The 121,896-nt window shown below is 39.4% G+C and overlaps 1 protein-coding gene, 1 long non-coding RNA gene and 1 other non-coding gene across 11 annotated transcripts; all 3 read right to left on the minus strand.

Annotated features, from left to right (window-relative positions):
- Window positions 1–13,330: 13,330 nt before the first annotated feature.
- Window positions 13,331–13,402, minus strand: TRNAQ-CUG (transfer RNA glutamine (anticodon CUG)). The gene has a single exon. It is a non-coding gene; the product is annotated as a tRNA-Gln (tRNA).
- A 23,131-nt stretch (window positions 13,403–36,533) lies between these two features.
- On the minus strand, window positions 36,534–96,632 carry PRKAB2 (protein kinase AMP-activated non-catalytic subunit beta 2). 9 transcript variants are annotated; one of them, XR_008380269.1, is made up of 16 exons: window positions 96,477–96,632; window positions 96,089–96,265; window positions 82,788–82,976; window positions 80,676–80,838; window positions 79,206–79,348; window positions 76,081–76,280; window positions 72,591–72,943; window positions 67,996–68,068; window positions 53,221–53,597; window positions 52,794–52,974; window positions 47,795–47,888; window positions 47,455–47,575; window positions 43,796–43,929; window positions 43,077–43,145; window positions 42,202–42,264; window positions 36,534–41,056 (listed from the first exon to the last, which is right to left on the minus strand). XR_008380269.1 is itself a non-coding variant. In XM_053592608.1 (16 exons), the coding sequence occupies exons 2-16, from the start codon at window positions 96,221–96,223 to the stop codon at window positions 41,037–41,039; spliced, it is 2,289 nt and encodes a 762-aa protein (XP_053448583.1). In that variant the 5' UTR covers window positions 96,224–96,265; window positions 96,477–96,632; the 3' UTR covers window positions 36,534–41,036. The 9 variants fall into 9 exon arrangements, 6 of the variants coding, with proteins under 6 accessions (XP_053448583.1, XP_053448582.1, XP_053448587.1 ...); XM_053592608.1 differs by having other exon boundaries at window positions 42,202–42,238; XM_053592607.1 differs by lacking the exon at window positions 42,202–42,264.
- Window positions 96,633–97,639: 1,007 nt separating this feature from the next.
- Window positions 97,640–121,374, minus strand: LOC128586619 (uncharacterized). Its single transcript, XR_008380272.1, has 4 exons — window positions 121,313–121,374; window positions 117,762–117,956; window positions 98,992–99,276; window positions 97,640–98,166 (listed from the first exon to the last, which is right to left on the minus strand). It is a non-coding gene; the product is annotated as an uncharacterized LOC128586619 (long non-coding RNA).
- Window positions 121,375–121,896: the final 522 nt, after the last annotated feature.

Below are 121,896 nucleotides of genomic sequence, written 5' to 3' on the forward strand. Positions count from 1 at the left end.
TAGTTGTTCCTGCACTAACTGCTGAGTGGCTTCTAATTTTTCTTTTGAGAGGGGCCATTGATCAACCCATACAGGCTCGTCACTTTTCCAAGTGATCTTATCTGCATGGCATGCAGGAATGTCAATGGCCCTTAAGATAAATTTCCTAGCCCTTTTTTGTCTGTTTTTCCAGTAATTTGTAAAGGGTTGGGAATGCCTGATTCCTCTTTTCCTAATCCTTTTCCTGGTCAAAAACCTTGGGCAAGCATTTGCGCTATCACTACATCATTAGGGCTACACATTATGAGTCCTATTTGGGACAAGAGATCTCGTCCCCAAAGGTTGACAGGGATGCCAGGTATGACAAAAGGCTGTATGGTTCCCTGATTGCCATCTTTATCTTTCCAAGTAAGTATCTTGGTGCTTTTCTCAGGGTTTTGGCTTTGACCAATTCCCGTTAAATGAGTTAAGGTTGGGGAAAGAGGCCACTGGCTGGGCCATTGTGCTTTGTTAATTATAGTGACGTAAGCTCCAGTGTCCACCAGGCCATGAAATTCCTTGCCATCTAGGCTTAGAGTAAGCATTGGTTTCTGGGGTGAGATAGGCTGAGCCCAGTAAACATCAGAGGAGCCAAAGCCTCCTGCACCTCGGTGCTTTATTTTAATCTTATTATTAGTTGGCAAGAAGGGTAATAGTAACAACTGGGCTATTCTTTGGCCATGTGGTATGGTGGAGATATTTCGGGGGGAAGCAGCCATTAATTTAATTTCCCCTTTATAATCATTGTCAATTACACCTGGGAAAATTTGGAGTCCTTGGACGGCACTACTGCTGCGTCCAATAATTAATACAAAGGTGTTTGGGGGTAGAGGACCAAACACACCTGTGGGTAAAATTTGCACTCCCATTTCAGGGGTTAATACTGTGTGGGAGGTGGAACAGAGGTCCAATACTGCACTTCCTGGGGTGGCTCTGCAGAGGTCTGAAATGGATTGCTGTTGGCTGGAACAAAGCTGACTGCCCCATAAACTTGTTTGGGTTTCGGGGCCTGGGGCTGGCCCCTCTCCCCGTTTCCCTGCTGAGAGGGGAGGGGATTTCCTTGATTGTCTGTTTTAGATCTGCATTCCTTAGCCCAGTGATGGCCCTTGTGGCATTTAGGGCATAAGCCAGGGGGTGGTTTTTTAGGAGTTGAAGATATTTCTTTTTTGCAGTCTTTAGCAAAGTGACCTGATTCTCCACAATTAAAACATCAGCCCTTAGTTTTCTGAGCTAAAAAATCTTTGATAGTATAGCCCTGTAAGGCTGCAGCCATTGCTAGACCTTGCTGATATGCGGTGCCAATGTCAGAGCAAAGGCGAATATATCCAGACAAATCTGTCTTCTTTTTGTATGGTCGAATAGCTGCCTGGCATGCCGTATTGGCATTTTCATAAGCCAATTGTTTAACAAAGTCCATTCCAGCTTCTGCGCTACCAAAAATCCTGCCTGCAGCTGTTAAAAGTCTGTGGACAAACTCTGAAAATGGCTCATCAGGGCCCTGCTTCACTGCAGTGAGGGAGGAGCTAAAATCTCCTTTCACTGGGAATTTTCTCCAAGCCCTGGTTCCCGCGGCTTGGATTTGCGCATACAGACCTGGATCATATTGCATTTGAGCATCTGTACTAGCAAAATGCCCCTCGCCAAGAAGCATATCATAAGTCCAGCCATTTCCTGCCTGAGCATTTCTTTTGGCAGTATCTTTGCAAAATTCAGCATATTCAGATTTCCATAATAAGTAATCTCCTCCGGAAAGGGCAGCCCTGGCTAGGGTATACCAGTCGCCAGGAGCAAGCCATTTCTCTGCTTCAGATTCTAATATAGCTAGTGTATAAGGAGCAGTAGCTCCATATTGGGCCACTGCCGTTTTTAATTCCTTAATCACTTGAAAATCAAATCCACTGTGATGTCTCCATGCCTGACCCTGATTGTCTGTGGTTTCTGTGACTGGAAATGCCTCTGTTCTCTCCTGGTTAACAGAGGGCCTCCTCATAACTATACCTTTAACGGAAGATTGGGATATGGGGCCAGCGGATTCTTGTTCTCGAGGCCTCTGCTCCTTACGGTCCAAATTGCCTGTTTTAAGCCTCTCTAATTCACTGATTAGCTCCTGATGTTCCCTCAAGTTTTATTTGTTCTTGTAAATGTGCAATTTTGTTCTCTAGATCTCTTTTTGGGTCTATAGCAGCCATTGCCACGGACGGCACGGAGGACGCTGCGCTGTAAGGGGGAGGCCGTTTTTCTTTTTTTTTTTTTAATTGTTGGGGATTCATTGAGGGTACAATAAGCCAGTTACACTGATTGCAATTGTTAGGTAAAGTCCCTCTTGCAATCATGTCTTGCCCCCATAAAGTGTGACACACACTAAGGCCCCACCCTCCTCCCTCCATCCCTCTTTCTGCTTCCCCCCCCCATAAACTTAATTGTCATTAATTGTCCTCATATCAAGATTGAGTACATAGGATTCATGCTTCTCCATTTTTGTGATGCTTTACTAAGAATAATGTCTTCCACTTCCATCCAGGTTAATACGAAGGATGTAGTCTCCATTTTTTTTAATAGCTGAATAGTATTCCATGGTATACATATACCACAGCTTGTTAATCCATTCCTGGGTTGGTGGGCATTTAGGCTGTTTCCACATTTTGGCAATGGTAAATTGAGCTGCCATAAACAGTCTAGTACAAGTGTCCTTATGATAAAAGGATTTTTTTCCTTCTGGGTAGATGCCCAGTAATGGGATTGCAGGATCGAATGGGAGGTCTAGGTTGAGTGCTTTGAGGTTTCTCCATACTTCCTTCCAGAAAGGTTGTACTAGTTTGCAATCCCACCAGCAGTGTAAAAGTGTTCCCTTCTCTCCACAGAGGCCGTTTTTCAAGTAGGGGCCCATCTGGATTATGATACTTGGCCGCCTCCTCCTCTAACTCATTCCATTCCTCATCTGAAAGCTTATCATCAGGGTTTATTTTGAAAATTTTCAAGTCTGGGTAGAACCTACCTTTGGCTCTGAGACCTTGACCTTGAGCTGCTTTGCTCTCAGTTTGTTCTCAGGCTGAGCTTTCTGCCGAACAGTAGGGGCCTTTTGTTCCTCCCTGTTGGGTTCCTCATCACTCTCTAGTGAGATAAGATCTTCTTGCTCATTCAGCTGACTGCTAGGAGGAGTGCCTCCAGCAGCCCTAAAATCCTGGGACAGATCTTGGTATTTAATATCCCTTTCTTTGTCATGATGTAACAGTTCTTCTCCCTTTTTTATAACATCCGCAACTGCGGGACAAACACTACGATAACTAATAATATTAATGAGATTCCAGTATGAGAAAGAAGTAACTGGTATCTTTTCAGGTCCAAATATACCTGATAAAAATCATTTAAAGCATCACCTACTCTTTTCTATCTTTTCTCATCTATGGTTCCTTCTTGAGGAAACCAAGGACAGACTTCTTTTAGGAAGTCAAAAAATTGAAATAGCTGTTTCATTTTGACCTTTACTCCTCGCGTCCTGAGTGCATCTCTTAACTGTTTCACAAATAACTCATGCTGACTGAATTCTTGCCCCATGATTGCTACTACTCACCGAGATCCTCGTTCCAGCGCAGCAGGCTACCGCGTGGCCAGGTCCCGATGTTTCTCTGAGCCGGCCGGCTGCCTCCAGTAGCTTCTTCACCGTTTTCCCTCGTATCCAGGTCCCTGTTCGGGCGCCACGTGACCCGGCCCGCGGGTCAGTCGACAAGGATACCTGGAGGAGGGGGTGAGAATGAAAAAGGGGCAAGGGGCACGAAGAATGGAGACAAGACAGGAGTCTGATCAAGTCTCATTTATTGCAAAGTTCTTCCAGGGTATATAAGGGTAGGTGAAGGAGGAGGTTTACGTCACCAGGTATCCAAGCAACCTGGCCTTGGTGGAGATAAGTTCCAACAGCAAGCTTCAAAGTTTCGCTCACGTGATTTATGAGAAGAGGCCTAGCGTTAGCAGGGAAATAGAAACTTAAGTCTGTTAGTACTGGAAATAGCACTTGGCCTACAAAATAGATGCTGTGGTGTCAGCCTTCCACAGAATCTGACAAAGGTTTGATAACTAGAATCTGCAGAGAACTCAAATTAAACAAGAAAAGTGTAAACAGTCCTCTCTATAAATGGGCAAATGATTTGAACAGAAATTTCTCTGAGGATGACAGATGAATGGCAACAAACACATGAAAAAAATGCTCATTGTCTTTAATCATAAAAGAAATGCAAATTGAACCCACTCTAAGATATCACCTAACCCCAGCAAGATTAGCCCACATCACAAAGTCATAAGGCACGCAGCACCAAGGCTCTAGACACCATCAGGAGGACAGAAAGGAAAAATCTCTTGGTGAGTGCCTAGGTCCCTGGGAACCTTTGTCTATGTCTAAAAGGGGCATTCAAGTAGTAGCTTTTCTTTGGACATATCCTAGCCACAAATCCCAGGTATCTCCAGCATCCTACATAATACAAATCCCTGTGCTTGGACCTTGTGGGAGGTTGGCGGGGAACATATGGAGGCACCATGATTCTTCCACTTGGAACTCAAATTGCAAAGTAAAGGGCTCCCACTGGATTCCGTTTCCTTGGACTTTGGCAGTTGGATTTAGCATTTCAGAATTGAAGTGTGCCTATTTGGAGGCACCCCAGGTATGCGGGTCACCTTGGATTTGCCAGTTCTGCCCAGGCCTGATAGAGTGGCTGTTGACATTAAGTAACTCGGTTGGTATCACCTCAGTTGGTCTCCCCAGGCGCCTGTGGCTCAGTGAGCAGGGCGCCGGCCCCATATACCGAGGGTGGCGGGTTCAAACCCAGCCCTCGCCAAACTGCAATAAAAAAATAGCCGGGCATTATGGCAAGTTAAAGCGAAACTCTGTCTCTACCAAAAAAAAAAAAAAAAAAAACCTTTAGTTGGTCTCCCCAGTAGAAAACCCCAAAGTGTCCTGACCACAGAGAAATGTATTCCTCATCCTCACCTCAGACTGCCCTAGCCTTTCCTGTATTGGTCAAACTGCGGGCCCACTGGCCACATGCGGCAGTGTGATTGTATTTGTTCCCGTTTTGTTTTTTTACTTCAAAATAAGATATGTGCAGTGTGCATAGGAATTTGTTCATAGTTTTTTTTTTTTTTTTTTTTTTTTTTTTTGTGTAGAGACAGAGTCTCACTTTATTGCCCTCGGTAGAGTGCCGTGGCGTCACACAGCTCACAGAAACCTCCAACTCCTGGGCCCGCCACAACGCCCGGCTATTTTTTTGTTGCAGTTTGGCCGGGGCTGGGTTTGAACCCGCCACCCTCAGCATATGGGGCCGGCACCCTACTCACTGAGCCACAGGCGCCGCCCTGTTCATAGTTTTGTTTTTTGCTTTTTTTTTTGAAACTATAGTCCGTCCCTCCAACGGTCTGAGGGACAGTGAACTGGCTCTCTGTTTAAAAAGTTTGAGGACGCCTGGACTGTTGTGTGGGTGGTTGAGGTGAGTGTGGTGGGAGAAGGAAGAGGAGTGCTAGCTAGGAGGAATGCAATGGAGGAGGGGGTGGGCTGCAGGAAGTAAGGAGAGTTGAAGGGAGGAGGGGAAATGGGTGAGGAGGAAAACAGCAAGGAAGAGAGGGAGCAGGAGAGAGGGTATCAGGAATAGACTGGGAAGAGAAGAGGAGGAGGAGAGCGCAGTGAAAATCCCTATCTATTCCAAACCCCCGCACTGAAGCTCATCAGTCCCCCTTAGACAAAGGTAAGAAAATAATTGCAAAGAAAAATAAAGGAACACCTTTTGGGAAGGAGGCAGAAATTTTACATCAGTCCAGAACACTCTAGGAACCCAGGCAGGGCAGGTGGATTTGGTGGAGGCTCAAAATGCTCTTTCCTATGTGTAATCAAACAGAGAGAAAGTCAGGACGACTCTTCCCGTTGCAGGTTAATGGTACTTGGACCTTCCGACAAGAAGAGATACTGAAGGAAAATCTCCAGAAAGATGGAGCCTGAGAAAGGACCTGCCCGGCTGCAGTAAACTGACGCGCCCCCCACCTGGTTTTTCGGTGGTGTAAGGTCAGCGCTCTGGCCTGGGAATCCAGAGATCCGAGCCGAGTCTCGGCCGGACCTTGGCGTTTAGAGCGCACATTACTCTGGGGCCAGAAGTGATTGCGAGGGAAATTCGATCCTCAAACACAGAGTAAAGAAAGGGTGAGTGGAACGTGTTTTCCTCTTCCTGGTTCCTCCACGTCCTGGTTCCGGGAGAGGAAGGTTTCGGTTGGGAAGGGAAGCTCCGCAGGGACAGGGCTGCCCGGGGTCCGCGTGTCCCCCAGTGCCTTGCGTCGCGACCCCACACTCTCTTCCGGATTCGGGGTCCCAGACGCCGGGTTCTCGGAGTGATGGGTCTACACAGGAATTGCTGCCCCTTGTAGCCGGGTCAGCGAGCCCGGGACGTCCTGGTCCTCAGGGAGCCGCGTGGCCCTGCGCAATCGGAGGCCCGGGCCTGTCCGCCCAGGGGCACAGCCAACCGGCAGGTTCCCCGAACCCCGGCCTAGTGGGACCCTCGGGCCTCGGAGAGAAGCGTCTGCTCCCCTCGCAGGGGCCGCCCGGAATCCCAGACCCCGAGGTTACTCTCCCTCACGCTGTCGCGCCATCGCCGTGTCTCTGCACAGAAGGTGACCAGTCTGGAACACTGTCCTGCGGAGTCCCTAGTCCCGCCCCTGCTGCGTGTTCTGCCCTAACCGCTAGTCTCCAGGGACCGTGCCAGGACGCCGCTATTGCCCCACATCCTGACTCTGTCAGGGAGATCGCCTGTCAGTCCGCACGCAGCTGGTGTTTGGAATCCGCCGGGACCCGCGCCCTTGGGACCAGGGCCGCGCCTGAGGTCTGAGGGGAGAGGAGTGGAGCGGTCCGCGGGGCTCCCTCTCCTTCCCCGGCTCCTCTTCTCGGCTACCCCCAGCGCCTGAGGTCTGAGGGAGAGGAGGGGAACCGTCCGCGGGGCTCCCTCCCTCTCTTTCCCCCTACCCGACCCAGCTCCCAGGGGAAGACATCTTAGGATGGACCCATGGGGAAGCTTCCTCTTCTTTTTAAGTTGTTTTTCTTATAACCTTTATTTCATTTTTATATATTTATTATTTTTTCCTTTATTAAATCATAACTGTGTACATTGATGCATTTATGGGGTATAATGTACTCATTTGATATACAATGTGGAATGCTTACATAACCAACACCTTGCTTACTTATTTGTTGTGGCGAGACATTTATACGCTATTCTTAATAGTTTTGAAATGTGCCATTACATTCCGCTTCCTCTTCTAATCAACAGGGAAAATTGGTCCAGGGTTCTGAAGGACCTTCACAAAATGGTTGCAGCCAAATCTCTGTTGTTTTGAAACTTTCAACGAAAAAAAGGAATAAAACACTAGTGCGGTTTGAGGGCTGACTCTGGACAATCTGAAAAGAAGGGGCTAAGGGAACCTGGGAGGTAGTAAGGAGGAGGGGGAGGGGAGAGGAGCAAGAAGAAAGAGTGAGGAGGGCCAGGAGCCAGGAGTAACCTGGGCAGCTCAGTTGCTGCTTCCTGGGCCTGGCTGCTCACAGCGGGTGGAGTCCCTTCCTTGTGTCCTGAGGTCCGGGCTTTACTGGACAGCCCCACCAGGGATGAGGAGCCTCTGGTCCTCCAAATTCTCAAGTGTAGCCCCTCAACTGAATCCAAACTTCACAGAACAAATCCCTTCTTGTCTGGCTTCCTTCTTGCAAAGTTGCAAAGATTCTCTCCACAGTTTGGCAAATAGACAAGGAGTAAATAGGTTCATAGCTGACTGGGAGCAAAGTCAGTACCTCACTGACTCTCTGGGGGTTAGTTAACTGGGAAGTAGCCTACTCCCCCATCTCTCCCCTGGCCTGGTGCAAGGCCACGCCACCTCAGGCCACCAACATCCCCAAGACTAGTCCTGCTGGAGATGTCCTGGCTGAGCTAGCTGTGCACTTCCAGGGCAGGGAGTCTGGGGCTCTGGCCAGGAGACTGAGCAAGGGGCCTGTCAGGTTGCCCAGCAGGCTTCTGCACAGCCATACAGACCCTCCTCTTCAACCCTTTCCCAATCAGGTCTTCCACCTCTTCTCCCTTAGGACCCTTTTCTGGAGAACTCTTTCCTGAAACTGCATGCGGATAGCACTGAGTTTTCAGTCCCCTTACCTGGCCAATCATCTTCAGCTGCCAAAGGCCAGGGTAGCCTCCCTCCCTATCAAGACCTGAGCTTAGGACTTCACTCTGCCTCAAGGAGAAAATGACCCCTTCCTTTCTTTTCCTACCACAACTGCCCTAACTCAGGCCCTGGTGACCTAGACACTCCTCTCACCAGTCTTGCCAGGTTGGGAAGGGCAGATTTTCATTAGCCCTCAGCCCCTTTGAGCCCCTAACAGGCGTGTGCAGCCTATACAAGTGTAACCATGGCCCACACCTCTCAAAACTATTTTCCCCTCACCCTAAGTCTGCCCTCTCCTACATATTCCCATCACAGAACTGACAGGTTTTCTTCTTGTCCTTGTTTTGTGTATATTTTGCCCACACTTTGCCACAGCATTTACTTCTTTCTTTCTTGAAACTATCCCTCCCTCTTTGGACAATGTCTTCTTGGTACTTTTCATGAGGATGTCCCACCCTCCTCTGCTCCAGGAGAGGATACCTAACCTCAGCTGGGAAGATTAGTTCTAATACTTTACCTGGAATAGGAAAAGGAAGGGGAGGAGTGACCAAAGATTAAATAAATCTTTGACATTTAACTATTTGAGAAAGAGTCCCTGAAGATACTAGTCTTTTGTTCCTTCTATGTATATCCAATTTGACTGAACTCTGAATAAAATTGACATAGTTATAATAATGAAGTAATTGAACACATTGAGCTACAATGCACATACAGTATATTAGGAGGGCAGGGCAGGGAGTGAGAGGCATGCTTGAATGTGGTGGTGATGACGAACAAGTATTGAAAAGAGAAAATGAGGGCGGCGCCTATGGCTCAGTGAGCAGGGCCCCGGCCCCATATACCGAGTGTGGCTGGTTCATACCCGCCCCGGCCAAACTGCAACAAAAAAAATAACCGGGCGTTGTGGCGGGCGCCTGTGGTCCCAGCTACTCGGGAGGCTGAGGCAGGAGAATCGCCTAAGCCCAGGAGTTGGAGGTTGCTGTGAGCTGTGTGATGCCACAGCACTCTACCGAGGGCAATAAAGTGAAACTCTGTCTCTACAAAAATATATATATATATAAAAAAAAATCTAAAAAAAAAAAGAAAAGAGAAAATGACTTAACTAAAAAATGAAAAAGTGAGAGCTCCAGTCTCACATCGGTTAGTGCATGGTACTGATAAAAAATTAAAAGGTAATAATATTCATTTAGAGATAGGAAGATAAATAAATAATTGATTATGGATGATGAAATTTGTGGGAATACATCAGGGGACTTCTGTTTTTCTAAACAAATATACAAATATATATAACTTTGATAAAATATCCTAAATAATATATGTACATATTTAAAACTCATTACCCATATTTTGAATATAAATTTTATGCAGTCTTATTAATCACTCTTTTCATGTAAAGATTTGAGATGCATAGAACATCTTCCCATTGTAAGATTATAGAAATGTTTGGTGAAAGTAAGTTGAAAGGAAATGATAGGCAAGTACCATTCAGTTTTGGTAAGAAGATGGAGAAAAGCATATTCTCATAAAATGCTAAGAATATTACCTGCTATATCTTCTTTTCAGGGCAATTTAAGCAGAAATTAGTAAAACCAGAAATATGCAAACACTTTGGTATGGCAATTTCATTTCCAGATGTCTACAAAGAAATAGACCATTGATGTATGACAGGTACATGTCTGGTCCTTAGAGTAGTACACATATTTATAATAATACACATTGGAACAATTTCATGACTATCAGAGAAAGTTTGAAAAATGATTCATCAATATCAAGAAGGCTATTTAAAAAAACAAAGCCTGAGGGAAATGCCGGTGGCAAAAGCAGTGATAAGACCTAATGTATATTGAACAATTACTCGATGATAGTCATTGGACTCCATGCTTTACCTACACATCTCACTTAAACATTGGGCAACCTAAGCATTCACATTTATCCTGCTTCCCATGTAGAAATGAAGGCATAGAAAATTAAAAAATTTTTTGACTTCAAATCATGGAAATTAGGTTTCTTACCCAGAAAGAAATATTCTGGGTAAGAATATTTCATCACAGATAATATTCAGGTTCTCTTGTTCTCCATTTTAGGGATTTCTGGTATTTCAAAGATGTAATGCTGAAAAAAACAAAACAAAACAAAACAAAATAAAAATCTCAACCTCAGGACAGCACTATCCCTTATCATTCTTGGTGTTGCTGTCTTCTTTCTTTTTTTCCATAATCAGAGTGGTTAGAGGTTTATAAATTTTATTAACATCAGAGAATAAGTTTTTTAATTTATTACAGGAATTAGAGAAGAGTTGAAAATGGGAAGACTTGCAAGGGAGAGTTGGAAGGTCAGAAGAGTCACCAAGAAGGTAATTATGAAAGCAGACTTGGCCAGTTGCTAAAGTGTGACTACAGAGAAGGAGCTGGTGAACTCATGTAGGAAGCTATTACTTTTGTGGGTCTGAAGCCAAACATCCCACCGTCAGCAGGACTAGCAGTCAGGAGGAAGAGCCAGACACAGAGGGAAGAGGGCAAGGAAAAGCTGAAGCTCAGCAGCACCTCTTCTTGGGTGCATTACCACACCTAACCACAAGAATCCTAACAGAGGAACATATTCCAAAGCTCACACGAATTTCTCTTTGGTCTAATTTCTCTTTGGGCTAACTCTATCTCAGAACGGGTACAGAGAAGGAGGTCTGGGGGACTTAGTTTTAACAAAGACAGCTGCATACAGCACAAAATACACTATCAATAAAATAGATTTCAAGTTAAGAAATATTACCAGAGCTAATGAGGGATATTTCATAATATTAAAGGGTCAATTCTTCAACAAAATACCAAATTTCTAAATGTGTATGCACCTGATACAAAAGCTTCAAAATAAATGAAGAAAAAATGGATAGAAATAAAATCCACAATCATAATCAGAGTTTTAAACATTCATTCTTCTGTAACTGATAACGGGTAGACCCAAAGGGAAAAAAAAATCTGTAAGGCTAAAGAAGACTTGAAACACAGAGAGATTTACAGAACATTATCCCCAACAACTAAAGAATATATATACAGTATATTCTTTTCAAGGTTACGTGGAATATTCACTAAGATAGACTATAAGGTATGTCATAAAATGAGTCTCAAAAATATCTTATGGATTTTAATCAGACTATGTTCTTTGACCACAACAGAATTAAAGGCTGAACAGTGGCTCACATCTGTAAACCTAGTACTTTGGGAGGCCACTTTGGGAAGATCTCTTGAGTCCAGGAGTTAAGGATGCAGTCAGCTACCACAGTGACACTACACTCCAGCCTAGGCTACAGAGTGAAGCCCTGTTTCTAAATTAATTAATTAATTAAATCCAACAATTTCAAAATATGAAAAATATCCGAATATTTTGAAATTAAGCAACGCTTTTTCAAAAGAAAAAACCTAGGAGTTAAAGAAAAAGTTACAAGGAAAACTAAGAACTATTTTCAATTGAGTGCTAATTGATAAGCAACAGCGATCAGATGCAGCTGAAGTCCTTGAAGGAGTGTTTCTGTCTCTACGTTAGGTAAGAATACAGAAATAAAATTCATGTTCTGTCTGAGCTTCTACCTTGAGAAGCTAGGAAAAGAAGAGGGAAGGATAGGAGCTCAAATCAATAAAATTGGAAATGACGAGACAATAAAGAAAAGCAGAAGGCTATTTTTCAAAAAGATTAATAAATTGACAAGAGCGAGCGTGAGCAAAAGACAAAGAGAGCGTGGGGAGAGCACAATTAGCAGTACTAGGAAATACCACCGCAGATCCTAAGGCACTACAGCATCTCTATGTATCTTATTGTTAAGGATATATTATGAAAAACACTTAGGCCAATAAGACTTACAACTTAGCTGAACAATTGTAAAGCAAATTGTCAAAACTGATAAATGAAAAAAACACGGAGCAGGCTTTCTAGGTTGACACCGTTCTTGGGTGGGTCGATGAAGGATTGAGAGCACGTGGGAGAGGCTCGAGAGGGCAGGAAACTCCGTGTGCAAATCCTGAAACGGAAAATAAAAGCTCAGCCTCGTCCCCACCCCCCTGCTTTCCCCTCCCTGCCTCCTTTCTCTCTCTCTCCTCCTTTCCCCCTCAGCTGCCTTCCACAGGCACTCATCCACTTCTCTTCTTAGACTTTCCAAAGTGAGCCCCCCCCCCAAAGCAGTTGTATTTTTCAGTCCTTTATTACTACGGAAAGTTCCAAAATTGAAAAATTAAAGATGCTGTTGAGCATCTGAAGAACATTTTCACTAGGTACGAAGATTCTTCAAAAATCCTCACCTAAATTTTTCTATGAGTAGAAGAGAATAGAAATAAAGTTTTCAAGATCTTTTCCTCCCACTGTGGCTTCTTGGAACAGAGGCCAGGTGGGACCAAGGAGGAGCCGCATGGTGGGGACGTTGCCCCTCAGCGCGGCCCAGCGACCCGAGACCCTGAAAATCCCCTGCCCGGACCTCGCGCTTGGGGGTTAAGAGAGTCCCCCAGGCGGAGGTGCCAGGTTTAGGGCAATCGCAGACCCTGCTGGCCGCTACGGAGACACTAACGCTCAAGATCACCGCAGCTGCAGAAAAGCATCGGATGATAAAATGAGATGCGCCCAGCTTGCTTAAACCCAGGACCCGGAAATTTAGTCTCATCGCCTCATGACTGCGCTAAGAAACGCGATTTCTTATTTAAATTATTTCCTGTCCGTATAGAAATAGGACAGTCGGTCCCGGGGTGAAAGAAGCCTCCGAGTCTAGGATTCAGGGCGGCAGCCCTGCTAGGGAATTGGACGCTTCTCCCCGAGGCCGAGGGGCCCGCTGGACAGCGGGGGGACCTGCGGGTGGTCGGGCCCCTGGGGGGCGAGGCCGGCGCCTCAGATTGCACTGGCCAGGCGGGCTCCGGGAGGACCTGCACTCCCCGGCTCGGCGACCCCGCCTCCAGGTGGCAGCAATTCGCGTGTAGACCTGCCACTATAGGAACCAGGTTTCTAGGATCCTGACTCCCAAGGAGGGGAGGTAAGAGCGCGGGGAGACGTGTCGCGGGGACCTTCCTTCTCGAGACTGAAACCTTCTCCGGGAACCGGCATGTAAGGGGAGGAGGAAGCGGAAATCACCTTCCATTTAAGGAGTAAAAGGATTTTTTTAAAAGCTAGGTTCCACCGAGATTTGAACTCGGATCGCTGGATTCAGAGTGCAGAGTGCTCACCATTACACCATGGAACCGCGGGCAGTACAGCGTTCTGACTCACTGAAAGTGTACAAGTCCTTTCTCGGGCCCCAGCGTTCTGCAGATTTCTTTTCCCAGTCTCTCTTTTTGTGAGATTCGGGGATCCAAGCACCATTAACCTGCCACCGGAGAAGTCGCCCTGGACTCGGATTCTCTCCACCTGTCTCATTAGGCCCGTGTCTCTGAGAATAAGAGTAACTTCCTTTTGGGATTAGGGGACAGGGAAAAGCTTTTGGAGCCTCCACCAAACCCTCCTGCCCTGCCGAGTTGCTAGAGTCTCCTGCCCTGACAATAGAATTCTTCTACCACAACCGGAGTTGAATCTTGCTGGGATTTCCCGTCCTTTCCTCCCACCCCCCTTCTCTGCTCCCCGAATTCCTCATCCTCCTGCTTCTCCCTGCTCCTCGGCCTCTCCGCTGCACGGGCTATCGGAACGCTGGGAAGGCTGCCGTCATCCGGAGAGGCGAGGGGGACTCTTGTTCACCATCGCCAGAAGCACAGCTGCTCCCCTGACAGGGACCCGAGAGGGGTCTTTGCGGGAGGGTGGTGACCCCAGATGAGTGGTGGGGGGCGCCGCAGCCAGTCCTCGAGGCCTGGGCAGCACCGGCCTCGGGCCACAATCCCGGCTGGGGCCACCCCAAAGTGAAGAATCTCGGGTTCGACGGGCTCACTGTCCAGGCAAGTCCGCGGAAATGGAACCATTTGGCAAGGTTCTTCACTGCCCTGACTGAGAAAAGGCTATGGTAGCCCGCTACTTCGGGTACGGACCACGGTGCCTGGGGCTGCAGATGCTGAGGAAAGAAGGGTGAGCGCGACCTTGATATTAAGTCCAACAAACGACCGACTGAGATGGAGCAGAAAGAAAAAAGCATGCTCCTCTCTCCTGGATACAAGTAGGATTGAGAAAGCAACTATCTGGCGTTTTAGGATTCAGAAAGTGGATGTCTCTCAAATACGTGTCTGGGGATCATTCTAAGCAGGTAACAGACTAATGAGTCACAGGACCTCCAGCCCTCGGGGCCTCGGCCCGGGCTCCGCCCCAGCGTTCCCAACCCAGCCTGTGCAAACCCCACTGCAGAGCGTGCACGTGCATAGCTCTCGGGCGGGGGGACGTGGAGTTAAGACTCTGCAGGAGTGGGAGTGGAGGGAAGGTTTCGGCTCTTAGACTGAGTTATATTAGTCAGATTCAGTGGAGAATTACAAATGAGCCACTGCTGTGGTTTATATAAAGCTAACAGGGTTTGCCTCTAGGGAAGTTAATGTGGAGGAGAGGAATGTTTTCCTATGTATTCCTTTATCCTGTGAGTGACTTACAAAGAATGTTACTTGAATTAAAAAAAAAAAGAGGACTAAAATAAGAAAAAAAATGAAAGATGGATCAGATGCCAGTGCGGAAGCAATTGGATCAGGGAAGGAAAAGGAGAACGTCTTTGGGGGGAAAGCGCAGAGGGAGTCAGCGTCTGAGAAGATCCCAGGGAATGCAGCCGGAGCTTCGTTAAGCCACCCGGAGCAGCGCGGTGAGACCGTGTGGCCCCGGGACCCAGGGTTCCCCCTACGGGTGAGTTCTCTAAACGGCTCTCAAAAGTACTTTCCTCTTCCTAAGAATGGTCTGAACTTATGGAATGAGGGATTGATCACATGGGATCATGATTTCATAATAATTGGGGACTATTTCTCACATTTAAGAATGACCAGTTCGTACATACACAAAATGGAGTATTTTGGAGCCACAAATATGAGGAATATCTCCAGGAATGAATATGGAGTTATTTCCAGGATATGTTGTTTGTTTCTTTTTCAGTGTAGGAAAAAAAAAAAAAAAGCAAGGTACAAAGGAGTGAATTAAGAAAAAGAGAAAATGGAAGGCGGAGCAAGATGGCAGCCGAGTAACAGCTTCCTTGCATCTGGGCACCGTGAGTCTGGGGAGATAGGACTCCAGGCGTCTCTGGCTGGTGAGAACTGCCTATCATCACTCCTATGAGGATACAGGGAGTCAGCGAGAGACTTCTGGACCCCAAGAGGAGGACTAAATCCGTGGAAAACCGGCAAGTGGTCGCGTGTGTTCAATCCGTCTAAACCCGCCCACAACTGTAAGTTCAGTAGCAGCGAGACTGCAAACCAGAAAGGCCTTACCTGTGAACTGTTTTGATGTCCTTGGACTTGGCACTGAGTTGAACTGCCTTGGGGAAGGCCTGAGCGGGAGTGCGAGAACTTTGGCCGGTGTCTAGGGCCCCAGTCTGAGCCACTGAGCCAGACGGAGCTAATAGTGTTTGGCGGTGGGTCACACGGATCCATTGCCAGCGATCTGCCCCGGCAAGCTCCGCCCTCAGGGTCGCAGAGCTAGAAACGGGTGGGAGCTGGTAACCCAGCAACCAAGTAGCCTAAGGGTGGGGTCTGAGACGCCTTGCAGCCCTAACCCTCAGGGGCAGAGTGAGACCGGTTTTGGCACACTGAGTAAGTGGATAGCCACTTCAGCAGCAATTCCAGCAAGAAAGCTGGGAAAGCTTCTGCTCAACAAGTTTACAAGTTCGAAGTGCCTTTTAAGTAGGCTGAAGAGAGATTCAGGGTGTCTTCCTGCTAGGGTTTGAGTAATCAGCAGCCTCCGGTCGTATCTGAACTGTGACTAACATCTCATACCCCAGAAGACCACGTGTTGCCCAGACAATATTCAATAACATATACAAACTGCTTTGTTTTTGGTTGTGTATTTTTTTCTTTCTTTTTTTTGCTTGGTTGTTTTTTTTGTTTGTTTATTTTGACGTTGCTGATATTCTTTTGTTTTTTTTAATTTCAATCTTTTCCACACAGATCCCTTTTTCTTTCTCAATTTTCCTAGTTTAATTATAATTTCCCATTGCTGCTTTTTTTAATAACTTCAACTTCATTTTTGCTAGTGTTTCTACCGATATAATTTGGTTTTTCACCCAATTTTATCCCTGTAAAGTTTTCTGTTTGCTTCTTTTGGTTTGATTTATAGCATTTTTGTCTTTCCTCTCTACTTGGTGGAGGTGGGGTACTGTGTCTGATCAGGTTAGCAAAGAGCTGCTGACCTCAAGGGAACCACGCAACTGGGCACCCCCAGAAGGTGGGGGTTTTTTAAGGTTGTGTCAAAGTACCCTACTGTACACCTATATTGCCCTGTCTCCCTCTTTCTGTGCCTCTCTTCTTTTTGTCAATATTCCTTATACCCACCCCCTCTCCTTTCTCTATCTTTCTTTTTTTCTTATCACTCGGTCCTCCTTTCTTTCATCCCCTTTTTTTTTGCTCTTCAACCTTCTCACCCTTCTGGTCCTGTAACCTTTAGTCCACAGGCACAAGAACTTAAAGAGCAAGAGGAAGTGAAAGGAAAATTAGGGCAAGCAAACAGATAAAAGAAATCACTCATGAGGAAGAATCAGCAGAAAACTCCAGGCAACATGAAGAACCAGTCTAGAACAACCCCACCAAGGGACCATGAGGTAGCTACTGCAGATGATTCCACCAGTATAGAAATGTTAGGAATGACAGAAAGGGAATTTAGAATACACATGTTGAAAACAATGAAAGAAATGATGGAAACAATGAAGGAAATTGCTAATAAAGTGGAAAATAACCAAAAGGAAATCCAAAAACAGAATCAAATAAGAGATGAACGATATGAAGAATATAAAAAGGATATAGCAGACCTGAAGGAACTGAAACAGTCAATTAGGGAACTTAAAGATGCAATGGAAAGTATCAGCAACAGGTTAGACCATGCAGAAGAAAGAATTTCAGAGGTAGAAGACAAAGTTCTTGAGATAACTCAGACAGTAAAAGAGGCAGAAAAGAAGAGAGAGAAAGCAGAACGTTCACTGTCAGAATTATGGGACTTTATGAAGCGTTCCAACATTCGAATTATAGGAATTCCAGAAGGGGAAGAAGAATGCCCCAGAGGAATGGAAGCCATACTAGAGAATATTATAAAAGAAAATTTCCCAAATATCACCAAAGATTCTGACACACTGCTTTCAGAGGGATATCGGACCCCGGGTCGCCTCAACTCTAACCGAGCTTCTCCAAGACACATTGTGATGAACCTGTCCAAAGTCAAGACAAAAGAAAAGATTCTGCAAGCTGCCAGGAGTAAGCGCCAGTTGACCTACAGGGGCAAATCCATCAGAGTTACCACAGACTTCTCTAATGAAACTTTCCAAGCAAGAAGACAATGGTCATCTACCTTTAATATACTTAAACAGAACAATTTTCAGCCCAGAATTCTGTACCCTGCTAAGCTAAGCTTCAAAATTGACGGAGAAATCAAATCATTTACGGATATACAAACATTGAGGAAATTCGCCACAACAAGACCAGCTCTACAGGAAATACTTCAACCTGTTCTGCACACTGACCACCACAATGGATCAGCAGCAAAGTAAGAACTCAGAAATCAAAGGACAGAACCTAACCTCCACACTGATGCAAAAGATAAAACTAAGCAATGGACTCTCACCAAATAAGACGAATAGAATACTACCACACTTATCCATTATCTCAATAAATGTTAATGGCTTGAATTCCCCACTGAAGAGACATAGATTGGCTGACTGGATTAAAAAACACAAGCCATCCATTTGCTGTCTGCAAGAAACACACCTGGCTTCAAAAGACAAATTAAAGCTCCGAGTCAAGGGTTGGAAGACAATTTTTCAGGCAAATGGAATTCAGAAGAAAAGAGGAGTTGCAATCTTATTTTCAGATACATGTGGATTTAAAGCAACTAAAGTCAAAAAAGACAAAGACGGTCACTTTATATTGGTCAAGGGAAAACTACAACAAGAAGACATTTCCATTCTAAATATTTATGCACCCAATTTAAATGCTCCCAGATTCTTGAAGCAGACCTTACTCAGTCTGAGCAATATGATATCTGATAATACCATCATAACAGGGGACTTTAACACACCTCTTACAGAGCTGGACAGATCCTCTAAACAGAAATTAAACAAAGATGTAAGAGATTTAAATGAGACCCTAGACCAACTATGCTTGATAGACGTATATAGAACACTCCACCCCAAAGATAAAGAATATACATTCTTCTCATCACCCCATGGAACATTCTCCAAAATTGATCATATCCTGGGACACAAAACAAATATCAACAGAATCAAAAGAATTGAAATTTTACCTTGTATCTTTTCAGACCATAAGGCACTAAAGATGGAACTCAACTCTAACAAAAATGCTCAACCCCACCCAAAGGCATGGAAATTAAACAATCTTCTGTTGAATAACAGATGGGTGCAGGAAGAAATAAAACAGGAAATCATTAACTTCCTTGAGCATAACAACAATGAAGACACAAGCTACCAAAACCTGTGGGATACTGCAAAAGCAGTTTTGAGAGGAAAATTCATCGCTTTAGATGCCTACATTCAAAAAACAGAAAGAGAGCACATCAACAATCTCACAAGAGATCTTATGGAATTGGAAAAAGAAGAACAATCTAAGCCTAAACCCAGTAGAAGAAAAGAAATATCCAAAATCAAATCAGAGATCAATGAAATTGAAAACAAAAGGATCATTCAGAAAATTAATGAAACAAGGAGTTGGTTTTATGAAAAAATAAATAAAATAGATAAACCATTGGCCAGACTAATGAGAAATAGAAAAGTAAAATCTCTAATAACCTCAATCAGAAACGATAAAGGGGAAATAACAACTGATCCCACAGAGATACAAGAGATCATCTCTGAATACTACCAGAAACTCTATGCCCAGAAATTTGACAATGTGAAGGAAATGGATCAATATTTGGAATCACACCCTCTACCTAGACTTAGCCAGGAAGAAATAGACCTCCTGAACAGACCAATTTCAAGCACTGAGATCAAAGAAACAATAAAAAAGCTTCCAACTAAAAAATGCCCTGGTCCAGATGGCTTCACTCCAGAATTCTATCAAACCTTCAAGGAAGAGCTTATTCCTATACTGCAGAAATTACTCCAAAAAATTGAGGAAGAAGGAATCTTCCCCAACACATTCTATGAAGCAAACATCACCCTGATACCAAAACCAGGAAAAGACCCAAGCAAAAAGGAGAATTTCAGACCAATCTCACTCATGAATATAGATGGAAAAATTCTCAACAAAATCCTAGCCAATAGATTACAGCTTATCATCAAAAAAGTCATTCATCATGATCAAGTAGGCTTCATCCCAGGGATGCAAGGCTGGTTTAACATACGCAAGTCCATAAACGTTATCCACCATATTAACAGAGGCAAAAATAAAGATCACATGATCCTCTCAATAGATGCAGAAAAAGCATTTGATAAAATCCAGCATCCTTTTCTAATTAGAACACTGAAGAGTATAGGCATAGGTGGCACATTTCTAAAACTGATTGAAGCTATCTATGACAAACCCACAGCCAATATTTTACTGAATGGAGTAAAACTGAAAGCTTTTCCTCTTAGAACTGGAACCAGACAAGGTTGTCCTCTGTCACCTTTACTATTCAACATAGTGCTGGAAGTTCTAGCCAATACAATTAGGCAAGACAAGGAAATAAAGGGAATCCAAATGGGAGCAGAGGAGGTCAAACTCTCCCTCTTTGCTGACGACATGATCTTATACTTAGAGAACCCCAAAGAGTCAACCACAAGACTCCTAGAAGTCATCAGAAAATACAGTAATGTTTCAGGATATAAAATCAATGTCCACAAGTCAGTAGCCTTTGTATACACCAATAACAGTCAAGATGAGAAGCTAATTAAGGACACAACTCCCTTCACCATAGTTTCAAAGAAAATGAAATACCTAGGAATATACCTAACGAAGGAGGTGAAGGACCTCTATAAAGAAAACTATGAAATCCTCAGAAAGGAAACAGCAGAGGATATTAACAAATGGAAGAACATACCATGCTCATGGATGGGAAGAATCAACATTGTTAAAATGTCTATACTTCCCAAAGCAATCTACCTATTCAATGCCATTCCTATCAAAGTACCTACATCGTACTTTCAAGATTTGGAAAAAATGATTCTGCGTTTTGTATGGAACCGGAAAAAACCCCGTATAGCTAAGGCAGTTCTTAGTAACAAAAATAAAGCTGGGGGCATCAGCATACCAGATTTTAGTCTGTACTACAAAGCCATAGTGCTCAAGACAGCATGGTACTGGCACAAAAACAGAGACATAGACACTTGGAATCGAATTGAACACCAAGAAATGAAACTAACATCTTACAACCACCTAATCTTTGATAAACCAAACAAGAACTTACCTTGGGGGAAAGACTCCCTATTCAATAAATGGTGTTGGGAGAACTGGATGTCTACATGTAAAAGACTGAAACTGGACCCACACCTTTCCCCACTCACAAAAATTGATTCAAGATGGATAAAGGACTTAAATTTAAGGCATGAAACAATAAAAATCCTCAAAGAAAGCATAGGAAAAACACTGGAAGATATTGGCCTGGGGGAAGACTTCATGAAGAAGACTGCCATGGCAATGGCAACAACAACAAAAATTAACAAATGGGACTTCATTAAACTGAAAAGCTTCTGTACAGCTAAGGAGACAATAACCAAAGCAAAGAGACAACCTACACAATGGGAAAGGATATTTGCATATTTTCAATCAGACAAAAGCTTGATAACCAGGATCTATAGAGAACTCAAATTAATCCACATGAAAAAAGCCAACAATCCCTTATATCAATGGGCAAGAGACATGAATAGAACTTTCTCTAAAGACGACAGACGAATGGCTAACAAACACATGAAAAAATGTTCATCATCTCTATATATTAGAGAAATGCAAATCAAAACAACCCTGAGATATCATCTAACCCCAGTGAGAATGGCCCACATCACAAAATCTCAAAACTGCAGATGCTGGCGTGGATGTGGAGAGAAGGGAACACTTTTACACTGCTGGTGGGACTGCAAACTAGTACAACCTTTCTGGAAGGAAGTATGGAGAAACCTCAAAGCACTCAACCTAGACCTCCCATTCGATCCTGCAATCCCATTACTGGGCATCTACCCAGAAGGAAAAAAATCCTTTTATCATAAAGACACTTGTACTAGACTTTTTATGGCAGCTCAATTTACCATTGCCAAAATGTGGAAACAGCCTAAATGCCCACCAACCCAGGAATGGATTAACAAGCTGTGGTATATGTATACCATGGAATACTATTCAGCCATTAAAAAAAATGGAGACTTTACATCCTTCGTATTAACCTGGATGGAAGTGGAAGACATTATTCTTAGTAAAGCATCACAAAAATGGAGAAGCATGAATCCTATGTACTCAATCTTAATATGAGGACAATTAATGACAATTAAGGTTATGGGGGGGAAAGCAGAAAGAGGGATGGAGGGAGGAGGGTGGGGCCTTGGTGTGTGTCACATTTTATGGGGGCAAGACATGATTGCAAGAGGGACTTTACCTAACAATTGCAATCAGTGTAACTGGCTTATTGTACCCTCAATGAATCCCCAACAATAAAAAAAAATAAAAAATAAAAAAAAAAAAAAAAAAAAAAAAAAGAAAAAGAGAAAATAACTATGCTTGTTTTATAGGAAAGATAGGCTAGAAAATGATGAAAATATTTTTCTCTAGGGGTGCATGGGAATGGATTCTAAGATATAGAAATGGAAGAGACTTTTCTAAGTAAATATAAATATATTTTTTGAACCATGTTAATGTTTCATATATTCTAAAAAGGAATGAAAAAGCTAACCTTAAAATGGAAAAAAAGCAGAATGAATGAATTTATATATCAAATAATATTATAACCACACAGCATATAATTAATTCAAGTGAATTCAAGTTTGAAAGCAGTGCTTGTCTGTATACCTGCAGTAGGGTATATCCTGAGGATATCATGAACTTTACCAGTAGTTTTACTGGTAGTAGTGGATTTGGTATGATTATTCTCAAGCTGTTTAGTAGATATTATAAGATGGAACAAAATAGTAATTATATTGGTTTGTTAGGAATCAAGGTTATCAACTTGAGAGAAGACAAAAATATGAAATGGAAAAAGTTGAGGAAGAACCATGTGGGGTTGGACTGGAATTGGAGATATTTGTATTAACTCACAATACTCACTCTTAGACCCTTGAAGCAGTGGTTCAGCAGATGTGCTTGAAGCAGACCAGTTGCAATGAGCATGTCTAGTGCCCACAGCCTGGCTTCTGAATGCCATTTCTCACTAAAAGAAAATAGGATTTCTTCTAAAAATGCCTGACTGAGGAAGTAAAAGATTATCCTGGAACATCTCGTTGTGCCCAAGACTAATAAGAATGTGTCAAAAGGTAACAGAAGCCAACTTGAGGAGGCCCCCCTAGTCAAATAAACCACTGGAGCCTATCTATAGTTGGTTATAGCCTATAAAATAAGAAAAGAATTCATATAATGCATATACACACAGTAGTATGCTCAAAGAAAAGATGAAGAGAGAAAGTTGTGCCTTATAGGAGAATAGCAGCTAGTAAGTGTGGGAGAAAAAACAAGATTATTTCTATTAGAGAATCCAGGATTACAAAAAAATGTTTAGGTTTTCGTTTATTCCAGGGAACTAGAGCCAGAAGGGTGATCCTACTCTTTTTTGTTTGCCTTAGGTTTTAAATGTGTTTATTTTCTTGACTGTCAGGTATGGTTTGCATGCTTATTTATAGTGATGGCAGGGCAAAACGTTAGTTTCATTACCCTAGTTCCTCCCTATAGTCAGATTTCCACTTCATTCACCTAAGTGCTTAGCAATATTCTGATTTAGTATAATTACTTTGAATTTTTTATTTGACAAGTTATATTCATATGGCTGTAAAAAAAATCAATGCATGTAAATATCCTTGTTAATTATTAGTTAACATAATTATATACTAATACCTAAGACTTCTCTTTGGAAGCTTTGATAAGCTTCTAGGGTTGTAATTTACTTCTGGGGGTTCAAGCAGTATTTTGTTCTCTTATCAGCTTTACTGAGATCAAATACTCATACTCATCCATATCACCTCTACCAGGATTTATCTGCTGTATCCAAAACAGTATGGCTTCTCCTTGTCCTAGGTTCTCATAGTCACTAATGTTGCTGACTAATGGGAAGGGACATTTTTTACTACTTGTGAGTCTGGGAGCCCATAAACCAGTGATTTTCAACTGGTATGCCAGGGTACACTGGTGCGCCATGAGAGCTTAGGTATGCCATAAAAATTTTTAAAGATCGTAAATTATTTCAAAAGAAGTTCAAAGTACAGTAAGTATATTCTTTTCTTTTCACTTTCTTTTTGATCAACATTATTTAAGTGTGCTGAGGAAGTTTAACTATAGGTTCAAGTGTGCGGTGAGATAAAAAAGGTTGAAAAACACTGCCGTAAGCCATATACTAGGAAAGTGGCATTTTCCAGAGCAGACTCTGTAAGCTTATTTCTATAGGTGAAATATGACTCTTATTCCTTAACAGTGAGCTTGGTTACCAAATTAAACAAGATTTGTGGCATACTCATAGTTATAATATGATACATGGGTCACTATGAAAGTTTTGAGACAGTCTGTGTTATGGTCTGTTATTTCACTTCCAAGAAACACAGTCAACAGTGTCCTTTCTGATTTACCCTTGCAATTTTCAACTTGCTCAGCCTATCAGTGTTGCTGGGAGGGTGTCATTTTACATCTGTACAGATTTTATGTTTCTTGATTTTTATGTCTCTCAAAATTTTTGTAATGAGCTACATGTATCTTACAGTTCGGGTTTGATATCATTCATGCTAGGTGGGGAATACAAATAAATAGTGTTAAAATGTTCTCTCTCTCCCCCCCCCCCACACAGACATTTGTCTCATTATCAGAGATTTAGTATAAATAGCATTGGACATTTAGTAAGCTATAGGTCAATAAGTAAATATGTGCAGTTAGGACATCTAATGTACAAGAGCTTTTAAAACCGTAGACTGGATAATCCACAATATCTTCAACTGGTTTAAGAGACTATTTTGTTTATTTCAACTTGCAAGCTGCTTTGTTCTGTTTATTTAACTAGCTTCCCAATGAACATATTTCATGTTATTCTTTTTCATTTGTGCTTGTTTTTGGATCTAAAGCAATATGACTTATAGACACTCAAAGTTCTTGTATTTCTGTTAAACTTTTTTAATACCTGCATAAAATACTTTCCTGAAAATTCAAAATTTTTGAGTCTACTTTGGTTATAGTAACTTCATCATCATCCTGCTGACATTATCCCTAGGTCTGACGGTATGTGTTGTGTGAATTAGTTACCACAAGCTCTGATAAACAAAGGTTCCTTTTGTACTGTGTTGATTGATACAAAATTCTGCAAGTTCATACCACACTTCTTACTGCCCAACAGCTTATTCTAAATATTCATAAAAATCATGAAAAGTTTCCACATTTCCCCTGGAGCTTTTTGAATATAAATACTACAGTAGTAATATTCTTGCAGTAGTATCAATGGTATCTTCTTATAAAAATTGTCCATATAGCTCTATAGCATCTTTATATTAACTATTTTCCATATGGATTAGGACAGTGTTTTTCAAGCTTTTTTATGTCACAGCACACTTGAACCTATAGTTAAACTTCCATAGCACACTTAAATTATGTTGATAAAAAAAAAAGAGTCAAAAAAGAGAATATACTTACTGTGTTTTGAACTTCTTTTGAAAATAATTGATGATCTTTAACAATTTTTGCAGCACACCTAAGATCCTTTCACAGCACACTTGTTGAAAATCACTGAATTAAAAATAGCCGGGCATCATGGTGGGTGCCTGTAGTCTCAGCTACTCAAGAGGCTGAGGAAGGAGAATCACCTAAGCCCGGGAGCTTAGGTTGCTGTGAGCTGTGACGCTGCGGCACTCTATCGAGGGTGATAGAGTCTCACTTTGTCTCAAAAAAAAGACTCTGTCTCCAAAAAAAAAAAAAAAATTCAATTAATTCACAAGAAAAAAACCAACAATCCCATATATCAATGGGGAAGAGAGATGAATAGAATCTTCTCCAAAGATGACAGATGAATGGCCAGCAATCATATGAAAATGCTCACTATCCCTAACTATTAGAGAAATGCAGATTAAAACCACCCTGAGATATCACCTAACCCCAGCGAGAATGGCCTGTATCACAAAATCTCAAAACTCAGATGCTGGCGCGATTGTGGAGAGAAAGGAACGCTTTTACACTGCTGGTGGGACTGCAAACTAATACAACCTTTTTGGAAGTATGTATGGTGAAACCTCAAAGAACTCAACCTAGACCTCCCGTTTGATCCTGCAATCCCATTACTGGCATCTATTTTGAAGGAAAAAAATATTTTATTATGAAGATACTTGTACTAGGCTGTTTATCGCAGCCCAATTTACAATCGCCAAAATGTGGAAACAACCTAAATGTCCTTCAACCCAGGAATGGATCGGCAAGCTGTGGTATATGTACACAATGGAATATTATTCAGCCATAAAAAATGGAGATTTTTCAGCATTTGTACTAACCTGAATGGAGGTGGAACACATTATTCTTAGTGAAGCATCACAGGAGTGGAGAAGTATGAATCCTATGTACTCAATTTTGATTTGAAGACAATTATTGACAATTAATGACATGGTGGGGCCTGGGGGAAGTGGAGAGCAGACAGAGAAGGAGGGAAGGGCTGAGGGAGAGGAAAAGAAAAAAAAAAGAACAAGAAAAGAAAAGAAAATAGTGACTAATTTTCACATAAATTGGTTTTAATTTTGACCAAAGTATATTACTTAAACATTAATTCTTAACATGTTAATATGTTGTTTAGGATATTGTATCCTCATTTATAAGTGACATATGTTTGTAATTTCTCCTTTATAATAATATATTTTCTCCAACTTTAATATCAAGTGTACCTATATCAAGTAGAATGATTTTGATGTATTTCTTCTTTTTCTATTGTCTATAAGATTTAGCATGATGTTTTTTGAAGTTATTTTTTACTTTTATTTATAAATATTAGTTGCCTATTTTTTGATACTTAAAAAAAATAAGAAGTTAACTGATGACTCCATACTGAATCTCAGAGTCAAAGCATTCTATAATTGACATACTCTTATTTGACAATATGAACGTTACTTTCTTTGCATTATTATTATTGCTCAATATTTCGATGAAGCAATTGTCTGATTCCTTTTCTTAATTTATGTTCCTTCATTCTTTACAAAGTTTTTGTTTCTAGTCCTTATCTTAAACATTGTTATTGTTATTAAAAAAAAAGAAAAGAAAAAGAAGGTATTGCTGAATCTGAGAAAATATTTCCAGGAAATAATATACTCTGTAATACCTCCTCTTTCTTTCTCCAAGCATATATGTGAAGTTACTTTTTTATATGAAAGCATTCAAATTAAACAAAAACTTTTGTGTTCTCAAGAACAGGATTTTTTCTTACCTAGTGTGACAATCTTAATCTTTTGCTTGAAAAATTTAGTTCGTTGATATTTAATATCATTATAGTTGGGTTTATAGCTACCACTTTATCATTTTCTTCTATATATACTATCTGCTTTATATTCCTTTTATCCTCTCCTTCCTTGCTTTCTTTTGGGTTAGACAAATATAAGTTTTGTCTAACTTAAGTTTTTACATTTTTCTTCTATTAATTTGTTAATATGTACCATTCTTTAAGAGCTTACCTCCTCGTGCATTTTTTGTTTACTATAGTCTTATAAATGATTACTTTCATGATTCTGCTAGAATCTTAGAAAACTACCTTTTTCATTATTGTTAGTGAATGTCTAAGTTCTTTTTACGTTGTAAATTCCCGAAGTCTTTAAAATCTTTTTGCCCACCTACTGATATTTTTCCAGTACTTTTCATTTCTTCCTGTATTAACATATTTTCAATTAGGAGTATTTTTATTCTTTTAGTAAAAATAATAAAGGATATGAAATTATAACTAGATATGAGGAATAAGTTCTAGTGTTGGATGACCGTAGTTAACAATAATAGTGTATAGCTAGAAGGATAGTGCATGTTCCTCACACAAAGAAATGATACATGTTTGAGATGATGGATATTGTAGGGGGCCCTCTGAAGGTTCAATAAAAAATCACTGACAAGATGCAGAATAATTGGAGAAAAGGCATACAAGTAAAGGCATACATGAGAACCTTCAGAATGAAGATGTAAAGATACGGGAGAAATTCTCCATTTTTATGCTTAGGTTTAACAAAGTATGTACAGCTATGCAGAAATATGATTGGACAAAAAGTTATGATTTAATGCTAATAAACAGAGTGGGGGAGCCCCCAAAGGCCTATCTTTTGGACTCCCCCACTCCGGAGTTTCTCTGAGCATGCCTTCCTTCTGAGGCTGGAACAGGGCCCTGTCTGGAATGGGATGTTATGATCTACAGTCAAAGGAGATCGGATAACTTTTTACGTACAGTTTTTACACAGAATATTTTTAGGTTTTATGGCTAACTTTTGAGAGAAGGAGCTATGGCTTCTATGACCTACTGTAGGGAAGAGGAATTTTGGTTTGTATTGCTAACCTCGGGATGGAATGGGACTGAGAGACAAGGAGTACAGGAGAAAGCCGGAGAAAAGACTTCTGCTTCTGAGGACTTCATTCTGAGGAACTGTATTCTGAGCCCCAACATTATACTAATTACCCTTATCTGATCACTATATATTATATATATCAAAACCACGAATATGTACAATTCTTATTTGCCATCAAAAAAATTAAGTTAAAAAATTACTTTTCTTATATTTTACTTTTTCTTATGTTTTGTAATGATCCTTGCTGGTGTTGAATTTTCTCAGGTTTTGTTTCTCTAAAATCATACTTTTTTCACCATTGTATTTTACTTAATTTTCTCTAGCTTTATTGAGGTTTAATTTACACATAACTACATGTATTTCAAGAGCTTATATGTGAGAAGCACTATCATAATCAAAACGATGGACATAACCATCTCTCCCTAGTTTCTTAGAGTGCTCTTGTCTCTCTCTCCTACCCCTTCCATTCACACCACCATTCCTCGGCAAGCACTGACCTGATTTCTGGAATCATACAGATATTCTCTTCTCTAACTGATTTCTGTCAGCATGATGTTTTTGACATTCAACATTATTATGTACATCAGAAATTTCTTGTTATTGCCAAGTAGTATTTTATGGTATGGACGTTCTATGGTTTTTTATGCATTCACCTGTTGAGGGACATTATTTTCTGTTTATAGATATTACCAAAAAGCTGCTATGAACATTCATGTATAAGTTTTTGTGTAACATATGGTTTCATTTATCTTGGGTAAATAGAAGTAGAATAGCTGGTTCATATGGTAGGGGCATGCTGACATTTTTTAAAAATTGCCAAACTTTCCCAAAGTAGCTGTATCTTTTACATTCCCACTGGCAGAGTATAAGAGTTTCAATTGTGGCACATCCTCACAAATGCTTGATGTGGTCAGGTTTTGAGAATTCCAGGGGGCATGTACTGGTATATTATTGTGGTCTTAATTTCTGTTCTCCTAATGACCAATGGTAATTTTTTTTTTTTCGAGACAGAGTCTCACTATGTGGCTCTTTATAAAGTGCGGTGGCATCATAGCTCATGGCAACCTTGCCTCAGCAACCCAAGTAGCTAGGACTACAGGCAACCACCACAATGCCCAACTGTTTTTTAGGTTGGGGTCTGGCTCTTGCTTAGGCTGGTTTCTAACTCGTGAACTCAGGTAATCAGCCCTCCTCAGCCTTCCAGAGTGCTGGGATTACAGGCATGAGTCACTGCGCCAGCTGACCGATAATAATTTAACATCTTTCCAAGTGCTTATTTCCCATTCATGTATTTTCATTGCTTAAGCATTTATTCAAATCTTTTGCTCATTTTGTGTTATATACATTTTTATTGTTTAATTGCAAAGGATCTTTATATATTCTATAAGAACTTTGTCAAATGTATGTTTGGCAAATATTTTCTCTCAGTCTGTGACTTGTCTTTTCATTTTCATTAAGGCAAAAGTTTTTTTTTTTTTTTTTATTGTTGGGGATTCATTGAGGGTACAATAAGCCAGTTACACTGATTGCAATTGTTAGGTAAAGTCCCTCTTGCAATCATGTCTTGCCCCCATAAAGTGTGACACACACTAAGGCCCCACCCTCCTCCCTCCATCCCTCTTTCTGCTCCCCCCCCATAACCTTAATTGTCATTAATTGTCCTCATATCAAGATTGAGTACATAGGATTCAAGGCAAAAGTTTTTAATTTTATAAAAATCCAATTTATTTTTTTCATAGTTTATGCTTTTTATGTCATATTTCTTTTTTAAAAAAGAGAAATCTGGCTTGGCGCCTATAGCTCAAGTAGCCAAAGCGCCAGCCACATACACCAGAGCTGGCAGGTTCAAATCCAGCCTGCCAAACAATGACAACTACAACCAAAAAATAGCCAGGCGTTGTGGTGGGCACCTGTAGTCCCAGCTACTTGAGAGGTTGAGGCAAGAGAATCGCTTAAGCCCAAGAGTTTGAGGTTGCTGTGAGCTGTGATGCCATAGCACTCTACCCAGGGTGACAGCTTGAGGCTCTGTTTTAAAAATAAATACATAAATAAATAAATAAAAATAAAAATGAGAAATCTTCACCAAACCTAAGGTCATTATGTTTCCTTCTAAAAATTTTATAATTTTAGTAAAATTAGGTTTGTGAAAAATTTTGAGTAAATCTTTGCATATGGCATGAGAAAGAATTAGGTTTTGTTTTGGCTGTGCAATTGCTCTAGTACCATCTGTTGAACAGATTATCCTTTTTCATTGAATTATCTTGGAACCTTTGTTAAAAATCAACTGACCACAGGTGTATGGCTCTATTTCTGGACTTTCTATTTTGTTTCATTTATCTATTTGTTTATCTCTAGACCAATACCATATAGTCTTGATCGCTATAGTTTTAAAATCCAGTAGTTCTTTTTCAAAGTTGGTTCACACCTATTTTCAGTGCTTGGGATTTTTTTTTTTAAATAAATTTTAGAGTCAGTTTATAAATTTCTCCAAAAACCTGCAGTGCTTTCTAAAATTTATAATTGCACTAAATCTATAGATACCCACTTCAAATATAAAGACATATAGATTAAAAGTGTAAGAATGGAAAAAGATATATTATGCTAACACTAATCGAAAACAGCTACAGTGGCTGTTTTAATATCTGACAAAGTAAAGACCAAGAGTCATTTCAAACTGATAATGAAGTCAATTTATTAAGAACCTGTAACATTTCAAATGTTTTGACACCTAATAACAAAGCTTCATAGTACACAAAGCAAAACTAATACAACTACAAAAAGATTTAGACAAATCTACAATCATAGAGATTTCAGTCACTCTCTCAATAATGGGTAGAACAAGTAGACACATTATCAGCAGGGAAACAGAAGACTTGAACAAAACTATGCACTAAAATTTCTGATTGACATTTATAGAATATTCTAGGCAGAAGAGCAGAACACAACCTTTTCAAGTGCCCAGGGAACATTTGCCAAGTTCGACTATATTTTGGGCCATAAAACAAGCCTCAATAAATCTAAAAGGATTCAAGTCATACAAAATATGTTTTATGACCACAATGGAATTAAATTGAAAATCTATTATAAAAGATAAATAGAAAATTCTCAAATATTTGGAAACTAAAGTATAGTAAAAACGCTCTAAATAACCCATGGATTAAAGAAGAAATCAGAAGGAAAATCTGAAAATATTTTGAACTAAATGAAACTAAAATGAAAACATACCAAAATTTGTGGAAAGCAGTGATATTTTCTTTCTTTTTTTTTTTTTTTTTGTAGAGACAGAGTCTCACTGTACCGCCCTTGGGTAGAGTGCCGTGGTGTCACACGGCTCACAGCAACCTCTAACTCTTGGGCTTACGCGATTCTCCTGCCTCAGCCTCCCGAGCAGCTGGGACTACAGGCGCCGCCACAACGCCTGGCTATTTTTTGGTTGCAGTTTGGCTGGGGCTGGGTTTGAACCCGCCACTCTCGGCATGGGGCCGGCGCCCTACTCACTGAGCCACAGGCGATTGTTGAGCTTTGTTCTAGGATACAATTAAGTTACTTAGTAACAATTTTGTCCTATGGCTCTGTTTTGTTTTGTTTTTTTTGTAGAGACAGAGTCTCACTTTACTGCCCTCGGTAGAGTGCCGTGGCGTTACACGGCTCACAGCAACCTCCAGCTCTTGGGCTTACGTGACTCTCTTGCCTCAGCCTCCAGAGCAGCTGGGACTACAGGCGCCCGCCACAACGCCCAGCTATTTTGTTGTTGTTGTTGCAGTTTGGCCGGGGCTGGGTTTGAACCCTCCACCCTCCGCATATGGGGCCGGCGCCCTACTCACTGAGCCACAGGCGATCAGATTAGACCAGAGCAATGCTGTATTCATTTCCTATTGCTGCTATGAAAAGTTACAACAGGATTAGTGAGTTAAAATAACACAAATGTATTATATTTCTGTAGTTCACAAGTCCAAAATGGGTCTTACTGAGGTCAAATAAAGCCATCTGTGCTGCTTTTTCGTGACTCCAGGAGAGAATCCATTTCCTTGACTTTTATAGCTCCTAGAAACTTGGTTCACAGTCCTTTTTTCCATCTTCGAAGCCAGCAACAGCAGGCCAAATTCTTCTCATGTTCTATCACTCCAATCTCCCTCTTCTGCTTATGAGATGGACCCAGTGAAGTAACCTAGAATAATCTCTCCATCCCAAAGTTAGCTGAGTAATTCTATTCACAATGTTAGTTTCTCTCTGGCATATAACCTAACGTTATCAAAGATTCTGGGAATAGTACATAAGACATCTTTGGAAGGACATTATTGTGTCCACCACAAGTATTTAGTCTTGTGCTAATTGTCCCCCATTACTGAAGAAAAACCCTCTGAGTTCTCTACTTCATTTTCTCAACTCAGGCAATAGTTCACCTGTTTGGAAACTCAGTTTTCCAGCTATAACCGAGAAACACTCTCAGGGTAATAATCTGGGGCAAATAAAGGGCTCACCTAATGTGTTTTCCATATTTCAGAGATCACTGTCCTTTACTGCTTGATATTTAATGTCTGCTATGGTTTGACCGTATCCCCCAAAAGAACATGTGCAAAGTCTCCAATCCCCAGTGTAACAGAATTAAGAGGTGGGACCTTTAAGAAGAGATTGGGCTATGATGGCTTTGCCCTCATGAATGCTGTAATGCTGGTATTGTGGAAGATTTGCCATCAGTGATAAAGCCAAATATAGGGACCCTCCCAAATAGAACCATCCTGCCCCGGAAAGAACATCTCATCCAGGAAGGAATGAAGGCACCAGTCCCAACCCCTCCAAACTCTTATATTCCTTCCTGCCTTAACTTGTACGCTGACTTCTTTTTCAAACTCAGCTCATTTGCACCAGAGTACGTGAAGGCCACATTGCCCACCCAAAACCTGGACCCTGCTTCCTTTCATTCATGTCTCAGAACAACTTCTCATTTTTGGCCCTTAACCTCTCAATCATGGTAGTGGGTTCCTTATAAAAAGACAAGCTCAGCCCCCATTACCTCCTCCCCCTCTTGCCTTCCTGCCTTTCACCATGGGGTGATGAGGCATGCACACCCTTGCCAGATGCTGGCCCTCTATCTTAGCTTTTTCAGTCTCCAGAACTGAAAGAAATCTATTCTTTACAAATTACCCAGTCTTGGGTCTTCTGTTACATCAGCACAAACAGATAAAGACAATGTCTGAAAACTATTATTTCATATATTTTGTCTGGATTGTTAGTTGTTTTAGGCAGGAGGGTAAATCTAGCCACTGTTCTTCAAGTGTACTGGTAATTTTTGATTGGATGTCAAACACGGTGACTATGTACCTTGTTGAATATTGGATATTTTTCTATTCCTATAGGTTTTTTTTTTTTTGAGACAGAGTCTCACTATGTCACCCTCAGTAGAGTGCTGTAGCATCACAGCTCAGAAAATATTTTGGTGGGTGTCAGGAGACAGTCTGAAAATATATTGAATATTTGGAAACATCTTTGCCAACCTGAAGATGGTGTTTCTTTTTCTTCCCCAATTAGCAAAAAGCTGTGCTCAAACTCTTAGCCTCAAGCGATTCTCTTGCCTCAGCCTCCCGTGTAGCTGGAACTACAGGCGCCCTCCACTACACCTGGCTATTTTTAGAGATGAGGTTTAACTCTGGCTCAAGCTGGTCTCGAATTTATGAGCTTAGGGGATCCACCCACCTCAGCCTCCCAGAGTGCTAGGATTATAGGCCACTGTGCCTGGCCTTCTGTAAGTGTTCTTGAGTTTTGTTACAGTATACAGTTACTTGGAAACCATATGGCACTTTGAGAATTTTTGGTACAGCTCTTTAGTTATACTATCCCACATCATTCCATACTTGCCAAATGTTTTGTGACCATGTCCTTCAGTCAAGTCCCCTTGCTCTAGTCCCCCATTCTTCCAGTAGTCTTTACCACCTCAGTATCACAAATCTTTGGGAAAATAAGTTTTTGTGGTAGCTCTTAAGCTTTTCAGGCAGTCCAGACTTGAGTAAGTATCCTTTGGGGAAGTCTCACTGCACGTACACCTCAAATTTCCAACTCATCCTTCCACCACCACACACCACTGAGAATGTCATTGTTTTCACTTTACCCCATCAGATACTCTGTCTGGGCAAAGGCCAACCCTCAGCCTATGACCAGAATCAACACACAGGCCAAGGGGATAAAATGGCTAGTAACCTCAGTTTTTCTTTGACAATTCTCTTTCCACCTGAACTTTAGTTTATCTAGTCCTGGTCAATGTAACAATTCTCTGATGCATCTAAAAATAAAATGTCTTAGATTCTGAGCTGAGACTGACCCTTGATCTGGTAGATTTCTGGATTGTCAAATTCCTTTACTTCATCCCAAGATATTCTAACCCTAGATCACTCTTCCAGGCAACATGAAGAACACAGCTTTGCTACTTGGGGAAGGAAAAGAAACACATCTTCAGGTTGGCAGAGATGTTTCCAAACATTCAATATATTTTCAGACTGTCTCCTTGACACCCCCCAAAATATTTTCTGAGCACTCCTCTCATTACCCAATCCCTGACCCCCAACTTGTAATTGTAATGCAGAACAACTGTGATCGATAACAAAGATCCCAGGAAACAAGGGGTTAGAGCTCAAGTTCACAGTTCTAAGTATCAGTTGGTCTGGAGTCAGAAGCACACAGGTCTGCTGCAATCTCCATGCCTGTGTCAGGTGAGCAGTATCTTTACCTGATGTTCCCATCATAAGCAGTCACTATCAGGAGAACCTCAGGAGATGGAGTAAAGGGAAATTAGCTCAGGAATAGTTGAGAAGTCTGTGAAAATCTACTTTTAAAATATCATAGAGCATATGCACCTTAAACCTTATAACTTCTGGCAAAGAACTTTGCCCTCCTACCTAGGAAGCCAATGCAAAGGGAATACTCTCAAGACAGGAATCTCCTTCTGGACACTGAGTACCTGAAGAATGCTAACTGGCAGGAGGACACAGAGCCATTCATCCTCAGCCTATGTAAGTGCTGGAGCCAGGGAACAGGTTAGAGAAAGGAAAGTGGTACTCTAGGCCTGCATATGTGATGCTGGATGAACAGTGGCCGCAGAGGAGAGATGGGTAGGGACAGGAAGACACTCATGATGTTCCTGAATCACCCGTGTCATATATAATGGTTGATACAGGCAAGAAGGGAGGGTTAAAAGGGATACAACAAAAGGCCCTCAACCAAGTGGTCAGGTCAGTTAGAAATGCTTTAGAAAGCACATGTCAATGCAAGTTTGGGCCCGGCAGAAATGCTGGTACCATTTTGTTGTTTCAATGACCAGGGCACGTGTTTAGGAGAGACCATTCTTCCACATCCCATCCACCACTGTCTACCTCTAGTCTGCAGGCAGTCTATGGCAATTAAAGTTTGACGTTAATTGTTCTAGTTCTACTACCACACGTCTTCCTCACACATTCTTCTGCCTCACATCTCACCTCCTCACTAACTCCCCTGTTCTTCTCACACTCTGGTCACTTTCACATTGTCATTTTCTTCTCTTAAGAAAGTTCAGCTCATGGCCCGGCACCTGTAGCTCAGTGGCTAGGGTGCCAGCCACATACACTGGTGGAAGTGGCGGGTTCGAATCCAGCCTGGGCCTGCCAAATGACAACTACAACCAAAAAATAGCCAGGCATTGTGGCAGCGCCTGTAGTCCCAGCTACTTAGGAGGCAAGAGAATTGCTTAAGCCCAAGAGTTTGAGGTTGCTGTGAGCTGGGAGGCCCCAGCACTCTATGGCAACACAATGAGACTGTCTCAAAAAAAGAAAAGAAAGTTCAGCTCAGTTGAACCTATAAAGCAGCAAATATAGGAGAGTTTGGTTATTTTAGAAAAGAAAGTCCAGAGGCCAGCTATGTAAGTAAAGGCATGGAAAAAAGCTATATATATATATATATATACACACACATAAATATATGGCTATATAATACATATAAATATAGCTATAAAATAAAGGAAAACAAAAACTATATTACAATTATGGCCTTGAAGGGGGCCATCTGAAGTGAGTGATTTGATGTCAGAATCAAGTATATAATCTGTTTTTACATATAATGAAGCATATAACCTAACAAAGAAAGGGAGGCAGGAAGAGTCCAGGATAGTGGTCCTCAATTCCATGTATATTAGAACCATCTGGACAGCTGAAAAGGTGTAGATGCCTGGACCTCATACCTGAGATTTCCGTTTAACTGGGGTAGAGGTAGATGAGGCATCAGTATGTTTATAGAATCTCCATAGGTGACATGTATGTACAGCCAGGTTGAAAATCATTGGTTTAAGATCTCAGCTAACCCAGCATAGGATGACGGCTAGATGTAGAGCTAACAAAGAAAATGCCGCCAATTAAATCATTGACTGTCTGTATTCCTGTAGTTAATGTTGGTGTAGCCTGAAGCAAAAGAAGAGAAAAAGTAGAGGCTGAAAAGACATGACTTGTGTCCCCACCCCACCACACCTATGACTCTACTCAAATGAGCCTGTGTGGCAATTTATGTTCTTTAGGGCCTGAGACTACCAAGGTAGGTAGATCTTTGTTAATATAAATCTATAATAAGTGAACAACTCAAATATTATTGCTGTGTAATACTTTTATTAAACAGTTTTATGGAAAAACTCACATCATTTCTGTATGTGTTACATCATGTAACTTTTAGGCATGGCAGAGTCCAGTGACAAATTACATTTGGAGAAAAGCTTTAAAATTCATGCTTGGATGCCACTTCTTGTGAAATACTGAAAAACAGCTCTGTACTTTAGCACTGAACATTACAAAAAACACCATTTAAAATAAGAGTCTCACATATTCACTTCCCTTCTAATTAGTCTTATCTACCCTTTCTGACAGATACAGAGCTCCACTCCTTCAAAAAGTTTCATGTTAACACCAACCAACATCTTCCAATTTACCAAAATTCAAGTAAGTTTCACATAAGGGACCCAGTGCAGACTAAACAACAGTGAGCTTTGGTTGTCTTAAAACCACAAGCCGGATAGAGTAAGTGTTCTGTGGAGAGAAACAGAAAAGAACTAAGATAACCAATACCTAACACAGTACTTTCATAGGTATAATTTAACCTGACGCCTACAGAATACAGAGTGTTTAGTATTTCACACGGATCTCACTGCAAAATTACTGGGCTACATACAATTAATTCAAGTTAACACCAATTAATGTTGGAACTAATGAAAAAATTAATTTTTTTCACTTCAGAGCACAATTAGAAAAGCAAATCAAAACAAAGCCCAAATTAGAATCCTAGAGGGATTCCATTGCTTAGAAATGGAGTGTTCAAGTAACAGACTTAAGTTTTTCTATTTTTTCTTCCTTCTAAAGATTTGGTTTTTACTCCAAAAGTTTGGGTTTGTTACAGAAATCACAATTTTCAATTTCCAATTGTGACTGGCACTTGAGGACAGACAAAAGCTTAGATCCACAGAATTTTGACCCCAATTGCTACCCCTCCCAGGTCCTCATTCCATGGGTAACCGGGGCCAACAACCCCTGCTAGAAGACAGTAAGAACGTGGCTTTAAGGATGAATCAGAATAATACAGAAATGAACTGTGTTTCTGCTGTTAGGCTCATGCCCCAAATCACTAGGTCATGAGGATGTAGAAATCTCTGAGAATAGACTGTATTTCAAACACATACAAACATAGACTATTGCATATCATTTTTAGTTGAGGTCAAAAATTTAAAAGCCCTATTTCCCCAGTTAAAAGCAGGGAATTCTATTATTAGGATGTCTCCTTCACTTATATCCCAGATTGATATAAACCTAGTCTGGAGGCATCTCTTCTTTTTAAGCTTAACTTCATGTTAGCAGCATACATGGAGTATTGACACTTTTTAAAGGGTTATCTCAGATCCATTAACTCTACAAAAGACTAGAACTAACTGAAGGAAAATGAGTGGGCTTGGGTTTACAGGATTCTCAGAAACTTCTCCAGGATTCTCTACCATATATAAGTGTATGTTTAAAAATATGCCTAAAATGCCATTGAGGCTATGTATGCCCTTCAGGGGAATTACCCAAGGTGGTTAAATCCCATTCAACTCTAAGCTTAAAGCAAGCTAATCCTCATGGTGTGGAAGTACTCCGCACCAGTAAGCCAACTCACCTGTCTGTGTGTCAGGTACTGTCTGACTTGAGATGCTGGTAAAGTCTACCTGACAAGTGAGTTACAGGAAGATACAGAAGAAAGGGTATAGAATAGAAATAAGAAAAGGCAAAGGGAAGATGGTGAACATATGGCTAAGTTTTGTACAAGGAGATCCAAAACATCACCAGGTTTAGTGTTTTTTAAAAAAGAGGATATTTTCAGTTCTGAGTTGCTTAAGCCTTTACTTTCCTCATAACGCTCCTCAACTCAGTTGTTCTTCTTTCTTTTCCCCACAACCCCCCCAAACATGTTGCAGTTCTTTATGGGTCAGCCCTCCCGAAGAGCTATTTTCTTTTCTTTTTCTTTTTTTTTTTATTGTTTGGGATTCATTGAGGACACAAAGAATTAGGTTATATTGATTGTATTTGTTAGGTAAAGAAGAGCTCTTTTCTTATCCTGCCAACTTTGAGTCTAAAATTCTGATAGGCAAAAAGTAAATAAATAAATAAAATAAATAAAAAGCTAAAAAATGTATCTTTTTACATTTAATCATTTTCAAAATCTGCCAAGCTCTCTTCTGCCTAAAATAAACTAAGTGATATAAAAGGATGTACGAACTATACTTTGGGCCACCTTCTCCTTTCCCCTCCAGAACAGTGTCTTAAGGACAAACCCAGACAGGAACTCTCAGAGCCATCAGGTGTATTAGTAGTACATAAAAGGGACAGCACTGAGTGAGTCGCCACCCTGTTCCTCTTACCCATCCTGTTCATACCAGCTGGTAGGCTCCCACTTCACATCTGGCTGGGAGATTCCCTCAGAACTTGGGAAAATGACACACTCTGCACATTTCCAGATTAGACAGATTTGAAGGTCACTAGCACCAAAACCTATAGGCATTGGAACCAGACCCAATTCACAGAAGCCTCTGACCTGAAGGAAACTGAAGAGATCACTCTTCCTGCCCCACCCTACTTATAGACCTACATGAAGTAATTACCTTTTAATACTGCTGGCCAAAAATACAAGTACAACAAAATTCTCCATGTAACAACCAAGATTTTGGATTCTTTTAAATGGCCACTTATTTTATGGGTACTGGATAAAAACAAATTCTACTACAACCAAAGACTAAATTAATCCCGAGATTTAGTTAAAATAGGATCTGGCCTGGGATCTTTTTTAATGGCACATCATTTAAAAAGTAGTTGGGACCATAAAAAGTTCTCCACAGATACCTTTGCTGCAGAAAGTGGCCTTGTATATCAATTAACCACCCAAGCACTTAGTAATTTGCATTCCAGCAAAACAATGACCCCACACCTTACTGCCTCATAAGTGACATCTAAGAAGTCTACATACCCAAAGACAACTGAGTTGCCAGCTTTGCTTGGGAAAGACTGGAGGTAGCTAAACTGACCTGTAGGTGTCCTTTCCGTGTGGACTGGACTCAGCAGTCAGAGAGTTTCTCAATCATCAACAGTTTGGCCTCTTTCAGTGTTCAATGTTTGACTTGGTATCTATAAAATGGAAGATCCACAGATACTTGGAAAAAAAATGTTTTATCTCTAAACCCCAGAAGTGGATTGAATAGCTACTTTTCAGTCCAAAATTGAAATCAGTGACCCTACTTCATCATCAAATATTTTTTAAAAGTAGAGGCAGGAAAACAAAACTATCTTGCTAACATTTAGGGAAAAGAATGATTATTTTCAGGGTTGGATAAACCAAGAATACTTGCTTGCTTCTTGGCTTAATAAATTTTTAACTTAAGGGAACCCTTTAGGTACATCAAATGAGTCAAACGAGCTTGTACTAGAGCAGTGTGTAGTGTTAACAGCAAGCGTGGTGTTGGCCATGATAATGTAAGGTTGAGGGCTAAACTAGAGAAGACCCATGGAAAGGCATTTTATTTTAATTAAAGAAAAATGCAGGTACATAAAAGTCTTTCACTGATGCAAGACATGAACGTTTTCCCTGGTTCCACTGTTATCTTCAGAGCTGTCATCTCTGAGAGAGAAAAGACGGAAGCAGGGCCAGGCCAAGTAGGAAAGCCTATCAATATAGCCCAAGCCTCGGTACCACACTCAAACAAAAAAGTAGATCTTCAGCATCTGCCTTTTTAATAATGCTGAGACATATTTTTTTTAGCAAAAGTTAAAATGAGCAGTAACAAAGTGGCTTTGGCCTGTGCTGGGCCAAAAAAGAAATCTCCTGGCAGTCCTAGTCTCTTAGGTGGGTCAGGTCCCATGTAACTTTTCAAAGGGGTCACTTACCCAATTAGTTTTATGTTAGAGAAGGGTCAAATATATGATCTGAAGGCGGCTATTCAAGGAAGAATGTGAAATGATAGAAAAAAGCATTCTTGTGGGGCATCTAGTATCATACAAAAAAAAACACAGATTGTGCTATGGAGAAAGACAGAGAACCCATGCAAGAAAAGCCGCCCACATGGTGAGGCAGCTGGAAGTAGGGTAGCAGTCTGACACAAGTCCATCCCTTGACAGCCAAGGGAACAATGATAGAATCTCTGCCCAACAAGGATCCTAAGACTGTGTTGTTCCTTCATTTTAGGAAAAATGCTTCCTGTATATCTATTCCTGCAGCTCCTCCAAACGGGTCTTGGTGAATAGCCACAGGCAGACAGAATATATCTAGCTGGGGCTGGGAAGCTTCCATTTACCTTCCTCTCCTATGTGTATATATATTTTTTTCTTAAAATAAATTCCATGAACTCATAAAGCTCTCATCTGCAATCAAATGCAAAAGCAGAGCTTCCTACTCGGAGGCTCTGAAACACACATTTTAGCCTCAAAGCAAATCAGCCTTCCAGTCTCAAGAAGACTGGTTCAGTCCAGAAAGGCAAGGGAGATGCTTTTCTTCAATCCTTGGAGCTAAGAAGGGATTCCTTCAGATGGGCTTGTACAACAGAGTGGTGACATATTTCTTCTTGTAGCGATGGGTTGCGCTAAGAACCATCACACTGTCCTGCAAAGAAAAGAAACATGCAGCTAATTCATTAGTCCAGCCAACAGGCAGCTCTTCCTAGCCGCCAGTCGTCCATAGCTGCTCACCTTTAACAGACATAGTTTGATATAATAGAAAGAAGTTGATTTTGGAGTCAAATTAGCTTCAGTTCTAATCTTACCATTATTTTACTTGCAGCCTTGGGTAATTGTAATCTAACCTATAATACATCGTTTTTTTTCCTCATCATTATAAAGGATAATAAGGATAATACCCACTTTTAAAGTGATTCTGATAATTACATAAGAATATCTGGCACAGTGTCTGACATAAAAGGTGCTAAAGAAATATTAGTTTCTAACCTCACTCCCTTCCCTACTTAAACTTCTAATATTGGGCTTAAAACTAACAAAGACAAAAAATATCATGGTATCCATTTCTAGAAGAAAGTCTTAAATACAATGAGAAGAAAAAAAATGATCCTTCTGAAAAACCATTTCTAAGTCCTGAAGCAGGTCTAATTTCCATTAAATACTAGAGATAAAATCAAAAAGTCCTCTTTGATCTAGAGAGAACCTAGGAATCCCCCTATATCCTTGAAAAAGATAAACTACAAAATTCTTTTTAGGAAAACACTCAATCTAATGGATCAACTCACAACAGCCTACCCAATCTGAGAGAACCAGGAATAGGTCAAAGCCAAGCTGAGCCACAGTGATTACGGCCTTCACCTGGGTCAGAAGCAGTACGAAGAAAGTAACAGGTGTGATTTCCCAGGCTGTGTTAAAGACCACAGAGGTACCACGGAGATGGCAGACCCGTGAGTACTAAGTGACAGCCAATGAGCAGTTACTGGAGAAAAATACAACCAGATCCCAAAGAACCCATGCAAGTCCCATCCAGGAACCACGCCTCTTCCTGCCTTCCCCTGCACTGCATTACCCACAATGACTGCCAGTCAGGCTGACATTCTGTGACCAGAGTATGCTAGTTAAAAAGTCTAAACATGACAGAAGCAAGGCAGGTAAAAAAATTCATGGAAGGAAGGTTTTATAGAAACGAGGAGCAAGTGAGGGAAAGGCCTACTCGGAAAGACCCGGCACAATGATACACAGGAAAGAACACAGAGTTAGGGCAGGAAGTTCAGTCCTGTCTCTGGTACTTACTGGCAATTTGACCTTCTCTGAGCCTTAGTTTCTTTATCTATAAAACAGGGGTTAAAGATAATACTTCACAAAGTTATTATAAAAAATAAATTCAACAATATATTAAAAAATTTTATGTTATCACATAATTTTTAAAGTCAGGTAAATCAGTGATTTCCCTAATCTAGCTGTACATCCAAGAAAGGCGAGCAGTTCTAGAAACATTCCTGGGGCCCATCCTAGGTGCACATGTTCACAATCTCCAGGGAAAGAGCTTCTGAATCTGATGATGATCAGTTTAAGTGGGATAACCACAGTAATTTTACTCTAATAGCCAAACCACAAAGACACAACAAGGTGGAATAGAATAGACATTTTCAACCCAGAGTCTAAAGAAGCAGAGACACCAATGAGGACTCTGGACTTGAAAGGGACAGGGCTAATCTGTCGCATTCTCCTTTAACTAGCACACAGGAGAGATGCAAGCCCTTGGATATACATGAATAAGGCAACTTTAAAAAATTCTACCTTCAAAAATGTAGACTTAATATCACATTCCAATACTCTTTGAACTAGAAGCTAAACCTGCTATTTCTACAGATAGAATCCTATTGCTATGAACTCATACTTAGGTGATATAAAAGTTCTAGCCACCCAAAATTAAACCAGGAAGCAAAAAAAGTCCATTCAATCACAGGGCAATTCAGCTAGCCAGAACACAGAGACTGAAAAACAAACAACCCAGTGGCTAAAAAAATGGGAGATTCTTCGGTAGTTTGACCATTATTGCCAGCTTCAGTACCAACAAAATAGCAGAGTAAGTAACCAATGGAGAACATGTGTTATCCGCGCCCTCTCTTTGGGGAGTTCTATCAAGAGCCAGGGCCACCACTTACCTTAATGGACAATGCATAGAGATGGTTCAGCATAACGTGGTTGGGCTCGGGGAGTAAGGCTGGGTCACACTAAGAGAGGAAAAATAAAAAAATCACTAAGTGGAATTGATGCACAGACAAACCAAACAGCTTATTCTTTCTCAGAGCTCTTTGGGACTGTTCAGAAACCCTAAACCAGACACATTAATAAGGCACCCATTCCCTTATGTATCAATAATACAATCCCATTACAGAAAAATTTAAAAATTCTCAGTCCACAGCAGAAATCCTAAGCCTTAACAACTATTAATCTTCCTTAATAGAGCTAAAACAAAAATTGTGCCCACAGTACAAGACTTGTGTTAAGAGGCAAAAATAATCTTAGTGGGAATCAGTAGATTTTAGATAGATATAAGTTATATGTAAAAAAACTTATTTAATTCTTTTATACATCCTAAATGACCCATGTAGTGCTCCTGAGGTTGTGCTGGAATTGGTTCTAGCAATCCATAGCTCTGATCTTGGTTTTATTAGGACCAGGAGACAACTGTGAATTTTGATATCAGTTCCTGAAAAAGCCACAATTCAGTACTAGAAAAACTGTGTAATGCTATTGATATGTGTATGATTTATAATCTCAACACACCTTTGTAATAATCTCAACCTCTAGGATTCCTGAATTTTGGCCCAATTTGTCCTTGGAGACCCCCAGATGTCCCAGCAATTCTCAAGATACTCACAGAAATATTAGTGTCCTTGTTAAGAATAACTTGGAGTAGGTGAGGAGGAAGGATTGGTGGGGACTTGAATCTCTCCTCAGATCGAAACACATACATTTCTTGACCATAAGGCCCTGGAGGTGAGCTGGAAAGGTCTGAAAGATATTCACACAAATACAAGGGCAAGTTGGAGAATGAGTAAGAGTGCATGGAAAAAGCTACTAATACATGGCAGCCAGTATTAAATACGGTAAAAGTCAGGAATTATGCGCCAAAGGGAAAGGCCAAGTCATGCTGGCCATAACCACGATGTTCCTCAACACAGCAACATGATTTAAGGGCAGAAGAAGAGATGAAGATTAAAAAATCTAGGCTCAGGGAAGAGCTGCTCCATTTATCAACTGTATGACCCTCAACAAATTCCTTCACTATGGTTAGTTTCCTCATAAAATAAATTATCTTTGCCCTATTTTGCAACATTTTTGAGGAAATGAAATGAGATAATGGATATGAAGATGCTTTGTAAACTTTCAAACAATGTGAGATTACTTCTTTTTTCTAGGCAAGAAAACAGATAACAAGGTTAAACTCTGAGACTAATGACACTACAATGGCTGCAGTAATCCAGCATGCACACAGCAGTCATCAGGGAGACGCAAAACAAACCACAACAGACATCACTTCACGTTCACTAGGATGACTATGATCAAAGACAGACAGTAACAAATGTTGGCAAAGATGTAGACCAATTGGAACCTTCATATTGTTCCCATTGATGGTGAGAATGGAAAATAGCACAGCCAATTTGGAAAAGGAGGTCTTCAAAAAGTAAAATATGAAGCTACCATATGATCCAGTAATTATACTCTGGGTATTTACTAATGAAATAAAATGAAAACGTATATCCACAAAAAACTTAAACACAAATGTTGCTGAGAGCGTTATTTATAATAGCTAGAAACAATCCAAACGTGTATCAACAAAGGGGCTGAAAAACAAAATAGTATGTCTATACAAAGCCATAAAAAGGAACAAAATATTGACACGTTACAACATGGATAAACTCTAAAAATACTATGTTAAGTGAAAGAAACCAGACACATAAGACCACATATTCCATGATTCCGTTTATATGAAATGTCCAGAATGGGCAAAAATAATGACAGAAATTAGATTTGTGGTTGCTGGGGTGGAAGGAATGGAAAGTGACTATTAATGAGTACAGGGCTTCTTTATGGGGTGGTAAAAATGCTCTAGAATTTAGAGGTGATGGTTGCAAAATTCTTTGAATATCTAAAATTATTGAATTGCACAAATGATGTGTGAATTTCTCAAAAGAATGAAAAGGCATGCAGATGAGAATAGAAATAAATGCACAAAAATGCAGATAACTATATTATGATTATGTTTTAATTTTTTAAAAAATTTAATAATGTATTTATAGTCTACAGTGAAAACAATTTTAATAACCAGTTGATTATAAGAGCTAAATTCTGATGTTCTATTGTACAATAGGGTGACCATACAAAACAAAAATACATTGTATATTTCAAAATAGCTAGAAGGGAAGATTTTGAAATGTTCTCATCACAAAGAAACAATAAATGTTTGAGGTGATGGATATACTAATTACCCTGATTTGACTACTACACAATGTATACATGTATTGAAACATTAATCTATATCTCAGCAATATGTACAATTACATGTTGGAAAAAATTTAGCACTAAAAATTAGTGCTACTTGGAAAAAAGTAGCACTAATATTATGATATCTAACAGTTTAGAATTTGAAACTTTTAAAAGTACTTTGTTATTTTGTTACGTGATCTGCAAAATACCCTCTGGAAGTACATAGAGTGGTTTTTGTTTCCTGTTCATCAGGAAAAAAAATGTAAATTTGTTAAGTGATTTGCCTGCAATCACACACATGGCTAGGTGGTAAAAGAATGCAGATTAAAACCCATTATCTGCATTGTTAGGAATCTAATAAAAAATGTATTATAATCCTACCTCAGTGAATCAGGAAATTGGGTAAAAGAGGAATGAGAGAAATGTCAAAAGTATGCTAGTCCTCTCCATATATATAATTATGATTACATGCCTATCATTTATTGGTTGTTTTGCTAGAATCATATAATACAAAAATTTACCCAAGTGGCCTTAAAATTTAATTCAGTATTTTTAACCCCATTTAAAATCACTGCCCCACCAGTCAAGAATAATGTTCAGGTTAATTTTCTGAGCTTAGATAATAAGAATATTTTCAAATTCTTCCTCAACAGATAATTATTAGAAACTGCATAAGCCACCATTCTACACTGAAATTTGAATATGCTCCATTTAGGATGCTGTGCCTCCTCTGTTGAGAATCACCAAGAGTGTAAGCCCCTCATGTTATGGTGAAGAAACTCAGAATCAAAAAGATTGGGAGACTTATCCACAATGGTAAGACTAATTAATTAGTAGCAGAGGCAGGCTCTGAACTCAGAGAGAGAAGTGTGCACAGAGAATACAGTGCAAAGTTCTTTTTTTTTGAGACAAAGTCTCACTTTGTCGCCCTGGGTAGACTGCCACGGCTTCACAGTTCACAGCAACCTTAAACTCTTGTGCTTAAGCAATTCTCTTGCCTGAGCCTCCCAAGTAGCTGGGACTACAGGTGCCTGCCACAACACCTTGCTGTTTTTAGAGATAGATGAGGTCTCCCTCTGGCTCAGGCTGGTCTGGAACCTGTGAGCTCAGACAGTCTACCCACCTCAGCCTCCCAGAGTGCTGGGATTAAGGTGGGAGCCACCGTGCCCAGCCCTAGTGCACAGTTCTTTAGACAGTCACAGCTCTTACTATAAAGTAACAGAATGATAACGATGAATGATGAATGTGCTTTAGTAAATGAGGAGATAAAGGCCCTGTATAAAATAATATAATAAGAAATAAAAGTATACAGGTCTTTTCCCCTACAGGGGAAAAAATCCCCAGGGAATCTTTTTTTTTAACCAAAACCAAAATTTTAATCACATACAAAAGAACTGTGGTGTTTTTTTTTTTTTAAACCCCTTTTTCTTCATACTTATAGGGCCTGGTAAAACTGTAAAACTGCCAACTGAGCTCTCAAACTGTTGAAATTAAGCTAAGGCAGGTTAATAATAGAAACTACACACATCTAGCCTCTGCTGGGTGATACCACCAAAGTCAAAGGAAAAACTGCAATATTATTAGAAATAGCCTTTTGAACTACAGGCTGAAGTCTATTAGTAGGTTATAAAGGATAAAATAGAAAATAGAGTATATCACTTGTAGTAAAAGCAAGTATTGTACCATGAGACTTGTGTTACAGTTTGCATATTTGTATGTGGGTGTGTGTATGTGTGTGTCGGGTTATAATGCAAAACGAATGTCCTACTATAGATCCTGGTTAAAAAGTTTGAAATTAAATACTTTAGAATGAGATGTTTTTGCCACAAAGAAGGGGTTTAAATGTTCGCAGGAGAAATGTATGTGTAGGATTCAGAAGATTCCTGAAGAGAAATGAAAAAAACAAAAGAAAAACTTTTAGGAAAGAACATTCATTCTTTCCTAAAAGAAATGAAATGAAAAAAAAAAAAAAAAAAAAAAAAAAACTTTTAGGAAAGAACATTCATTCAAGAAAGACATAGCACAAAAGAGCAAATACTACAAAATTACCTCTACAAGATGTCTCAGAGCTTTCCATAGAGTCTAGCTTTAAGGCATCAAACACCTCAAAATCAGATTTCTTGACATGGATCAAATTGTTAATTGTGCCAAGCTGACTGGTAACCACAGGCTGAAACAGTGAACAGAAAAAATTATTGAATCCCTTTTTCAAATCTATCTCTTTCATCCAACCTTCACTGCAAGTTAAACATGATCATTCTCAGCCCTCCCATGTCTTCTCAAAAAAGAAATCCTCCAGAGTAGGGAGCTGCTGCCCATCAGTTCTGAAGCAATGACACTGAAATGAGACTGCTAAATCAGTATCTACCCTTGGAGATCCAGGCCTTACCTCTGATGGATCATGAACCCACTGTCCATCCACAAAGAATTTGTATTGGTGCTCTCCCTCAGGGAGGTCCAGTATGGCAACAAAGTCATTATGGCTACAGAAGAAAATAGAAAGGCAAATAGACCAAGATCCTTTTTAGAAGAAAGAACGTAAAAACCAAGTGGCAACCACAGTATCATACCAATGACTTCCCATATTCCTAAGCCATTGCATCCCCTGCTGTGAAAAATAATTTATAAACCCATTCTTCTTTTCTTTATCGCCTTGCACATGCATTCACCAGCCCCTCTGAATAATTTTAATTCTTAACCGATATTCAGAAAAGAATGATAAAGACATTAATCCTCCCAAATGGTTCACCTTAGTACAACTATTTTGCTTCATAGAGTAGTTTCCTCACAAGTATAAATAAAACAACAGGATACAGAATTGTCTCAAGGTATTCTTTCCCTATTTGGTGAACCTTTTCCTGAAAATGCCCTACCCGACAAGGGCCATTCTAACCACCAGTTAATTAATTCCCTATTGCTTTGCGAGCAACAAATCACATTACTATCTAGAACTTCATAACGTGTTTTGCTTCAGTGAAGTCAGAGAAACAAGACTCAGCCAGTTACAGAAGACTTCCTGCAAACATACAAAGGACCTGTGTAACACAAACCCAAAGAAGGTATCCACAGAACTGTTTTAAGTCCCTCTATGGCAATGATATTCTTTTTTTTTGTGTGTGGTTTTTGGCCGGGGCTGGGTTTGAACCTGCCACCTCCAGCATATGGGACCGGCGCCCTACTCCTTGAGCCACAGGTGCCGCCCCGACAATGATATTCTAAGTGGTAAAACTTTCCTTACTATGAGGTTAAAAAAAAAATCCACGAACAGTAAGTGGTCACAGAAAAGAGGCTGTAGAGAGAGTCCCTAGCAGGCAGAGAAAAGCAGTGCAGCTGAGTACCTCCCTTCTGAGAAAGGAAATCAGGTCTCTATTTCTAGACCCGATAGACTCAACCAAGACACTTGTCTTCACCTCTTAATCAGTGGAATCTTGGTGCTCCAATTGTTGAAGGACCCAGAGATGAAGACCTCCTTGCCTCCTTCAGACCAGCGGATAACAGTGGGCCGGGCCTGCTGTGTGGGCTTTATGGAGTCCTCCAAATCCTGCTGCCATGATACAAACTCTTTGTCCCCAGGGAGCTGTAAGAAGGAGTAGGTCATCCCTAGAATAAATTGTGACCCAAGAATTCTTTAAAGATCACTCTCTTTCCTAGAGTACAGAAGGGTGCTAGGCGTCGGCTAAGGTTATAGATCTAAAATTAGCAATCAAATCAGATTTTAAGAAAACAACAGAAAAAGAACTCATCTAGGACCAAAAGTGGTCAAATGGCTTTTGTTCAGGTGCTGCCTACATCACCTTCTAACTTCAGAGTCTGCCTATACCATCCACCCTTTCACAGCCTCAAGGTCTCCCTTTTTAAATCACCAAAAAACAAAACAAAAAATTCTTACTTCCTATTACCAGTTTAACTCATAGGCAGGCAATATACTTCTGAGCCCTTCTTAAGAGAAAAAAATATATATATTTAAAACACGAAAAAACAAAACAAAAAATTCTTACTTCCTATTACCAGTTTAACACATAGGCAGGCGATATACTTCTGAGCCCTTCTTAAGAGAAAAAAAATATATATGAAAACCAAGTATGGTTCTATAAAAAATAATTAAGTTAGCCATATATTTTTCATTGGCAAATATGAACAGCTTTCAATTACCAGTTATAATGGAAGTTAGAGATACATAATTCATAAGTAATCCATAAACTCTATTTCAGCTAATACGTTAGAAAAAGAAGGGCTATTAAAAATCGAAAAATCAGATCACTGACTATTTAAAATTTGAGAAATAATTAAGAACTCTTACTTGCTCCCGTATGCCAGGTAGAGAAGGGTGCTACTAATTATTTCAGGAATAGGAATGGAACCTCAAGGAGCAAGAGATCAAAAACACAGCGTCCTTTAACAAAAGCAGTTTCATTATCAAATGAAGTTTGTAGGATTCTGAAAAAATTAACTCCTGAGTTTGTTTTCATTACCATCACTCAGACCAGAAGTTGGCAAGCTAAGGCCAGTGAGCCAGATGCTTTTCTTAAGTTTTTTTTTGAAAACTGCCATGCTTACTTGTTTACCTTTTGTCTACAGCTGCTTATATGAGACAGTGGTAAAAATGAGTAGTTGGGACAGAAACTGTGTGATCCACAAAGTATAAAAGATGTATTTACTGTCTGGCCCTTTATAGAAAGTTTGCTGACCTCTCCTTTAGACTGGCTTAAGTGACTTTGGTAAATATGTAAAAATAAGACTGTATGATATTAAGTCAAAATATTACCAAACAAAACAAGTGGTTCAAAAGAAAAAAACTAGCTTATTCATCTGGGATTTCTTTTCAAGATGGTTGAGGTAATTTACCTTCTATACTGTCTCTCAATAGCCTCAATCCAAAGTAAATGGAGAAAGAGAACTGAAGGGACTTTTACATTATGGAAGAATTGGCTTTAAAAAAATCTTGGTCTCCATATTCTCAGAGCAATGCACTCTGACTGGCTACATTAGAATTACAGGAATTTTTATATATGCCTTAGAATAACCCTCAGATTCTGATTCAGATATAGGATCTGGGGAGCTAGTTTTTAAATTTTTAACTTTAAAAAAATAACCACCCAGAGATGAGATCTTGCTATGCTGTCCAGGCTCTTGAACTCCTGGCCTTAAACAATCTTCTGGCCTCAAAATCTCGAGTGACTGGGATTATAGGCGTGTGCCACTGTGCCTGGTTTGGGAACCTATTTTTAAAAAGCTTCCCAGGTAATAATTATCAGTGATTATATTAAAAAACGAAAAAGAAAACCCCTCATCTTCAGAGGTACATTCTAAACTGTTACAGATAAAATAATATGTGATATAATGTCTAGAATTTGCTTCAAAATAATTGGGAGGACAGTCAGATTAGGATTTAAGAAATGTATGTTCACTAATTTGCTTCAAAATAATTGGGAGGACAGACAGATTAGGGTTTAGGAAATGTATGTTCACTCATTGTTTGATCATTATTTAAACTGGGGTTCAAATGCAGAGTTCATCATACTGTTCCCCTTACTTGGTAAACATGTCAAATTTTCCATGAAGCATGTAAACAAATCTCAGATGATTGTAATGTGCAAATAGCATTGAGAACCACTCAACTAGTCCAGAAAAAGGCTGGTATTCAAAGCAATGTAGGCCCCATTGCCACTATTTCTATCAGTTAATTTTATGACTTAGGATTTTCAAGTTAGTCTGAAAGCTATAAACTATTAATACGCCTAGCTTTGGAGGAAAGCCTCTCCCCTTATGACATGACATTTCTGTGGTAGAAATGAATGCAGCTGACTAACAGAAAGATTGTTTACTCCAAGTTAAATAGTCAGCAAGACTATCAGGAAAACAGACAAAACAACAGAGTTATAGTTTGACGATGTTTAAGTAAAATGTGGAGGTTTAGAAGTAAAGAAGGTAGATTGAGAACTACAAAATTTTAGATTTGGAAGAGGCCTTAGGAATTATCTGAACCAATTTCCTTATTTCACAAATGGCAAGACTAACGTGAGAAAAAGAATCGTCCAAAATAGGCCCCAATTCAGACAAACTGGCTTTTTTTATTCAGGACATCAATTACTGCAGTCACAGTTTGACAAGTACACTGTACTTAAATCCTGAATCATCAATGTAGGAAAAGGATAAAAACACAATGAGGCTGAGCACCTTGAGAAAACTCGGAGAAAGTAAATTCAGATGGCTGAGGAGATAGCCCAAAGGATGAGGAAGAAGTCCTGAAATGCGACTGGAAAGAAGAAATGGAGAAGAAACCCCAAGAAATGCCCCTTTCAGTCACACTCACTTCTCTGTGATTACGTTCTCACTAGGAGCCAAGAATCCGAATTTCATGTGTTCCCAATGTGCCAAATACTCTTATTCACTAAAGCCCCAGTTTGGTGGGAAGTGATAAAGTAACAGGAAACATCAAACACACCCCAATCTCCTCAATCCCTCCATTTTTCTATTTCACCCACTCAGCCTATCTGGAAGAATTAAAAGTGTGTTTAATGGTGACAGCTCTGAAAGTGATGAGAAACATTAGGGGCGTAATCGCATTGCTGTCAGCTTCACCTGTCCTTACTGTAGGGTGAACACATCTTTCTGAAAGTCCTTGGAATTGAGAGCAAGGTCTTCAGGGCAGCTGTGAGTTGTTTCCAGCCAAGCAACATTTTAAAGTGCCACTGGGCCTGGAAAAATCCTAGAATCATTTGCTCTCCCACTGGAAGAGCAACTGGGTGTGAAAGAAGCACAGCTTCAGCCACCGCAATGCTGAAGTATGAAACAAAAATTGAGCAGTCAACCAAAAAAAAAAAAAAAAAAGCCCTTTACTGATCCCCAAGACTAAGACAAAGTATTCAAATAAGCAAGTGGTCGATGCTCACAGCCAAAGGAGAAGAAACGTACAAGTGCAGAGCTTTGGGCAAAAATGATACCGATACCCAGAAATTTTCAGGAAAACAAAACTCATTTAGCCACCTAAGAGCAAAGGAGAGAAACTACCACCTTGCAGTTCATGCAACCCACCCTCTGAAGTTTTCCACTACGACTTACACCTATAAACTCAGCAACGCTGTAAAGAGGGCACCCAAGGCATGTTAGGAAAACCAAATTGGGTGGATCTGGGGGAGGTGTCTACTATCCCCAGGTTAAAAATGCAGCCAATAAATTAGTCTGATAACGAGGAAAACAAGAACTCCACGTCTTTATCTGATTTCGAGGCAGCAGCGCCAGAGGAATTACCATCTAACATGTCTGTCCCCGGAAAATCCCTTTAATTCAAAAAACTGTAACCCAGATCAGTGTGATGAGAAAGAACCCAGAAAGGGAAGGAAACCAGCAGCGCCGCCTCCACCAACTGGGGGCGAGGAGCCTCTTACCTTGGAGTCCGGCAGGCTGAAGACGCTGGGGTCGTCCGTGCTCCCCACCATGATCTTGTGCTCCTTGCCCGGGCCGTGGCCGCCCGCGCCCTCAGCGCGCGCAGCCTTGGCGCCGTGGCGCTCTCCGGACACCCGGTCGCTGGTGGTGTTTCCCATGACTGCAGCTCGCGTCCGGGGCCACCTGCCGCGGGCAACCAGAGGATGGAGAACCCCCGGGCCGTCGCGTCTGGGCGCCCCCGGCCCCGCCCCTGCGCCGAGGGACCCGGCCAGGGAAATCCCCGCCCCCGAGAAGCCGGGCCCGGGCCCCTCCCTCGCGGGCCGCAGGGACGCCCGCGGAAGCACAGGCGCCCCTCGCTGCCCGCCGCTCAGGAAGCCGCTGTGGGGAGCATCCCCGCGCCCGCCGTCCCGGCGTCCCCACCCCTGTCACCTCCGGCGATGCGCTCCCTCCTCCTCAGGCCACCGGCTCTACGGCTGTCCTGAGGATCGAGCCTCCAATAAAGTTGTAGAAATTGAAGCCGCACCCCGGGCGGGCGATCCCTGTTCCTCCTAAGATGGCTACAAGGCCCGCGCCGGCCGCCCGCTCCCGCCGGCCTCTCTAGCCGCCGCCTCGATGGTGCGCAGCCGCCGGCGCCGGGCGGGGGAGCCCGAGGCGCGCGGGAGGGCGGGGGCCCGGGGAGCGCCCGGCGGGGAGACTCTGGGCGGCGGCCTCCTGGGGCCTCGGCGCTGCTTTCTTCCTGGCCCCTGACCCGGCCTTGGGTGGAAACAATGCGCTCTGGGACGTCCTTGGGTAGGTGAGGAGGGTTCCTGTGGCGAATGAGAAAACCTACTTCCAGCTCCAGGCCAGAGGAGACGGGGGTAATTGTTGAAGGTTAAAACTCTATGCGACCGGGAGCGACAAGGACCGGAGCTGGCAGCCCGACTGGGGGCCCAGGGAAGAATTCGAGATGGAGTGATTAGATAAACCTTGGCAAATTAGTAAAATGGCAGTCTCAGGAGGCCAGTGTTCTAGGCTAAGAAATAGCATATGCAGTGAGAACCACCACAAGAAATAAAATTCAAGTCACACGGCGACATCAGCAACATCAGAAGGAACACTAAAAGTATGAAAAGGGCGAAGACAGTCCTAGAGTTAGGAGGGATCCAGTTTGTTTTTTTATAATAATTAATGGAGTTTTTAAGGTATTTACAAATTCTTACTTTGTACTATAATTATATGCACATATCTTATTCCTCACTAGAAACCTTGGTAACTCAACGTGTATTAACCCAGACCAGCAGCAGTGGCATAACTTGGAAGCTTGTTAGAAATGGAGAATCTGAGGCCCGGTGCTGAGGTTCAGAATCAGAATCTGTGTTTAAGAACACACTGAAGTGTGAGAAGCACTGCTTTGACAGCTGGCAGGCAGCAGGTCCAGATTTAATTCCTTTTCATATTCTGTAGGTGCCTTGTACAGAGTAAGCTTTTAACAAACATTTGCAGAATGAAGGGTACATGAGTACACTGTTACACTACATTTCTAACAAGATACAACACTTAGCCTTAGACACAGCCAGTGTTGGGGAATACAGGTCTCAACAGACCACCCTGTTTGTTGAAAAGTTCGTTTTTATATTATGAAGTTGAAAATTCACGTTAAGTCCAACAAATTCACTGCTTCTCTGTTGTTTGCTCCACCCTTCACCCACTCGTTCTCTGGCTCTTAACCGAAGATAGTTTATAGGAAAAAAAGATGCAATTTTACTGCAACCTGTTTCTCACCCCTCCAGAATCTTCGACTGCCTAGGTACCTCCTTTGTCTTATCCCAACCTTTCTCCTGCATCCCTCAATCCTTTCATCCTTGCCATGGGACTCCAAAGCAAGGCCTTTAACAGAACAATACATTAATCCTTGATTTGTGCGCTAGTCAGTTTTCTAATCCCAGGTAGTTTCTTCATGCCAAACAATATGTCCTTGGTATGTATTTCCTTGCAATAGTTGAGTCAGTTTAGGAGAAGCAAACTGAGTATTAGTCAATGGAAAACTTAAAGAGAGAAACTGTTTTTGTAAAGCCAAATGGAGATGACTTTTGGATTATCTACTTTGGGAGATTATTCATACTGTTCTGGTCTAATAGCATTTGTAAGACACTCAATAATTAATAATGTCAACTTTATTTTTTGCGTTTATGGCAGGGGCTGGGTTTGAATCTGCCACCTCTGGCATATGGGGCTGGCACCCTACTCCTTTGAGCCACAGGTGCCACCCTAATGTCAACTTTAAATATTGCATGTTTTAGACATAGAGCAAAAGTAATTTGATGCAGTAGGAAGAATTAAGTCTTCTCCTTAGTCACAGGTTCCTTTTTATTTTTTTTTTAGATTTAGAATTGCGTAGTGCTCTTAACCGATAACCAGGATAATTGCTCCCTTTAGTTTTGTTGCTGTGACACCAATGGTCTACTTTTCCTTCAAGAGGGAAGAAAAAGAAAGTAATAGGCACAGTAATTGGTGGGGGTTCTCCTGATGTTACTGTACCTAGGATGTTGTTGCCACTCCTCTTCTCAGATCAACCATTCTGCCTAGTAAACAGGAAAATAGCAGAAAGCATGGGCGGCCTCTCAGCTAAGCTTTTATTTATACTGCTAAAGGTGTCTGACTTCTCTGAGAGGTGAGGATGTGAGAATGAGGGAAGAGTATTGATTTTACAGAACTGGATGACAATCTAGATTAGGCATCTGGTGGCTTATATTTCCATCTCTACTCACCAGGTCTATCGCCTGTTTATGATCAAAGATAGGCATAACATCTGATCTTCATGGTTTCCATTTCAAAAAACAATTTGATCTTTTTTATTACCATGCATACTTACCAGGCAGCCTAGTTATCCTACTCTTAGGTATTTATCCAAGTGAAATAAAAGCAGGTTCCACATAAAAACCTGTACACAAATGTTTATGTGTACAAAATATATTTGGATTTATTTTTATTCATCCCTAAATAGAGAAAGCACAGATGTCCTTTATCTGGTGAATGAATATTTAAAATGTGATATAGTCATACATGGAATACTACCCAGAAAAAATAAAGGCTAACTCTTCATACACACAACAGTATGGATGACTCTCAAATGCATTATGGGAAGTAAAATAAGCCAGGCCTTATTTTACTTATATGCCATTCTGGGAAAAGCAGGACTACAGGATCAGAAAATAGATCAGCACTTGCCCAAAGTTGGGGGTTAGGGGAGTGATTAACAGCAAAGGGACACATGAAGGAGTTTGGCCAGGGGAGGTATGAAACAGTTCTATGTCTATATTGCAGTGGTAGCAGCAAAACTCACCAAACTGTACACTAAATAGGGTTTACTGTATAAAAATGATACCTAAATTTTAAAAAATATTGTTAACAAAATTAGCTTTCATAAGAGGAAAGATAAAAGTTTACACACAAAAGAGACAACCGTTGGGTAAACTATTTTAGAAACAAATACCAATGATTTTACTTTATTCTTAATTTTATATAGTTTTTATATATGTGGAAAAGTAGTAGCAAAAGTCATACGTATTGCCTGCCCACCCAAAGAAAGAAAGACATGATTCAAAGCTACAGAATTTCCCCCCAATATATCATAATTATGCCTTTCAGATTCCAAAGGATTTGCATATAAATTATATTATGTGATCCTCAAAACTTTTCTCTGAGGGTAGACAGACCAGATGATCAGTCATATTCCATTTTACAAATGAGGCTGAGATTAAATATTTGCTCACGATTTCTCGAAATGATATGTACAGTCCGTTGAGGTCAATAAACTTTGATTTGGCCTATATGCTAAGCAATCCATGCTCTAGAGAAGCTCACACTCTTGAAATCTCTAAAGAAACCACTGTGGTTCCAAATAGGTGTGATCTATAGTGACAGTTATGACTTAAAACTCATTGAAGATGATGTTTTCCAAAATTATACTTATATTATCAGAAGAATTATTATCTCAATTAGCATCTTAATTAAATAATGCATTGATTAAGCACCTAGTTTGAATACATCATCGCCACATAAGTATTGATTTGGCATAAATAGACTGCCAATTGTCAATTGTTTGACTTAGGGCAAGTCTTTTCATTTTTCTAGTTGTAAATTTTCACATCTGTAAAGTGAGAGGATTATGCACATGGTCACTAAATCCTGGTTGGGTTGGAGACATCGGTATGAATTCATGTTTAGCTTAAGATAGATACAGATGGATAAATACAGAAGTACTAATCTGTGTGTACTCAAGGGTTAGGATACACATATATGTCCAAGGTCTGTCCTCTGAAGGGCCTAGAGGCAATGTCAACCAGTAGCAATAAACACACCCAGTTCCTGGTTTCTAATACCATTCTCTAATAAAAGGAATCAGTGAATCAGTACTCCTAGGAGAAATGACTGATTTATCGAGGACTGGGAATACACAAGAAGAGTCTGAACCATCTTCTAGTGCCAGGAAGTGAAGTAATGTTTTAAAAAAAACAATGATAGTATATCAAAGTGACAGAGGAGCCAACTGAAAGAGCTCCCAATGGCTATGCTGGAACAATTTTAACAGTAAAATAAATAATTCAGAATTGGATTATAACTCAAATTATAAAATATCTATCTGTGAGTCTATACTGATACAAATAAATGAATAAATTTAAAATGGTGGATAATCTCATACAGAAGAATTCCAAAAAAAATTTCCATAGATACTCTGCTCTCAAGGAGATAGAATATAAATACCTGTCCTTTAAGTGTGAGCTGATCAAAGCACACAGTATGAAAAGGTGAAAAGAATAACTTAACAGCAGAGAAACCTGACAAACACCACCTCAGCCATGTGTTGGAGGCTCTCATCCAACATTAGTAATGAGTCATTAATAGCACATGCCCGTGGTATGACATAATGAGAATTGCACTTTATCTTTGTGATCTTCCTCCCCAAGACCTACACACCCAGCCTAATATGAAAAAAAATATCAGACAATCACAACTAAGGGATACTCTACAAAATACTCCAGTGCTGCTTAAAACTGTCAAGGTCATTAAGAACAAAGAAGTCGAGAAACTGTCACAGTCTAGAATAGCCTTGTGATGATTCAGTGTAGTGTGGTGTTCTTGATGGGGTCCTGTGACAGAACAAGAGCATTGGGTTCAAACTAAGTCAAAGTACGGAACCTAGTTTTTTGAGAAGTGCCAAGGTCCTGAGAGACAACAAAGGATTGAGGAACTGACACAAATCACAGAACACCAGGGCCACATAACAGCTAAATGGAATGTGGAATCCTGAATTCATTCCTAGAACAGGAAAAGTAAATTAGGGGAAACTGGTGAAATTTGAATAAGGTCTGTGATTTAGTTAATAGTATTATATCAACATTCATTCCTTGTTTTGATGATTGTTATAATGTTATGTGAAATGTCATCTTTAGGGAGCCTGAATAAAGGTATTCAGGAACTCTACAATTTTTTCAACTTTACTAAGAGACTGAAATCATTTCAAAATAAAAAAGTTTAAAAAGTTACCAAAGTAATATAAATAATAAAATACATGAAGTTCAGCTCTACAGTTAGAGGACTCTTCAAATGGGAGAATTTTCACTTAGGAAATAGAGCAAAAAGATTCTGAAAAGCCCTTCAAAGTAATTTTCTTGAAAATCCCCAAGGAAGGGAAGAGGGTAGCTTGAACACACCCCAGCTCCATACCACTCCTCACCTCTGCCCACACGATTTTCACAAGTCAGAAGCTGTTTGTACTGGTGGATAGTGGAGAACAATAAAGGCCTCAGAACCAGTGGGAGGGCGGACAGAGCAAATATTGTTCAACTTATCCTTTTGGGTAAATCAGTAGTTCTCACACTTCACCACACATCAAAATTGCCTGGAGGGCCAGATGTGGATGGCTGGACTATGTGCCCAGAGATTCTGATTTAGTACGTCTGGGGTGGGGCCTAAAAATTTCTATCACTTGCCAGCTGCTGCTGCTGCTTCTGGTTTAAGGAACACATCTGGAGAAACACAGAGCTAAGCAAGCAAGAATCAAGACCAGTGTTGGAGATCCCTGATAAAAGGTATTGTGCAGAAAGGAGTTAGCTGACTCTTAGAACCACGATAATGCTAACCATACCTCAAAAATAAACTAATCAAAACCAACCAGGATGTGGGGAAACAAATCTCTCATGTAGAAGAATTCCAAATAATTTGTGAACAGACTGCCCCCACACCAGGCCTGTGACTGCTTATCCATAGACATGCCAGCTTGCAGGTTTGGCCATGGGTGGTATCTGAGAACTTAGCTCTGGGGAGGGTTCCTACCATCCTAACTGGTGAAAGTGGCCCACTGTGCTTAAATTCTCTGGACACACAGTGTGTTTCGTGCTGACACTTGCTTTCCTTCTGGGAGCCTGGAATTTTGATATATGCTGAGCAGAAGATGCCTGTGTGACTACCCCCTACTACAAACCTTGGGCACTGAATGGAGAGATGTGAAACTTCTCTGATAGCTTCTATTTTCCTAGAGCAGAAAAAGAAGCAAGGTAATTAGCTGAACACAAGGAAAGAGGACAAAGTGAGTTTTGCACAGATGGGAGGTATGCAATGATCAACGAGAAGAGCAGGACAGAGAATTAATTTGAAAAATGAACTGTGTTTGACAAGCAGCACTAAAGGTCCACTTACGTAGGGTAGTTATGAATTTAAGACAAGGCAAGTAACCATCGTGGTTATTTTTCTCTTGCCATGTTTAGCTTTTTTGGTGCAGGCACATAACCAAAGGTGAGTTTAGCCAAACAAGTACAGAGGGCAATGAAGGAGATGAGACTGCATGGTCTGTGATTATAATGTTGAGCCCTGGGTTCTAAACCAGATGGGTTGGGCAGTGAAGACACAGCGGGTTAATGAAAGGCTTACTGGAATCAAAGAACTGCTGGGGTTGGGGTCCCAGAGTGCATGAACGGAAAAGCTAAAAAGCGTTTTGGAGAGTGGGATACTTGAAACTGATATCATAGTGGTGTTGCCACTGTCATGACAATACCTTAGTTATGACCATGGGTGTGGGTGAATGAGGTGAAGAAGATCACAAAGTCATGGGGTGAAGAGGGCATAGAACTGAAAGGCCAGGCAGAAGAGTGTTAGAGTTCTACCCTAACATTCATCCTCTCTTCCTCCTTAATAACAGAGCCTTGTTTTGTATCTAGGAACATTTCCCAGCCTCCCTGACTAAATTCTTCCAATGAGATCTAGGTGAAAATATTATATGGAACTTCTTTTAAATCCCCTGCAAAGGGATGTGCCCATCTTTTTTTGCATATTTCCTTCTTTCTGTGTAGAATGTCTATATAATAGCTGGAGCCCAGCAGTCACTTTAGACTGTAAGGGAGAGCCATGGGCTAGAGACAGTGGAACAGAAAGAGGAGCCATGCAGCTCTTACATCATCTCAGGGTTGCCTCCAGACTTTTTTTATATAAGAGAAAAATAAACTTGATTTTTGTTTAAATCATTGTTATTGGAGTTTTTCTGCTATGTATAGCTGAACATAATCTTAACCAATATATTAGGTGAAAATATCACCCACAATGTTAAAATCAACTATAGAAGTAGTTATGAATATATAGAGAGGCAGAGGGCTTGGTGCTGAAATCTTCACCAAATGTAGAGAGGTAAACAAGTCTGCAAATAACTTCAATCAGGAGCAATTCTGAGTGTTTCAAAGGACCTGGGGAATCTGAGAAAGCAAGGAGGAATAGCAATGAGGCTCAGGACAGCATGAGGATCAAGGAAGGCACACACCTCACCTCCTTTCTGTGATAAGATCCTGACTTTTCAAGTCCTGTGCTTGATTGAGGAAATTAGTTACAGACAGAACATATTGCTTGTGTTTCAAACTACAACAGAGCATTAGAGATAGCACACTGACTCAGATCAGTGACCCAGAGTATTTTTTTGAAAAACAGGCTTACCCTTCACGGACATTTCAAAATGTTAAGCACCTTTGAATCACCTTAATCACCTTTTATAAAAGTATTATTCACTATTTGATTTAATCCTTTAAATAAATCATAGTTTTACCTCTCATGTAGAATTTATTCATTCAATTAATTATTAATTTACTGAGATCTTACTATGTTCCAGGCACTACATTAGGCACTAAGAACACATAGGTGAATTACAAAGTATCTTCCTCCAAGGAGTTTCCTAGTCCAAGGAGTAAAGAGGTGGAAGAACTAATTGTTATACTATGTATAGTGTAACAAGAATGTTCATAACAATGAGAAAATAATGAGAAATGCACCAGGTATAATGTACTCACAAATAGGTCACCTATTTCATGTTGGGGACCAGAAATTCCTGGCAGAAAGAACAGATGAACTGAATCTTGATGATGATATAGCTATTAGCCAGCTGGGCAAGTGGAGAATTTATCAAGAAGAGAGGGCTGCACCAAAATTTGTACAGAAACCCGGGACAACATGGCATTTGGGGATGTTGCAAGCAGGCAGGCTGGAGGATGTTTATATACTATATAGCATTAACAGAAGTAACAGGACACAGACCCAGTGTTAAGTAAAATTACCTTATTTATGAACGTGCTTGTCTTTAATATACCTAAAATTTTGCTAATAGTGACTACTGGCATAATACACTCAGCTATAAGAAAGAACTAAGTGATTTTAAGAAGTTGTGTCTTTTCACCTATATCACCATTTCCTGCCTCTACAAATACAGTTTGTACTTAATCAGCAAGGGAAGCAAAATTTCTGTTTTCAGTTATATTATGCTCTGTTAGAAAATTTAATTTGTATAGTAATCATGGAAATAACATAGTGATTTAAATGATTGGTACTACCCAATATTCTTCCTCCTCTGAGAAAATTCCTCTAAATTATAGCTCTGGGTCAAATCCTGAAACAAAAAACTCTGGATTTCTTCTTTTGTATTCATTTATTATTTTAGGATAGGTTTAGATGTAAGAAAAGTAGATAATACAGAACGCTTGAATATGGGGAAGGAGGAGAGGGAGGGGAGGGGAGGGGGGAGGATGGGTGGAGGGAGGGTGAATGGTGGGATCACACCTACCGTGCATCTTACAAGGGTACATGTGAAACTTATTAAATGTAGAATATAAACGTCTTAACACAATAACTAAGAAAATGCCAGGAAGGCTATATTAACCAGTGTGATGAAAATATGTCAAATGGTATATAAAACCAGTGTATGGTGCCCCATGATTGCATTAATGTACACAGCTATGATTTAATAATAAATAAAAAAATAAAAATAAATAAATAAAATCTAATAAGAATGAAAAAAACAAAAAGAGCGCTTGTATACCCCACACCCAATTTCCTTTATTGTTAACATTTTACATTACTGTGGTACATTTGTCACAGCTCATGAACCAATAACGATACATTAGTATTAACCAAGATGTATACTTTATTAATAACCCCTTAATTTTTACTTAAAGTCCTTTTTTTGTTCCATGATCCTGTCTGGGATACTATAGGCTGTCTCAAAATTCACCATACATAGGAAAATTAATAAACTCATATTGTATTTTTTACTATTTATATGTCAACATGTAGAAAAATAGTTTTTAAATATTTGGTAAAATTTTGTAATGAGTATTTTGTAAATAAAGGTACGTTGGCTATAATCTCCGATTTTCCCTATGTATTTATAAGGAAATATAGAGACCTTTGGGACACCAGGACACTCTGTCTATTACACTTTGGTGTCAAGTCTCTTTAGGCTCCGTGGTACTGTTAACACTTTCTCAGACTTCCCTCCCTTTTGATGACCTTGACAGTTTTGAGGTAGTCAGGTATTTTGTAGAGTATTCTTCAGTTTGGGCTTGTCTGTTTTTCTTGTGGCTAGATTGGGTTATGTCTTCAGGAGGAATACCACAAAGGTAAAGCAACTTTCTCATCACATCATATCTGGGGAATGTATTGTCAACATGACACTGTTGATGTTAACCTTGATCACTTAGCTAAGGTAGTGTTTATCATATTTCTCTACTGCAAAATATTTTTCCCCTTTTCCATACTGTATTCTTTGGAAGGAAGTCACTCTATCAGCCTGTAACTAAGAAGTAGGGAATTATGTTCCATCTCCTTGGGTAGATGGAATTCTTCTGTATGGTAGACTTGTCTATACAACCCCATTTATTAATTTATTCAATCGTTTATATCAGTATAGACTCATGGGTATTTTTTATATTTTATGTTACACTCCAACACTAGGTTATTTATATTATTGCTCAAATTATTTCAGCTTTGGCCATTGAGACCACTTTGAGATGGTTCCTGTGTCCCTTTGATAGTTGCCATTCAGTTTGCTTTTTGAGCACTTCCTTATTCTTTGGAACTAAAAGAACACATTTTTTTGTAATCATATTTAATATAATTGGGAAAATGATATGGCATAATAATAAAATTACAATAGAGTAAACATTAGTAGACATTCATAAGTAATGAGGGCTTTGTATCTTGAGTTGTTTTGAGTTCAGTTTCCTATATACATCTTACTTTTGGTTTGTTTTAGAAATTAACCAATGGCTTTTTTGTAACCTTACATATTATAAGTAGAATGAGGGTGTCAAAATGTTTATAATACACATTTTTATTTCAAGTGGAAACTAGGATATTTACTGCTGATAATGAGGAGTTATATTATCAAAGGACTATTAATTCAACAAATTTACATACTGAAAAAGGTAATTTTATATGTTTAAACGAAGAAATTAAAAAGAAACAAGAGACCTTCAACTTACTTTTCAGCTAGGTTAATCTTCAAATTAAAAAATACTAGGTCTATTTTAATAGATGATAAATTCCCAGTATAACAAGGATTAGGGAAGGAAAAAAACCTCAGAAAAAATACCAAATCTCAATTCTCAAATTCTCAAAAGGCATTCTACAGTTAAATAGACAAAATGGCAGGAAATTGTACAAATTTCTAGTTCCCTTATATGTATTTGTATTAGGAAAGATAATAATTTCTAATGTTGTTCTTTCATTTGTTCAAAATTATCCTGTTGTTAATTAATAGGCAGCAATCCAGAAATTCACAAGCATACTGTACAAAACCTACTGAACACACAGCTGCCTGGCACTTTCATACCTTTCTTCATGGAGTTCAGTATGCCAGACAGCTGACACTTAGTTAATTTCTCCATGAAACACAGAGAAAACTGTTCAGAAGAAAAAACAGAATCAGCAGCAGCACCTGGATGTAAACTCAAGCCCCTGCCTACCATTCCAGTTGCTCTTTCAGAACTACACTGGGCTATGTAAGAAAAGCTGGTATAAGCAGAGTGCCCCTACATTTAGTTAACATCAATTCTTCATTAGTACACAAGTGACCTCTTCAAATGCTTATACTCCATGTAAGGGAGAGGGGAAGGGGAGAAAGCTAGAGTGGAGGGAAACGAATCAAATCACATTTGTAGAAAACACTATAACAGTTGGCAATGACTTAACATATTTCGTAAGATAAAGTCCTATTGGATCCTATTATGGGAACTGAGTTTTCAAAAAAAACAGGACAGCTAATTTATTAAACTTCTCAACCAAATTGAACCTGGTGGCAGATGCTGCATTATTCAAATGACCTGTGAACCTAGAAAGTTGAAGGTAGTTTCTTTATTGAGAAAATGAAAACATGTTTCTTAGAGAAAAGGAGTAAAAGTGGCCAGGTATCAAGCACATTAGTGATCTTAAGTATCTGTTTGTTTTATCAACTATTGTAGGACCATTATTTCTCTTCTCTCTCAGGAAACATACATTTGGTTATAATATTAAAAACAAAATGATTGAGATTTCAATAGAAAACTAAATCCTATCATCAAAAGAAGACTTATATAGAGCAAGTTATTTCTTATACAGATGCAGACTTACACTCTCCACAGTGTATATGATAAACAACAACACACATTTATTAAGCACTGCCGCATATCAAGAACTCTGCTAAAGGCACACAAAGATGACTAAAACAGTACCTGTGCTCACAGTCTAGGGATTATTCAAAGGAAAAATGATAGAACATGAAAGGGTGGTAAATCAATATAAATGAAAAACTGGAATTTCACTATAAGAAAAAGAGGGAAGAGGATTAATGCTTTTAGAAGAGATAAACATAAAAGTAGACCTCTGAGTAATATGAAGGCGAGAGCCATCCAATCCTGTCAGGTTCTGAAGGCACCTTTAGGCCATGCTTCCCAAAGAGAATTGGGGCAATGACAATGGACAGCTAAAAATAAGCCATGATTACAGCAAAGAAAACAACAGCCAGCATAAACTTTCCCATTGTCATTGCTGACATGGTAGAATTATTCTTTTCAACGACTCTTGTCATCATAGGCTTCCTGATACGATCATCTGTGGTGAGGAAAGCTTTTCGAGCCCCATCCCACTTTCCAGGGCCCTGGAGACGATACTGAATTGGAGTGCAGGGTCCCAGTAATAAGCATAGCGCCAACTTGGGGTCAGTGAAGGCCAGAGACAGCAGATTGGGCCTGACCCCCACCAAATCAGCAAGCTCTTCCATGGTATCTACATAATCTCCCTGAATGGTATGGCGTGGGCTCTCCACATATCTGAAGTAGAGAAGACAGAAGCCATGGCCTGTGAACAACTCAATCAATCAATCAACCATTTAATCAGCGCTTGCTGAATGCCTGCTACTGGCTCAAGGAGCTGTGGAAAACAGGGAAGTATGATATTTATTACTGTCCTTAAGGATCTTGTACTCTCTTAAAGGAGATGAAACAGATATATATGAAGTGGAGGAGAATATAAGACTCTCAGTAAATCATGTGGTTTTAGACTGCTAAATAGAAATGTAGAGAGGGGATACTAAAAATAGAGCTAACATGGGTTAGGTTCGTAAAGAATGTGGAAATACAGACAAGATAAGGGATAAGTACACCAGATCCAGATATAAAAGGCACTGATGTCATGAGAAAGAGACAGCCTACCACAAAAAATCCCAATTATTTGGGATCCTCAATTATTTTGTGAGGGAAGTAATGGTAAGGACCACAGAACAGGACCTCCCAGGGCCAATGTTAATTTGGAAACCTGAAAGGATGAGGGAGGATGACATTCTCACAAGCGGAAGTGGCCCTACAAATGGAGCCAGATGGGATGGTTACATCAAGTTCAGCTTTGAAGAAGTAAAAGGACTTTTTAGGGGAGAAATGTGATTAACAGTGATATATATGTGGAGGGGAAAGGGGTTACTTCCTATAATGAAAACAAAGAACAGTGGGACAGAAAGGAAGTTAGAAAAAAATCCAGGTCAGGCTAATTGAGGTTGAGGAATCTAAGAGCAAGTATAGGGAAAAATGACAGAAAATAAATTTAAGGTAGAACTAATGAGATCCAGAGGAGCTGATACCCTGTTTCCCCGAAAATAAGACATCTTCTGAAAATAAGACCTACTTACAGGAAAATAAGACCTAGCGCATCTTTGGGAGCACACCTTAAAATAAGACACTGTCTTATTTTTGGGGAAACAGGGTAGATGTTCAAGTAGGAATTTGTTGAAATGGGACCAGATTTAGAAGACAAGGGAAGACAAGAAAGAGTGTGACAGCTTCCCTTATGGACGTTATGTTGGCTCCAGGGTTCGTAGGCATGCATTTATTTATCCCATAGCAGTAGGTTAACATCTATAGTACTCATGAAGTTTTCACAAGAGATTCACTAGTTCCTGCCTTGTAGGATTATTATGAGGATTAAGCTCATACATATAAAACAATATGTACACATAGTCGCCCCACAATGAAGGTTAAATTATACACTTGGGGACCACACACAGTCCAAAGTGGTTAGAAAAAAGTCAAAGGAAAGAGAGGAGGAAAGTTGAAGTAAGATTTCTTAGTGCCAGCAGAGAAAAGAAAAGAAAACACTAAGAAGGAAGAAATGTTTAAAAGCACCAGACTCAGCAGTGGAAACAAGTAGGGAAAAGAAAGTGGAGTTAGTCATAGATTACCTATAAGAGAGCTGTTTCAGGAGTAACAATGGAAGTTACAATTCAGGAGGCTTAGGACAGAGTAAAAAGTGAGAATTTATAGAGCATAGAATATAGAAAATTTGCTACAGAAGTTTGGCAGTGAAAGGATTTAGGAAAATAGGAAGAGTACCTGGAAAGGGTACTAGGGTTAAATAAAATTTACTTTCTCCTCTTCCCAGGTAGGGCAGAATTATGCTAGTCTAATTGATTGACGACAGCCACCTTTTTAAGCCTGAAGTGATTATGCCTATAGCTTTTCTACAGAGATTTAGGAACTTATGTCAACTTCCACTTTGTCCAAATGAAAAACAGCCAGTGACTGGGCTCATGTTCTGAAATTTAAGCCGCTAAACCACTATGCTTACCAAAGCACCAAGCTGCTGGCAGATTCACTATCTTCTCAAATCATGTACTGTTCACACCATGGGCCCTGTGACCTGAGAGTGCTGTCACATGACACGACATAACAGCCAGCAAAGTGGCCACTGTGGATTGTGAATCTACCTATAAATTTGTGATATGACCACATCTACCTCTCCTGAATTCACTGTTACTCTTTCTTCCTCTGGCAGCTCTGCTAGCACTTCAGGTAATCCTTGTAAAAAGAATATGCCTGATTTGCTCTCCAGGTGCTCTTCCTACTCATTTCCTTTTAGGGCCTAAACATAGGATTTTAAAGACTTTTTAAAAGCTTTTCTCTTCTTTCCCATTCATATTCAAACTACTGATGCTATTTTTCTATTGTATCACAAACTATTATTCCCTTTTTATTCAAAATATAATCTAAATCCTTAAACTAACATAAGGAAGCTATTAATAAATGTAGTGCAATATTCCTCTTACTAAGAAATTAGTAGAGGCTGGGTGAGGTGGCTCATGCCTGTAATCCTAACACTCCGGGAGGCCAAGGCAGGTGGATCACTTGAGTTCAGCCTGAACAAAAGTAAGACCCCCCCTTTTTACCAAAAATAGAAAAAACTAGTTAGGCATTGTGGTACCTTCCCAGCTACTTGGGAGAGGCTGAGGCAAGAGAATCGCTTAAGCCCAAGAGTTGAGATCACCACTCTATGGAGGGTGACAGAATGAGACTCTGTCTAAAAAATAAAAAAGAAAAGAAAAAAGAAAAAGGAAAGAAAGGAAATAGTAAAAAAATAGCCATGTATCTTCCCGAGAGAATTTCTTACCGTTTTTCTATTTCCTCTTGAGCCTTAGATATTTCTGCCATCATTTCACTTTGTGAAGGCAATGTCTTTAGCCCTAAGGAAAAAATCAAAATTTTAAGTAAAATTACCTTGGTAGGAACAATAATTATATTAACAATTACTATCTTAAAGAAAATTCAAAGAAATACAGGATGGTTTTCTGTACTCAAGTGGGTTACAATTCACTGGACCGTCTTATTCTACCACCTCCTCAACACAATGGTAGTAACATCAGGTAGCTTACTTTTTTCTACTTTGTTTTTGGAAGACATTTCTCCTACTCTGCCTTCCTTCCAACCAAACACCTTCCTCCTCCTAATGTAGTCTTTCAATTAGGAAATGGAAGAGGGACATGAAACAATGATAAATGGCCTTAAAAGTATGTGGACAAGGAGGTACAAAGCGAAAGGGCTGGGAAATGGGGAAACACCCACATCTGTGCTCTTGACAACAAAGGGGCTTTATATCACAGAGAGAGAAGGAAGTAAAAAATAAGCTCTCAATCACATTTTATACCTACAGTCCTATGGAAGATAAGCCTCATTTCTAAACTTTTTTATTTGGAAAGAATGAGGGGGGTAAAGCCAAGGGTAACTCAAGATACCCAATCATGATAGATAAATTTAAGCACCAGTGCACAAACAGTTCCAGAAGTAGGAATTTTATACCAAGGACAGGGCTAGATAGAGGGAGAATAATATTTAAGTCAATAAAAACAAGCTTAAGGGTAGAATAATATTTAAGTCAATAAAAACAAACTTAAGCAGATTTATGCCCAGTTATCTAGGCACTCTGCCATGTAGAAAAGTATAGCCACAACCAATCCTAAGGTGTTACTTCATAAAATTCTGGAATATAGAATTTCAGAAAGGGAATACATCTCACCTAATACAACCCTTCTCTCTATAAATACTCTAATCAAGGAGTATTTCATTTCTCCTTAAACATCTCTGGTACTAGGGATGTATTACCTTCTGAGGAGATGATATAATCATTTGGGTGCTCTAGCTGCTGGAACATTCTTCCTTGTGTTAGCCCCCAAATATGCCACTATGCAACCCACACCGTTGGGCCTAGCTCTGCCTTCTGGAGCCTCAGAGGCAGAGCTAGGCCCAACCTAGTTTAATCTGAACACATGACAGCCTTTGAAACTTTTGAACACAACTGTTATAATTCCTTCATCCTTCCCATTATCAGGCTAAATGGCACAAATTCCCCATAGAACTGGTTTCCCATTCTCTGCCATCTTGGTTGCCCTTCCCTGGGCACAGCACACTCTACTAAATATCCTGGTGTGCCCCTCATAGAATATGGGACTCAGGAAATGCAAGACTCCAAACAAGGCTTCTGTGTTTTTTCATTTGTTTTCTCATTTTAGCTGTGGGCATTATTACTTATTTTCATTTATCAATGAGGAAGCCCTGAAATCCTTCATCTGAGATTAATCACAGGTCTCTTGGATGCTCAAGAAACACATTTTGAGGGTTGACTTCCAAATTACTTCTCATAGCACAACCGTAAGTTTTACTTCTATTAGTTAGGAATGTTAGGGGGGAAGACATCTGTTTATCGGTTTCAAGAGGCAGCCAATGCATTTACAAAAAGAAAATAACAAAAAACCTTATAGATGGGGATGGGGAGAAAGAGAGGTATATAATACCCTGTGGTGCAGTTCTCTCTTAATTCATAAATTCTGTTATTGCAGCATTTCCTTGTTTAGACACTGGTTTTTTGTTTGTTTTGTTTTTACCAGATTTCTCATCTCTCCTTGATATCTTGCTCCGCTACATATATTCCCAATCTAAATTAATGTCTGGAGCACCTGAACAGACATATTTCTCTCTCTCACCCTCAACATGCATTTTGTCACTGAATCCTTCAAATTCACCTGTATCATCTCATTTGCGTTTGTCTCCTTCTATTCCTTTAGATTGTTGTTACTTGGACTTTTACCATAGACTCTTAACTGAAACACTCCCATGCTATTCCCCTCTAGTACAGCTTCTAAATTACAAATCTGATTTAACTCTTCTCCCAGTTAAAATCCTTCAGTGGTTCTCTACTGCCAACATTAAATGCAGACTTTTTTGCATGGCACTCAGCGATTTTCTTATTATCACCTCTATGATTATCTCTAGCTTCTTTTTCCTTCATTCCTATAGCACTTTATTTTCAAGCCTTCTGAACTACTTAGAGGTCCAAGAACTTGATTTTTTCTGTCATTTCTCTCTAATTTTGCATAAGTATTAGTGATTCCCCCCACTCCATGGTCAGGACTTCCCTGTCCTTTTAGAAACTCCTATTACTTGCAGGGAGAACTGAGGACTTATTGCCCATTGCTGCTCACATTATCCAGTGTGTCTAGAAGACTGTTGGATATACAGGGAAGACAAGTGAAAGATGGTCCTAAAATTGCAGGTTGCAGCCAGTTTGTGGAGTAACACGCTGGGGATGCCATGCTGTGATATAATGCCTTCTTGTGATCCAGAGAACTGTCATAACCTGATAACAGTTTTCAAGGAAAGAAAGTTGCCAGATGAACATAGAACACTAGTGAGGGCTGCAAAAGAGGCATAGGAAAAAGAAACTCGATTTCAGTCAAAAGAAGAAGTGAGTCCAGTGTTCTAGAAAAGGGTGGAATATATTCTTGACAAGAGAACAGTAATTCCATAGAACAGAGTCAGAAGGAAAATGGGGCTTTGTAGGGGAGGGACAGAGTAGGGAAAGGGATAGGGTTTGTTGGACAGACAGGAAAGAATGAGAGAAAGCAGCTGTTCATAAAGGTTTAGAACTGTCACAGTAAAGGCAGAATGCAGGAATGAGAAAGGCATTGATTTGGTAGGTAGACACGCGAGCCGTGAATAGAATACATTCAGGTTCCTATTGGAAATTTGGTAAAGTTATGGTGATTCTTTTGAAGATTTCTTCTTTGCAGATACTAGAAGAAAGCTGGAGGAATCTGCACTAGGCTTCTGCTTGCACAGGAAACTGAGCTTTTTGTATATTTCCCCTAAAATCCCCTAATCCCATAGCTTCTTCCAAATACTCAGGTTTGTTTGTTTGTTTGTTTCCCTTTTCCTCTCAGCAGTTCACTTGTGGCACTTGGTCCTGAAAAAGTCTCAGTCACTTGAAGTATACTAAGATGCTGTGACCTGTTTTAGTTAACCTTTCTCCCCTTACTTAATCGACCCAATTAAAAGATCCATTTCATATGACTAGAATCAAACCAACCTAATGGGTTGTTTGCATTAGATTGCTTGTCTAGTGCTCTCAAGTAGTACATGTCATCCACCAAGCTACTGGATAGTTTGGAAGGAGTTGAGAAATGATAGAAATTTGGGAAAATTCAGAAAAGTTTTTGATCTATCAACTCTAACACTAATTGTTTCTTTCTTCTGTTACCATACAGATGTTCATTAGGGAAGAGAAAGCTGTAATTCCAACAGGAACCCTGAATAGTTTAAATAAAATATTAGTGATCATAGCAAATTTTATTATAACAAAATAGAATCAATAAATTTCTTCTTTTAAAGGTGATCTAGTTTCTCCTTATTCTGAGGCTTGAATCTACACCATACTTTGCCGGCCCAATGGCTGTCCGGTCACTGGCATCCTTTTCCTATTCTGCTTAGACTCCTCACAATTTCAGAGGCAGCCCATTTCATCTTGAAATGGCACTGGCTGATAGGAAGAAACTTCTGGGTATTTTCTTAATATTAAACTGATATTGTGCAGCCTTCAAAACTTCACTTCCCTGAGTAAATCTAACCCCTTCTTTCATGGGTTGTCCCTTCCTACCTTTCCCAAATCTTGTCTTCTCCAGGAAACCTCTCCAACTCCTTCACTGTACTCTAGATGACATGTTTTCAAATCCCCTAATCCATTATTCTCTTTCTTCGTACTTAATGCATTTGAGCTGCATCTCAAAAATATGTCTTTGTGTGTAGTCTGACCACTTTAGACAAGAACAATTATAATAGTCCAGGAACATTATAATGTTTTAATGATGAAAGATTTAATTATGGAGCCATATCATTCTGTTGACTCATTGAGACTATAATCCCAGATGCCAAAGTTTGTTTTTATATACTCCTGGCCAAAACTGAAAGAGGAGAGATAATTTCTATATTTGACTATCTATAATGTAAGTAGATAAATTTCTATATTTGACTTTCTCTATAATGAAAGTAGATACATTTCTTTTACTTCACAAGTATGTATATGTGGAGTTGTCTAAAACCTAGATGAATGAATTCTAATCTGGAGTGCACACTGGAATCACTGGGGAATATTTTTCTTAAAGATCTCAAGCTTGTCCCACCCCAGGCTTAAAGGACTGGGCTCAAAGCATGCCTAATTTGGAAAAATTTCCCAAGTGATTCTGATGTATGTCCGTGGTTATAAATTACTAGTTTTGGTTAACTCAAAAGTAAATTTTCCAGGAATAACTTCATGCTGAGCACTTTTATTACATATAATAATCATACATACAGTCTCTAGCTATTTAAAAGCAATCACATAAACAGAATTAAATTTATCATCAACTAATAAAGTAGTCAATTTGTATAGTCACTTACCTTTAAATACTTGAGCGACCCAGCGTCCTTGGAGCTCTGAAATGGGCATAATGGCTCCTAAGGGCTGAATCAAGCCTATAAAGGCAAGAGTTGGCCTTTCCAGGTTAGGGGGGAAGACCTTTTTATAGAGGGAGATCTTATTCTTGACCACTTTGACAGAATCTTCAAGAAAAGGAAAGGCAAAGCTATAGCCTGTGGCAAAGATAACAGCATCAATGTCATCCTCGTGGGAGCCATCCTCAAATATGGCACCTGTCTCCGTGAATTCTTTCACATTTCCTTTCACCTTCACCAAGCCAGAAATTATACGATTTGGCAGGTCATCATTTACTGTTGGATGCTGACTCAGAGCTCTGTAAGTGATAACAACCAAGAGAAGGAGAAAGAAAGAGGGAAAGGGAGGGAGGGACAAAGGGAGAAAAATGAGTGTCACGTAAGTAAAGTTCTGCTTTGGTGGAGGTAAACAACGCACCAATGGTCTCCCCTTCCATCTATCCATGACATTTGGGAAAGGTCTAATTTATTCCAGCTTGGTCCAGATCAAGATCTCAGAGCTGAAGTTGAAGCCAGGTGGCAATGAAAGGGAGGATGTTGGAGAAGTGATGGAAAAAGAGTCCATTTGAGGAATCTATTGAGGACTCTATTGAGTCTTACCGAGGAGTTAAGAGTCTATTTGCATGTATGGTTCATCAAGTAACAGTAATGTTCTGTGATAATGATGAAGCCACAGGCCACTGGTTTCTATCCGCATATCAAGAAGTCTGGAAGAACTAAACTATCAATAATCTATTTAGTCTTCCTAGTTTCAAATGCCCAAGAGCTAGATTTAGAACATCAGTTTCCAAACTGTGTAATAAATTACATATATGTGTATGTAGCAATTTACAACTTATAAGTTGTTTTTGTATTCATTAACTTATGAAGGGGGCAAGACAGGTATCATCGTCCAAGTTTCATAAATGAGGAAACTGGGGCCTAGAAAAGTTAAGTGATTGCCCAATGTTACACAAACCAGGATTTTAGAATTTATACCAAAGTAGTTTTCAATGAATTCACTTGGGATACTTTGGGCTTGTTACATAGTATTTAATAAGGCATGTTTCCAATATTTTGGATCTTTTTAAAAAGAGGTCTTAATTCCTCGACCCTAAATTAACTCAGATTCCTCAACCCATCATCTTCAGACAAAGTTAGCCTAGCCTTAGGAATGTTGTACATTTAAACAACTATTACTGACATGTTACATTTAGTTATGTTGACTTTAACCTTTGGGTAGATTCTGTTCTGCTTTTCTTTAGAATGCTCAAAACTTAGTCCTTTTCTTTAACCATCCACACAGTTGCCTGAGTCACAAAAGTGTGAGTTGAAGCTTCTGGTCAGCAAGCCTTTATCCTTTTCCCCTGACATCCCCCATCATAGTTTTATCTACTCCCTATTTCACCTGGACAATTACAGTTGTCTTTAGAGCCTCCTGGTCCATCCCTCTTCCACACCATTTTTAGAATGGTCACTCTAAAACGTATTCAGTATTATGTCCCTCACTTTGCTTAACATCTTTGAATGGCTTTGAGACTGTCTTCATTTTAGATTCTTAATTTTTCAGAGCATACAAACGTTTTCATATCTGACAAGCCTGGAGATTCAATCCCTCTTGTACCATTGCCATGTAGTCCAGCCATATCAGACTAAACACAGGTCCCAGAGCACAGTATATATTTTTTGCTATCTCAAGATTTTGCGTTTAGAATGCTATTCCCCGTCCCTACTCATTTGGCTATCTCTTATTATTCCATAAAACCTCAATTTATTTTGTAGCCACCTAAGATGTATATGCTAAAATAGGTATAAGGTTTTTGGGAAACACATTCTCTAAATATTTCACCACTAATTAACTTAAAAGGAATAAAAAATCTTTATACTGGAAAAACTTGGCAGATGCCACCATATTCAAGTGATCACATTTAGCATCATTACTACGGAATAAAATGACATAACATGTGGCTCCTGATGTAATCTGCCAAGAAGATCAACATCATGTATGCAGTATGTGTGCCAAAAATATTTAAAATGAATATAATAAAGGAAAAAGAGCTATGAAAGTCCAAATTTAGAGACTATAAAACAATGCCTTGGATTCTTAAAAAGAAAACCCCATGTCAAAAAAAAAAAAAGAATGGAGAATTATTTTTGATTAAGAGAGGTTAAAGAGACATAACAACTAAGTGCAGTGGTGTAACTGATACCTGACAAGACCCTGGATTAAAAAAAAAAAAAACCCAAAAGGCTATAAAAATATTATTGGTATAACTAGGGAAATTTGAATATGCTGGTACACTAGATACTATATACCATATTTTACCAATGCTAAACCTCCCAAGTGTGGTAATTGTATTATGGTTATGTAGAAGACTACCCCTTTTCTTTGACAACATATGTTGAAGTATTTAAGGTAAAGTGTCTCAATGACTGCAATTTACTCTCAACTGTTGGTTCAGAAGAAAATATGTACTTATGGTTGTAATATCATATACATATGTGCATCTGTCCATCTTTGGGGGGGAGAGAAAGCAAATATAGCAAATGTTAATAATAGGTGAAGATAGGTGAAGGATAATGTTAACAGTAGGTGAATCCAGGTGAAGGGTTCATTGTGCTTACTATTTTATAACTTTTCTGTACATCTGAAAATTTCCAAAAATAAAAAGTTTAAGGGAAAAAATAATTTAAAATCAGCCTTTAGGGGGGTGGTGCCTGTGGCTCAAGGAGTAGGGCACCGGTCCCATGTACCGGAGGTGGCAGGTTAAAATCAGCCTTTAGAAATGTTTTCCGTCCCTGGCTCTTTGAGGAACCCATCTTTTATATGTTCATAGCACCCTATTCATTTATTACACACTGTTGTCTTCTCATTAGAGTATTTAAGGTAAGAGCCATTTTTTGAGTCTAACATTTGTTACTTGTGCTGCCCTTGGGCAAATTACTTAGTTTCTTTAAGTCTTAATTTTTTATATCTGTAAAATGGGGCTAAACGTAGTATCAATCAATAGGGTAGTTGGGAGGTTTAAGTGAGATAATGGGTGTAACTCATTTATGTCTTATAGAAAGTCTTCAGAAAAGTATTATTTGTATTACTATCACTTTTAATATCTTTTCTCTCTGTGTTTCGTGAATCTTAACAGGCATCAGTGTTTTTGGAGGAATGAATGAACGATGTGCCACTCTCACTACTATTGTGTTGTTGTCGGGCATAATGTCAAGAGGACCAGTACCTGGGGGAATGAGAAAACGGCAATGCCGATGAGAATCATATATTGACAACCTACAGATCAATATATCTTGGGCTTCTGTGGGGGGACAAGGCAGAAAGCTGATCTCAGATTCTGTGGGTTTTCTTAATGTCTGGATAGAGGTAGCTATATGATTAGCATCTGTGAACCCAGTCTTTTTTCTTATGCCCAGATCTTTACCACTCCACTCCCATCTGGGAACTTACCTGTGTTTAGGTTTCAGGCCAAACATTTCGTGGTCAAATCTTTGGTTCAACTTTCTTTCCAAATATGTGTTTAGAACTGATTGACTACAAATCTTTGTCACAAAATATTTAAGTCGAGAATAGAACATCACATCAAAAGGATATCCATGGTCTGCTACACGATTCAGGATCCAAGCCCCTCTCCTGGTGCTGAGAAAAACCTGGGGCATGGGAGAAATTGTTTGCTTTTGTCTCTCTTGCTCATAAACCTTCAAATGTACCCCTATTTTCTACAAGATTAAGTTCAAACTCATAAAGTCTAGCTTTTTAATCCCTGCACAGTGTTTTTTGTTTATTTGCTTCCTGCCATTTTCATTCCCAAACACAAAACTTGAAGCCACATAGGTATATTCACTGTCCAAAAGTATGTTTTACTCTGCCTACCTGAAAAATCCTCTCTCCTCCTACTTCTCCATAGCTTACTCATTTTTAAAATTCAGATGAATTCTGCCACCTCCTTGTAGACCCCACTGACCATTCAGGTTGACAATTTTCTCTCTCTTTTCTTTTTCTAAACTAGAGAAAGTTTAGAACACTTCTTTAGTTTAGAGAATGGAGAGAACTCATTAAAGATCGTGGACTGATAAAGCTGAAAGCAACTGGAGATTATTACTATGAAACCCTCGGTCTTTTTGCCATTGACATTGTTTGCATTGTTACCAAAACCTCTGATATTTACACTATCATTTACACTAATTTTAAACTTTCTACATTCTTAATTTCTGTCTCTTTAAATATATGTTCCCAAGGGTGGAAGGCAAAATAGTGTATACATCTTTTAGTCTCCCCAACACGTTATTATCACTTCCATTTGTTGAGATTTGTGATGTGGAAGTCACTGAGCTGGGTCCTTTGTCTATATTTTCATCTAAACAGCATCACAACATCTTGAGGATGGCATCGTTATCCCTTTCTATGAGTGAGAGGTATGGAAAAGATAAATAACTGGCCTGAGATCACACAATTAGTAAGTGACAGAACTGAAATGACAACCCAGGTCTGACTGACTCCAAATCCTGTGTTTAAGAAATGTTTTATTGATTACTTACTGGGAAAAATAATTAAGATCATTAGTAGAACAACAGGAAGCTGGATGGTGTTTATGTATCCTCTCTGATTAAAAAGCTGATAAAGGTTTAATATTCAATAACTTGGTTAAAAGTACCACTCTTCCTACATTATAAAAGCGCAGATGGTTTGTAAAATACGTTAAGTACATTACTTCGTGGTCTTTTGCCTAAGGTCTCATGTAAAGAGATGACCTGTCTACACAGGAATAACCCTTTACTTCACAAATGGATTCTCACCTTGAGTGGCTTTAAGCACTGCGATAATTATGTGCTTTTATACATCACAGTTGAAAGAGCATACAAGGTCTAGCTATGCCTACAGAATGGTTTTGTGTACAGACTGTCTAACTTTTGATGAACAATGAAAATGCTCAGATCCTTGGTTGAAAGGTTTCTTATTTATAAAATAGTGACAATAATACACACATCCCAAGGCTGTGAGAATTAACTGCACTTAATAAATGCTTAGTGGCTGTCATAATTTTTATTACAGTTTTTCATCTATACCTGGTTTTAAGCAAACAATATACTTATAAGACAAACTGGATTTATAAGACAAAAGTAAGGAAAATTGTTTAATCAATCTAGTCTTGATGCAGTTAATCTTGTAAGAAAGGGATGTTTTCTCTTTACAAAAACATTATACCACAAAAATTATTCCAGAACTTCCTTGATACACTGAAATGTATAGGTCCATTTAAAAACTGTGATTTATAAACAACTTCTCATTAATACAATTTAATATGTAAGCAAAAACTTACAACCCCCAAACTGAATTTCTTCAGCTCTCAGTAGTGGTGCGATGGTGTGCCCCCGCTATGGACATATACTTCTGCTGTGCATTTTCCGAAGCTTTCTGCAGTCCACAGCTACCTTATCCCCATCCACTCACAATGTTTTATTTTTTGGCAATGTGCAGTTCCCTATGGCAAGTAAGGCCTAGCTCCCTTAGAACTGACCCAGTTGAAGCCAATGATATTTTAAAGAAGGCTCTTACCATGGGTCCTCACTGCATAACTTGTGCATTTTTGTACTATAAGACCAATGTGTGTTTTTACCCTTTCTCTTTATGTAATTATTTACTGATAAATTTTTGTTGAATTAATTCCTGGAGTAGCATATGAAATCACTTTTGTGGTTATGTACCAGATAGTACTATGAAGTATTATTGGAATAAACTTGCTGAATAAGGGTCATTTAGCAGAGTTGCAGTATTCAAGCTTCTATTTGAAACAATAATAATTTAGGGCATATTTGTAGAGAAGCACAGCTTAATTAGTTACTGAAGAACAACCAGACATTTAAAGGGATAAACAACAAAAACATAATAATGACAAGAATTTATAGTGAAGATGCTTTCTTCCCAGTTTAAAATCTATGATACAAAACCCAAAACAAACAAAACAGAAAACCAAAGAGATAAAAATTGCTTTAGAATGAATGTCATTCTTGGTTACATAACTGTATGCTAAGGCTGGGGTGAGCTGCTTGTATGTGCTATCATGTGGATGCTCTTTATGCTAGTATTCACATTGTCTTTGGAAAGATTAGATTGCTGCTTCTTTCCATTTGAGGAATGAAAGGAAAAATTCACCCACCAGCCTAGAAGTGAAGTTTTTAAAGATCACCATCTTATAAAGGCTTTCCTTTATAGAAGATCCACACTCTAAATGCTACATTCTAACAAGCTCTCCCACCAATTACTTGGTCTTTATCAAAGCCAGAGGCACACTACCAGAAGGTGGCTGACTAGAATCTACCAGCACAGTCTGTGGCCATCATCTAATTCCATAGCCTGAGGCCAACTGAGTAACAGAACTCTAACTGTTAAGGAGTAACCTTGACACCTCCACTGTATCAATCATGCTACCAAATGAGGCCATGAAACCAAGCCCTACACCTGCTACTATTACTGATGGCCTATGTGCAGGTGTCCATGCTCTCTGCTGGGTCCACCTGCAACTTGCTTGGTGAGAATAAAGCAAGAGTGAAGCAAAAGAATTTATTGATTCCAACCTGCTTGGCTGTGTGGCTGATCTCCACAGCCAGATCCCCTCCAGAATTCCCAATGCCAATGACGATGACTCTCTTTCCAGTGAATCCCTCTGGGTTTTTATAGTCTCGACTGTGGAAGTACTGTCCTTTGAACTTTTCAATTCCTGAAAGAGAAGGGAAAATATTAAGTGGGTGGTGGTTCACATGATGTATATCATTTGTCAGAGCACTCAATCTTTTTGTAGAATTTAAAGTGCAAGCACATATTCTTCCTTTACTCAGCTACTTTTTTGTCTTTCTGAATATTTTGGCTTACTTTTCCATAGCCTTAAAGTAAGACTTTGTGATTTTGTTATCATAAGTAGTATGCTTATCTTGGAATCTGTATGTATTTTGGATCTGTAGACTCATATGGCAAAACTTCCTCAGAAAACCTTCATTCTCTTTTGTCTTTTCATCCCTTTAAGTACTTATTCCCATTTCAATTAGAATATATATGTATATATATATAATTTTTTTTTTTTTCAGTTTCTGGCAGGGGCTAGGTTTGAACCCGCCACCTCTGGCATATAGGGTTGGCGCCCTACTCCTTTGAGCCACAGGCACCGTCCTAGAATATATATTTTTTATACTCTAAAGCATTGATTTTTTCAACCAGTATGCCATGGCACACTGACAGGCTGTGAAGAAGATCTTAGGTGTGCCATGAAAAATTTTAAACATCATTAATTAATTATTTTCAAAAGAAATTCAAAGTGCTGTACATATATTCCTTTTTTTAACTTTTTTTTTATTAAATCATAGCTGTGTATATTAATGCAATTATGGGGTACAATGTGCTGATTTTATATACAATTTGAAATACTTTCATGAAACTGGTTAACATAGCCTTCACCACATTTTATTAGTTATTGTATTAATACATTATATTCTACATTTAGTAGACTTTTTTTTTTTTGATCAACATAAGTTAGGTGTGTTGTGGAAGTTTAACTATAGGTTCAAGTGTGCCATGAGACAAAAAAGATTGAAAAAACACTGCTTTAGAGTTTACAAAAAGTGTATTTTTTTCCAAAATGAAAATGCAAATCCAGGCAAAAACTGAAATTAAATTCTTGAAGCTTTCCTTTCTTCCTTAGAAACTTAAGGAAGTTAAGCATTTGTTTTCTCAAATGCTAAAAAAACTCCTCATTCAACCCTATGCTTTTCAAGAACTCTACATTCTTTCTTTTGATCTTAAATAAAACTGAAGTCATTGTATAACTAAGTAGGTAGACCTCTAATTTTTCTCTGATTTCCAAGATTACTATTATCTGTACCCCCAATGGCAATAAGACAAGTTACCCCAATATTTTTCAGGGGAACATGCAGAATTAGTGTAATCTTTATATCATCCCTAAGAAAGAATCACTCAGACCATAATCCCCTCGTTCCTGAGTGGTCAGGTCATAAACATAGGTCAAGGGTCTTCCTTCCTTGTAGGTTACTCACCAGGGAAACTTTCTAAGGGTAAGTGAGCATTGGTGTGATGGCCAGTGCAAACCATGACTCCATCAAAGACATCCCTCTTCTTTTTCCCTTCAGACTCAGTGACCACCTCCCATTGTCCTGAAGTAGAAAAATCGGGCTGCTTCTTCACACTGCACACAGTGGTCTGAGAAAAGAAGTGAAAACCACAGAGGACTGTAACCACAGCCTATACATGGACAGCTCCACGGACATGACTCTCCTTGCAGAATGTCACACAAAGGGCTGATATCACAGGCACTACCACATAATGGGGCCCATACAGGGATATCTGATCTTCATACTCCACAAATAAGGACTGTTTCACTTTGGGCTGTGGTCAGAGTGAGAAAAGTTCCACAAAGAAGAATAGATAAAATAGAGTTGGCAGACTAATGTACTCTTCTCTACTTCTAGAAAAGTGCAGTCACTAGGTCTCCTGGTCCATGCCCCAAGGTGCTGTGAAACCTGAATAATGCCTAGGTTTCTATTGTGGTTGTGTGACTGTCCACACATAAAGTGCCAGTGCCTCTCCTGACCCTCAGAAATCCAAGACCCCATGATGGGCTCTTACCCAAGTGCTGCTCACACTGACTAGCCTGAAACACGTGACTGAGCTATAGGGCTTCTTTTCCTGGTGGAGAGGAAAACATCTCAGTGGATCTCACTTTACATAAATGAATCCCTCTTTGGCTCCCTCCCATAAATGCCCATTTTACAAGTAACTATAAAGAAAGAGGCTGTGAGTTGGGACAGTCAGTAGGATAATTTTTAGCTTTAGTTAAAAAAAATAAAAATAATATGAGTTACTCTCCTCAGCCCAGGGAAACACTGTGTGCTCCTAGGGCTTACGGCCATATTGTCCGGGTGGGCTCATAGTTTCCAGCTGTGCCCTTGCCAGCACTACTTATACTTCTCCTTCACGCTCTTCCACACAGGCTGGGGCCTCTGCCTGGATCACCCTTTTATTCCTTCTTCATTTGGCAGGATCCTACTCACCGTTCAAGATATAGCTGGGACACCATATCCTTTAAGAAAAACTTCCCTGGAACCTAATGCCTTGTGCCCTGATGGTTCAACATCTCCCTTCTGCAATGTATAAATGTATAAATCTCTATAGCGTTTACCAGCCAGTCATTCTCTATTTTTATTACTTACATTTATACTAAGATTTCTATTTATTTTTCTGTCTCCTTAGCTGAAATGTAAAGTTACTGATTTATTTATTCATTTATTTTTGCCTTTGCACCCCTCCCTGTTTAGAGTGTCAGAACAAACTTGTTCAATCAGTGTTATTTAAACAAGTAAAGAGAAACCCCACCAGGCTGTAAATGACTGATTTTGGAAGTTGTCACTGGATAGTCCAATGTTATGATTATGTAACAGAGAAAAGCATGACTTAGCAGAATGATCAGAAGGCACACAGTTTGGGCCCTTTGCCAGCTTTCAGAAATATCTGTTCTTTTATGGTCTCAGTTAGAAGTTATAGAAAAATCGTGAAGACTTTACAGGAGGAAGGAACCACTGAAGTGATCTAGTGCAATTATTTTGTTTCACAAACAAGGAAGTTAAGACAAATTTAAGTTCAGGAACTTGACTAACATCACAAGTTAATTAGTGGTAGATCAAGGACCTGAATTCAGGTTTTTGTTCCCCAATTCAGTGTTCTTCCCTCTGCAACTTCCCAATAACCACTTCACTGGGTTGTTGTGGTGATTACAAAAAATAATGAACTGAAAAGTACTGCAGAAAGTATAAAGGGGCAGTAGTGCAAAAGTTGTAGACACAGGTCCTCATACCTGCTAGTTCCCTTCTATAGCTGGGGAAGCATTTCCCCTCATTTGTTTGATTGTAATAAGATACTGTAAAATGAAGGTAATTAAAGCACTCTGGTGGGTGGCTTCCTGTAACTGTAGCCAAATTATATAAGAGAACTTTGAATTATTATATTTCAGATAGAGAGAGGACAAAGAGTAGAGTAATCAGATAACGCGCATATCAAGCTAATTTTGTAAATAAACATTGTTAAATGAAACCACATTACTCATTTACTTGACAAACAACTTCAAACACAAAGGTACCCTCAAAATTCTCTACCTTAAATTGAATATATTTTAGAAGGTCAAATTCTTTGGCATACATCCTGAAATACTCCAGGACCTGGGAGTTGTGCATGAAGTTAGGGTAATGATCTGGGATGGGATAGTCACTGAAGCACATCATCTCCTTAGAAGTATTGATGATCACTGATTTGTAAATACTGGCCCTTCCTTCTTCGGGATTTTCCTGCAATTAAAAAAAAAAAAACATTCATAGCAACGTGAGAATTCTTTTCATGATTTATAAAGATTCAATAAACATTTGAAAAAGTTTTCCGAAAGAAATGCCAAGTACTAAAAATTACATGCATACACACATAAATCCCTTTACATCTTCTAGCATGGTGGTCGTGTAGTCCTTTCCCCCCAAATCTGAGGCATCTTTATTACTTGTTTCTGCCAAAAACATGCAGTTGAAATGACACTGAGTGACTTCCAAGACTAATTCATGCATACCCTTGTAGCTTCTGCCTGGGTCTCTTAGAAAGCTCATTCTGGTAGAAGCCAGCAGCTGTGTAAGAAATCCAATGACTGTGAGACCAGCATAGTGTGAGGAAGCCCAACCTACCCACATGAAGAGAATGTCTGGGAAAATATGTAGCCATTCACCATGAATTGTAGCTATCCAAGTTGAAGTTATAAATATATGAACAAAGAGTTACTAAATAATAGTCTTTTTTTGACAAAAAATAAATTTAATCACATAATTTTTCTTTTTGACAAATGATTATTTTTAAAATAACATTAACAATACAAATTATATTATGTCAGACCTTACATCAGCTATCCAAAGCTCATTTTTTAATTAAAATTCTCATGAGCTACTGGCAAAGTGAAAATTAGTGAGTTGGAAAATTGAGGTGAGAAATTCTTCCAGATATGTTTGAGAAAAGATAGCTAGAAATAAAATATTAGAAAAATAATCAATATAAAGGGTAAAACTTAAAAGAAATAGTTTCTCTTTAACAGGAGCTTTTGAAGAAAAGAATAATGAGAATGGAAAGAAAGGGAATTTATAAAAATAATATCCAGTAAAGCCTATGCATGTAGAGAAAGATACATGTACAATATAAATCTTATAGTTTGCATCTCCCACAAGACAGCACCAGAGATCAACACCTGTGTGCAGGTGATCCCATAAGTGAAGACCTGAATTAAACTGTATAGGGAGGGAGAAAATGGCTTGTTATTGAACAAGTGAGGCTCATTCCTTCTGGGGACCCTAAAGACCTCTATAGACATGCACAAAGCTTTTCTCTGTAAGGACAGAAACCTGGAACCTATATCCACTGACGCCAAGGGTAGCTTTTTGGGGTTTAACTTCTAAAACTTCTGGCTGCCCTAGGCAAGCTGAATAAAATATTTCCTAAAACAAAAAAGCTGAGAGATGCAATTGACACCTGAGGTGAGATGTGAGCAGGAAACCGGGACACTTTTTACCATAGCTACAGCTGAAACATGGGGGATACTATGCAGGAGTCAAAAATGAGCCAATACAACTCATACTAAAAAGACTGGCTGATAAAATTTTAGAAAGAAATAAATGTGATAAACACATTGCTAGTTAAACTTCAGAATATCAGTGATAATCTTACAGAAAGAAAACAAAAATAGTTGACATAAGAGGAAAGAATATAAGATCAACATTTGGTTTCATAACTACAACACTGAATGAAAGACAAGTAATAATCTTTTAAGTGAGGAAAAATGAGGTAAAATGAGAATATATGCTGGAGAGAGTATAAGTTAGTACAGTATTTTCTGGAGAGAAACGTCATGAAAACCTTTGAAAATACCTGGTCTTTTAAAGAAATATTCAGAATAGTTGGCAAAGATTTATGTTAAAGATGTTGATGTCAGCATTATTCATAATATAAAAAGCAGATGAGCAAAATGTCCAAAAAATAAACTGAAATTTGAAAACCACTGGTCTAGATCCATATTAATAAAGTATGGTCTGTGGACCAGCAGTAGGGGCATCATTTGGTAATCTATTAGAAATGCAGAATCTCAGGGCCCAAACCTAATGAATTGGAACCCACAGTTAAGCAAAATCGCCAAGGGATTCAGATGCACACTAAAACTGAGAGGTATTGCTTTAGATGATGTTAGTCCCCAGTTCAGTGTTCTTCCCCATACAACCAACTGCTTTGCTTCCTCAAAAACTTCCTAATAACTACTTAACTGGGTTGTTATTGTGGTGATCACACAAAAATAGTATAATCTCTATCCAGCCTATTTTTTTGTCCCTGAGATATCACAGATGACAGGTTTTCAAGTTATTAGATTTTCAAAATTATTTTGATTATAAAAAATTGTTTTAATCAATTTGGACACCTTCCTCCCTTTTTATTCCAGACAAGAACAGACGTTGGATTACTAGGCATTACAAAATATTAAATACCCAGAAAGAGAGTGTTTTATGGCTTTGTCCACATTTAGGATTGTTACCCTCCCATTTTTATTGAAGACTTATTCAGTGGAGGAATCCTAAGTTGATCATTCCCATTTCTCTGTCCCATAAGCCAATATCTCATTTCTTTTGACTGCTAATAACATTTTCATGAGTTTCCTTTCAAGTCTCTTCTTCTACTCTGTTCTACCAAAGTGTTCTAAAGTGTGTCTGGGACTGTATCTCTGCCCCAATTAAAATTTTAGATATTGCCCCGCTTCCTATAGAACAAATGCCCCATTTCTCAGTTTAGGACTCAAAGACATCCATAATGTCTTGTATCATAGTCCTTATCCCCCAACGAGATTGTAAGCCCCTTGAATTGTATTCATGGTTTTCCCCACAGCATCTCCAATTATAAATAAGCACTCGGTAAATGTTTAATAGATGCATATCAAATTGTATTAAGAAAAGCATGTACAGAATAAGAAGTAAATTTCACATTATATATAACTAATGAAACATCAAAACTTATCTCAGAAAGAGTTGAGATAAATCTCAGATAAATACAATACATTCCCCAAAATTTGTTCTAAGAAAAATCACAAATAATATACAAGTTAAATCACAAATAATATACAAGTTAAATGTACAGCCAGACATGGTGGCTCAAGCCTACAATCCTAGCACTTGGAGAGGCTGAGGCAGGTGGATTGCTTGATCTCAGGAGTTGAAGACCAGCCTAAGCAAGAACAAGACCCCATCTCTAAAAAATAGCCAGGTGTTGTATTGGGTGCCTATAGTCCCAGCTACTGGGGAAGCTGAAGCAAGAAGATCACTTGAGCCTGAGAGTTTGAGGTTCCTGTGAGCTATGATATCATAGCACTCTACCAAGGGCAACAAAGTGAGACTCTGTTTAAAAAAAAAAACAAAAAAAGTTAAATGGATAAAGATATACATCTTAATATTATTTAAAATAGCAATTAATTAGAAGTAACTTTAAATGTCCTTAACATAGGTAAATATTTTGGTAAGTTATAGTATGTCAATGTGATTTTGTAAATCTAAAACTGTTCTAAAATTAAAACTTTAATTTAATTAAACTTTAATTAAAATTAAAGTTCAGAATTCTGGGAAGATGGCCAACTGGTAGAAATCCTTGGCAGAGGCTCCTGAGCAGAGAAAGAAAAACTGGACAGAATTGGACTCTATGAAGCCACAGGTGGGGAGCTGAGCCAAGAAAGAAGTTCAGCAAGCTGTAACTCTAAGGAAGAGCATTCAAGAAAACAAATTTCAGGTACAAAGCCTAGGGACTAGAGGATGGGAGACCCCTCCCCCAAGCAGAAGGCCTGCCGCAGGCTATTGCAAATGAGCAGGGAACAAAAGACCTCTCATTTTACTCCTCTTGAGAAAGCCGCTAAACTCTAGGTCTCTTTCTCCAGGGAGATCCCATTTATGAATCTAGACATCACCCTGCCAGGCATTCAATTGAACAGATATTTTTTCCCACATGCCCAAACTCCAAGTCCACCCTTCCTCCTCACATGGTGGTCTGAAGTTGTGCCCACTGCAGAGCACAGAGTGTTTGGTCTTGTCCTGAGAGATCTGGGCATAGTGTGGACAGCCAACCATCAGGACAAAATCTGTGACTAAAGGAGAAGAAAGAGGGTGTGGGAAGAAAGGGACACTCGGTGGGAAGAGGAGCAGTCCCCTGGTTATGACTATGTCTTGCCAGTGGTGGTGTTGACCATTGGTTTGGGCTTGTGTCTGATGGGATGGGGTGCAGAACCCCCAACTCAGATGGCACCCACAGCAGAAGAGTGGTTGCCCCATGTCGACTGAGTTTGGCAGACAGGGCTGGTCCCCAGCCTCTGCTGGGCCTGCAAGCAAAAGCTTGCTAGGCGTGGACTGAGAATGGCAGGTGGGGGTGTGGTCCCCTGACTCCAACTGGTCTAGCAAGCAGAGGCTAGTTGGGTGTAGACTGAAACTGGGGGATGGGGTGAGGCCCCCGGCTCCAACTAGGCCTGTGAGCAGAGAAGCAGACAATAGTGTGGACTGAGTCTGGTGGGGGAGAGTGTGGATCCCTGGCTGCAATTGTGCTGCTGGACACCCTTGAATCCCTGTCCGTTGAGCAGGGTTTGCACTGCCTGAGACAATTTAATTGGAACCCATGTCTGGGGCTGTCCACTTGGGGACATTCTGAGGTTGACCTTCAAAGTTCTGTAGCAGAAAAGAACTGAAGGGTTAGGTCTGGGCATTGCAGCTGTTTGTATCTCTTCACAGTTGAGATTTTAACCTAATACTGTGGCTTCTTAGGATAGGGTAGAGGTTGGCTGATATCAAAACAGAGCTAGCTTGTGCTATCTCACCAAGTAGGTTCTCAGAGTTTCTGGCCAAAACTCTGAAAGGGGTCTTTGTAAGGTTGTAGGAGATAAGGCACCATTATAAAGCCTAGTGCTTTGGTAAGTAGCTATCTCTACTACCTGGGAACCCCAATTCAATCTCACCCTACCAGTTCTAATAACCAAATGGTGGAAAATAAACATGGTGCAGACCCAGCAGAACAACTCTGGCAACATGAATAACCAGAGTAGATCAACACCCCCCCACCCCTTCGAAATGACAAAGGAGATACAACTGAAGACACCATGCATAGACAAATGGCAGCAATGTCAGAAGTTGAATTCAGAATGTGGATTTCAAATAAGATAAACAGAATGGGAGAAAAGATAGAAATTTAATTCCAACGAGTAGTTCTAAGTTGTCTCAAGAAATTAATGAATTCAAAGCCAAAGTCACCAAAGATATGGACATTATGAGAAAAGAGATAGCAGAGCTCAAGGAAATGAAAAAGTTAATTGAGGAACTCCAAAATACAGCAGAATCCCTAAGTAATAGAGTTGACCAGCCAGAAGAAAGGATCTCTGAAACTGAAGACAAAGCTTTTGAATGTTCCCAAACACTCAAAGAGGGAGACAAATGGAGAGCAAAAACTGACCATTCCCTGAGAGAGTTGTGGGATCACTCCAAAAGATCAAACATTTGTCATATAGGAATCCCCAAAGGAGAAGAGGATGGCCCTAAAGGTACAGATGCTCTACTCCAAGAGATTTTGGAGGAGAATTTCCCAAGCACTGCAAGAGATACAGAACTTTAGATAGCAGACAGTTTCAGAACTCCAGCCAGACTCACTAAATAAAGCATCTCCTGGACACATTGTGATTAACTTTGCCAAAGTTAAGACAAAGAAGAAAATTCTGCAAGCAGCCAGATGTAAGACAAGCATCACCTACAAAGGGAGAAGTATCAGAATGACTGCAGATCTCTCAGCTGAAACATTTCAAGCCAGAAGAAGATGGTCATCAACCTTCAATCTCCTATAACAAAACAACTACCAGCCCAGGATCCTGTACCCAGCTAAACTGAGTTTCATTTGTGATGGAGAAATCAAATACTATAATGACATAGACATGTTGAAGAAATTTACCACAACTAAACCAGCTCTTCAGGATATTCTCAGACCATCCTCCACAATGACCAGCACAATGCTCTACCTCCAAAGTAAACTCACCCAGAAATTTTTGAACAAAACCCAACTTCCACAGTGGGAAAAGAATTAAAAAATGTCCACTGGACATCTGAAAATCATGACACCCAAAACACAACCAGGCTTATCAATTCTCTCAAATAATGTAAATGGTTTAAATTGTCCTCTAAAAAAGGCACAGGCTGACTACATAAACTCAGACCGGAAATCTGCTGTATATAAGAATCTCATCTTATCTTAAAGGATAAAAATAGACTCAGGATGAAGGAATGGACTTGCATAATACAGGCAAATGGAAACAAGAAAAAAGCAGGGGTTGCAATTTTAGTAGCAGATACAATTGGCTTTAAACCAACAAAGATAAAGAAAGGTAAGGAAGGTCACTACATATTTGTCAAGGGAAACACCCAACATGAAAAGATTTTGATAAACATTTATGCACGCTACCAGAATGCTCCTCAATTCATAAAGCAGACCTTAATGGATGTGAACAACTTGATATCTTCCTTCACTACAATAGTTGGAGATTTTAACATCCCTTTGACAGTTTTGGATACATCCTCCAAGAAGAAACTAACCAAAGAAATATTAGACTTAACCTGACCCTAGAACAAATGGACTTTACAGACCTCTACAGAACATTTCACCCTAATAAAACTGAATATACATTCTTCTCATCAGCCCACGGGTCATCCTCCAAAATAGATCATATCCTAGGACACAAGTCTAACCTCAGCAAATTTAAAAGTAAAGAAATTATTCTTTGTATCTTCTCGGACCACCATGGAATAAAAGTTGAACTCAATAGCAATAGGAATCCTCATACTCAAACAAAGTCATGGAAACTAAATAATCTTAGGCTGAATGATAGCTGGGTCAAAGACAAGATTAAGAAGGAAATCCCCAAATTTTTGGAACAAAATGAAAATGAAGACACAAATTATCAAAACCTGTGGGATACTGCAAAGGCAGTCCTAAGAGGGAAATTTGTAGCATTGGAAGCCTTCATCAAGATGAAGCCAACAACTTAATGGATCTTCTCAAGCAACTGGAAAAGGAAGAAAATTCCAACCCCAAACACAGCAGAAGAAAAGAAATTACCAAAATTAGGGCAGAATTAAATGAAATTGAAAACTAAAGAATCATTCAGAAGATCAATGAAAAACAAAAAGTTGGTTTTTTGAAAAGATTAACAAAATTGATAAATCTTTGGCCAACCTAACCAGAAATAGAAAATCTCCAATATCATCCTTCAGAAACAATAAAGGAGAAATAACAACAGACACAAAATCCTCAATGATTACTACAAAAATTTCTATTCCCAGAAATATGAAAATCTGAAGGAAATGGGCCTATACCTGGCAGCATGCCACCTTCCTAGACTCAACCAGAAAAAATTAGAAATCTTGAATAGACCTACATGAACCACTAAAATAGCATCAACAATATGAAATCTTCCTAAAAAGAAATATCTGGGACCAGATGGCTTCACATCCAAATTCTATCAAACCTTTCAAGAGGAACTAATATCTATATTATGCAACCTTTTCCAAAGCATAGAAAAAGAAGGATTACTTCCCAACACTTCTATGAAGCAAATATCACCCTGATCCCCAAACTGGGAAAGGATTCAACAAAGAAGGAAAATTATAGACCAATATCATTAATGAATACCAATGCAAAAATTTCGATAAGATCTTAGCAAACAGAATTCAACAACACATCAAAAAAATTATACACTATGATCAAGTTGGTTTTATTCTAGGGTTACAGGGTTGGTTCAACATATGCACATCTGTAAATATAATACATCACATCAATAAAATAAAAAACAAAGACCATATGATTCTCTGAGTTGACACAGAAAAACCCTTTGATAATATCCAACATACTTTCATGATCAGAACACTTATGAAAATGGCATATAAGGGACATTTCTTAAACGGATAGAGGCTATCTATAGCAAACCCACAGCCAATATCATATTGAATGGTGTAAAATTGAAAACATTTCCACTCAGTTCGGGAAGGAGGCAAGGATATCTCTAATGCTATTCAACATAGTAATGGAAGTCTTAGCCATTGCAATCAGGCAAGAGAAGGCAATCAAGGGTATCCAAATAGGGTCAGAAGAGATCAACCTCTCACTCTTCACTGATGATATGATACTATACCTGGAAAATCCCAGAGACTCAACTTCAAAACTTAGAAGTGATCAAGAAATACAGCAGCATCTCAGGATACTAAATCAATACTTACAAGTCAGTAGCTTTTATATATGCCAACAATAGTCAAGCTGAGAAAACAGTCAAGGACTCTATTCCTTTTACAACAGTGCCAAAGAAGATGAAATATCTGGGAATTTACCTAACAAAGGACATGAAAGGTCTCTATAAAGAGAACTATGAAACTCTGAGAAAAGAAATAGCTGAAAATGTTAACAAATGGAAAAACATACCATGCTCATGGCTGGGAAGAATCAACATTGTTCAAATGTCCATACTACCCAAAGCAATCTACAGATTTAATGCAATGCGTATTAAAGCACCATTGTTATACTTTAAAGAACTTGAAAAAATAGTACTTCATTTTATATGGAATCAGAAAAAACCTTGAACAATAAATATATTACTCAGAAATAAGGACAAATCAGGAGGTATCACGTTACCAGCTTAAGGCTATACTATAAATCTATAGTGACCAAAACAGCATGGTACTGGCACAAAAACAGAGCAGTAGATTCATGGAACAGAATAGAGAACTGAGAGATGAACTCAGCTACTTATCATCATTTGATAATATCAAACCAAGCCTATCGAAAATATTCAGTAGGGGGAAAGAATTCCTATTTAACAAATGGTGCTGGATGAACTGGCTGGCAACCTGTAGAAGACTGAAAATGGAACCCCCACCTTTCACTATTAACAAAAATTGATTCTCATGGGATAAAAGATTTAAACTTAAGACGTGAAACTATAAAAATACTAGAAGAGAGTATGGGAAAATATTTGAAGAAATTGGCCTGGGAGAATACTTTATGAGGCGGACCCCCCCCCCCCCCGGGCAATTGAAGCAACACCAAAAATACATTACTGGGATCTAATGAAATGAAAAAGCTTTTGCACAGCCAAGAGCACAGTAAGTAAAGCAAACAAACAACCTTCAGAATAGAGAAGATTTTTGCAGGTTATGCTTCTGACAAATGTCTGATAACTAGAATCTATAGAGAACTCAAACTAATCAATAAGAAAAGAACAAATAACCCCATTTCCATGTGGGCAAGAGTCTTGAACAGAAACTTCTCTGGCCTACAAACACATGAAAAAATGCTCATCATCCTTAGTCATCAGAGAAATGCAAATCAGAACCACTTTGAGATATCATCTAACTCCAGTAAGATTAGCCCACATTACAAAATCCCAAAACTACAGATGTTGGCGAGGATGTGGAAAGGAGGAACACTTCTACACTGCTGGTAGGAATGCAAGCTACTACGACCTTTTTGGAAATAAGTTTGGAGAACACTCAAGGAACTAAAAGTAGATCTACCGTTTGATCCTTTTTACAACAAAGACATTTGCACCAGTTTATTGCAGCCCAGTTCATGATAGCCAAGACATGGAAGTGCTCATCGACCCATGAATGGATTAACAAATTGTGGTATACGTACACCATGGAATACTATGCAGCCATAAAAAGATGGAGACTGCACATCTTTTTGTTTATCTAGATGGAGCGGAACATATTCTTCTTAGTAAAGTATCTCAAGAATGGAAGAAAAAGTATCCAATGTACTCAGCCCTACTATGAAACTAATTTTTGGCTTTCATATGAAAGCTATAACCCAGTTATAACCTAAGAATTTGGGGAATGGGGAGAGGGAGGGGAGAGAGGGGGGAGGATGGGCAGAGGGAGGGTGATAGGTGGGATTATACCTGCAGTGCATCTTACAAGCACTTACATGTGAAACTTAGTAAATGTAGAATATAACTGTCTTAACACAATAACTAAGAAAATGCCAGGAAGGCCATATTAACCAGTGTGATGAAAATGTGTCAAACTGTTTATAAAACCAATGTATGGTGCCCCATGATCGCATTAATGTACACAGCTATGGTTTAAAATTAATGAAAAAAATGGGAAAAAAGGTATCTCAAGAATGGAAAAAAAAGTATCCAATGTACTCAATACTACTATGAAATCAATATATAATCACCAGCACACTCATATGAATGGAAAAATATAACTATAGTCCAAAAAGTAGAAGGGAAGAAGAGAGAGAGAGAAGGGGAGGGGGGACATGGGAGGATGGAGGGTATTTGGGGCGACCTCACCTAATGTGCATGATGCAATGGTACATTTCAAAACTATTAAGAAATGACTATAATTGTGATAGATGTGTTACTTAGTTCAATGTGAGCATTTCACATTGTATATCAAAGCAGTACACTGAACCCCATAAATGCATCAATGTACAAAGTTCTGATTTAATAAAAAATGATTATAAAAAATAAAAATCAAATTAAAGTTCATTTAGACATATCATTTATATATAAACACATTTAAAAAATTAAGATGACTTTATGAATGGCAAGGTCATTTTGGAATTAAGATGTTTGCAGTGTGGGTAGGGGGAGAAGGAAGGCACATTTCTAACTTTTGAAATTTATGCCATTCATTCTTTCATTCATTCAACAGATATTGCTAAAGCAGTGGTTCTCAACCTTCCTAATGCCGCGGCCCTTTCATACAGTTTCTGTAGGTTGCATCCCACAGGTTGAGAACCGCTGTAAAGTCTCTCTGTAATAAAATGCTATGACATATTAGATGCTGAAAAATACAGTCTGTTCTTTATCTCCCAAAGGTTCAAAGTTTAGTACAAGGAGTAGAGCCATGCTTCCTACAGTAGGTCTGATGGTGGGGCGTTGCTGAATAAAATGAATCACAGATCTTACCTCTTTGATAACAATCATATCTTTGTAATCTTTTGAAGTTACCGACAACAGCAAAGTATTATCTCATGTCAACAAAAAACTTCAAGCCCCTTCCAACTCCCTGATTGGATCCTAGGTAGGGTTTCTCACTTTGTCAACCCACTGCTTTATAAAAGAGAGTGAGTAGAGAGCAATATCAGGTCTGGGAGTAGATAAAGAAGCTCCTAGATTTTACCATTTCTTACCACACATGAACAAATCTTCCCTGTACAAATGTTGTACTAATTGTATTTCTTGTCTAGGTGCAAGGCTGACATATTTCAATAGGAAGTGCACATGAGAAAAAAGAGAGCAGAAGACATAAGGTGGAATCATTGTAGCAGAAGGGACTGGAGGCAGAATAAGGATAAGAAGAAAGGAGAAAAATGACTCCCTTCAATGGAGGAGTCAGGACAGTTTGGATCTTCCGTTCCCTTGTCAGCCTCTCAGAATCCCATGGGACGGGAGCTCTGAATTGTTGTTTTCAACCTTATCTGCAAACTGGAATCATCTGGGGAGCTTTAAAATATATGGAGGGGAAAATACATGCTTGGCTCTGGAAACACAATAAAGAACCACACAGGTGTGGTCTGTCTTAACAGAAGTCAGCATTATGATGAAACATTGTTTATTTCTTTTCAAGGAAGCAGTTTATAAAGTGTTGAAATTTTGCCAAGAGGATGATTAAGAAAAAACTTCAAGCTTAGCAGAGAATAAATTTAAACCACTTAATGAGTCACTTAATGAGTTTTTCTGCTGTCCAGAAGAGGGAAACAATCTGGAGGGTAACAAAATCACAAATATTAGAAAACTTTACAGGGGTTGGAAAATTTAGAATGGTTGCTCATGGTCTGTGTTAATAGGTAAATGAGCTACAATTATCTGCTATTTATGTTTTTGGACATAAAAAACAGAAACCTGATAATCAGGTACGATGATGGATACCTTCCCAAACTCCTCCCATCCTTAATTCATTTCATACCTGTTCAGTATTCACCAAACCTGGTTAGGATGCTTCGCAAAAACACCAAATACATGGGTTGCCACCTAGGCCTACTTAATAATAACTGACGTTAGCAGCACTGTGCACCTGGCACTGTTACAAGTGACTGACACAATTATTCATTTTCTTAATCCCTATAATAACTCTACAAAGTGGATACTATTATTATCCCCATCCTAAAGATGAAGAAACAGAGGTACAGAGAGGCTTAAGGTCATACAGCTAGCAAGGGACAGAAACAGGATTCAAACCCGAGACTGTGCTCTTAACCTCTACACTGTATTCTAGATGAATTTTAAGAGTAGAATTTTTTGTTCATTACGAAAAACTAATTAACAGGCTTTTTAGCCCATGCCCAAGATTGATAATGATAGAGGCATGTAGGTCTGCTAAGGAGATCCATTCTAGATCTGAATAAGAACTATTGTCAAACAGAGTTAGTCCCCTAAACAGAGCCAAGATACAAAAGGACCATACTTCTGTTCAACTAAGAGATACTAAAAAGCCACATGTAGGTAGCTGGTTAATACTACATATTTTTTTTATGAAATATTAAGTGTGAAACACACCTGGGGAACCTCAATACTATTCACTGGTTCAAGAACTGAGTTTAAAAAGAAACCCAATGCAGGTCTGTTTGGAGATCCATAAAAGTGGTTATACTCTTTGACATTTAACAAGTATAACTATCATTTAAGTAAGTTGTTGCTAAGTGGCAGGGCTAGATGTGCATATTAAAACAATTCAAATTTAAAACGGTATATGTAAGTTGCAGGTGCACTCTGGCCCTTCTGAAGACAGGACTTTGGACTACTCCTGGAAAGGGAAAGTTCAAAGCAATTAAGGTAGTCAGATTTTAGACTTCTATTCAAGGACTAGGATTGTCAGAGAATTGCCTGAAGTGAGCCAGAATTTTTTAAAAAATTAATAATAGCAAGGTTAGAGAAGATTGAAAAGTGAGATTCTTGGAAAGGTTTGTGAGCAGATAATTGTAGCTCATTTACCTATTAATACAGACCATGAGCAACCATTCTAAATTTTCCAACCCCTGTAAGTTTTCTAATATTTGTGATTTTGTTACCCTCCAGATCATTTCCCCCTCTGGACAGCAGAAAAACTCAACAAGTGACAGTGGTCTCTGTGTCTTTTTCATAGACAACAGAAAAGGAAAAATAAGTGATATCCATGTCCTGTTTTGCCACCAGCCTAGGGCAAGAGGAACCTGCATAAAACCTGAGGTGGTGGCTGCTGAGAAGAGGTCCGCAGGCTGAATTCTAGCAGGTTTAATCACTGTAGCGTTCATCTTATTCCCAAGCACGAGATGAAATGTTTCATGCCCCTCCTTGCAGGAAGGGCATCAAGTATTAGAGGACTAGGAGATATACCTGGAACCTCCAGAGCCCTCCGATGTCATCAGTCCTTTCGAAGCAGACAGGTTCCAAGCCTTCTTCCAGGCAGCACTTGATGGAAGTGAGTCCGCTCATTCCACCTCCAATCACAGCAATTCTTTTCTTGGTCATGTCTCCTGAGATCGTCACGTGGCTGGGTCAATGTCACTTGTTCTAAAGGAAGGATGACAAAAGAGCACACATCAGTCAACACTTTTCAAGAAAGGCACTGGCCATGGCATTCAAATAAATGCTGTGGCAACAGGTGCCTTCGAGGAAGCCAGGTTCGGCAGTCCTCTCAGCCACAGGGAACCGCGCTGCCAGGGACTGGGCAGTCTCGCTGGCACCAGACCCGGGCCGAGAGCGCCCTGCGGCGGAACCGCACCTCCGGGCTGTCCAGAAGCCGCCGGTCCTCCCGCTGCGATCTGGAGGCCCCTAGGAACTCGGCTATTTTCGAATAAATATAAATCAACACTGTACAAACAAAACAACCGCGCGGCCAATGGAGAGAAGCCGTTCGGCTCCACCTCCTGTTGGCCGACAGCCCTGCCCTGCCCTGCCGCCCGCTTTCTCCCCACTAAGCCGCAAAGAGGCGTGGGCTGCAGAGCCTTGGGCGGAACACCGAACCCCACAACGTCCACATTTTAGCAACAGTGGCCCGCGATCGCCACTGCTCTCTCTCCCCAGAAACAGAACGGGGTTCACCGCCCCCGCCCTTCCCTGTCTCTCGCGTCCACGCTCAACTTCCTGGGTTTTGCTTAAAGCTACAAACTCGGCCCGAGAAGGGAGGAGACTCGGGGACTCGCTGTCTTGCTCCGAATGCTAAGTGGAGAACTGACCTCTCGGGTGCTGAGTGGACGCGGGCGGTCGGCTCCATCTCTCACCTCCCGGGTCACCGTGGCCCCCCGCCACCTCTAGACTGGGTCTGCCGGCCCCCACTCCCCACCTCTGGACTGAGTCTGCCAGCCCCCTCTCCCCACCCCTGGACTGGGTCTGGCGGGCCACGCTCCCCACCCACCTCTGGACTGGGTCTGCTGGCCTCCCCACCCCTGGACTGAGTCTGCCGGCCCCCCTCCCCACCTCTGGACTGGGTCTGCCGGTCCCCCTCCCCACCCCTGGACTGGGTCTGCCGGCCCCCACTCCCCACCTGTGGACTGAGTCTGCCAGCCCCCTCTCCCCACCTCTGGACTGGGTCTGCCGGCATCCCCCCCACCCCTGGACTGGGTCTGGCGGCCCCCGCTCCCCACCCACCTCTGGACTGGGTCTGCTGGCCCCCCACCCCTGGACTGAGTCTGCCGGCCCCCCTCCCCACCTCTGGACTGGGTCTGCTGGCACCCCCCCCATCCCTGGACTGAGTCTGCCGGCCCCCCCTCCATACCTCTGGACTGAATCTGCCGTCCCCCGCCCCTCCTCCCCCCCTCACCGGACTGGGTCTGCCTTTCCGCTTGCCGGTACAGACAGGCTTTTAAATCCAGCTCCAGGGAAAGAGAGGAAAGGGTTATGTTTTCTACTCAGAGGAGCTTACTGGTTGTTTAGTGGAGACAAAAACATGAACAGATGATTTCCATCAAAATACTTTTAAAGAGTGTTTTCTCGCACACAGTTATATTTAAGTAGTTAAAAACACAAAACACCCACTTCAAAAATGTAATTCAAATATAAAGTCTAGTAGAACCGCCAATGTAACAGATCTAGGATTTTATATTCTGAGTCAGAATTAGGGCCCATCCAGCCCTGGGCTCTCTTATGACAGATGTCAGGGTTGGAGAAGGCACGGTTAGGATGAAGGCATGGATGGTGGATGGTGGAGAAGGCATGGATGGGGAGAAGGCACGGATGGTGGCTGACTCCATGAATTGTCACTCACCTTCTACCACTAACCCAGCTTTGCTCCACATGGTTCAATGCCAAGCGTGCCAACCCTGGGTTTTGATTTCCTGGCCTCATCCTGAAAGTGTTCTTCACAGGCTCAAGGAGAAATACCTCGGGGGCTTATCTTGAATGGTTCAATAGGTGTAGTGGGAGTTGACCTATGTAATCTTCTCAGCAGTCCCATCAGGTTGATTGCCCTCATTCTGCAGTTGGACAATAGAGGCACAGAGAAGCTAAGTAACTCATTGAAAATCACTCAGCATATTGGAAAGGCAGTGATGTGAACCAGGCAGTCTGGCTTCAGGCATGGGCTCTCAAGCACTACATACATTGCTCCTGCAGGAGGATATCTTTACTTCTCATTTAGCCCTAAGTCCATTTTTAGTTCTCATCTATGGCATTGCTTTTCTTTTTGTCTAATGCCTGCCTTTACACTTCTACATTTTAGGTGAACAGCTTATAGCCTATTTCAACTACTTTAAAATATGTTTAAAAATAGACCTTTGGCTTGGGGAATCATTTGGTTCCATCAAGAAGATTCCTGCCCAATATATGGTCTGAATTATGTGCAAATATAGTAAACACACACACACACACACACACACAGCAGGGAATACATAGAATAAACATTGCCTAATGATGGAATGAAGGGGAAGAAACTAAAGGATCAAGTTATATATATATTTCTCAAGAATAATAATGAAAAAGAATGTTTTTACCTTTTGATATGGTTCTGTCAAAAAGTAACTTATCAAAATGTCACTAATCTCTTAACGGCCACATCAAGATGCCCTAATAAACAATTCATATGTTTAAAAAAGCTGCCATTTAATTTGGATCTGGATTCTCTCCTCATTTTGCTCCTGAAACCCTTTAACTAATGTCCTCACAGATTACTAACAAATAGAATACTTTTTGTCAGTAAATATCTTTCCTTTTGTCTAATGCTACTTTCTCCTAGAAAGAGCAGTATTCTTTTTTGGTTTCCTAAATGTATCTCCTTTGATATTTCAGAAAAATGAGCTTACCATTCTATCACTCCTCTGGGAGTGGAAGAGCCAAGGAATACCTAAGAACAGGACATCTCATCATTCTGTTTCTATTATCCATGGTTTACCGAGTGCTGGAAAAGGCAGAAAGGGGTTCTTGCAGTCAGTGAATTGTAACTTCAATGTGACTTTGAGTGCCATTGACTTATGTTTGAAGAAGCTTTCTCAGAGTCCACATGAAGGGATGTTCCTTTAAGACCCCACGTATAGGAGGCAGGCCCTGAAGGCAGAGTCTGGCTGTCTCTGGAATGTCCTGGAAGGGACCTTGGAAGTGGAAAACAAGATAAGTTAATGTGCACCTCAGTTAAAGTTTGCACCTGTTGTTTACAGATGAATGGCTGAATAAGTTTTTGTGGTTGCTCTGTATGGCTTCTTTGTACTTTTATCATAAAAACCATTTTTAGCCAGCTGGTTTTATTATGTGCAGAACTTAGTGTTGTTAAGAGTATATAAGCTTGCAAGAAATAAAGTTAAGTGCTGCATGCCTGAGTGAGCTGTAGCCCTCTGCTTCTCCATAATTCTGAGTGCTGGTCTTATCTCTGCGACCCGGCCCCATCACTTCCAGCAACAGTGGGTCTCTGAACCATAAGAAGTCCATTCTTGAGATACTTTACTAAGAAGAATATGTTCCAGCTCCATCCATGTAAACATGAAAGAGGTAAAGTCTCCATCTTTCTTTAAGGCTGCATAATATTCCATGGTGCACATATAACACAATTTATTAATCCATTCGTGGATCGATGGGCACTTAGGCTTTTTCCACGACTTAGCAATTATGGATTGGGCTGCAATAAACATTCTGGTACAAATATCTTTGTTATGATGTGATTTTTGGTCTTCTGGGAGGGAGGCGGAGGGAGGGTGATTGGTGGTGCATCTTACAAGGGTATATGTGAAACTTAGTAAATGTAGAATGTAAATGTCTTAACACAATAACTAAGAAAATGCCAGGAAGGCTATGTTAACCAGTGTGATGAAAATGTGTCAAACGGTCTATAAAACCAGTGTATGGTGCCCCATGATCGCATTAATGTACACAGCTATGATTTAATAAAATAAATAAATAAATAAATTTAAAATTTAATTATCAAAAAAAAAAAGAAGTCACATCTGAATGTGACAGGGATGATTACATGTCACCCAGAGATCCCCGAATTTGAGCTGGCGGTAATTTGGGGTCGTTCATTGGATTGTTTTCCTTGGTGAGGATGAAATTAGCTGGATGAAATTTGGGGTTGTTTTCCTTGGTGAGAGAGTGAGCATATCAGGAGAGTGATGAACACAGAATTTTAGTGGCTGGAAGGGTGACAGACACTATCGCCCTATCAGTTGTTCTTTGAAACCTGTTCTCCAACTCTTACAACATAGTAAGGGTACAGCTGAGGTGGGGCTGCCCAGATAGAAGCTGCAATTTCCAGTTCCCCTTGTATCCAGTTCACCTTGTGTAGCCAGGTGATTACGTTCTCATGAGGAAGAAGTCACATGGGCAGCTTCTTCCTACCCTGTTTGAAAGGAAATGGCTCGCCCTGGTCTTCTACTCTTTCCTTTCCCGTAGCCTGGAATGCTGATTATCATGTACCAAGTTGGTAGGTCCATAGTCAGGCTGGGCTGCTAAGTGACTAGATCTTCTAGCCTATACCCACTAATACTGGACATTTATATGACAACTGCTATTTTTTTTGTGCCACTGAATTTTTTATTTTGCTTATTGATAGTGACACTTAGTAACCATAATTAAGGTTAATATTCTTTGGAACTGTAACTTTTTTTTTTTTTTGCAGTTTTTTGGCTGGGGCTGGATTTGAACCCACCACCTCCGGCATATGGGGCTGGTGCCCTACTCCTTTGAGCCATAGGTCCTGCCCCTGGAACTTTTTAATGACTGCTATCTTTCATAGAACCTTTCAGCCATAAATACAAGTTTATACTAGAACAGTATCTTTTAAAAATAAAATCCTAAAGGGAATGTTTTAACACTCTTAATACTGAAATTTAACTTATAAAACAATTATTAATTAATTGGATAATTCTGAATGAACTAAGGAGACGCTATAATTTTGACCCTGAGAAACCCATGTTGGACTTTTGGTCTCCAGAAATGCAACAGAATGTAGCTGTATTCTTTTGAACCACTAACATTGTGGTAATTAGTTCCAGCAGCTGTAAGAAACTAACACAGATGTGATAAGCACTTGCACAAGATGGGTGTACAGGGATTTGTTCAAGGGTGAACTAGTCAGGAAGGCTCCTTCGATCAGCTCCTTTGAGACAGAACGTCTGTCAAGCATTCCGCTGACCGTGTTTCTGGAGGAGGCCAGGCTGCCTGCCACACTCTCCCACACAAAAACTGAAGCTATCCTTCACGATGACTGGAAACAGAATAAAAGCCCATCACAAATACTTAAAGGTAATTTAAAACACCATAGAAAAAAGAGAAAATTCCCAGTAAGGAAATGATTGGTTTCTAAAAGGTTAGTCAATGGTTGGAAATCAAAATACATTTTTCCATAGAAATAATATATTTCATGATGAAGTCATCAGAAAAGTCATAAAAACCTACTGAATCTTTAAAATAGCACAAAAGAAAATCAGTTTAAGTTAAAATCTAGGATGAGTAGAGAATGGAAGTGTTGTGGTGCGGCTCTTGCTCATTCACATAAATACATCTGATGAGTCTCTGGGCATTTGTCTCCCATTCCATCCTCAGGCAAAGAGAGAGGGTCCTTCTTACAGCATGAACATGAGAGGCTGGGCAGACTTGGACTAGGGTGGAAACAGCAGAGACCATGAGAAGGAGGTGAAGTGTAGTGTGAAGTAGTGTGTTTGGGAGGTAGAATGACCGTAATGTCATCTGTGAAAAAGAGGCATCATCACAGAGTTCTCGAGTTCACTTTCCCAGCCAATACTCACCTTAAGAGGAAAACATTATTCTTGTTTTTATCACCATTGATTAGTTTGGTTGTTCTAGAACTTCATATCAAAAGAATCATACAGTATGCTTAAACTTATACAACTTAAGCATTATCCAAGTAGTCACATGTAGCAGTAAGTTTTTTTAGTGTATGCATATTATAATTTGCTTATCCATTCCACTATTGATGAACATTTGGGTGTATTCACTTTTGGGTTATTATGATTAAAGTTTTTTATTCTTGTATAAGTCTTGCAGACATACGTTCTCGCTTCTGGTGGGTGCCTAAAATTCGAATTGCTGAGTCATGGAGTAGGTATATGTTTAACTTTAGTTGAAACTGTCACAAAGTTTTCCGAAGAAGCTGTACCATTGTACAGCAGTGTATAAAAAGTTCCAGTAGCTCCTACATCCTCTTAACACTTGGTACTGTCGGCCCTTCTTGTGGGTGTGTAGAGAGTAGTCTCATTGTGTTTTTATTTCAATTTCCCTCATGGCTAATGATGTTGAACTTCTTTCCATTTGATTTCTTGGCCTTTTGTGTATTTTCTTTGTGACGTGTTTGTAAAAATCTGTTGCTCTCCCTCCCGCCTGTCAAAAATTTTTCTTCCAGCCTGTGACTTAACTTTTCATGTCTTTAATTATATTTTTTGATGAAATCTACTTTACCAGTTTTTTCTTTCCCTCCCTTCCTTCCTTCCTTCCTCCCTCCCTCCCTCCCTTCCTTCCTTCCTTTCTTCCTTCCTTCCTTCGACAGAGCTTACCCTGTGCCCTGGGTAGAGTCTATGGCGCTACAGCTCACAGCACCCTCAAACTCCAGAGTTTGAGTGATTCTCTTGCCTCAGCTTCCCAAGTAGCTGAGACTATAGCCAACGGCCACAACTCCTGGCTAGCTTTTCGATTTTTAGTGGAGACGGGCTCTTGCCTGGCTTACTTGACCAGTTTTTTCTTTTATAGTTGGTATGTTTTTTGGTCCCATGCACCTACTTCATGCTCATTTAGATAGTCTTCTGTGTTTCCTTCTAGAAGATTTATAATTTTAGCTTTCACATTTAGATCTATTTAAAATTAGCTTATAAGGTGGGCATGGTGGCTTACATATGTAATTCCAGGGACTCAGGAGTCTGAGAGAGAGGATCACTGGAGACCAGGAGTGTGAGAATAGTCTAGGCAACACAATGAGACACTTTTTTCTAAAAAAGAAAATTAAAAAACATTTAAAATAAAATTAATTTTTATAAATGGTATAAATACAAGGGTCAAGTTTCACTTTTTTCTAGCTGGATATTGAGTTCTTCCAACACCATATATTCTTTCCCCTTGCATTGCATTGGTGTTTGTTATAGGTCGAATAACCTTATATGGCGGATATATATATACATATATATATATATTTGGAGTGTATTCTGTTCTAGCAATCTACTTATTTATATTTATGGCTAGACTCTACTGTATGAATTATTTATCTTTATAGTAAAATTTGAAATTTGGTAATATAAATGTTTCATCTTTGTGTTTAAAGATTTTTTTCAGGCTTTTTGCAATTATGTATCAATTTAAAAACCAGTCTATCAATTTCTACCAAAAAAACCTGCTAGGACTTCAATCAGGACTGCATTGAATGCATAGATTGGCCAGGCAAGGTGACTCATGCCTGTAATCCTAGTGCTCCGGGAGGCTAAGGCCAGGTGGGTGGATTGTTTGAGCTCAGGAGTTGGAGACTACTCTGCACAAGAGTGAAACCTGTCTCCACTGAAAGCTAGGAAAACTAGACAGTGTCCCTGTGAGCTGTGATGCCACAGCACTCTACCCAGGGCAACACAGTGAGACTTTGTCTCAAAAAAAAAAAAAAAAAAACCCAACAAAAACCCAAAATATGAATGCATAGATCAATTTGGGGAGAACTGACAACTTTACGATTGAGTCTTCCAATCTTTGAAATTGACAAATTCCCCTTTTATTAGGTCTTCTTTGACTCTGTAATGTTTTGTGTTTTTTTAGTGTAAATTCTCATACATTTTATTTAGTTCTGTATGTTTTATGTTTTAAAGCCTAGGTGGTTCTTTCTTTGTCTTTAATTATGTTTTATCTGCTTGTTTTATTGATTACCAAAGAGGGGTGTTAAAATCTCCAACTAAGATTCTAGATTTGTCTGCTTTCTTTTAAGTCTTTTCAGCTATTTCCTTCATAAATTTTGAAGACATTATTAGGTGCATAAGTATGTATGTATTTAGTATTGCTGTGACTTCCTCTTATTGCCGTGATCTTCTTAATTATAATAAAATGAATTTCCTTCATTTTCTCTGTTATTCTTTCTTTCTTTCCTTCTTTTATTTTTTAGGGACAGGGACTCACTATGTTGCCCAGGCCGGTCTCAAACTCCTAAGCTCAAGTATCTTCCTACCTCTGCCTCTCAAGAATTACTTCTTTCCCCAAATCTACTTTGGCCGTTATTAATATAGCCACATGAGCTTGCATTTGGTTTATATGTGTGTGGAATATCTTTTCCCATTAATTTACTTCCAATTTATCAGTTAAATACTTAGGTATTTAAGTAATTAAATACTTGTCTCTTGTAGGCACCATATTATTGTATCTTTTAAAAAAATACTCTGACAATATTGTTCTTTTAAAAGTGATAACCACACTTACATTTATTATGATTACTGATATTGTTAGCTTTAAGCCTGCCACATTTGTTTTTTAATTTATTCTTTCTGTTCCTTCTTTCTTTGATCCTTCTTTCCTACTTTCTTTCAGATTAATCAAGTACTTTTTACTTCTCCATCTTTCCTTTTGTCTTTTTAGATGTATTTGTCATATTTTTAATAGTTTTTCTAATGGTTACAGTATGCATCCTTAATTTGTTGCTGTTTACCTACCTTGAATTAGTATTTTACCACCCCTACAAACAGTATTATAATATAGTGTAATTTTAATTTTATGAGCTCTGCTGAATTTTGTATTAATGCTACCATGTATTTTACCTTAAGATGTTATAAACCTTATAATACATTGATAGTATTATGATTTTAAACAGTACACAGTCTTTTTAACAGTTAAAGGTGAAGTCTTCTACATAATCTCCAAAATATGCCCAAACCACACTCTTGATTTTCCAAGTTCTCCCCAACCCAGCTAGGGGCAACTTAATCTGCCAGTTGGCTGAGCCAAACATTCCACATTACCCTGACTCTTTTCTTTTATTCTCACTCCCCAATTCCAGCATCAGAAGTGCTCTCCACCTTACATTCAAAATACCCATAACCAGACTGCTTATCACCCCTCCACTCCTGTGTTCTTGTCTAAACCATTATCGTTTCTTGAATTATTTTAATAGATGCGTAACTGTTTTGCCTCCCTATTCTTTCCCACCTTCACAGTCTGCATAGCACCCTGAGTATCCTTTTATGATATGAAAAAATAAAAAGAGTTAGAGGTGAACATTTTAAGAATACCATCTACATCACAATAAAATTATCAAATGCTAGCCAGGCATGGTGGCTCATGACTGTAATCCTAGCATTCTGGGCGGCCGAGGCCTGTGGATTGCTTGAGTTCAGGAGTTCTAGACCATGCTGAGCAAAAATGAGACCCCATTTCTACTAAAAAAATAGAAAAAAAAAAAAAAAAACCTAGGCAGGCATAGTGGTGCATGCTTGTAGTCCCAGCTACTTGGGAGGCTGAGGCAAGAGGATTGCTCAAGCCCAAGAGTTTGAGGTTGCTATGAGCTATGATGCCACAGCACTCTACCCAGAGAGATGGTGAGATTCTGTCTCAAAAAAAAAAAAAAAAATCAAATGCCTGTGATTAAACTCACAGGAGACGTACAAGTCCTCTATGCAGAAAGTGGGGGAAAACACTGAAAGAAAGACACCTAAATGAATGTATTGAGATACCATGTTTATGGATTGTAAAATTTAATGAATCATTAGATTCAATGCAATGCCAATTAAACCCCCAACAAGTAGGTGTGTGTGTATGCACATGTGTGTGCAGGTATGTGAAACTGACTTTACAATCTTAGGCAAGACACTTAAAAGAAGAACAAGGTGGAGATGTGCTGTACTATGCTGCCGTTATGTGGTACTGCTGTAAGAATAGCCAAGTAGAGGAGTGGGTTCGCTATAGAGAACCCAGAAACTGATCCACGCACATAAGGACCTTTGATTTATGATAAAGTTGCTGTTGCAAAGCAATGGGAAAAAACAACAACAACAGACTTTTCAATAAATTATGCAGGGTGGAAGAAGAAACTTTGATTTTTACATCATACTCTATCTAAAAAGTAATTCCACTTTGATTATAGACATAGATGTATTGAAGTCTTACTTGGTCTGATTAAATAAGATAAAGAAAGAAAAGGCATTTAGATTGGAAAGGAAGAAATAAAATTGTCCTTATTTGTAGACAACATATTTATCCATGCAGAAAGTTCCAAGAAATATATAAAAAAAACCCTAGAATTAACAAGTCATTTGTATTTATACATACCACCAATAAACAATTGAATCTAAAATTTAAAAACAGTACCATTCATAATAGTTTCTCTAAATGGAACATTAGGTATAATTATTACAGGATATGCAAGATCTGTATTCTAAAAACTACAAAATGCTGATGAAAGCAATCACAGAAGACCTAGATAAATGGTGAGACATATCCTTTTCATAGGTTGGACAATTCAATTCAATACAGTAAGATGTCAATTTTCCTCATGTAAATATGAAGATTTAATACAATCTGATTAATATCCCAGAAGAATTCTTTGTAAATATAAGCAAGTTAATTCTAAAATTCTTATAGAAACTAAATTATTTAAAACAATTTTGAAAAACAAAACTAAAAGACTCATACTACTCATTTTAAAGACATCTCATAAATCCACAGTAAAAAAACGTGTGGTACTGGTGAAAGGATAGACAAAAAGGTCAGTGAAGTATAATAGACACTCCAGGAATAGATTGTCACAAATCTGGTCAAATTATTTTTAACTATGACACAAAGACAACTCAATGGAGGACAGTCTTTTCAAAAAATGATCTGGAAAAGATAGACATCCCAAAGCAAAAAAAATTGAACCTTAACCTATATATTACATTATATAGAAAATTAACTCAAATGGATAACAGACTTAAAAATAAAATGTAAAACTATAAAACTCTTAGAAGAAAACATAGGAAGAAATCTTCATGATCATGGTTAGGCAAAAATTTCATGGTTATGAAACTAAGAGCATGATCATAAATGAACAAATTGATAAATTGGACTTTGTTAAAAGTAAAAATGTTTGCTCTTCAAGAGGTATTGTTAAAACCATAAAAAGATAAGCTATGAGGTGGGAGAAAATGTTAGCTAGTCATATATTTGACAAAGAACTTGGATCTAGACTGTACAAGGAACTCATAAAAATTAGAGGGGGTATCCAATAAAAAAAAAAGTGTGCAAAAGATTTGAACAGACATTTCACCAAAGAAGATACATGGATGGCAAAAAAAACCCACATGAAATAATGCTCAAATTCAATATTCATTAGGGAAATGCAAATTAAAACCCAATGGGGTATTATTACACACCTACTAGAATGGCTAAAATAAGATATACTGACAGTATCAAGTGTTAACAAGGATCCAGAGCAGCCAGAACTCTACTCTGATACATGATAAAGGAAGAGATTGGAAGACTGGAAAGGAAGAAATAAAACTGTCCTTATTTGTAGACAACATATCTATCCATGCGGAAAGTTCCAAGAAATATATTTAAAAAACCACTAGAATTAATAAGTCATTTGTATATGCCACCAATAAACAATTGGAATACAAAATTTTAATACAGAACCATTCATTATAGTTCCTATAAATGGAACATTAGGTATAATTACCCAACGGTACATTGATGGTTAAAATGCAAAATGGAACAATCACTCTGAAAAAGTTGACAGATTTTTACAAAGTTAAACAAATACCCACCACATGACCCAACAATCTCATTTCTAGTATTTAGTCTAGAGGATGAAAACATGTCTACACAGAAATTTGTACTAATGTTTAGAATAGTTATAATTCACATCCACCAAAAGCTGAAAGCAATTTAAATGAACAGATGAATGAATAAGCAAACTTCATCCACACAATGAAATACAACTCAGCAATAAAAGGGAATGAACTACTAAACATATAACACCATGGATGAATCTGAAATGCATTATGTTGGTGAAAGAAGCTTGTCTCAAAAGCTTGCTACGCCAGGTATTTCCATTTATGTGACATAGATAAACTATAGAAATGGAGAACAGATTACTGGTTTCCAGATTTAGGGATGGGTTGAGAGACTGGTAGAGGAGAGTTAGAAATGTTCTGTATTGTGTTTGTGCTGGTCATTACAGGTATAAGAATTAAAACTTGGCGGAGGCGGAGCAAGATGGCAGCCGAGTAACAGCTTCCTTGCATCTGGGCACCGTGAGTCTGGGGAGATAGGACTCCAGGCATCTCTGGCTGGTGGGAACTGCCTATCATCACTCCTATGAAGATACAGGGAGTCAGCGAGAGACTTCTGGACCCCAAGAGGAGGACTAAAACAGTGGAAAACTGGCAAGTGGTCGCGTGTGTTCAATCCGTCTAAACCCGCCCACAACTGTAAGTTCAGTAGCAGCGAGACTGCAAACCAGAAAGGCCTTACCTGTGAACTATTTTGATGTCCTTGGACTTGGCACTGAGTTGAACTGCCTTGGGGAAGGCCTGAGCGGGAGTGCGGAGAACTTTGGCCGTTGTCTAGGGCCCCAGTCTGAGCCGCTGAGCCAGACGGAGCTAATAGTGTTTGGCGGTGGGTCACAGGGATCCATTGTCAGTGATCTGCCCCGGCAAGCTCCGCCCTCAGGGTCGCAGAGCTACAAACGGGTGGGAGCTGGTAACCCAGCAACCAAGTAGCCTAAGGGTGGGGTTTGAGCCGCCTTGCATCCCTAACCCTCAGGGGCAGAGTGAGACCGGTTTTGGCACACTGAGTAAGTGGATAGCCACTTCAGCAGCGATTCCAGCGAGAAAGCTGGGAAAGCTTCTGCTCAGCAAGTTTACAAGTTCAAAGTGCCTTTTAAGTAGGCTGAAGAGAGATTTAGGGTGTCTACCTGCTGGGGTTTGAGAAATCAGCAGCCTCCAGTTGTATCAGAACTGTGACTAACATCTCATACCCCAGAAGACCACGTGTTGCCCAGACAATATTCAATAACATATACAAACTGCTTTGTTTTTGGTTCTGTATTTTTTTCTTTTTTTTTTGTTTGGTTGTTTTTTTTTGTTTCTTTATTTTGACGTTGCTGATGTTCTTTTGTTTTTTTAATTTCAATCTTTTCCACACAGATCCCTTTTTCTTTCTCAATTTTCCTAGTTTAATTATAATTTCCCATTGCTGCCTTATTTAATAACTTCAACTTCATTTTTGCTAGTGTTTCTACCGATATAATTTGGTTTTTCACCCAATTTTATCCCCGTAAAGTTTTCTGTTTGCTTCTTTTGGTTTGATTTATAGCATTTTTGTCTTTCCTCTCTACTTGGTGGAGGTGGGGTACTGTGTCTGATCAGGTTAGCAAAGAGCTGCTGACCTCAAGGGAACCACCCAACTGGGCACCCCCAGAAGGTGGGGTTTTTTAAGGTTGTGTCAAAGTACCCTACTGTACACATATATTGCCCTGTCTCCCTCTTTCTGTGCCTCTCTTCTTTTTGTCAATATTCTTTATACCCACCCCCTCTCCTTTCTCTTTCTTTTTTGTCTTATCACTCGGTCCTCCCTTCTTTCATCCCCTTTTCTTGCTCTTCAACCTTCTCACACTTCTGGTCCTGTAACCCTTAGTCCACAGGCACAAGAACTTAAAGAGCAAGAGGAAGTGAAAGGAAAATTAGGGCAAGGAAACAGATAAAAGAAACCACTCATGAGGAAGAATCAGCAGAAAACTCCAGGCAACATGAAGAACCAGTCTAGAACAACCCCACCAAGGGACCATGAGGTAGCTACTGCAGATGATTCCACCAGTATAGAAATGTTAGGAATGACAGAAAGGGAATTTAGAATACACATGTTGAAAACAATGAAAGAAATGATGGAAACAATAAAGGAAATTGCTAATAAAGTGGAAAATAACCAAAAGGAAATCCAAAAACAGAATCAAATAAGAGATGAACGATATGAAGAATATAAAAAGGATATAGCAGACCTGAAGGAACTGAAACAGTCAATTAGGGAACTTAAAGATACAATGGAAAGTATCAGCAACAGGTTAGACCATGCAGAAGAAAGAATTTCAGAGGTAGAAGACAAAGTTCTTGAGATAACTCAGACAGTAAAAGAGGCAGAAAAGAAGAGAGAGAAAGCAGAACGTTCACTGTCAGAATTATGGGACTTTATGAAGCGTTCCAACATACGAGTTATAGGAATTCCAGAAGGGGAAGAAGAATGCCCCAGAGGAATGGAAGCCATACTAGAGAATATTATAAAAGAAAATTTCCCAAATATCACCAAAGAGTCTGACACACTGCTTTCAGAGGGATATCGGACCCCGGGTTGCCTCAACTCTAACCGAGCTTCTCCAAGACACATTGTGATGAACCTGTCCAAAGTCAAGACAAAAGAAAAGATTCTGCAAGCTGCCAGGAGTAAGCGCCAGTTGACCTACAGGGGCAAATCCATCAGAGTTACCGCAGACTTCTCTAATGAAACTTTCCAAGCAAGAAGACAATGGTCATCTACCTTTAATCTACTTAAACAGAACAATTTTAGGCCCAGAATTCTGTACCCTGCTAAGCTAAGCTTCAAAATTGACGGAGAAATCAAATCATTTACAGATATACAAACATTGAGGAAATTCGCCACAACAAGACCAGCTCTACAGGAAATACTTCAACCTGTTCTGCACACTGAACACCACAATGGATCAGCAGCAAAGTAAGAACTCAGAAATCAAAGGACAGAACCTAACCTCAACACTGATGCAAAAGACAAAACTAAGCAATGGACTCTCACAAAATAAGACGAATAGAATACTACCACACTTATCAATTATCTCAATAAATGTTAATGGCTTGAATTCCCCACTGAAGAGACATAGATTGGTTGACTGGATTAAAAAACACAAGCCATCCATTTGCTGTCTGCAAGAAACACACCTGGCTTCAAAAGACAAATTAAAGCTCCGAGTCAAGGGTTGGAAGACAATTTTTCAGGCAAATGGAATTCAGAAGAAAAGAGGAGTTGCAATCTTATTTTCAGATACATGTGGATTTAAAGCAACTAAAGTCAAAAAAGACAAAGATGGTCACTTTATATTGGTCAAGGGGAAACTACAACAAGAAGACATTTCAATTCTAAATATTTATGCAGCCAATTTAAATGCTCCCAGATTCTTGAAGCAGACCTTACTCAGTCTGAGCAATATGATATCTGATAATACCATCATAACAGGGGACTTTAACACACCTCTTACAGAGCTGGACAGATCCTCTAAACAGAAATTAAACAAAGATGTAAGAGATTTAAATGAGACCCTAGAACAACTATGCTTGATAGACGCATATAGAACACTCCACCCCAAAGATAAAGAATATACACTCTTCTCATCACCCCATGGAACATTCTCCAAAATTGATCATATCCTGGGACACAAAACAAATATCAACAGAATCAAAAGAATTGAAATTTTACCTTGTATCTTTTCAGACCATAAGGCACTAAAGGTGGAACTCAACTCTAACAAAAATGCTCAACCCCACCCAAAGGCATGGAAATTAAACAATCTTCTGTTGAATAACAGATGGGTGCAGGAAGAAATAAAACAGGAAATCATTAACTTCCTTGAGCATAACAACAATGAAGACACAAGCTACCAAAACCTGTGGGATACGGCAAAAGCAGTTTTGAGAGGAAAATTCATCGCTTTAGATGCCTACATTCAAAAAACAGAAAGAGAGCACATCAATAATCTCACAAGAGATCTTATGGAATTGGAAAAAGAAGAACAATCTAAGCCTAAACTCAGTAGAAGAAAAGAAATATCCAAAATCAAATCAGAGATCAATGAAATTGAAAATAAAAGAATCATTCAGAAAATTAATGAAACAAGGAGTTGGTTTTTTGAAAAAATAAATAAAATAGATAAACCATTGGCCAGACTAACGAGAAATAGAAAAGTAAAATCTCTAATAACCTCAATCAGAAATGATAAAGGGGAAATAACAACTGATCCCACAGAGATACAAGAGATCATCTCTGAATACTACCAGAAACTCTATGCCCAGAAATTTGACAATGTGAAGGAAATGGATCAATATTTGGAATCACACCCTCTCCCTAGACTTAGCCAGGATGAAATAGACCTTCTGAACAGACCAATTTCAAGCACTGAGATCAAAGAAACAATAAAAAAGCTTCCAACCAAAAAATGCCCTGGTCCAGATGGCTTCACTCCAGAATTCTATCAAACCTTCAAGGAAGAGCTTATTCCTGTACTGCAGAAATTATTCCAAAAAACTGACGAAGAAGGAATCTTCCCCAACACATTCTATGAAGCAAACATCACCCTGATACCAAAACCAGGAAAAGACCCAAACAAAAAGGAGAATTTCAGACCAATCTCACTCATGAACATAGACGCAAAAATTCTCAACAAAATCCTAGCCAATAGATTACAGCTTATCATCAAAAAAGTCATTCATCATGATCAAGTAGGCTTCATCCCAGGGATGCAAGGCTGGTTTAACATACGCAAGTCTATAAACGTTATCCACCATATTAACAGAGGCAAAAATAAAGATCACATGATCCTCTCAATAGATGCAGAAAAAGCATTTGATAAAATCCAGCATCCTTTTCTAATTAGAACTCTGAAGAGTATAGGCATAGGTGGCACATTTCTAAAACTGATTGAAGCTATCTATGACAAACCCACAGCCAATATTTTACTGAATGGAATAAAACTGAAAGCTTTTCCTCTTAGAACTGGAACCAGACAAGGTTGTCCTCTGTCACCTTTACTATTCAACGTAGTGCTGGAAGTTCTAGCCAATACAATTAGGCAAGACAAGGAAATAAAGGGAATCCAAATGGGAGCAGAGGAGGTCAAACTCTCCCTCTTTGCTGACGACATGATCTTATACTTAGAGAACCCCAAAGACTCAACCACAAGACTCCTAGAAGTCATCAAAAAATACAGCAATGTTTCAGGATATAAAATCAATGTCCACAAGTCAGTAGCCTTTGTATACACCAATAACAGTCAAGATGAGAAGCTAATTAAGGACACAACTCCCTTCACCATAGTTTCAAAGAAAATGAAATACCTAGGAATATACCTAACGAAGGAGGTGAAGGACCTCTATAAAGAAAACTATGAAATCCTCAGAAAGGAAATAGCAGAGGATATTAACAAATGGAAGAACATACCATGCTCATGGATGGGAAGAATCAACATTGTTAAAATGTCTATACTTCCCAAAGCTATCTACCTATTCAATGCCATTCCTATCAAAGTACCTACATCGTACTTTCAAGATTTGGAAAAAATGATTCTGCGTTTTGTATGGAACCGGAAAAAACCCCGTATAGCTAAGGCAGTTCTTAGTAACAAAAATAAAGCTGGGGGCATCAGCATACCAGATTTTAGTCTGTACTACAAAGCCATAGTGCTCAAGACAGCATGGTACTGGCACAAAAACAGAGACATAGACACTTGGAATCAAATTGAACACCAAGAAATGAAACTAACATCTTACAACCACCTAATCTTTGATAAACCAAACAAGAACTTACCTTGGGGGAAAGACTCCCTATTCAATAAATGGTGTTGGGAGAACTGGATGTCTACATGTAAAAGACTGAAACTGGACCCACACCTTTCCCCACTCACAAAAATTGATTCAAGATGGATAAAGGACTTAAATTTAAGGCATGAAACAATAAAAATCCTCCAAGAAAGCATAGGAAAAACACTGGAAGATATTGGCCTGGGGGATGACTTAATGAAGAAGACTGCCATGGCAATTGCAACGACAACAAAAATAAACAAATGGGACTTCATTAAACTGAAAAGCTTCTGTACAGCTAAGGACACAATAACCAAAGCAAAGAGACAACCTACACAATGGGAAAGGATATTTGCATATTTTCAATCAGACAAAAGCTTGATAACCAGGATCTATAGAGAACTCAAATTAATCCACATGAAAAAAGCCAACAATCCCTTATATCAATGGGCAAGAGACATGAATAGAACTTTCTCTAAAGATGACAGACGAATGGCTAACAAACACATGAAAAAATGTTCATCATCTCTATATATTAGAGAAATGCAAATCAAAACGACCCTGAGATATCATCTAACCCCAGTGAGAATGGCCCACATCACAAAATCTCAAAACTGCAGATGCTGGTGTGGATGTGGAGAGAAGGGAACACTTTTACACTGCTGGTGGGACTGCAAACTAGTACAACCTTTCTGGAAGGAAGTATGGAGAAACCTCAAAGCACTCAACCTAGACCTCCCATTCGATCCTGCAATCCCATTACTGGGCATCTACCCAGAAGGAAAGAAATCCTTTTATCATAAGGACACTTGTACTAGACTGTTTATTGCAGCTCAATTTACAATCGCCAAAATGTGGAAACAGCCTAAATGCCCACCAACCCAGGAATGGATTAACAAGCTGTGGTATATGTATACCATGGAATACTATTCAGCTATTAAAAAAAATGGAGACTTTACATCCTTCGTATTGACCTGGATGGAAGTGGAAGACATTATTCTTAGTAAAGCATCACAGAAATGGAGAAGCATGAATCCTATGTACTCAATCTTGATATGAGGACAATTAATGAAAATTAAGTTTATGGGGGGGGAAGCAGAAAGAGGGATGGAGGGAGGAGGGTTGGGCCTTAGTGTGTGTCACACTTTATGGGGGCAAGACATGATTGCAAGAGGGACTTTACCTAACAATTGCAATCAGTGTAACTGGCTTATTGTACCCTCAATGAATCCCCAACAATAAAAAAAAAAAAAAGAATTAAAACTTATTAAACATTATTAAAACTCATAGAACTGTAAATAAACACACAAAGAAGACTGCCTTTTTTGCTATATATGTGTTTATATTTAAAATAACAAATAAGTCAAGAGAAAAATTGATTAAACTCATTATCTTGGCTCAGACTTAAAGTCGTTCCATATAGTGTAGGATTCTGTAGCTAGTAGTGCCATTAAATAAGATGGTTTCTGTCATCTGTAACCCCCCTATGCACCAACATCTTTTAATGGTTATCTATGATTGTATTAAGCATACTTAATGGTGGTCTATCCTCACTTTGAAAATACATTTATTTTTACCTGTTTCAAACATATACTAAAGAGGCAAACTATATGATCAACATATACAAATCGATGGCTTTCCTAATACCAATCAGAAAAAGTACCAGAACAAAAAAGCTCATTAGTCATAACAAGAAAAATCAAAAGGTTCCCAAGAATAAACCAAAAAGAAATATGCAAAAATCTATAGGAAGAAAATAATAAAGCCTAACTGAAGGATTTAGAATATGACTTGAATAAATCTGGTGTTCCCAAACAGAAAATTTTAATGTTGTAAAGATCAATTCTTCCAGTCTCCCAACATTAATTGGTAATGTCACAGCAATTCAATCGAAATTCCAGTTGTATTCTTTGTGGATCTCAAGGTGATTCTCAAAAAATTTTTTAAATCTCAAAACAAACTATAACATTATAATGATTGGAGCAGTTTGGAATTTGGGAAAAGAAAAATAGATTGACAAAACAGTAAACAAGCCTAGGCATATAAAGGAATTTAGTGTGCAATAAAACTGCTATTCCAAATCATTGGAGGAAAGGATAAATTATCAATAAGTGATGTTTAATCTATTTGGGGAAACAAGTAAAAGTTAGGTTCTGACTTCACACTGTATAGAAAAACAAATTCTAGAGAAATATATAAAAAACAAAGCTAGAGAAATATCAGGACAATATTTGTATAATCTAGGAAATATTAAGAAGAAAGGTATTTGTAACTAAGAAACAAAAATCCAAGGACTGTAGAGGAAAATTTCACACATAGAAATCGAAAACTTCTGTAATAAATAATACTAAACAAGGTATAAAGAGGTCCTCAAACTTTTTAAACAGGGGGCCAGTTCACTGTCCCTCAGACCGTTGGAGGGCTGGACTATAGTTTAAATAAAAAACTATGTACAAATTCCTACGCACACTGCACATATCTTATTTTGAAGTAAAAAAACAAAATGGGAACAAATACAATCACACTGCCACATGTGGCCCGCGGGCCGTAGTTTGAGGACCCCTGGCAGAGGAACATATTTGCAACATATTTAACAAAGAATTAAAATTCAAAATGTATGAAGAGTTCCCACACAACTGTACAAAAAAAGACAATACAATAGAAAAATAAGCAAAGATATAAACAAGCCATTCAAAGCAGAAGAAATAAAAATTGCCAGTTCATAAAAAGATATTCCATCAGAAATATAATCAAAGAAGTTTGAGACTATATATATACATATATATATATATTTTTTTTTTGGTAGAGTTTGGAAATTTGTCCCCCAAGCATCCTGTAGACATTTAATCCTTGATGCTGGAGGCGGAGCCTGGTGGGAGGTGTTTGGGTCCCGGGGGCATTGCCCACCTGAAGGGCTTGGTGCTGTCCCACTTGCAGAGATTGAGTTCTCATTCAATTCCTTTGAGGGTTGGTTGTTAAAAAGAGCCTGGCACCTCCCTCCCCTCTTTTTTGCCGCCTCTCTTACAATGTGATCTCTGCAGGCAGGCTCCCTTTTAGAAGCAGTCTGAGGCCCTCACGAGAAACAGATGCTATCACCTTGCTTCTTGCACAGCCTCCACAACCATAAGACAAACTCTTTTCTTTCTAAATCAGACCTCACATATTCCTTTATAGCAACATAAACTCACTAAGACAGTTTTATTCATCTGATCAGAAAACAGAATGAAACAAAAGTCAAAAGGAAAAAAGTAAAGAAGTGGTGGAAACAGGCATGCTTACACACTGTTGATGGAAAAGAAATTAAGCCTACCTGCTGAACAATTTATCAGTGTTTGTCAGAATCATAAGTTCCCTTTACTCACTTCTTGGAAGGATTTCCTACAGAAACAGCTGCACATGTACATAAACAAAAAATTTATTGCAGCATTGTGTTTGGGATATAGCTTGGGTGCCAGAGTCAGACTATGTGGACTATGCCACTAACTAGTTTTCTGACCCTAGGGAAGTTAAGTTTTGTGTCTAGTTTTATCATCTATAAAATGAGGAATAGGATATTACCTACCCTACAAGGTAGTTCTGAGGAAAAAAAAATAATACAAGTGCTCAGGACATGGGCTAGTATATAGTTAGAGCTCAACAAGTATTAGCCAGCATTAATGTTTAAAAAATATTTATTTTTTAACTTAAAAATTTTCATTAATTATTTTTAATTGATAAATAGCAATTGTGTATATTTATGGAGTAACAGTGAAAAATTTGAAATGACTTTATACATGTTCATCAAGATGGAGAAATACTCTATTATTAAGGGACATTCAGACTATGGACTACTGCATGTATGTATTAAAGACTAGGAAAGATTCTAACTAGCACGCCCCTTGTTTGGTTTGTGTAGCTTTTATGGCAGAGGATAGGAACAATCTAAACAAGCACATTTAAAGCTTCAACTCATACACTAGAGTACGTCACATCCATCCAGTCTGTGGACCAAAGCAAATCACATGGACTCTGCCTATCTGGAGGCCCTGGAAGCAACATTACAGATGTATACTCACCTTACAGGGGAAAAAGTGGGTAGTCAGGAATAGTCATATGTTCTGCCAAAGCTGGCTCTCCATGACCCACACTGAGTAGATATCCCATTGTGTGTGTGTGTGTTTATCCTCAGAACTCAAACCTTTAGGCCAGGTGTCCTCAAACTTTTTAAACAGGGGGCCAATTCACTGTCCCTCAGACCGTTGGAGGGCCGACTATAATTTAAAAAAAAACAACTATGAACAAATTCCTATGCACACTGCACATATCTTATTTTGAAGTAAAAAAACAAAACCGGAACAAATACAATCACACTGCCTCATGTGGCCCGTGGGCCGCAGTTTGAGGACCCCTGCTTTAGGCCATTCCAATGGCAAAAACACTATGTTCATGGACACCCCAAGCAAATGAGATTACCATGGAACCTTAAAAATGAAGGTAACTCCTTATTTTTCTGAGTCCCCACTGGTAAGATGTAAATAACTGAGTGATCCTAGATCATTCCCAACTGAAGTTTTTTGCCCCTGCACATTCAAATTTGTATTTAGATACTTATAAAAAATTATTTCATTTAATTTTCACAACAGTATTGGAGGACAGTTACTATTATCCTCATTATAAATTACCATGCCTCATGGACCATTCGGATGCACTCTCTGATGGTTAAAACCCTCTGATTAGGAAGACTATATGTGCCATTTTTTGAACAGTTTCTGGGGATGGAGGTCGGGGAACTCCCTTGATGGTTATTCTGAGGAAAAAAAAAAAAACGTGCCTCAGAAATAGAGGGACGTACGCAACAGGTAGGCTCATTTTCAAACTTAAGACTGGGGCTTTTGGGGGTTAGGGCAAGAAATGGTTTTGTGTTCTTGTCAACCAGAGGACAAAGACAGTCACAAGGAGTTCTTAGAATTGTAGCCTCACACAGTGAGGTCACATTTTAATATTTCAGTGTAGGCTGAATCATGAGAAACATTTTGGCTTCATTTAATTTTTATTATTCCCTTATGTCACAAAGTTAAATTTCCAGAGTTAGAATACTCAAAAACTTTCAAAATCTAGCTGGATGGATTGCATAAATGTAATCCTGTTGGCTGGAAAACATAGGAGTGGACTTGCACGTGACTAATTTGATGGCAAGGCATGATAGTCAAAAGGCATTCAGTTAAAAAGGAAAACAAACACTGTCCTATCAAACAAAATACCCGTGGGCAAGTTTTTCCGTGTAGCTACCTATAATCTTTAACCTATGTCCACATGTGTTTACTTGATAATATTCCAGTTTTATGACCTTACTTTTGGTATCAAAGGAGAATGTAACCCTGCAGTGACCGGACAAGAGTCCTGTAAAGCGGAGTTACTTTGTTGCCATACTTACCCTTTTTGGTATGTTTTCCCTGGCTTTCTGGGTATTAATAATTTCAAACTTAAGTCTGAGGCTAGGGGATAAAATGGTTTTGGGTTCTTGTCAACCAGAGGAGGAAGACAGTCACAAAGAGTTCTTAGAATTGTAGCCTGTCATAGAGATCACCTTTTAATAGTTCAGTGTACTTTGATACCAAAAGTAAGGTCATAAAACTGGAATATTATCAAGTAAACACTTGTGGACATAAGGTTAAAGATTGTAGGTAGCTATACTGAAAAATTTGCTCACAGGTATTTTGTTTGACAGGACAGTGTTTGTTTTCCTTTTTAACTAAATTTATTATGTGTTATTTGATACCATCAATGTATAACCATATCAGGAGTCAAAATAATAGCTATTAAGAAAAAAAAAAGCAATAGCTGTTCCTTTCTTAGAAAGAAAACACAAGTCTCTTTCAACTAGTGTGGTAATTTTTCCACTCAAGGGCAATGACCCAATCCTAAGACCAGAAGTCCAAGTTCATGTACTCAAGAAGAGGTGGGAACAATATTCACCTATAGTCACAGCTTTTATCTAAGGTCCACATCTGACTCATTATTAGATACGGCCAGCTGGTACCCTGATGTTCCCCAACAGAACAAGGACACAGTGGACAGCAAACAATTTATTTCCTAATCTTTGCTTGATCACGCTTATTTTGGTAGGGTTTGTACAATACTAAGGCCTGCTAATGGTATGAGTTGGTTATCATTAATCTTGTGGGGCTGCTATTCCCAAAGGATTTATCTTTTCTGTGGGGGAATAAAACAAAGATTAATATGGACATAATGATTGTATAACTTTAGCGATGAATAAAATAAGAGTTGGGGATAGACTTCACTCTGGCGTTAACATTGACTCACTAGAAAACATTGGCTAAGTTTCCTAAACTTTCTGTGTTCATCTGTAAAATGTCTTCTCTGTACGTTAAGGTTAGGTTATAACAATCATAGGTCCTATGGTGGCACCTGCGGCTCAGTGAGTAGGATGCCAGCCCCATATACAGAGGGTTGTGGGTTCAAACCTGGCCCCAGCCAAACTGCAACAAAAAAATAGCCAGGCATTGTGGTGGGCGCCTGTAGTCCCAGCTACTCGGGAGGCTGAGGCAAGAGAATCACCTAAGCCCAAGAGCTAGAGATTGCTATGAGATGTGACACCATGGCACTCTACTGAGGGTGACAAAGTGAGACTCTGTCTCTAAAAAAAAAAAAGACATACATAGGTCCTAGGTTTTAGAATTGCTCCACAAACACCTCCTTCCAACATTGAACAATACTTAACTATGTGCACACTACGTGCCACTGTTCTAGGCACAAGTCCAACATATCATAAGGATGAATTTATCTTTTTTTCTGCACACCAGCTTTCACCGCCCATCTTCTCCATCTCAGTAGCTCCACTGACATCCATCCGTTACCCATAGAAGATCGAAAACCCTTGGAAATCAACCCAACTTTTCTCTCTTCCTCAGCCCTTTATCTAATCAGTGACCAAGTCTCCTCAAGTGTGCCCCACTGACTTTCCTTTTTTGAGACTGAGTCATGTTCTGTTGCCTGGGTAGAGTGGAATCATCTTAGCTCACTGCAACCTCAAACTCCTGGGTTGGTCAAGGGACCCTTCTGGCCTCAGCCTTGTGAGTAGTTGGGACTACATACTGGGGCCACCACACCCAGCTGATTTTTTCTAATTTAGTAGAGATGGGGTTTCACTCTTGCTCAGGCTGGCTTTGAACTCCAGAGTTAAAGTGATCCCCTTGTTTCATCCTCCCAGATTACAGGTGTGAGCCACTGTAACCAGCCTAATTTTTAGAATCTGTTACCTCCTTGCTAAGAATGCCTCAGTTTCTTTGCACTTGTGGTTTCTCTGCCTTGAACACCTTCCTCCAAAGGTGGCTCCTCATCATTCAACTTTTAGCTCAAATGTCATCTTTTCAGGGACACACTCTTCAACCCATTCTCTCCAGAGCTACCCTCAGTCCCACTGTCACTGTTGCACTATCTTTTTCGCACTATACTACTTGATAACTTATTTGTACCCCTTCCTTTTTCTGTATTTCTCCATTACTAGAATCTAAGTTCCATAAGTACAGGGAACTTATCCTTTTCACTCTTTTCTATTCTAGATAAAAGAGATATGATCAGTAAAATCACTCTCTTTTGTACTTACCTGGAAAACATCGAACCCTGGTAGAATCCAATTCTCTAACTCTTCCCCCAACCTGTACACAGCACACACCATGCTGACTGGTCTCATGACTACAGATCTCAAGTGGCCTTTGCTACTGCTTGGCAATGCTACCTACTACATTCCGCCAGCCAATTCACACTCTACTCCCCTAGACAACTGCTTCACAACCTTTCCCTCCTGAAACCTCCCAAACTCCCTTCCCCCTTTATTGCCTCTTATTTCTCTTGGACAATAGAAATAATCAGCAGAAGTCTTCCATGTGCTGTCACCTGTCTATATCCAAGGCTTTCTGCTGGCTCTGAATGAACTGTCTATGCTAATCCCTCTGTGCATTAATCCCATCTCTTTTCACTCAAGAGAAGAGACACTCCTGTATCATTAGTTTTTCTCTTTATTAGCTCATTCCCATCAGCACTTACCATGCTCTAATTTCACCATCTTAAGATGAAACAACCCTTTCTGATTCCACCCTTTCAGTTACTACTCCCAGTTTTCTGCTCCCTTTTACAGCAAAACTCTTTGAAAGAGGTGTGAGATGACCGGTCTCCACTTCCTTCCCTCCC

Source organism: Nycticebus coucang, chromosome 5 (genome assembly GCF_027406575.1).
Source record: "Nycticebus coucang isolate mNycCou1 chromosome 5, mNycCou1.pri, whole genome shotgun sequence".
NCBI classification, from domain to species: domain Eukaryota; kingdom Metazoa; phylum Chordata; class Mammalia; order Primates; family Lorisidae; genus Nycticebus; species Nycticebus coucang.

What these genes read in the sequence shown, in the direction of transcription:
- PRKAB2 (XM_053592607.1), bottom strand. Translation starts at nt 96,223, where the DNA reads ATGACCAAGAAAAGAATTGCTGTGATTGGAGGTGGAATGAGCGGACTC. An exon ending in TAAAATATATTCAATTTAAG is followed by an intron (nt 80,839 to 82,787) that starts GTAGAGAATTTT and finishes TTCTTTTCTCAG; the next exon opens with ACCACTGTGTGCAGTGTGAA. An exon ending in GGTCGCTCAAGTATTTAAAG is followed by an intron (nt 68,069 to 72,590) that starts GTAAGTGACTAT and finishes TTTTTTCCTTAG; the next exon opens with GGCTAAAGACATTGCCTTCA.